We start from the raw sequence: 109802 nt of genomic DNA on the forward strand, positions 1-109802 counted from the left end.
AATTTGTTAGGAGCTCCATCACGTGGAAATAGTAGACTAGTATGAACAGAGTGGGGCCATCATGCTCCTTCTGGCGCTTCCTTTTTTCTAGCAACCTCCTTTCTTTCTCTCTTGTCCATTTCTTTCTGTATCGTTATTGCATAAAATCTACTTGAGTTCTGTGTAGAGGGCTGTGTCATGGCCAGTCTCACATAATTTTTTTTAATCCACTATGTTGATGTAATCTCTGTAAAACCATAAGTCCAAAACAAATATACCCCATTGCAGGTGACATATACTGTATTACAGTTTAGTCTGTAGCAAGTACCCAAGATGGTGGTGCTTCTTCTCCAGGACATGCTGCCTTTGATTCTGGCTCTTTCTAGGTAATCAGTGATCTCACAATTGCTGAAGGAAAGGTCTCTGCTTTGTTATGGTGTATGATTAAAACTACCTCCCACGCCTTTATTGCTGTTACTACTTCTGCTGCAACTACTTGTAAAATGTAAGGGTTGTGCCTAAAGCAAACTCACCAGGATCACACCTTAAGCTGGCAGATTCCATAAGCATTTCTGCTTACAGGCCATGTTTCTGTTTTCACTTCCAGTCTTTCTGAGAACGTTTACAGCAATAACTCGACATGGATGCTACTTGTGAGATCACTGCTGCATGTTGTAACTGTTACCTGCCTTCGGTCTGGGCAACCAGTGCTCTGTGGGAGGAAAACAGGCTAGTTAAAGTGATTTCTAGGTAGACCAGAGAAGAAACTCATCTGATTGAGCCAGACAAGCATATTATAAGCCTAACCCATTCCAACAGCTCTTAGGTTGCAAATGAAAGTTGTCATACAAGCTGCTAGGTTTGCCTTCCATCTTTCATAACCGTAACACCTTTCCCTCCTCCCTCTTGTCTTCAGCAGATAATCAGCACAATGGAGACCCAGGTGTCCAATGGCCCCACAAGCAACAGTTCCCTCCCCAATGGGCCACTGATCAGTGCCAATGGGGCCACTGATGATTCCAAAACTAACCTCATAGTCAACTATTTGCCCCAGAACATGACACAAGAGGAATTCAAGAGTCTCTTTGGAAGCATTGGAGAGATTGAATCATGCAAACTGGTTCGAGACAAAATCACAGGTAAGACTGGACATGTGTTTGTGTATGGATAAAAAAAGAAGGAAAAATTGAGATAGAAAGATAATCTGGCTCAATTCATGAAAGCTCATGGTAAAGTGAAAATGTGGACAGGTGTTGGGGAATCTGTCAGCCTTACCAGGTAGACCAGATAGGAAACATGACCCGATAAGCTAATTCTACTTTATTGTAAAGCTACATTAACAGAATCTTGCAAATCTGAAAGTACAATTCTCCTGCTGTCTCCTTTACAGTCCCTTCTGAGCCTCTTGCCCTGTCCACTCTCCAGCTCCTGGCTGGGCTGTCTTTTATCTGACTGTTCCCTAGGCCGTATCTTTTCATCCTGTCTCCCAAGGTCTTTCCCACATACCATTACAGGATCTCAAAGACCTGTGAGGTTCTGGGGAAAAGTTCTGTGTTGCAATATACCAACTGTGCAGCAGTTATGGAAAACAAATCCCACGAGATTGATTATTTGGAAAGGGCATGAAAACCTGCCAGTATTATATTATTTTGGAACAAATCTTGGGTACAGCTTAATTGTAAACTATATACATGCTGCTGCTATCACCCCACCCCCCAAATGACCCCATAGAGCTGGAAAGATATAAGAAAAGGGTAACTTAAGGAACACTTTCCCCAAAGGAAAACAGTAGTAAATTAAAGAGTAAATACATAATAGATTTATGGAATTCACTGCTATTTAAAATGTGATAATTAATGGGTGTGGCAACCTTTAGAACTAATAAGAGTATGCAAGGAAGATTATTAATGGCTGTTGGTAAAGGTGTGTATAAGAAACCTCCAGATTAAAGGTAATACACTTCAACTACCAATTCCATAGTAGAAAATGCTACTTGCTTGCTTGCTTGGGGAATCCGGAAATATCTGATTGACTTTGTGGGAAGCGTGATGAAAGGATCTTTCACTGAGCAGACCACCACATAAACTTTATGTTAATTATGAAGGAAGTTTAAGTTAAGGTGATATTAGAATTGAGCCACTTTCTAGGTTATTGGAATTGTCTTAGAGCTGCAGAGCTGCAGGCAGAAAATATTCTTAGGATTTGGTTTTGCTTTGCATAATTTAGTATTTACTTTTACTTGCTGGTAAGTTACATTTACGGTGGTGAAGAAGGCACTCTGGCTTTCTAATGAAAAGGGGAGCATGGCTGTATTAGAAAATATATAAAATGTAGCATTTTGGAAACGGTAAGATCGAATACATCCACGAAACCATGGATGTATTATACAACAAGATACCAAGATATTCCTATTAAGACTGCATATTATATTATTGTTAGAGTTTCTCAACAAGGAAATACAAATTTCATGAACCATTATATTTACCTAGCAAAACTGCACTTTAGTGATCTTAATATTTGTGGAACAAATAAAATGTGCAGATCTCTATTTGCAGATAGTTTGCCACAGCAGGTGGCAGCACCTGGCTGAGCTGTTTGGGCTTGAAAGCTAAGCCTGCTTGGTACTTGAGTCAGAGACTCTCAGGGAATCTTGAAGCTGTAGGCTAGAATAGGAAGTCCTGAACAGCCTGAAAAAAGCCAGTTCTGGTAGCTGCCAAAAACCTGAATAGATGTATCTTTGAAGTCACCAGGAGACCAACTCAACTTCGAGGAAACGTTATCTGTGGAAACCTTTTTATTGCATTGATTTGTGACATTGAGAATAATCATTCATGATGATAGGATGTATTTTTGCACATTCTCTTGAGTGTTACATGGGAATGTGGAAAAATAACTAATCCCATTTCAGAGCATCCATTGCCCAGTATTGGTTACATTTATTTAAGTATTTGGAAAGGCAGTAGTAGTATTTTCAGATACTACTCGAGAACAAATTAACACCTAGCTACCTTTTTCATTCTTCCTTGCTCTCATAAATTCAGTTTCACAGCAAAGGGTGCTACGGAGATTGGTTAGTCTACCCACGAATGTTGCAGCTGAGTGGGAATTTGAATGTGTCTTCAGTACATCAGGTCCAATAATACGTCTGCTACAGTTAACCATGTTGCCAAACATTACATTTGTCTTACAGTGATTGCCACAAACTGTGCTGATGTCAGAAAGTTAATTCTGTCACTACTTCAGATCTGTCCCAGATGGAAGGGGTTACTAAAGGAATACCAGAATTACCTGTGTCATCACTAGTTTTCCATTAAAACTGAAAGGAAGCCCAGTCAGAATTAATGTCATAATTGGTATTATTATAGTAATTTTGTTGCATTTCGTTGTGCTTTAAAACAGCTTACATTAATTAAAGGAGAGCCAACCATATCCTCAAGCTTAGTCTTTAAAAAAGGGGGTTACAAGGGATAGGAAATGAAGGAAGAAGGGAAAGGAAAAAGCAGTTCTTCAAGGCCAGAAAGAAGTGTTAGGACCAGAGGATTGAAAGGGGCTGAGTCCAGGCCCCTTGCTCAGAACAGGAATCCGAATGAGAGCATCTGAAGCAGAGGACTGTCTAGCCTCTGCTTGAACATGTCCAGTGAAGAGGATCCACCATGTCTCTGGGTAATTGGTTCCACGGTCAGACTGTCCTTACTGGCAAGACAGTTTTCCTAATATTCAGCTGGAATGTTGCTTCCAATAACTTAAATCCATTATTCTGTCTCCTGCCTTCTGGGAAGATAAAAGGTGGCTGAAGCATGTTCTTTGTGTGATATCCTGTCTGGCACTTGAAGCATACGGCCGTAGTCGTCGTCCTCTTCTCAAGACTGAACTCCCTCTGTAGCTTGACTGTTCAGCCCAGGATTTATATCCTATGCCTCTGATCACCCTTTTGCCTGTCTATGAACCTTTTCCAAGTTGCTTTGGTCATGGAATGCATGGGCCAGATGGAATGGATACGGATGATGGGTGTGGCCAAAATGTGCTCCACTCAGCTTCCTAGACCCAGGGCAACTCCAGACTGAGTTAATTCTTCTGGATTTGTTCATTGCTTGTCAACATATATCAGAGACCCAAATCACCTTATCATTTCAGAATCGTCTTGATCACTATGAAAAACCTTAGCAGGCCATAAGCAGCATCATTTTAAGACTGGTAAATTTCAGGAAATACTTTGCAAAGCATACAAAATGTATTTACAGTTTACAGAGGAGGGAGATTAGGTTTAATCCAATCAGTCATTCAATCAAAAGACTTCAAGAAATGCATTCACCCATTTTTGATGTGATACCTACTTTGCTCTTTATGCATTCGATATAAAATGTAATTTTGACGGCAAATACAAAAAAATTCCTTTGGCTAAAAGGATTTGTCCATGTGATTCTGGAGAGATAGAAACTATCAGACAAGTCCTTCTATGCTGTTTGTTTTACAGCAGCATGCGTACAAAATTCACTTCCCCGATGATTACTAGGTATCCTGGCCGTTCTGATACCGAATATCTCCAGATTCCGCTCCAAGATGAGTGGACTACCGTGACAGCGCAGGTGGCAAGATCCTGTGCAGCGGCTCTTAAGAGTTGTCGCAACCTAATGAAAAACTTATTCTAAACATTTCACTTTCTTTTATAACTATGTACCGAAAATTTTTAGATAACACTTAATTTTAACAGTTAATAATTGATAATTATAGGATGTTACAACTTACGGAGTACTAATATACTGCAATACAGGCTGCACCTCTGATTGTGTACATAAATGATAATTACCCTGTTTAACTAATTTTCGACATGGATTGCATTTCTTCTGTTTAGTTGAGAATTTCTGTTGGACACACGTGGTGTATTTTTACTTGTACTGGTCAATGACTGTAATTAAAGACAGGATTTTTTAATGTAATTTCTCTTTTAATTAGAATTTCTTCATATACCGAAAACTGGACATCTGAACCCCATAATATGAAAGGAGAGAACTGTAATGTTTCTGTTAGCAACATCTACCGTATTGAGATTGTTTTTATATTATTTTTCATGATAAATTAAAATGATTTGTGACACAAATATGTTTACAATATAATCCTATGTACTTAAAATCTCCCTCAGATAGTGAGTGCATGAATATATCCATGTTATTTTCTTAGCAGTAATAGGGAAGTGGTTGCCATTGCCTTCCAGAATATTTTTTTGGTTTCCCAATTCAGCTGATAGCCGTGGGATATCCTGATGATTTTCTGTTTAAGTACACATCAGATCCAATACTGCGCCACCTTTTCAAAATCAGACGAAGTCAGCTACAAGACTGTGATTTTTGTGATTGATAGGAAGTCAAGATTAGAGCTGTATGAACTTTTTTGCAAAAGGATGAGCATGAAAAGAAAAGATGTGGCTGCTTTTAAGTGCCTCTTAAGGCAGCCATCTCATTTCCCAGATCATATAGAAGCCAGAAAAAAGATGTGTGAATCTTAATGAATAGCTGAGCAGTGCTGTGCTTGTGCCAGATCTCAGACACTTCTTCTGAATCATTTTTGTGGGATACTCAGCTATGCTTCAGACCCTCCCATTCTGATTTCTGTGTTTGTGTCATGTTCACCGTTTCAATGTGCTTGGTACATCGTAACGTTTCGCATGTCATTTGCCTGATACGTGTTTGATCTCGGGAGGGAGGAAGATTCCTCTTCGGGGAGTTGTTATCTGTTGGCTGCTGGGTTGGAATGTGTTTGGGTTATCTCATGTGTTCAAGGTTGCTTTCCCAGGATGTGTGGAAAATGGTTACCAGCACCTGGAAGGGGGGTGGTCGCTATGGCCGGCAGGGGGGAGGGATTACGTTTGGAGCCGAGGGTTTTTAGTTTGTATTTGGCGCGCTTTTAGTCATTCTCAGCTTTCTCTGTATCTGCCATAATTCCCCTAATAAATCAGATTTCATTTAAGTAACCTCTTGTGAGTCTGAGTGTTTGGGGTAGGCAACCATTAACAGTTTGCTACAGATTACTATATTTACCTACACGTAGCTGCAATAAAGAAGGATGCTAGAAAAGCTCCTAAATTTAAAGCTTGTCTCCTGCATTGGTCCAGTGTGTGGCTGTGAATTAGGAAAGCTATATGTATACACAGGGGGAAACTGTGTTGAAATTTTTGCTACAACTGCCTGTCACTCTTAAAAGGCAAGCACATTTTCACTTTAACTACTGTAGTTTAATCTCAAATGTGAGTTTCCTCTTCAGCAGAGAGTGCAAAGTTCAGATGACTTTTTTCTAGATCATCAGCATAATTTAATGCACCGCTATAATTTAATAACTCGATGTAATATAATATATCATTTAGTAAAGATTATTCCATAGGTGTTAATTTGGCAATGTCAGAAGGGCCATCATCAGAGAAAGTAGCACCTGTGTATTGGCTCAGTGAGTGGACAAGAAAAAGAAATAGTCTGCCCCCGCTTCATTTAAGTTTGCGTAAATGAAGAGCTAATGTCAGAAGGCGTGGAAGGATGCTGCTTAAACCTCCTGGCCATTAGCATGGTGGTAACCCCACTAAGAGTTTGTGTAAGATTGTGGTGGGATATAAATATGATTGGTAAATAAAGAAGCACAAGGTTTTGTATTACCTCCCACATATCATTGGGGTTTAGGGTTCATTGTCTCTAGTGTGTGAATAATACCTACTCTCTCTCTCTGTTTTGTTTTGGGGAGGTTATCAAAGGCTGTTCATTGCTTGCTGATGGTAATGAAGTGGACATTGGGCTAGCAAGTTGAAGCTGAATCCTGGCAATACAGAGGTGCGCTTGGTCATTACAGCTGGTCCAGGAATTGGGGTTCAACTTGTGTTGAATGGAGTAGTGTCTCCCGGAAAACACAGGTTTGTGTTACCTGGATCTAGATTTGAACTTGGAGACTTGGAGACTTGGAGACTGGTGGTGGCCAGGAAGGCTTTTGCCTACCTTACATTGTCCATTTCTGGAGACTGAAGATCTGGCCACATATCAGGATAACACATGATTGAATCAGATCAGGTCTAGATTCTTTTAAGTGCTTTGCATAAGGTGGTTTCTACAGGGTATTCAGAAGCCATTGGTCCAGCAGCCCATTTGGTAACAGGAACAGCCTATAGGAATTGTGTTTTTCTGAAACTGGAGCAAGAGTTCTGGCTTCCAGTTTGCTTTTGGGTACCATTCAGAGTGACCTTTAGAGCCTAAATAGTTTAGGAGCAGGGTGCTTGAAGGACTGCCTCGAAGGACTGACTTCTCCACATGAACCTGCTTACCTGTTGAGACTCTCTTTGGGCGCCCTGCCTTGTTCCAACAACTCCAGAGATCTGGCTGAAAGCACCTTTGGCAGCTGCCTCTTAACTGTCTCTGGGGGTCCCTTTTGAATGCGGCCATCCTTCTTTCCTCATTGCCAGCCATGCAGAGGGTAGTGAAGACATCCCAATTGAAGATGATATGGAAAAGGATGCTACGCTGGACATACAAATGAAACCAGCTGATATCTTAATAATTAAAAGGGATATACAAATAAGAAACCAAAAGAGTGACCTGGATAACTTTCCTATATTGGATTTACAAAAGAGACTTGTTAAAGCTTTGAAGAATTTTGTGAGAAGGGCAAAGGAAAAATGAAAAGAAATCAAGTTCTGGGACATTATTTGAAGGAACTAAAGTTCAAGATTGTTAAAAGTAAAAGGAAGGAATATAAAGTTGGTTTATTTGATCAAGGTTAAAATAGTTACATTGTTATTTCTGGTAACTCTTAATGGACTTTTGCTAATCAGGCTTAATGATGAGGCTTTAAGGGTTTGTTTATAGATAAGAGATGGGGTATGGGACGAAGAGATCATTTGTTGCATTTTAAGAGAAGGTGGTAAGTTACTAAAATTGCTTATACTTGTGTTGAAGAGAAGGTCATTTCTTTATATATTTCTTTTTTTTTTCTTTACTATATTCTAATTTTTATTTCTTTTTTCTTTTTCTATTTTTCCTTTTCTGCACTTTCTTGTTTTTCTTTTTATTCTTTTCTTTTTTTAGTTTGTATTTGTATCTTTTTAATTGTAATTTTGAATTAGATTACTATAAAAAATGGTCTTTGGTACATAATTCTATTTTTGTTTCTAGCAAGCTGTTGTTTCAGTATCTTCAATGTTTTTTTTATTGCTGCTAGAGTGTTTCCTTTGTTTTGTTATTTTTACTTCAGAGTTCTTAGTGTTGTGAGTCTTAGAACTATATAAAGAATAAGTGTCATATATATGCTTTAAATTACTGAATAATAACTTGCTGTATTGTAGGTGAACTGAGGGTGCAGGAAACTTTTACTTTCAGTTTTAGTGACTCTGGTATAAAAAGCAACAAAGATTTGTCTCTGCATACAAAAATAAAGATGCCTTTGAGTTGCACTTGACTCCTGGTGACTGCATTCATTCAGAACAGGAACAATTAAAATACAACAGTTTAATTGTGGAAATGAGATGGGCCCTTTAAGCCTGTGAGTCTGTTGAGTTCTTGAATTGGAATATTAAAACCTGGTGAAATATCAGAGGCAAGTAAACTCCAGCAGAAGCTTTGAGAATATTTCATTATTGATTGATTGATTGATTGATAAAATTTGTCACCGCCAATCTCCTCCCACCAGATAATTTGCCTACTGTGGATTAAATGTAAGACTAAGAAAATGGGTGTATTTTTTTAAACATATATTTAATTGAAATACAAATTTTGCCAGCAAACAGAAGTAATTCAAGATCAATATATTGCTGTTTTAGGGGATATTATTATGTATAATTATGGAAATAATTTATATCAGATGGTGGAGAAGATGCTGTGCTGCTTTTTTCAAGGACAATACCTTGTTCTAGATCTTAACAGATCAGCACTGAATTCCTCAATGGTTTTTGAATCAGAAACACAGGGAGCTAGTGTTAAATTATGTGGTGCATAAACAAAACCAGCCATTTCTGCTGTCCTCATGTGATAAGAGGGGATAAGTGTTTGAAGTGAATAATATTCATAGTTCAGTAAAGATTTATGTGTCAGGGATTACCATCTTGTTCAGCTTCCTCAAGACCACAGGAAGGCAGAAATGTCAAGTCTTCATTTATGCCACAATAGTTGTAGAAAACCTACAGAAAACATCAATAACATCAATGTTGATAGCCGTATTTTATTAATATTCCTTTAATTCAGCCTCTTTCAAAGCATATGGCAACCAGCATGTTTGGCCCCACAGTATGTCTAATATTAAATTTGTGAATTAAATACTTTGCTCAGCCTAATGCTTTGCCTGTATTGTGAGTGACTAAAAGTTTTAAATAATGCACGTATTGTACCATTGCTGAGTAATATTGAGGTGATATTCCCATTAAGTTTTTCCATGTAACAACCACAAACATCCTCACCCAGAAACGGCGCTTTCTGTGGTACAACATAGAACTCAACTGTTGTAAAACTGACCTCAAATGCTGTTACCTTTGGGTGGAACAATGTGGATTGAGCTCCTAAGGTGCTGCATGTAAATGGAGTTAGGCAGTAAGAAAATAGCAGAGGGGCAGAGCTGTGACTGATACCAGGTCAGTGTCCTGCAGGAAAAAATACTGCAATATTGCAGACCATTCTGTCCCCTATAGAAACTTCATTGAGCAGACTTCATGCTGACTGTGTTTCCCTTGGTGGGCAATTGCATATTCAGCTGTTTGCTGTGTGCTTATCCACAATAAGAGCATTGTGTCTCACATTTGGAGATGCTTATTTGTGCTGTTGTTACACTAGTCAAAAGACTTATTGCTGTCTGCTGTTACAAAGCCTGCATGACCTGTACCTTGCCTTGAACTGCTAGTTCCACAGTATTTGCTGTATGGTTGGCAATTGCCATGGTTTTCCATCAGTTAACGTAATTGCCTGGTTGTGGCATGAGGAATTTTCCCTAAAACAAAGTAGAACAGTATCTTCAACAACAAAGGTACCATTGCTTTGAGAGCAACTGAATTCTGTGTTGTACCACAGAAAGCACCCAATCTGAATGAGGATTTTTGTTGGAAATACCCTTTCCTTGTACTGGTCACCCAGCTTAATCAACTGATCCAAAAAGCCTTTTTTTCCCCTCTTCATCAACTTAAGAAAAAAGTATTTCCCCCAATTATTTTATTTTATTTTATTTTGTGGTGCCTTCAAGTCATTGTCAACTCCTGGTGACTGCCTGGACCAATTCCTGCAGGTTTCCTGCCAAGGTTTTTCAGAAGTGGTTTGCCCTTGCCTGCTTCCCAGGGCTGAGAGGGAGGGACTGGCCCAAGGTCACCCAGCTGGCTTTGTGCCTCAGGCGGGACTAGAACTCCCGGTCTCCCGGTTCCTAGCCCTTTCCCTTAAAACAATCTGTAGTAGCTATGAATTCCTAAGTCTAACATAGATTTGGACAGACCCTAACAGAACATGACAGATATTTTGTATTGGATAACAAACAGGAAGCTAATCTGAATCTTTCATAACAGGTGTTCAGATAAGACATTTTTAGGTATGTTCTTATCACAGGATTGAAATCTGATCCAGATAACATTAGGGTAGTTACAGAAGCGCTCATGCATCAACAGTATGCATCATTTTAACTCTTATAACTTGGTATGCCGAGTTCATCTATACTGTTCACTGATCTACACATGGGGCATGGGCTGCAGAAACTTGGCTCTGAGATACAGAAATGTTTAATTTTGTGATTTTATGCCCTCAGCATTGCAGTACTTACAACTGTAGTTATGTTCCTTCAACACAATATGACCACCCAGCTTCCAAAATGTGAATCAGGTTCATCTGTATTTCTTTAAGATATCTGATTGTACTGTCCCTTCTGAAATTACAGGGATTGTTTATGTAATTGGCCCATGAACACTGTGATTTGTATTGGTGGTTTAGAATAGATATGCTAGCACAATGCATGCAATTTGCCAACCATGAGCACCTGGTTGTGGGCCAGCAATTTCTGACTTAGCCTGGGAAAAGCTGGCCATTGATATTAGGGGGCCATCTGATAAAGATAACTGTCTTCATATTATTATCCTTAAAGGCTATGTTAGTAAATGACTTGAAGGTACTTTATATTGCATGTATGCCACTTGGAAAGGAATTGATCTCAGATAAGGACATTCAGTTTACTTCATTAAAGTTTAATCCTTCTTTGTTAGGAAGGAGTATCAAACATAGATGCTGATTGCCTGCAGGCAAATGTAGAGGTAGAGCGTATGAACAGGAATTTGACAGAAAGTATACGAATTTATAGTGTCAAACAATTATCTACAACACAAAATTGCCAAGAAATAGTACTTGAAGGAAGATGCTGCTGGACTGCAGATTTGTAACTTAGACTATTTTCCAAAGCAAAAGGTGAAAGCGATAGGATAGGTGGCATAAGGGTGGTTGTTCTCAGACCTATTAATGAGAAATTCAGTATGATGTTGTACAGATGAAGAAACTCAGCAGTATCCTTCAGGAAATGGAGCCATTAATCTACATTCTTCCTCCTGGTTCTTTACCTGAAAGGAGGCTATGCTTGTAAAGGCCTGGATAGACAGCGGCTAATAATCACCTTCTGTTTATGACTGTGCAGTTTGCAGTGAATCTGCTGTATGATCTTTTGTGTAAAATAGCTAACCCAACCTCCAGCATAAATCTAGGTGACATCATTATTAGATGGAATTAACACTATTTTGCAGCCAGTTTGCTGTTTGCAGACATATACTTAGCACTCTGTAAATCGATCTGGTGATGAATAGATAGATAAATTGCATTCTGGGATCTGTAAAAGGTGTGAAGAAAAAGTAAGCAATAGAATCAGAAGTGGCTGTGCTGCTTTCAGTTTGTGAGTGCCTGGAATGAAGAAGCTTAAACATGTGTTAGTGATGTTTTGGAATCCATGTAATACAACAGAGCTCTGAATAGGAACACTGCTTTTAGACAGGACTGAGATACATCCTAATATTTGTGATGCGTCCCAACTTCATGCGTTTTTTGGTTGGTAATATGGACTTGGGTAATGAAAATGTAAAGGGACACGGTGGCGCTGTGGGTTAAACCGCTGAGCTGCTGAGCTTGCCGATCGGAAGGTTGGCGGTTCGAATCCGTGTGACGGGGTGAGCTCCCGTTGCTAGTCCCAGCTCCTGCCAACCTAGCAGTTCGAAAACATGCAAATGTGAGTAGATTAATAGGCACCGCTTTGGCAGGCAGGTAACGGCGTTCCTTGTAGTCATGCTGGCCACATGACCACAGAAGTGTCTACGGACAAATGCCGGCTCTTCGGCTTTGAAACGGAGATGAGCACCGCCCCCTAGGGTCGAACACGACTGGACTTAATGTCAAGGGTAACCTTTACCTTTACCTAATGAAAATGTACCAAGAGCTACTTTTCAAAATGCCGGGATCGGCTGTGGAGAGCCCGACAATGCTACGAAGCCAGTCCACTGTGAGGATCAGCTCAACTCTTTACACAATTAGTGAGTTGCTTGGTGTCCTACCTTTTATTAGGCTGCTTATCCAAAATCAGGATAATAGGACAGGTTTCCCTATTTCTCTCATCCTACTAATTATGGAGGCTTTGCTATATTAACATAGGTTACAAATGAAGCGAACTTGCTTCCATGTTTCTACTCAGAATTGTTCTCTGTGAATATGTGGATGAACATCAGATATTAAAAGTTTCAGGAAATGTTTGCTATTTGACATTATCATGACATTCAGTGATGTAAGGCTATTTAACTTTCTCTTGCTGTGGGACCTGAATCTGAAGAGGAAATTAGGAGGTTGAGAATTGAGGCCACCAAAATAGCCAGTGAAGGATGCCTCCAGGCCATTAACCATTGAGGCATACTTGTATGCTTCTTTATGTGAAAGTGCTTTGTTGGAGAGAGACTGGTTGGTATATACAAATGGGGGATCACTTAATTCTGTAATTTTTCTGGCAAGTAATTTTAATTTATTTTAATTACTTACTTTTTTAATTTTTAATTATTTATTTATTTAATTCTAATTTAAATTAATTAGTTTAATTATTATTTTAATTTTATGTTTATTTATTGCATTTTACAATAATTGTAATGGGTCTGGTTTTATTAGATTTTAACATTTATGATTGGAGATTGATTTTATTGTAAACCGCCCAGAGTCCCTCTTTTGGGGGAGAAGGGCCGTAATTAAATTTGAATAAATAATAATAATAATAATAATTGATTGATTGATTGATTATGTGTCATCAAGTCGGGGTTGACTCTTAGGTTCTATAGATAGATTTTCTTTGTGACCATCTGACCCTAACCTGGTCCTTCAGGCCTCCCAATGGTGCATCCATCGCCACAATGATGTGAGTCCATCCACCTTCCTGCTGCTTGTCTTCTTCTTCTCTTTCCTTCTACCTTTCCTAGCATTAGATTCTTCTCTAGAGAGCTGGGTCTTTGCATAATGTGTCCGAAGTAGGATAATATGAGCCTGGTGATTTGTGCCTCAAGTGAGAACTCTGGGTTGATTTGTTCAATGATCCATTTGTTTATTTTCTTCATTGTCCACGTTATTCTCAGGAGTCTTCTCCAATACCAATTTAGTAGTTATTAATTCAGTTAAATTAATTTTTTTCTTGATCCTACCCTTTTTGGGAGTGTGGCTTCTGACAACTATATATGCACAAAAATAAAGTGCTTTTGTTTGTTTATGGGATTTGTCTATTGCCTGAAACCAAAAGGAGTCAAGGCAGCTTAGATATGACTTCCGGTGGGAACATGGTGGACTCAACAGCTGTGCCCACAAGCTCTGTGGGCAGAACTGGCATCGTGGCAGTTTTTTCAGGTTCAGGCTGGTTCCTCCTGAAGCCCAGGAGCGTTTTTCCGGACCAAGGAAAACTCTCGGAATTGACCCATTTGTCCTCCGGATGGCGAGTTGCAGCCAGGAGATCGTAAACAGCATTTGCAATTGATGGGTAAGACTTTGCCAGGAGGCTGGGACATCACCATTTCCAAGCTGCACTGCAGCCCTTAAAGGGACATTTAAGTCCAGTCACCCCATTTCTAAAGCACCCAATTTATTTTTTAAAAAAATATTTTTACCCTAAGAGAGGCTTTCTACATTAAGGAGAAACAATATCTCTTGGTGCTTATTGGGTTTTTTTGTGATTAATTTTTTTTAAAATTAAAGCTTTGGATTTTGCTTTCCATCTAATGCTGAGAGTATATTATCATCTCCCTGTTACTATTTTTGTGCTAATTTTGAAGATTTTAGCTTTTTCCCTACACATTGAATCTGTGTCTTGTTCAGACTATGAGACCGCCAGGCAGGATTATAAAAGGGAAATCTTTATTTACAACCAACTATTTACAACAGGAAAGAGTTCTTATTAATAGGCAATATGATTCAATCAAGTCCACCCAGGCAGTGGAGGAACACAGGGCAAGGCAGCCAGATCAAGAGTAGCAGGAGATTGTGGCAACACAGCAAGACAGAACTCGGCTAACTGTTTCAATGAATCAGCAAGACCAGGCATGGCTAGAGCACATGGCAAGGAGGTAGCTTGAGGTTCGATTGCAGAGGCGAGGTGAGGCTTGACCACGGAGACTAGGCAAGACTCTGCTGGAGTGACAAGACAAGGCTTAGAACTGGAAGCAAGGCTGGACTTGGCTGGATCTACAAGACAAGGCTTGGAACTAGAGACAAGGCTGGGTGTGGCTGGATCGGCAAGATGAGACTCGGGACTGGAGGCAAGGCTGGAGATAGCTGCAGCGGCAAGGTGAGGCTTGGAACTGGAAGCAAGGCTGGGCTTGGCTGGAACAATGAAACAAGGCTTAGAACTAGAGGCAAGGCTGGACTCGGCTGGATCCAGGTGCGAAGGAGGTAGGTCCGCATCAGTAGAGGGAGCTGGCATTGATTCCATGTCGGCTACAGGCAAGGCTCTGTTTCCTGGCAAGGATTCCCCTGTCGAAGCTATAAGCACAGTAGAACAGTTGTCTCTGGCAGTTTGCTCCTGGAGCTGCTGCCTTTTTATGTGATCCTTTTCGTGCCATTTCTGTAGCTAATCAGGCTGCCTTTTGCTTCGCACGCTTCTCCGCTCTCCTCTCTTGCACACTAATTGGAGGATTCAAACCTCCCTCCGGATTCTGCCCAATCAGCGTCTCTGAATTCTCCCACTCTGCTGAGTCATTACTAGTTTCTATTTCCCCAGCAATTGCCTGGTAAGTTTTGTTTTCCCCTTCTGGCTCAGGATAAGTTTCATTTTCAGAGTGAAGGTCAGACTCAAACCTCACAATCTGCCATTCTGAACTTTTACTTTCCTGCTGCTACTTTATCTGGGGCACTGTCATCTTATCTTAACATCTGGAAATTTTCCATTACCTTTTACTTCTGCTAGTTAAGCTCGTAGGGGGTGCCATAACTTACTGCCTCAGACATGGAGGATCTTAACCAGGCTTTCTCTGACTTTCATTGAGAAAGCAGATATTAAGCACATTTTTTTCTGATTCCTGCCAAGTTATTATGCAAGAAATTCAGAGCATTGTGGAAAATATGTGGTCTAAAATGTGCCATCTGGTTGGGGATGTTGTGGATGAAACTGAAGAATCTAACAGCTGATGGAAATGTCTCTCCTAACAGTGAGGTTGGGGCTTCTGTTGAAATCCTGGATGAAATTGACAATGCTGAATTGAAGAACTAGAAATTGAGCTGCAAGACATGAGTGAATTTGACTTTCTGATGGAAAGTTATGGAAAAGAAGGGGTTATTATATATGGGAGGTGTTTTGAAGAGAAGTCTGTGTTTGTGAGGGGAGCAGTTGGGCTGTTTGATTTCTTTAAGAAAATAGCTCTGTGTTTACTGTGGGAATACGTAAATGTTTTGGTCTGTTTTGAAGTGGATTAAGGGACCAAAAATACTTATCTGGATGGTCTTTTGGCTTTGGATGATTTTATTTATCCTTAATGATTGGGATTATTATTATTAAAGTTTTTTTAAAATTAATACTAATTCATGTTTCTTGTATTATTAATTATAATGGCAGACAATTTACATACTTTTTATTTTGATCTTTATTACAGTAGACAGGAATGTATATAGTAGTAGGAAGGGAATAATTATGTAAGTGTTATTTTAGTGGGGAGAGTTGATTAGGTGATTTATACTTCTTCTTTTCTAAACTTATACTATACTTATACTTTTCTAAATGGAGGGAGCAATGGTATTTAGTGATTTTTATAATGTGCTAAGGGGTTGACTTGTAGAAATAATGTGATCTTGGTTTAATATAGAGTAAGGGATTGATTATGGGAAATTGCTGTATATCCTTGATGTATAAAGTCAGAAATCACTTCTTTTTGTAATCTATTTAAAATTTTTCTCTTCTGTTTTCACATTTTTAGGGTTTTTTGGTAGTTTTTTGTTTTTCTGTATTTTTTATCTTTTTCTGAAATTTAATAACATTATTTTTAAAAGGGCAGCTTAGATATGAAATGCAGTACAGGTCAATATAATAATAAATTAAAATAGTAATCCAATGAAGTCTTGGTTTAATGTTAAAATAATAAGCTAAAAATTACCAGATGTGATGTAATTAATCCCTGAAGGCTTCCCAGAACAGCCATATTTTCACCAGCTTCTGGAAGAACATGGGACTAGGGGACATCCATACACTTATATAGTGTGTATACCCATACACATACACAGGTAGTCCACGCTTAATATCCACTCATTCAGCAACTGTTAGAAGTTACAGTGGCGCTGAATGAGGGGTACTTACGATGGGTTCTCGTAGTTGTGGCTGTCGCAGCATCCTCACAGTCATATGATTTCCATTTGCGACCTTCCCTGCTGGCTTCTGACAAGCTAAGTCAATGGGGAAGCCGGCAGGAGGTTGCAAATAGTGATCACGTGACTGCGGCGTGCTGCAAACATGCAGGATTTGCCTAATGGTGGCAACTGAGACTGCTGGAACTGCCGTTGTAAATCGGTCTGGTCACATGACATTGTGCCCTGTGACTGTGTTGCTTAGTGATGGAGTTCCTAGTCCCAATTACCACTGATACGCAAGGACTACCTGTATGGTGTGTATATAAGTGTGTCATAGGCATGCATTTCCTGGATTGGTGGGGTGGAATTGACAGGAGTGATTCCATCTAGAGTTGGCAACCCTAGATTAACAAATATGGTTAATCTTGTTGAAGCAATCTAATTTGTGTTCGCTGCCATCACTCAGAATCCACAACAAACCTCTTGTCTCATCTGCTATAACCGTATTGGTTGGAAACTAAAATTCAGGCCATAGACACTGGGGCCCAGCCTCTCATTATTAGATGCTCAGTGTATTGAATAAAGTGGGAAAATATGGGATAGGAGCCTAGCCACTTCCTCTGTTCCCCCACAAGCTATAGTACTCTTCTGGTTCCCTTTCAGTTACTTCCTTAGAGAATAAAGTAGATTTCTCTTGAGACAAATGCACTAGTAGACTTTTATTTCAGTGTACTTCAATATTTGAGAATTGTCTTGCGTAATTGTTTGCCTTTGTCATCCAGAGACTGGATTTTGTGTTCAGTGCACAAACTTTGCATATTCCTGGATTGAGAAATAGTTTCAGTTCATACTGTCACCACATCTTTTTGAAATATTGTTCTCTGATTATTTTTGTGGGGGCAGGTGTGTTAGAGAAAAGTTCTTTCCCTTCCATTTCCTGCACAGTGTCATCTTCACCATAATGTTTTTCTTCTTCTGCACTCCCAGGGCAGAGTTTAGGCTACGGCTTTGTCAACTATGTTGATTCCAATGATGCTGACAAAGCGATCAACACCTTGAATGGGCTCAAACTACAGACAAAAACAATCAAGGTGAGGAGTGCGCATGAGGGAAAACTCTTCTTGAGAGGTGTGGGAAAGGAAGGCAGAGCGGAGCTCAGAAGGGGCAGGAACCCTCCACTTTTATGCCCAACTATGTTTCATCCATAGGGACGCGGTGGCACTGGGGGTTAAACCGCTGAGCTGCCGATCGGAAGGTCGGCGGTTCGAAACCGCGCGGCGGGGTGAGCTCCCGTTGTTAATCCCAGCTCCTGCTCACCTAGCAGTTCGAAAACATGCAAATGTGAGTAGATCAATAGGTACCGCTTCAGCGGGAAGGTAACGGCGTTCCGTGAGTCATGCTGGCCACATGACCCGGAAGTGTCTATGGCAACGCCAGCTCCAAGGCTTAGAAACGGAGATGAGCACCGCCCCCTAGAGTCGGACACGACTGGACTTTACGTCAAGGGAAACCTTTACCTTTACCTTTATGTTTCATCCATTATGAGCCTGCAGCATCAGTACAAATGATAGCAGATCAAGTAAGTGTGGTAGTCTGCAAGCAAGACTATTGCTACTGCACGGTGAAGAGTAGGGGCTTTAATCTTCTGGGTCTGTGGCTCATTTGGAGTCTTGAGATTGCAGTGTGTGCACTCGCACAAAATGGCTGCTGGGGACACCGGCCAGTTCCCAAATGGGCTGCCCCAGGGGTATAGCTTATTACAAAACACTGATTTATTGTAACCCTTTACTACCCCTGCTTACTGTTGTCCCTTTTCTTGGCATATGGGCACGCTTTCCCACCAAACTCTGGGCTGCAGCCTTTCTTCCTTTTTATTCCTGGGGCCCACTTTTACTCCTTGGAAAGAAGAGTGGTGCTAGAGGCTGGCCCTTTGCTGCGTGCCAGCTTCCAGTTTTGTAATTAAAAGATGTGAAGGTAAGAAGTTGGGGGCGGGGGAGGGGAGGGGTATTCACAGGCATATTGGTATTTCCTAGGGCCCCATGTTGAGGACTTTATCTCTACCAAATAATCCTGGAAAGGGGGTTCCTGCCCCACAGAGTTTGCAATTGAGATTTTGCAGAGAAAAGCTGTAGAGGAAGGAAACAGAGGTAAAGAAAGGGTACCAATAAGATGGGAACAAGGGGATCCTGGCTCCCCTTGAAAGAAAGTGCTGCTTGTTTGCTTGCTTTACAGTAGAAGGTTGGTTCTTCTGATATGGGAGTGGAATTCAGAACACTGTTCTTTGCTTTTTTCTTGAGGGCCCTTGTAACCATGCCTCCCATCCCACCAGGTGTCCTACGCACGGCCGAGCTCCGCTTCTATCCGTGATGCCAATCTCTATGTCAGTGGCCTGCCCAAGACCATGAGCCAAAAAGAGATGGAGCAGCTCTTCTCACAGTATGGACGCATCATCACCTCCCGTATCCTTGTGGATCAGGTCACAGGTAACACAAGAGCAGGGATGTTACCCCACACTGGTGCCATTGTTGAGAGATGAGTGCCAAGGGGACTAAGCAGAGAGCGGAGGGAGAAAGAAGGCAGGTTATGTTATACGTTGGGGGTTGTGCATGTATTGTAAGTATTGCTACTTACGTAAAATAAATGATTTCCCTCTGTGATGCTGTTTGTATGAAGCCATGTACTCGCAAGTATATATTTGGCTGCTGAGGCATATTTCTCTGTTATACATGGGTCACTCTTAGCCTGCACTAATGAACAAAGAACTCTGCCAGATGGTTCTCATTTTGGAAATGAATAGGAACTCCCATTCCTAATATCATATAGAAAATTCTAAATTCTGTATATGCCCAGAAACATTTAAACAAGTTCCTGGACTAAGATTTGACTCAGCCGAGTCAACTTGAGTTGGAACCACTGGGCTATATGGCGTGTAGGCAGTGGTTCCAACTCAAGCTATAATATCCAGCTAGTAAAAAAAAAAAAGGAAAGGAAAGGAAAGGAAAGGAAAGGAAAGGAAGTTAGCTCAAGGAGATGCCTAAGAGCAGCAATTGATCTGTAAAGATTGCCAAATGCATTTCAAACAATTGCCTTCCTCTGGAAAATTAAAACCAGTAACAGTACTCAGCAACAGACATTACAACCAATTTCAGATACTAAAAGGTGAAATTTCTGCTTTAGCTAGGAGACATTGTTGCATAAACAATCAGAATATGCAGTAATCAGCATTACTGCCCCCGTTTCTCCACTTGTAGGTGTGTCTAGAGGCGTGGGATTCATCCGCTTTGACAAGAGGATAGAAGCTGAGGAAGCCATCAAGGGGCTGAACGGGCAGAAACCACTGGGTGCTAGTGAGCCCATCACAGTCAAGTTTGCCAATAACCCCAGCCAGAAGACAGGGCAAGCATTACTCACACACCTGTATCAGACCACAGCCCGGCGGTACACAGGGCCTTTGCACCACCAGACTCAGCGATTCAGGTGAGCCATCTTCCCCGCTCCTTTGCTGGAAGGCTGAGTGGTCAGGTCCTCTCCTCACCCAGTGCCTTGCAGCTGTTGTCCCTCTGCTTAAGGGAGATGTAGGTTTCAGATCCCATACTTGGAGATGCTCATCTTTAGTCTGTATGTCAGATCTGGGTGCCATTAGTCCACAAACAAACATGATAGGAAAAGCTTTCGTTTCCTTCTACAGCCCCAGGACACAATCATACTGGCTGCTTCTTAAGAAACTGTTTCTTGCAAAAATAATCCATGGGGCTTCGTTCGTATGAACGGTTCTCATGCTGTAGACTGTGCCCTAAGACTTCTTGGGTTCCCTCCTATACTTATATTTAGGCCAGATGGCCACAGACCGTGCAAAGAGCGAGAGATTGTTCCTCCCTGTAAAAGTGTTCATCATGCCAAGTTAGTGGGGCAAGAGAGGACAAAACTCAGAACATCTTTATATGCTTTGCCGGGTCTGCAAAGATTGGTTCCTGCAAGGAAGCCTTTGGCCTGCTAGATTGCTGCAAGGAGTCTGCTGGAGCAGCCACTCCAAAGGTAGAACAGACACATCTGAAAATTGCTTTGATAAAAGAGATAGTGGTAGGACAGGTAGTTCTGAGTCAAGTAGCTTTTTAACACCTACCTAACTTTCTCCTAGTAATTTTAGTAGCAGAGACCCTATTGTCCTACCCAAGAATTTCCTGCATCTTAATGCCGCTAATGTAACTGGAGATTGAGTTTTAATACTGAACCTAGAGCACTGCCAGATTTCTGTTCCATAATTAGAGAGCCATTTTTTTAAAAGAACAGTCTGGACAATGCTGTCCATCAAGGAGCAAGAACCAAGACTCTTGAAAGCATTTACCTGTGAATTCTTAGGGTCTTTTTCACCCTACAGGTAGATAGAAATAGATTTCCCTCTGAAGAATCCTTTAGCCTATGTTCTGATTTGAATAACTGGAACAAAAATGGTATAAAACTCTCAATTTGTTTTGGAATGTCTGCTTGCAGCTTGAAATCCATGTATATAGCACATATTCAGTATTCAATCTGTTTTCTTCTGTGTTTCTCACATATTTTTTGTGCTAGGGCTCTTTCAGACATATGTTTCCTCACACTTTAGTACAGAGGTGTAGAAAAGCTCCCCATTATATATAAAGATAATGCAGATGTCTACTTTTCAATTTCTAATCATGGCTTATAAGTTCAAATACAACTGGAAAAGTAGATACGTGAAATTTTCTCATCTGATAGTGTAAGGTACATGGATTTACATAACTCTTTCCCATACCCATGTGGGAAAATAATCATGTGAGATTAACCTTTTCATAGTAACATTGTGTGGCACTCATTATACAGTATTTCTATTCATCACCCATGGTATCTCCAAGGCTCAGCAGTTGTTCATCCTTACAATTCTTTAGGGTAGCTAAATGGTCTCATTTTATGATACAGCTGAACAACTGAGACTGTGGAACACCCCAAACACTGATAATTGAGGGAGTTTATATTGGCGGTATAGCTTTAGCTCTTAGGTATGAGTCCATCATATTTCCTACCCACCAGTCTAGGCCTGTAATACTAAATGCCAAAAGTAGAGCCCTCCTCAGGAATGGCTGCAAAGCAGGAGGCTATTATGTTACAGATTTCCCTTTATGAAATTGTGTTTTCTGTGGCCAGCTGATGTGACTGATGAAAGGAGATCAAGACGGAATGGATGATGGGTTGTATTAGGAAGATCCATACTAGGCAGCACTGCCAAGCATAAGGGATTTTAGTGCATGAATTGTGCATCCTTGATTTTGGTGGAAAAGATCATTGTACAAAAATAGCACACCGGCTTGTGGAAGAGGACAGGACTGAAGCAGTGATTTCTATCCCCTGAAAATTAAAAAAAAATGCTTTGGGTTTTACTGACTTAGAGCAAGAAATATTTTAGCTTTGTCTTCCGAGGGAGCCATTATAGATGTTTTCTTCTGCAACTGGAGATCATTACTGCATTGTGAGGTGAATTCCTATGCTGTTTACATCTAAGAGGCTGACCTGGGCCTAATCTTCTGTGCTCTCAATCTATTGGGGGCTGTAAAATGATTTTACATGGTGTTTTGTTCATGTTTTGGACTTAGAGAACACAAGGGAGAGACAGAATCTTAACCCATCCTGCATTTTTGTTGCAGCTCATTTTTTCCAATTTTGTACAAAGCATAGGTAATCTGATTTTCTGGTATGCTGGTCGAGAGTTGGTTATCAGTTGTGGTTTAGTTGAAGAGCAAAACCAGAGGATGTCTCATGTGTTGATCGTAATGATCGTGTTTACATCAGAGGCAAAGTTGGAATTTCTGAAATCCTACTGATTGTTATGAACATACATCCTAGGGCTTGCTGCCTGCCTGATCACTCTCCTGCTTGACTCGTCCTGCAAACTCATTAGCTAAATAAGTTAGAAATGCTACAATGGAAATGTTCCCGATCCAAATCCATCTCAGACCCCTGACTTCCCCCACTGTGGATGTGATCAGGCACTGTAGAGCAGCAGGCTTACCCCTGATGCTCTGCCAGGATTCTGGTTTAATGTTTTGTGGGAATGCAGCCAACGTCTAGTTTATCCAGGAGCTGGGGGAGAGAATTCCTGAGATTAATCCCAAACATGTAAAACTCAGGGAATTCCTTATACCCCAAAGCAAGGCAAAGCAGCTGTAACTGTCCTGCCCCCTCCGACTGAAATTGCAAAGAATTAAAAGTGGTAGTTTTCAGCTAGTCATGCAGAATGGAGCTAGTAAGTCTCCTTTGAATTGTATCCTTTGTATTCTCTTCTGGATACCAACTAACTGTGTGTGATAAGATGGCTAATTTAAATGTCTTCATTGAAGGACTAAAAAAAGGAGCTGCTCACAATTTTAAAATGTGCTAGTCCTACTTTCTCATATTTCAGTGGGATACTTTCCTTCTAAACCTGTGTGTAGTGGATTTGGGGGTTGGAATACCTCTTGGGTAGAACGATCTATATTTGATATTATCAGTGAGATCATCATCCTGTATGTCTGGGAGTCAGAAATCTTGCAATTCACGTCCAAGTTCTTTTGAAAATGCATGTAATGCTTCATGCATTATATTTGCCTTGATTTGTAGAGATGAAGAAAAATAGCAAGCCAGTACAAGTATTTCCTGTTCCTTTGTCTAGATGATATTCTAACCACCAAATAATCTCCAATAGTCTCTGGTTATAGTTACAGATTTACAGAATCTAGGAGTCCCATCTGTCTATAAACCTCCCCCAAAAGCAGAATCATTGATCCAGTAATTACTTTCTGCCGAACCCACTGAAACAATCTACATCCAGTTAGATGTAGACCCATGAAAAAAAGAAATTTGCTAGGAATTTAGTTATACTTCCAATCTGTTTGATGAAGAGCTGTGTATGCCTTGTGTATGTGCATTAAGATTGGACTGAATGGTAATTCAGGATCTCTTGGTTTGAACTTGCTGCTCATGCATTTCTGCCCATACATAAATGTCACATATAAAAGCATGGCATCTGCATGGCATACAGTGTAAAATCCATACAAACCCATGGAACATGTGAACATAAGGTTCTTTTTTCTTTTCCTGTGCCTTGTCTAATTTTGCAGTTTTTGGATGGAGCCATAATATACAGACAAAAGTTCTTGGGCCTGGAAAATGTATTTCTGCCATTACACAATTAACTGCTGCACATGGAAAGCAGCAAAATGCGCCAGTTAAAAGGATTGTAATTCTGTGATAATATTTGTAAACCTGTAGTGGAAAAAAATGCTACATTATACAAAGTGAGCACGTATTTCTATTTTTGTAAAATGCGCAATTTGTGAAAGGAAGCTTTTAAAATATTTTCCTTTTTGCACAAGGTTCCTTGAAGAGCTGGGATGCTGGAAAAGCATACAAGTACAGGTGATGAACACTTGAGATTAACATAAGAACAGGACAATTACAAAATCAGGAAAGTTAACTGAGAAAGGACTAAGATCTTTGATTTTGACAGCTGAAAGCTCTAACAACCAAGGCACTTTCAGATTTTTTTCTAGCAACCACAACTGGCTATAAATTGCCTTTTCTGAAGAAGAAAAAAAGCCTTTTGATCTTATAAGATAATGGGAATCATGTGTACTGTATTAGAAAGCTAGTGTGTAGCTTTCTAACCCAAGTCAAGAGAGTTGCTGTATAAAATCTGGGCCATTTGGAAAGTCCATCGTAAAAATGGGGATGGGATGCCAAGATGGAACTATAAACATGTTTGCCATGTGCGCTTCTATTCTTTATGTTTCTTGTTTTTAAAAGGAATGAGAGTCATAAACATCCTCATCCTCATTGTGATGTTTGAAATCCAACTTTCATTGCCCTTTAGTACTTAACGCCTCCCATTCCCCACACTTTCCAGCATACGAAAAAATAGATGTGGAAAAATAGGTAGAGCACCTGACCCATTGTTGTTATTTTTGAACTCCCTCCCCGCCAAAGACCTCTGAGACACAAGGGCCTCAAGATGCGGTTGCGCACATTAAATGGCAATTTCTGCTAGTGACAGAACCCATGTGCTGCCTTTCGGCTGCACTGACACCCAGGGCAGATGACCTCGCAGGACCCTTTTGTTACGAGATTGTCTACTAACAATGGCCTCTCCTCATCTTCCTCTTCCTCCCACAGGCTCGACAATTTGCTAAACATGGCATACGGCGTCAAGAGGTAAATAGCCTTCCAAAGCCTACGCTCCTCACCCCCTCCTCCTCCCCACCTTGGCCTACAGCACAAGGCTGGATTTTTAAAAGGTGATCGGTCAGGACACCCGCCCCCCCAACCAAGAGCTTCCTCCTCTGCCTTGCCAAGGCCTCCCTGCAGTGCAGCCACACTTCCCTTTTGTACATACACGAAGGAAGCTGAGGGTTGTGATTGATCAGACCAGCACGGAGATGCGGAGGGGGCCGAGTCTTGTATAGTGGAGGACCGTCGTCTTTCCCAGTCTGAGCCATGTTTAAACCTTCACACAGGCAACATTGGGTTGCTTGATTCAGCGCTTTCCCCCCTGTATTGATGTTTTCTTTTTGATCACAAAACCCCCCAACAACCCTTCCACACCTCCTTCAGTGAAGATGGGAATTGAAAAGGAAAAGCTAAAATTACAGCGTCCCTCCAATTTCTGGCTGAGGCTGTAGAATTCAGATGTGTGTGTCTTGGGGACACACAGTAGTCTTTCATGTGTTCTTTTGGTTCTGTTTTGGGTTTGGCTTGAGAGAAGGGCTTGCTGTTTGCTCAGATGACTGGCTGTTCTTTATGATTTTTGGTCTTGTGTTTCTTAGATTTCATTGTGTTGGGCGCTTCTTGGTTTCATTTAATTCCATTGCTTGTGGGACAGAAGTTAGCTGTGGCTCTAAAAGTATATCAGAAAAGTAATAACCCCATTTTGTTTTTCAATTTGTGGGCAACCTGTGAGAGCTAAAAGGTTGTCTATGTGTTTGAACAATGACATTTGCCCCACCCTTCCATAAAAAATTGGGCACGGCTTCCGAGACTGTCAAGGGTCTCCCATCCAGGCACTTACCCAGTTCATATGTTCTGATGTTCAGCAATGCTGTGGCATTGTGTTTTTAAACTAAAATTATTCAGCTGATCAGGCCATGCACTTCATTTTAAGTTGATATTTAAAAGATGTGTAGTGTTTGCTTGCTTAGCTTCCTTTGTGGGAGCTCCAGTCTGCCCTGGAGATTCCTGGCAACACCCACCTGCCTCCTCGGCTTCGGCAAAGCGGAGCTGCCCATTCTGTAGTGCCCCCTGCTTCAGTCCATATTTACTCCCACCATGATGAGCAGGGAGAATTTTTATCAAGGGTGTGAAAACGTGCATCCATTTTCAAATTCTGCACTCAAAGGTATAAGAGCAGTATCTTATGCCTGCTTACTCAGAAATAAGTCGTACCAAGGTCTGTGGGGCTTCCTCTGGTAAGTGTCCATTGGCACTTAGCCGCAATCAGGTGAATCAGAACACTGAACTCAAATGCTGATTCACACAGCTACTCAGCTGGTTTGGCTTGAGGATGAGGGAGTCACTTGACTGAGCCATTAGCCCAGTCAGTCACTTCCTGTTTGAAAAGTTTGGCTTCACAGCATGCAAACGTGATACATTCTGGACCTAGAACAAGGTTGATCCAGCTGCATATAGAAACACTATGTGCACCACTGTAATTTATTGAACCAACCCCACAAGCCACAGACAAAGAAACTGTGTTGAGACTTAACACAGTGTGTAAATCCCTGTAGAGATGGTTTGTGTGAATCAGTCCATAGATCCAGGTTATTCAAGAACTTTTTAGTGAAAACTGTGCTGCAGCAGACAAGGCGGGGAAGAAATTGGGGTGGATGGAAGACAGAAAGACAGGAATGTGTGGTGGACTATCCCTGCCACTATCACAAGGTTTGCTCAATCTCCATCTGGTTTTAAACTTCTATTGAAATTATCCCTTGTTGCCTTGAAGTTACCTCACGTAAGTTATGGAAACTAAGATTTTCATTATGCAAACAATGCAGCAGATTCTAGTTTCCATACTTGCCTGATAAGTGATGGTTACAGTCCTTTTTATTATGAACCCTTTCATAATATGCTAGCATGCTTATTTGGCTATCAGGAAGCCCAGTAGATAAGTCCAAGGTTCCTTCCATCTTGCCAGCAGAACAAACCACTTGAGAAGAACCCAGGGTAAAGAGGAATGTGTTTGAAGAACGTTATTCAAAGGTTAGCTTCTAGATTTGCCTTGGCAAGTAAGGGATTTGTGGAAATAGGAGCATACAACTTATGCCAGATTCCTGGCATAGAAAAAATCTTAAGAGAAACTGCCTCTCTGATGAGTGCCCTTTTGAGCTAAGACTGGTAGGATGAACGGTGGGCGCTGCTCCCTTTCGCTGGGCGGTTGACACCACTGTCCCTAACCTCTCTGTAATGCAGTGAACTTATGCTGGCAGAATGCCAGCCTTACACCCAAAGTAGTCCTCTCTCCTTGATCTCCAGGTTCTCTCCTATCACGATCGACAGCATGACCAGCCTGGCGGGAGTCAATCTGACCGGGGCCTCCAGTGCTGGCTGGTGCATCTTTGTGTACAACCTCTCTCCAGAGGCAGATGAGAGCGTCCTCTGGCAGCTCTTTGGGCCCTTTGGAGCTGTCACCAACGTCAAAGTAATCCGCGACTTCACCACCAACAAGTGCAAAGGCTTTGGCTTTGTCACCATGACCAACTATGATGAAGCAGCCATGGCCATCGCCAGCCTCAATGGCTACCGACTGGGTGACCGAATCCTCCAGGTTTCCTTCAAGACCAGTAAGCAACACAAGGCATGAGTGAGCAAATGTGCCTGAGAGATGGGGGGAGGGGGGAGCCACAGTGTGCTGGAAACAGCCCTCTTCCCCAACTCGCCACAAGAACAGAAATGTTCATTGACTCAAATGTTGCAGAATATTCAACCGCCAGACACCGTGATCTTTGGGAAGCAGGAGGCTCCTCCCCCTCCTTCTCCCCATGCCCGACAGCCCAGCGGGAAGCACGGATGCAGCAACTTGTCAGCCACTTCTTGAAAATCAAACCTGCTCTGACAGCATGCAGGGGTGACATCTGCTCAGAATAGGACACCTTTCTTGTTTCTATGCTTGGTGACCCCTCCCCCTTTCAAGGCTTTCTTAACATACATGCCCAGGTCTGAAGCTTTCTCCAGTTGTCCATATGTCTTTCCCTCTATGAATTCTACACCTGGATGGTTCCTTTGGTGGACAGTTTTTCTGACCCTGGAGGATGAAAAAAAGCACTCCCTGTAAGGTGTGATAGAATTGCCCCCACCACGTTAAAACATTGTGGACCAACAAATCCAAGAAGGTCATGACTGTTACTCTGAGCTAGCCTAGGGGGAGGAATTAAAAAAGATTCAGCTCACCACCTTTGTTCTCTTATGATGCAAAAAGAAAGAAAGAAAGAAAGAGAAAGAAAGAAAGAAAAAGAACAAATGTGGTTGGAGGAGAATGCTCTCATCTCATCTGTTGGTCTAACATGTTAGTGATACAGGTTCTTAATCCCACTATTTTGCTTGGCCCCTAACTAGAATGATGCCATATTTGGGAATTAAATCTAACCCTGTATGTCTGAAATGAGGATACTTCCTGTTTGATTCCAGAGAAAACTCATTCCCTGGGAAAAGAAGATCCATTTTACACTTGTATTTTCTAAAATTTGCTGATCAGGTTTGAGTATTTGCTTATTTCTTTAACTACTTTAGATTGAAATGAACGTTTGGGCCAGAGTGATGTAAAAAAAAGGGCAGCCAAGAATTTGGCACAAAGTCCAAGATTTCTAGAGTCTTTATGGCTTTTAATCAGGTTGTAAGGACTAGATAAGTTTCTACGGGTCAGAAATACGGACTTGCTATTTGAGAGTTTAAGTGGCAGTAAATTAAATGTTTTATTTTTCTTCTTCCCCAACATGAAATGTTTTCCTTTTCTTGTAAACTGATCTCTAATGAAGAATTTGTAGAACCAAGCACAGGGGAAGGAAATCAACCTCAGAGTTGTGTTCATTGACAACAGAATAGATTGAAAGGTGTTTGGGACAAAAGGGAAGATGGTTTAGTATGGCTGAACTGATGGGGGGGTCTTCCTTTCTCTTTTTAAATCAAACAAATGACCAAACAAGGGGAAAATAATAAATTTTAAAAGGTGAAACTGAAACAAAAAAGAAAACCCAACAAAAATTTTAAAAGATTTTACAAATCTATTTTTATAAAAAAGGAAAAGAGACCTTGCTGGAAATTTTTACTGGGATTCTTGAACTTCATACACAGTCACTAATAACAAATTCCAAAGGGGGGAAACAAACAAGCCACTAAGTGCGATTGCTGTGCATGGTCCAATCATTCCTTCCATTGGGCCTTTTCAGACAATTAACAAAGATACCACACACCTACCAAGATTGCTAGGAAATCTTAGGCATCACCTGATGTGTCCCCATGCACTGAATTAGGATAGGGGTGTTAGTATTGCTGTAAACTGTGTTGTGGGCAGAGGGTGGGGACAGGATAGCCAAGGACTGTTGGCTTTTCCAGTTGAAGCTGGAAAGGGTCCATCCTAAAACCGGCATCTTCCTCTTGGTCCATTTCACCCAGCTTAGTGAAAAGGTAGGGCAGCTCAGAGGTGGGGCTGAGCTGGCTTTTCTATGTAGGACATCTGAGATCAACATGGAGTGGGTCAGTGTCCCATGGTTCGCAGGGGAGCACGCAGCACCTGAGACACTTTAAAAAGTTAAAAATAAAAAGGAAATAATTAGCAGCAGAGAGATGGAGATCAGAGAAAAATCAGGTTCTTCGACAGAGATGTCACGGGCACAACCTCAGGAAAGGCAGCTGTCTACCTGCACACATACTTTCTCAACAGTAATGGGCAGGTGCTGAGACAAGGCATTTTCCCCAAACAGGAGCATTGCAAGAAGGGGTCTACACTATTTAAGACAACTGAGCATCAAGTGCATGTTTTAAATTGTGTATTTTTCCGGGGGGGTGGGTGGGTTGCCTGGAAAGGCCTTCAGGTTCTTGTGCAGGAGCAACACTTTGCGTTTTGGGTCCCAAAGATTTTGAGTGATTCTGTCCCAACCTATCAAGGTCAGGGAATGAAGATAATTGCTTTTATTCTTGTTTTCTTTCTCTTCTTTTCCTTCTTCCCTTTGCATTTGTATCTTCTGTGGGAGGCGAGGAGGGGGCAGAGGGCTATAATAACTTGACTGTATCGGTAGATTTTCAGCACCACCATTCTCTCACTGTCACAAACACCAGAAGGACAGAAAACCTGACAGCAGCTTTGAATATGAAAGCTGCATCCTCAATAGTATAACCACTGGTTTTACTCACATCAACTTCCATAGCCTTCTTTCTTTTTTCTTTTTAAATATTTTCTTCTGAGTCATTACAAAATTGTTGAACAAAGTTAAGAAGAGCTCTCCCAACCCAGGAAATGCTGTTTATGCCCAGACACCGATTTCTGCCTATCTGTCAGCCTCCATGCCCAATCTCTTCAGAAGGCATTGCCCTCTTTCCAGCCAGGGCCCAGCAGTAGGCTGCTCCTTCTGCTGTAGGTGAACTCATGAATCCAGAACTGACCTAGAAGTCCTTGTCAGCAGTGATGGGAAGAAATGGGTGGTTCCAACACTATTAATAGTACCTGATAAAGGGGAGAAAGAGCTGATTAGGGTGAGGATGCCATGCAGTGATTGTGCTTAATATACAACTGCAAGACAGCCAGAGAGCATTTAGCATGTTTCTGTGCAATCAATTTAGCTTAGTAAAGTTGGATTCACTACAGTTTTAAGCATAAAGAGGGTCCTGCTTCTAAGTGTGGGGCGTGGCTGCCCTAAAGAAGCTGCCAAGGACAGTTCTGGACAATGAGATGTTGGTGAGGTAGGAAAACTGGTCCAGAGAAAGGCTTAACAGTAGAGGTTGGTTACTGTATCTGGCAGTATCCTCCTAAAGGGCCGGCATGCTCCTTCAGAAGAACATAGCTACAATAGGCCCTATTTGTTCTGGGGCATTGTGGGATTCTTTCCCAAATTTCCTTGGCTTGGAAGGGGTGTGTGCTGGAAGGCACTCTACTCTCCTTCCCACATACCTGACTCCTTCCGTACAGTTTGAATAGATCTCAGGTGGAACATTTGCCACTTGCCCTTTCCAGACAAGCTAATGCAATCCCATACTAACTCTTGGCCATCTTCCACCATTAACCACGGATTTGGGTGTTTGTTTTAGCACCTATATTTATTTTGCTTGTGTACTCTTTGGAAGACTAGAATGTAAGCCACCCCCCACAATAGAAACTTTATTGCTTGTCTGGGGTGTGTGGGTGTGTGGGTGGGGCAGTGGGCTAGAATAATTCCCAGGACTACTGCTGTTTGTGCAAGGAAGGAAGAAAATGCTGGTGTGACAAGACATAATGGTGCAGCATTTTCAGGAAAAGGCACAGTTATTGTTCCTCGCACTTCCCAACTGACTTATTAGCAGGTTGCAGTGGGGACAGCGGTAAGATCTGAGCCATTATTCCATCTTCGCTAGGAATTTATAACCAGGATGCATCCTTTGTATGGTTCCACTTCCATCCCCCTTAAGGTAATATTTCCTTTCCCTTCTCCAAATTAACCAGACACAATCCCCAGCTCTGAAATGGTGCACGTTTACACCTTCAGCTAGATTTAGAACTGCTGTGTAGTGGCTGATCATCCCCAAGAGAGAACATATCCCTCAATGCCAATCACCCCTGTAAGCAACACTGCACTTTAGCATCATGGACTACCACAACTGAGACCCTGCTTTGATGCCCACCAGATGCTAGCTGGTGTGCAGGACTTTTAGATGAAGGGATCAAATCTCTCTTCTATGCTGTTAAGCAATGTGGAGCAATCAGACCATAAGAAGGCCTTGTGATTCCCATGCTTTTAAGATTTCTCTCAGGGGACTTCTCTTTTCCTCATGGCAGCAATAAATCTTCTAGTCCTTTGAGGTGAACACTCCTGCTTGGGCTCTTGCCTTTTCTGCAGGCTGAGGCAGCATGGTCTGCTGGTGACAGTAGAGGTCAGCCTGATTACCTTGTGCTCATCTCGCAGTAAGGTGGGCTACTTAAGACCGCCTTTCTGGTCCTTGCCAAAGACACACTTCTTGTCTGCTTGTCAGACATTTAGCTTTCAGCCTGATATTCCTTCTCTAATTCTAACCTGATGGCATGTGCCCGCCTTTGATACTGGACCACATTAAAATGAGCCTGGGTGTGTGTGTGTATGTACGTATGGGCAGGCGTGGGGAAGAGATGCAGTAATCCCTTGTCCATGCTGCAAACACATATTGACCTAGCAAAGATTTGGGGCAGCCAATGATGTAGCAGTGAGCCCCAGCTGTGTGGATCCTTTTACCAAGACGACAAAAGTAACACCTTCAGAATCTGCCTGTCAGAACACATGCACCTTTCATAGCAAAGCTGGATCCTTGGCATTCACCTCTACCTGCAAAAACACAGAGCAAGGGATTCAGGTGTTTCGACATGGCTGGGGTGGTCAGGGTGGTGGTGTGCCCGCGCAGCTATCAAATGGGATTTTTAAACAGGTTCGTATTATGGAAGCCTAAATCTTCCAGGTAGCCTCCTGTTCTAGCCTTGCTTTCAGTTATTTGAACATGAACCACTGTCACAAATGATGGACTTTTTCCCAATCTCATACCCTGGCAAGAGATGATGCCCAGAAATTAGTGAAGGGATTGTCTCTAATGACACTCCCTCCTCCTCCTCCTCTTTAACAGACTGAGCTAACCCTGTAGAGTCTTGAACTCCTGTCCAGCAGGCCATCCTTGAACTGGTCTCTGTCTCATTAACGTAAAGCTTGTCAGGGTGAAGCTAAAATACACTCGCCCAACACTACCTTTTAATGTCCTGTGTGGGGTGATGCTTTTTAATGGAAAGCCAAAATGATGCAAAGGTTTTTTGTTTTTTTAAAAAACTGGCTGCCTCAATATTTACCACCTGGCCTTTGTCCCATCAGCCTTGGCTTGGAGGACGCTTTCCTGGTAGGTCTTGATGATGAATGTATTCTCAGTGACCTCATAATAAAGTGGGAAAAATGCCAGAGGGTGTCATCCTACAGTACGCAAGTTTTCTTGCAGTTAGGTGCTGGGGAGGGCTAGCTGTCAAGGGGCAGAGGTGAGACTTTTCCCTTGCTGTCAACAGACCATTTTTCAACCTTGGCTGTAGATAGGTGGGGAAGAAAGGCAGGGGGCAAAGATACAGGCCAACTCTCTCTCTCAGAACAGGGCTCTGTAACATTGGCCAGCTTCTGTTTACTTGTTTGTTTAAAAACAAGAAGCTGAAAAAAGAAAGTCTGGTGTTTTTAGCCTGTCTGGCTGCCATAAATGCTGAATAAACACTTTTGTTGGAGTTTTAGCCATTTCTTCAGAAGGATCACCCGGTTTCTCAAATCTAAGCCAAAAGAGCCTGGAAGGATTTTTAAAATGTCAGATGGTTTCTCTGTAGGGCTGCTGCTTAAAAATGTGTTTCTTTATGTTTATGGCCATCTCCCTTCAGATTGGAGCCTTGAAGTGGGATGAATCTATTTGTAAAGGTTGTACTCCAGCGACATCCATGCCTACCTTCCTTCCCTCTTCCTTCCCACATGTTGAAGGGAATGAGAATTTCTCTCAAAATCTAATTGTAAAAGGGGACAAAATTGCAGTTGCCTTTCCCAAGGCATCTCTTTGGATCTCTGTTAACAAATCACATCCTGAAAATGCACGTGACCTATTTTCCATTTTTTATTTATTTATTTATTTATTTTGGTTGGCTAAAAACGACGAGTCATCGATAGCACTTGAGCAAGGGACTTTATTTTCTTTTGCTCTGAGGAAAAATGGAAAAAAAAAAAGAACATTTAAAAGACGAACTTAATGATAATTAAACATTTTAGCATTAGTTCGAGTTTTAATTGTTTAATGATTTAGAAATTAGTTTAGGATTTCTTGATTTTTTGACAATAAATGTGTTCACTTGTGTTTTGTAAGAGTCTGTGGCAGCTTCTGTTTGCGATAAAATGAGAAAAAGAACAAAAAAACTGGCACCATTAACTCTTGTATCTTTTTGCGAATTTTAGCTTCTTGTAGTTTTAACTTATTGTTAACTTAAATATTTATTACTGCCTTGTAAGAATACATTTGTGTATATTTATGTTCTCATCAGAGTTGCAAGTTAAAAGGGAAATATTTTTAATTTGCTGAAAAATGATTATTCCTTATTTATTTATTAAATAACAAACAAAATTGAAACAATACTAAAAGCTTAAATGACAGGCTCTCCATCAGGGCAAAGTGCACAGAGGTAAACATTTTAAAAACAACCTACAAATGTGGCATATAGAGCAAAATCTATAGACAAGTTTGTTTGTGGAATTTGATCACCTATTTTTGTCTTGTTGGAAAAAACACATTTTGAGTTCATTCTAATAGAAGGTTAAGGGGTGGGTGGGAGGGGACTGTGTAGCTTGTCATTTTCTCTATTCTTGTATTTTGTACCCTCTGGCCTTCACATGCTGCCACTCAGCATCCCTCCCACATGTTAACAAAAATTATTTCAGTGACAATTTGCTTTTTTATTTTAAATATTTTAAGCAAGCATCACAAGCAACTGATTTTTTTCAATGTAAAGGACATTCCTAATCTTTTCTGGCTCTGATTCACTGAGATCCTTAAGCACAAAGGGAAATTTGTTTTGGTTAGACAACATGGATAACATCTTGTGTTAAATTCTGTAGATATTTACCTGGGGGAAAGTTCCCTGGGATTCACAACACTTTTGCATCTGAAGAGTAGAATTGGAACAATTTTAAATATGCATTTCCTCCTTGTGGAATACTGCAAAAAGGAGAGGTGCTTTGCTATGCTTTGTGACAATGCAATAAGTGATTTTTCAAAATAGTTAGCCACTCACTAAGGATACTTGAAGTATCCAAGCAGGTTTTGGCTGTCATGTATGTCCCTAGTTCATTGGAATCAACACAACTGTTTTGCTAAAGTCCCAGGTAACAATTTGAAGAATTACATTAAATTTTGAACATAGAGAAATACTGTGAAAATCATTCTTTCCAGCTTATTTTGATTTCTTCCCTGCCACATGGATGATTAAGAATCATGCAGCAATTTGGGGGGGGGGGGAAACCCAGGCATGGAATACACCCCTTTGGGCATCTGCTTTAGATCCAGGAAATGGGGTCTGTTGCCAGAGTAGTCGGTATCTGAAATATTTTGGAAGGCAATGATGCTCTGTGTCAGTGCAGGTTTTCCTGCACAAAGAATATGACGAAGAGTGCAAAAGACCTTGGAAGCCATGCTAAATTTTTCTAAAAGGAAGATGACCATGATTTAAAGACAATCCCCTAAAAGAAAATTAAACCAAAAAAAAAAAGCTTGCCTACCTTTGTACCATATTCTTATCAACAGAGATTTACTGAGAAACTATTCCGTTTGAAAGGGTTAGTTTTTTGAGAAAATAAAGCAGTTCTTTCTTTCCTGTTAAACAGTGTTCAAACAGTTAAAAGTAGATTTCCTAACTGCTGAAATTTAAAAAGTTGGATGTTTATCCCCATTAAAAACAGATTTGAAAGCTTGCATAATAAAGCCCTCAAGAGAAGAATATCATGTCATACTCCTTGTTTTTAACTAGAAAGTGTGCTGTAAGAATATACTTTTCTCCTCCATTTGGTCAGTTTCATGACTGATTAAAAACAACTTTAGCAACAGTTAATTTTTACATCTAAACCGCCCCAAATGTTCTGGAGAACTCAGCTCAGAAGTCAGTTAAAGAGCACATATGTGACTTTTCAGCCAAAAGCCTGGGCTTAGTATGTTTGAACCAGAGGGGTTGCCATTAAAAATATTATTTGACAAACCTTAGTTACAAATGCTGGCTCGTGCAGGTCCCAAACTCTGGCTGCTTTGCAATCAGGTAAGACAGAAAGGCTGATGGTTTGGTTAAAGAGATAATTGCACCCTGTGAACTTACGGTGTGTCCAGACATAGCCGCTGCGTCTTGGAGCAGCTGCCCTACAAAAGGGAGATGCCCAGAACAGCCCTTCCTGCAGATGTTGGACAGTTCCCACTACCCTTGATAGCAGGTCAGGCTAATGGGCTTATCTGGAAGCTCAACTCCTGCCCATGCTGTGCAGCCATCCAGTGTGGCAAATAGGCCCAGACATGCTCTTTACATTGGCTCCTGCTGGCGCTGCACTCTGCCCCCCCACCCCCGACCCTTAATGTCTTAGTGAGAAACAGCCATAGCTTACTCATGGCACATGTTCAGATTAGTGCATGTGCAGAAATGCTGAAGTCACTGATTAGCACAAAACCTGCTGTGCCAAATAGATTGTAAACACAGGTTTGCTTTGTGTGTCATAATGCCAATGTTTTTAATATATAACAAAATGGAAGCCATTTTGCTTTTCATCTGGACAACAGGCTATTGCAGTCAATTAATGGCACATAAAACAAGCGTTTTTAATAATGCATAGCAGGGAGTACTTCACAAAAGGATTTTTATTACAAAAATGTGCATTACAAGCATAACTGTACTCTCATTCAAGAAGTGGAGGTGTTTCTCAGTGCCCTTCAAGCAATAGCTTGAGCTGTTTGTGCAGTTAACCAGGCTTAGAAGGGAATGGCTAAGACTGCCCATCTATCTCTGGTGCCTTAGAGATGGTCAAAATAGGAAGGGTCACCTCTTTTTAAATTTGGAACAAAGACGACAGGTAATTTTCAGGTTGTTCTTAAAAATAATGTCACAGCAGTACAGTGCTTGCCTGGTCCCCATTTTTCAATATACCCCAATACCCAAGGTTAGACCTTCAAAACAAGGAAGATGTGAAATGGATATTTGGACATACAGTAACCAAAACACAGCCTTAGGCTTCTTTGCCATCTTTTGAAATTACTTCTGTGCTTAAAGAGCTGTTAATGAACTGGAGCCATCAAGTTAAGCTGCATACTGGCATTCACAGCTACTAGTAGCAGGGCCTTTGCCACCAGTTTCAGTTGCGTGATCCACCTGCTTTGCCGCTGGTCAGATCCTACTAAATGTCTAACCCTGCAACCTTATTCTGCATTGCAACAAGGGCATTTAGTGGCAAACAAAACTTTCTTTTAGGATCTGTTGATTACCAAACAGCTACAGCAATCTAGCCTTCTCAAGTGTATTTTTTTCAAGTAGCAATAAGTGCCAGTTTGAGTTTACTAAAAAGTGAAGTGGCTTGATTATGGATTGAATCAAGGCAGGGAGGAAAATAGAGCATTTTGCCTGGTGGCATCAGAGCAGGGAGAAGGGCTCATGAGACGTCCTTACTGTTTGCTAGGAAAATTTACTTCCAGTGGTGGGTCAGGGTGCAACATTGAAGGTAGCAGAGGGTTAAAGAATTGTCTGTTGTCATGGCGAGTTCCTAATAACTTTTACATGCCCCCTAGCCTCCCACCAATGTATTTAGTCATGGGGTATGGCGGGGCTCAGGGGAGAAAAGGATAGGTCTGGAGTGCCTGGCCCCCAGAGCTCCTTTAAGCTTCACACTTACGTATTGGGACAGTTTTTAAAAATATATTTAAAAAAAACCATGAGAGTCAGTTGATGTGGGAAAGGTTAAAAAACTGTAAAAAAATGACACTTTGCATTTAGTTTAGACTATTTATTACTGGGATTTCAGGCACGGTGGCTGTATGAAACTTTTACATGGAATTGTTTAATTATTTGTACTTTTCATGCCAGAAAATAAAAAGTTCAGAATCTTATGGGGGTCTGTGTCTCATATTGAATTCTAGCAAGTTCCATGGAGCTGTATTTCCACAAGGCACTGATCTGTATGAATTGCCCTTCTTCACTTTTGTCTTATTTGGAACAGAAAAATAAATTGTGTGTGCTCTCTGATTCTTACACTCAGCTCTACTCTTGAAGACTGACAACAAATGATGGCTTGCTCAATATACAGAACTTACATCAGAGCCCACTGTTGTTCCAGTACTTCAAATGTAAGCAGGCGTGGAAAAGTGTCTACTACATCACAAAGAACAGCCTCAGCTGAATTTTAAGACCTGGTTCTCCAGGTACAATATGTAACAGTCACAGCAATCTTGTTAACATTGCTTGGAAGTCTCTGACATCTATGCCTCCAACAAGCTTTGCTACTTTTCACCTATTTTTGCTATTAAACGGAGAAATAATTTATACCAAGGTTGTTGTTTTTTTCCCAGGTCAGAGTAGATTAGCAGGTCTAATGCTTCCTCAGAATCGGGAAGAGAATAGCTGTGGGAAGGTCTGCGGGATCCAAGGAGGAGAAAAGTCAGTGTTAGGTTACTCCCTGTGGAGCACTCTGCCCACTGAGGGGAACTTCAGGCATCCTAAGATACCAGGGACATCCATAAGATTGCTGATCCCTGGCTGAGTTCACACAATACATTGATTACAAGCTAGCCAACCATATTGCCCTTGTACGTTGTGCAAGACAGCCAGTTTGGTGTAGTGGTTAAGGTATCAGGCTAGAAACTGGGAGACTGTGAATTCTAGTTTCCCTTTAGGCACAAAGCCAGCTGGGTGATCCTGGGCTAGTCACTCTCCCAGCCCTAGGAAGGAAAACTGCAGGGACTTGTCCAGGCAGTCACCAGGAATCAAGACCTACTCAAAGGAACCAAAACAAAAAACAAAAAACAACCCCAAGCTAATCAGTGTGGTGGGTGGGTTGGTAGTTTGGTGTATTGTGTAAAACTCAGAACACTGGGTTAAATCCATAAATCCTGGTTAAAACAATGGGAAACCCTGATGGAGTAGCACAATACAAATATCCCTTTTGTAATGTAAGCCTGGCTTTCTAGCATTATTGGGAGGGCAATAATGCCAGAACAGTAGTGAAATTTATGTTAGTAGTGACAGGCCAAAGGGTCTTTCTCCTGGATCTGATACTTCCCTGTCCTTAAACATTCTGATACAGAAAAAATAAATTATGGCATACACTGATTAGTTGGGGCCACAGAAAAGATCAGGCATAGAGGTTCTTCCTGCTACAGAAATATGTCTTCCTATTATAAAAATCTCATTAGCATACTGAGTGGCACATCTGGAAACCAAGGACTACCTTCTATTTTCTCAAACACTGAAGCAATAAAGAAAAGCTCAGAGATGGTAACTTAGCTCTGCCCCTTGCCTATCTGGAGAGATGTAGAACTCATGGTTCAATCTCAGAGCCCTCAAATTAGTTGTATTTGTGAGAGGAAAGGAAGAGAACTGCCTTACTCACCATCCTTTGCTGATCAGAAACTGTTTCAAATGAACACACATGGCTAAAGCCATAAGCTATGGCTAAACCTGCTGGTATCATTCAGATACGTGAGACCAACTTCTGTAATCCCTTATTACTTACCTTGCCAGCTAAGACAGAAAAAGCCCAAAATACCTGGAGGACACCTAGTTGTCTGTCTCTGACATCAGTTACTTCAATTTAAAGTCTGCTCTCACCACCAGTGGAAAATGCCTCCATAACCCAACAGGAAATGGCAGAGCAGGAAACAATTTTTCTCACGCAAATAGCCTCTAATGTGCTCAATGTGAAAACTCAGAATCTCCTTCCTTCCCAACCCACTAGTCCAGCAGGGATATGAAGGCATATAGTAAAAATGTAGGGCCTTTTGTGAGAGGCTCTGCCTGCCCCCACCCACCCAGCCCCAGAAAGCAGCAGATGCTTTTTTGAAGAAGGGCTCAGATAGAAAACAATGGGGGCTGGGAGAGAAAGAGCCTCTGTTTTGTTATGGAAATGGTTGGGCTTTGACAGCAATCAAGGAGAGCAGGTGAAAGGCACCAGCTTTTCCCTCCCTCCCCCTCCCATCTTTATCAACAGAGGAAGCCCAGAAGAGCTTGGGAGGCCTTGTTCCCCAAGGACCCTGGGGGTGGGCAGAGAAGAGGCTGGCCTGTTGGCTGTAACCCACATCTCCCTATCGCCATTAATGCTTTTCGGCAGCTTCAGGGGAGGGAGATGCTGTGTGTGTGTATCGCTGATACCAGCTGGCCTAAACAGGCCATGTTTAGGCCATAGCTCCTTAATGCAATCCAGCTCACCCCCACCTTCCATTCCATAGAAACAGAGAAGACAGAAGGGACTGTTTCTTTATTGGATGGGAATGTTTTTTTTTCCAGATAAAAAAGAGGCGGTGATTTGTGTTCCCTCTTCCTTCTTTCCCTGTCCAAAATTTCAGACTCAGTGGAAATTTGGCTCAGACCAAGGCCAGCAGGGAAAAGCTTCAGGTAGACAGTTTTGAGGTCTCTCCACTATGGGTGAGAAGTAAATGCATCTCCTCCTCCATAAAAGCCTCCAATCTTGGAGTGGAGGAAGCCTTCTGCCAGCAGAACAAAGGGCCAGGTAGTTGTGTAGTCCTAGGTGGACGTGTTCAGGGTGGATGACACCTGGTCACAACTGGATGGATGGGGAAAAAGACTTGGGTCCCAGTAGCTGACAGGAAAAATGTAAGTTTTTCAAACCTCAAAGTCCACTGGGCCAGAGTAACGTTAACTGTTGGAATCCATGAACAGCAGATCTTGGGGCAAAACGTGTGGCGAATTCTACAAAGTTGCTTGGAATCATATGAATAAAAATCTGGTTTCTCTGGCAGGGGTGGCTGTGCACAGCTGCAAGAAGGAAATGGCAGACAGGAGAATGAGTCAAGAAGACAAAGATGGAAACAACAATGGTCCTTTTTCAATACAGTCTTTGAACTGAAGGGCTTAGCGTTGAAGGGTAACATTCACCCAAATGCCCAGTCAGAAGGAAGGTGAATCTGACTTGAAGCATGTCTGTCCTTTCATGATCCCTCACAGCTATTAAGCAAAGAATGTGGGTCTAAGCTGATGCAACTCACCTCTCTCAGAGCTCATCGTGGTTGAGATCTTTTGGCTCATGGCAAGCTGCTGGGGTAACAAACTCCATTGAGTACTCGCAGCGGCTCGGCTCTGTTGTGGATGTGATTATTGTCTCCTTGCCACAGGAAAGCTTCACCTTAGTAGGAGAAAAATCAGAACAAATGCCATTGCCTCTTAAACCTTACTGTAATTCAGGCCAGCAATTAAAGAAGAGACTGACTCCCCATTTATCCCACAAGATACTACAAACAGTATAAGTAACTAGCCCCAGGATATCAGCACACATTTGAACCTACTGCCCCATTCTGACCAATGATATAATATACTGGCTTCTTATCAGTATATTTCTTACTGTTGTTCCTCATAGAGAAAAATTACTCATTCCCAAATCTTTATCGAGCAATACTGAAAGGATGTAAGAAAGGTTCAGTTTTCTCAGCCAGCAACATTTCAGGCAGCAGGTGGTGTGTGTGTGTGTGTGTGTTGCATGTTGGCTGACTATCCTCAAAAGAGCTCTCCCCTTGCACATAAAGCAAAAACTAGCATATGACAGAGATAGCTGTGCTGAATTCTGTCATGACACACTCCTTTTCTAAGAACAGTAAACTGTTCTTAGCAAGATAACATTCAAAACATTCTAGCTGTTACAATCAGGAAGCCCCATGTCCACTTCCTTACAACTCAAGATGAAAATTGCCCACTAAAAGAGGATTTGTTTCCCACATTCCACTGGCTGAGGGATAAGCCTCTGCTGCCCAGCACATAATCTACTAGCAAACAAGCAAAATAGCTGATTTACGCTTTTGTCAGGGGGAAAAATATAATCTGTGCTGCAAGTCTCACCAAACTGCCACGGAGGAAGGCGGCAGGGATAATCTCAAGCAGGAGAGACCAGTCCAATCCAGAACTTGAAGTAAAACTCCTGATCTGTTTAATTTTTCAAATTACTAATGCAAGGAAGGCATGATCCCCTCCTCCCATCTTCACCATCCAACCTCTCTAGCTGGTTCTCTGTACAACTGCCAGCCCAGCCACAGCCCATTCGTTTTCTACCATGTTCCAACAGCGTGTTTTATGCTTGCTTCACTGCAAGTGTGCACATGCCTTCACTATATGGGATCAGGAGATGACATTTAATGGGCCTGCTTGGAGGTACAACATTTGATGGAATTCAGAATTCTGAAGTCTATGAAAGTCAATATTCTTCCAAGTCCACAACTATTGGCTTCCCATAAAGTTCAGCTGTACCCATTTTGCCCCACTGAAAGAACTCACCATTGTAGATCGATTGGGGCCCTGCCAACAGCCTGTGCCATGCTCATACTTCATGATGCTGAATTTGTTATCATCTGAACCAGCCCAGGATCCCCATGTACTGGAAAGAAAACAAGGCAGTCAATGCACCAAACCAGATCTTGCCAACTGTAATCCAGGAAGTTTGTGTACAGTGAGAAAAACAGACACAACTCAATCAAGAGAAAGACATTTCAAGGTTACCCAATTTCAAGGGCCAGGAGAAAATTTGGGATGCATATACATGCTGCTCTTCCCCCTATCAAGTGAGGTTAGGTCATGAGAGGTAACTGTTTACAGACAGAAAAGGCTGAGGATAAGTATTTTAAAAACCTCACAACATATTTAGTGAATGGTTCTTTCCCAGTTTAATGGAGAAAATATTTTTATCCTGACACTACAGGTAGTCCTCGTTTAGCGACAACTGGGACCGGCAACTTGGTCGCTAAGTGAAACAACTGTGACTGTGCTTATGGTCTTCCTTCAGTTTTCCTTTGCTTTACAGACCTGCAAAGGTCAGAAATGTGAGGATTGGTCGTAAAGTTACTTTTTCATCACTGCTGTAACTGCAAACGGATGCTGTACGAGGCAGCCGCTAAACAAGGACTACCTGTAAAGGGAAATTTTCTTAATGTATATACTTATAAAATGAATACATAGCACATATATAAAGTGTCCATTGTGCTTTAAATATGTGACTCCTGATGCAACTATTACAACTGCCTTCCAAAATAGGTTAGTTGTACCCTTCCTTTCCAAAGATTGGGTTGGGGGCCGGGGGAGGAAAACTAGGTCAGAGTTTGATATGCTTAGGACTTCAGGCAGAAGCAAAGCTCAAACTAGGGGCTTTCTAATTTATTGCTCAGCCTCTTAGCCACTACACCAGATCACCTCTCCATTTAGTTCAGGAAGCAGATGACATCTGGTTGCTATAAGCAGCGTGGATGCTATGCCCTCAATTCTCAAAGGGGGTAACAGCATCAAGGCGTCTTACCCAAGGCTAGTCTCTGAGCTGCCATGCTTAGGTTTTTGAGACACTCTGTTAAAGGGGCAGAGACGATAAATATATCTGGAAAAAGAAAAGAGCGCAAAAGTCATGCATATGGTTCCTTGTAAGATGGTTTCCATACCCCTCACAACAAGCAAACCAATTTGCTTCTAAGACTGATCATGAACATGCCTTAGCCATTAGTCCATCAAGTAAAAGCACCATTCCTGGGACTCTCTTTTTTCCCCATCTCAGAATTAGGCAATTACAGGAGTTAGCCACTGTTAATACTTGTATAAAACATCTACCAACTTTAAAATCAATTAAGGGCCAATAAAATTGAGATTGTGAGTTGCCTTTGCAATGGTTTGCTAGAACCCCATGTAGGCTGCATCCTTGAGTTGAGTATCCTGCAAACACTTCCAGAATTGGTGAAAGCTAAGAAACAAACCTTGCACCTACATGCCTGGTTATAGATAGGTCAGCTCACTTTCATTAAGATGCAACTCTCATATTTACCTCTGATGCGGTAGGAGCACTAGGTCAGCTCAATAATCCCATATGAATAACTATTTACTACCGCTCAGAAGGACTGCACCTGGTAAAATATCACTACATTCTGCAGTGCTTGAGGGAGATAGATAATCAAAAGAGATGTAAACGTCGCTGAACCGAGGAGAGAGAGCACTCCCAACCGAAACACAGTTCGATAGAAGGGTATAGGCACCTACTCATTAGTGGTGAGTTCATAGCACTGGCCATACAAATAAGAAAATTCTCCATTTGGACCAAAATCAAAGGAGATTTCTTTCTCTAGGCTCCTGGAAAAACAAACAAGCAAACAAAAAATAGAGGAACAGGAAGACATTGTTAAAGAAAAACAAATGTATACATAAAAAAAACAAGATATATTGCTGATGATACAATTGTGATGATTACAGTTTTAGGAACATTGCTAGGTCCATTTAACAGAATACAGTATGATTTCCCAAATATCCAAAAGGAAATTCCATGTTTCAAACCCTTTCCAGTTCAATTCTCCTTGATAGCCAACTCCTTCAAAACAGTGCTGAAGTTGTATTCAGACAGCGGCAGACCTTTATAGACACCCAACTAACTACGTGAAGTACTCATTGATGTATGAGATAAAACAAAGTGGCTGGAGAGGAAAGAAAACTGACAGTTTTAGGGAGGGAGGTTCAGAGCCATGTGGATGGGTGGGGGGGGGACCAAGGGGATGCAAAGAGCAGGAAGTGAAAAAAGAACTACAGGCATCAAGGAAGGCTTTTGAGAAAGATGTGTATTTTGAAGAAAGATGAAAGGCAAGCAGTGGACTTCTCTCAGTTGCAGGGGGAAGGGGGAGAGAGGGAGAGTTGCAACAGGCCACTCTTAACCTGCTGCATTTCACCAAAACGTGAGAAAGGGGAACTTCCTCACACTGAGCCGAATCAACAAATCACTTTGGGGTACTGGCCACTCTGACTGGCACAACTTTTCAAGAGCTTGCACACTGTGCTCAGCCACCAACTTTAAGATGCACAGAGGGGGAACAAAGTTGAGCATCAGCCTCTTTCATCCACTACAGGCCTCAAGCATGAACATGGCACCTGTCCACCCCAACACCCAGAGAGTGGTGAAAGGAAGGCTTCACCTGCATCAATAATCAAAGCCCTTTTTGCTCAAACTCTCCCTTTAGAGCTACCGTATCTGGGTTGTAAAAATCCAGGCAATCACTAGAGGGCAACAAGGAGGTAGAGCTTTCTGTATCTCTTTGCTTTCATCTAGTGGTCATCTGGATTTTTTTGGCAGCTCAGATCTTATAGCCTGATCTTTGTCAAGAATCTGCCTTTGTTTCTTGCCCTTATCATCTGTGTGCAGACCCGTGGGACCCCACAGAGCAGCAAGAAGACATGTTGGGGAGGCTGAATCCCATGGTTACCGCCCTGTCACCAAGGCTACCCCTAATTATGGGTCTCTCTCCCAGGCACACAGATGGATGCAAAGCTCTTTGTTTGATGAAAGACCTGCCCTTAGCTAATGCTTTGCCCCAGTCAGATGGAAATAGCTTTCAGGAAGAAGGAAGCATATTCCTCTTCCCTGGGCAAAACTAATTCTGTTTTTCATTCTTCAGAAGCCTGATATCCTTCCCTTCCTCTATCTTGTACACCCAAGCCAAGCTGGCAATCTGTCATGGCAGAGCTTGCTCGTGGTATGCACATGGATTCTTTAACCCAGTCTTGAGGGAAGAGCCTTCAGCTATGCTGCCTCTCTGCCAGGTACAGCCCCGCCTGTCACAAGGAACAGCAGCAACCCTGTGCTGGGAGGTGAACAGTTTAACTCTGAGGAAAAGATGTTTGGTAACCCTAAAAAGTGAGCTTCAGGCATCCAACTTCCAGGAGGAGGATAGGGAAGGGTGTCTTTCATTCCCCAAAGAGAAAAACTGCTTTGAAAAATGACACCAACAAAACAGGTCTCAGCTGCTTCTCACAGCTTCCATTAACTGCTTGCTTAGCTAACAGATCCTCTTTGCCCCCCCCCCCCACTTAAAAGCTTTCCTAATGGGCCACACCAGAGAACTCCCTGGAGTGGGGAGGGGCAGGTTGTGCTGCAGCTACAGCTGAGTTATGGCTGGATGGAAATCACCCCATCAACAGCCAATTTTAAAAGACTTCAATTAAGGCTCTTGCTTTGCACCTGCCATTGCAAGCCACTTTCTCCCCAAGGTCATGATCCAGCATCTTGCTTGCACTCCCTCAGATGACAAAATGCTCTCCCCATAACTCCTTCAACCATTTTCTCTTTGGATATTTAAGCAGAGCACCAGGGACAAGGGTTCTAGCCTAGTATTCTCCTTGACACACTAGTTTTCTCTATGCAGGGGAGGAGACCTTGGTATGAACACTTACCTGCCAATGGACATAACAGTGGCTTTCATGTGACTTTATAAAAAACTTTGAAATGGAAATTATAGAGAGAAACAGAAACTCTGCTACTGCAGGACCTGAAGGCCCATATCCCCAAGGGTTCCACAGATGGGACTCAGCAAAGCAGAGCCCTAGCTACCCACCTTGGTCATTAGCTCTGCTACACAAAAAGCTGGGCTACCTTTGATGGAGACAAAGCAGTCTGCATCTCTTCGCTTAAGAAGCCCATACTCCGGGGTGGAGACATATGTGTATTGCTGTTTATTCGTTTAGTCGCTTCCGACTCTTCGTGACTTCATGGACCAGCCCACGCCACAGCTTCCTGTCGGTCGTCAACACCCCCAGCTCCCCTAAGGTCGAGTCTGTCACCTCTAGAATATCATCCATCCATCTTGCCTTTGGTTGGCCCCTCTGCTTTTTGCCTTCCACTCTCCCTAGCATCAGCATCTTCTCCAGGGTGTCCTGTCTTCTCATTATGTGGCCAAAGTATTTCAGTTTTGCCTTTAATATCATTCCCTCAAGTGAGCAGTCTGGCTTTATTTCCTGGAGGATGGACTGGTTTGATCTTCTTGCAGTCCAAGGCACTCTCAGAATTTTCCTCCAACACCACAGTTCAAAAGCATCTATCTTCCTTCACCCAGCAACCCAGTTTTTGCACTTTCTTTTTTCACCTTCATCATAAGGCTCCTCAGTTCCTCCTCGCTTTCAGCCATCAAAGTGGTATCATCTGCATATCTGAGATTGTTAATGTTTCCTCCAGCGATTTTAACCCCAGCCTTGGATTCCTCAAGCCCAGCACATCGCATGATGTGTTCTGCGTACAAGTTGAATAGGTAGGGTGAGAGTATACAGCCCTGCCGTACTCCTTTCCCAATCTTAAACCGTTCCGTGGTCTGTTCTTACTGTTGCTGCTTGGTCGTTATACAGATTCTTCAGGAGGCAGACAAGATGACTTGGTATCCCCATACCACTAAGAACTTGCCACAATTTGTTATGGTTCACACAGTCAAAGGCTTTAGAATAGTCAATAAAACAGAAATAGATGTTTTTCTGACACCCCCAACAGCCTGTGCTGGCGGCAACTATATTTAAGATGCATTCAAACTATAGAAAAGCTGATGTACAGGATTCATCCTTCTCTAGTGACATTTCTCTCTCAGTGGAATTTTTGCTAGAAATTATACAACGTACAGTTCCACGGGTAAAGGAAACTGTTTAAAAAAATTAACTAGAAAGGACTGGCTGATTGAGTTGATCAGTGTTTGAACTGGAACAAATCCGTATTCACTTACTTGCATACATATACAATTGTTTTCAGGATGAAGTGGGAAAGAGGCTTGAAATTAAAAGCACAGCCAGAAAGGCTGCATTTAGAGGATCCAATATATCTTGTATTATGCTTCTCGGGTTCATTCCACTGGGAGGAGGAAGAATCTCCCAAAATAAAACTTCCCCCAATAGCTAAAAATGAAGTGTCTATCACCAAGGTCAACCAAGCTAAGCATGCCGAGGTCTCCCATCTGCTCCCTGAAGCAACCCTCCCAGCCTAAGAGCTCAGGAGTGGTGTGATTACTGCAATAATTATGTATGCAATCAATAGGAGACAGCTTGAAATTTATTTCTGGCTTCCATCCTTTCCCCTCCCCCACTTGAGACCTTGGGAGAAAAAGATGTGACTCGAATGACAAAACAGTGCCCAACCCCCCCAGAGCAAACCTTTTCATCTTTATGGAAAATTCAAATTGAATATCCAAGTTAAGAAGCATCAAGGTAGCAAGAAACAATAGAGAACATCAGGACTAAGAGAGGACTATAAAAATCAGTTTGTTCTTTTAATGTTCTTAGTCCCACCCACCCACTCACCCCCCAGGGTAGAATTCATGTTGATATTTTCAGCTCATGAGTCCTCCAATATTCACATTGCTGGGTTCCTAGAAAGAAAAAAAAATGGCACCTCCCCATCCAGATTAACAGTGAGTGAACAGGAGAATACAAAGGGAAGATGGGAGGACCAGCTCTCCAGAAAAGGTTATGAAAACAAGGTGGCTCTCTCAGTTGGCTACAAGCAAGCGGACAAATCTAGCCAAACTTTTGGATTCCTGGGGATCAGCCAGGAGTCACAAATGCCAGAAACTAGTGGGAGGCAGTGTGACAGAAGCTAATAGATGGGCTTCCAGATTACCTATAGGGAAAACTGTCACTTTCTGAACTGCTCAAGAACATAATGAGTCAGAAGATTGGTACTAAATTTGAAAGCCTTGGTGGGTGTCACTGAAGCAGGCTTGGGTATCTATTATTGAGGGATTGAGCGGCAGGAGGGTAAGATGCACCAGGAACACATACAAAGTTGGGCAAAGAAGCAACATGGATGTTCTTCATGCTCTTATTCACAGAAGCCACCACCCAGTTGAATAGTTATAGTTTTTCTCTCCAAAGTCCTACCTGATTGATTCCTCCATTTCTTTCAAGGACTTCTCCACCTCTTCAAATTGTTCTCGGGCCTTCTGGGCAGCTGGAAGACAGACAGAAACTAAGACTGGCTGCAAAATTGAATAAAATAATTATTTACATTTGTTTCTCCACATAATTCCCTTCTAGGCAGTAGCACTGGTGCCTGGATAAATCACCGTACTATATTACTATTTCACAGAGAGCAACAGTAGGTGGGAGGGAATGTATAAAACTGAAAGCATTTTCATGACAGCAAGCCCTCGAACTGCCACATTTTCATTTTCAGTTATTTGTTCTTCTTGCTATTTAAACTAATTAAGTATCATAGCCAGCAGAAAGGGGAGGCCAGTATAGGCCAGTATTCATCCCATTTCATAGTGGACAGATTTCACAGTGAACAGCTGAACCTGGGAACACAGCTCTGTCATTTGGGGAATGTGCAAGTCTGACTCAAGATCATTTATTGGAGTGATTAATGTCTACTTTGCAAGTTTATTCCCTCTTCACCTTCAGCCTTTCCAAACCTAGTGCTTTTACATCTTCTTCTAGCCTCAAACTACATGACTAAAGTGGAGTCCCAAGCATTTTGAGGGCAGCAGAATGGGAAAGGAGAAATAGAGTGCATCTTCTTTAATTCTTAAGAACCAGGAACTGCTTTGCATGTTTCAAATGCAAGCAAAAAAGAAAGAACAAATGACTTAAATTTCCTCTCTTCACACCACTGGGTCTTGTCCAAAGGAAGTAAGGAAGACAATGTAAGAAACAATAGATTTGCTACTCTGATTCAGGCTATTAATAACTATGCGAAAGGACCATTCCCTTCTTATTGGAAACCAAGAGCTCACAGCTGGCCAGTTTCCATACTCCTGGGACACAGTTTAAGAGGAGCACAGGGGTTCTCCTCATCTCTGCCCGTGGCAGAAGGGAACGAAGCTATGGAGAAAGGCAAAGGGATGTGCTTCAGCATTCAAAGACATGTATTGACCTTGCAACTACAGGTCCATGTTTTCTTCATTTCACTTCTGTATTAGTGGTATCTGTTGAGTTATTCTCCAAGCCATGCATTTTTGGATAGACCAACAAAATTAAAACCTAAAGCAATTTTCCAAAGTTTAACACACAGTGCTCTAGCTACTTTAAGAAATTATGTCTGATTGGTTTCTTTTCTTCTCCCTACCCAATTCCTTACTAATTCTGTACTCGTATCTTACGGATGGGTTTGAGCAGACAGCTTGATTAGGTCATCTCTATACAGCACTTGACAAATTATAGATACTTTAGCAGTGATAAACAAGAATGAACTACATGGCATCATCATCAAGGAACAGAATAAGCAAACAAAAAAGCCATCAGACTGAAGGCCTAGGAAAAATTCTTCCCCTGTTTATGTAGTTTGAAATTGGGGCATCACCACTGAAAAGCCTCCATCTTGAATCACGTTCTGTCACTTTTGATGGCAGGAAGACCTGGATAAATTAGCTGAACTGGATTTAATATATGAGGAGGCTCATCTGGAAGACAATGGTCCTTCAGATGCTCCAGTTGTTAAAGCTATTTTGAATGGTGCTTGGAAATAAATTGAAAACCAACACACAAGAAGTGTTGCCATTATGCTTGGTCCTACTCAGTAACCCAACTGCTGTGTTTGTACCAGCTCCACTTCTGAATAGCATCCAATAGCAGCATTAAATACAATGCATTCCAAGAAACCAAACAAGATGTTACTAGAACTTGGATAATTGTAGCACCTACATTTTTTGCAACTACCCCATGAAAAACAATCTTGTGGTATTAGACTGCAGGTCCATTTAGCAGAAACCTGTCTAGCACAACTGATAAGGTTACCTAGGGAGGGATCTTTCCCAGCCCTGCCAGATTTTTAACTGAAGGGCCTAAGGATTGAATCTGGGGCATCATGTATGCAAGCTCCTCTATTACTGAGCCCGAACAACCTTTAATAAACCAATGGGTGTTTGTGTCTTGCATAATGGGCATGTTATGCAAAACATGGTTCATACAGAGTGGAAAAGTATAAGAATATTTCCCTCATTTTATGTTAGCATGTGCCTGAACTTTTGAGGCCAATTATAGGCTGAAATTCAAAATATATGAAAAAATAAGAGAAGCCAAAACAACTTTCTGTTTTGCAAAATATTTGAGAGAGAGAGAATAGAGAGAGAGAGATGGAAATGTTACAAGTTGGTGAATAATTTGGTATTATTCCAAGTAAGCAGTGGTTTAAAAGCTAGGCCCTGAGATAGAAGAGAGTTGTCCAAGGAGCTTCTTGGAAACCACTGGGTGGCTAGACAGAGAGTTTAAATTAGAAGACTGCAGCTTATGGCCCCCAAAACCTTGGGTGCAAGCCAGAGACACGCTGAAAGTTGTCAAGGAATTATATTCTTTAATAGGAAACAGGAGGTAAATGATTATGGGGAGAAATCATATTACTGTACCTACTAAATTTTAATTAAATCCATATTTAGATTTTGTCTTGGCTCCACCACTTTTGCTAAAATGCTGTTCAAAAGCTATGTCTACCCCTTTGCCCCAAATGATTTTGCACTGTTGGAATGCCTGGCTACTCCCAAAAAATCAAGGGAACTATATTGTTAGGGAGGGAGTAGAATATGGTGAAACCATCAGCCATAGAGGATACTTTTTTTCCCCACAGCTCTGATTAAGAATGTGGGTTATGAATCCAGAACTGAACTTCCAAATTATCACTCTTCTCTGTACCCCTCTTAATGCAAACGTTCTATACAAGTAAAACCAATAAATCTATTTTTATCATGAAATTCAATTTGTCTATTAAACAACTGATAGAAAGCGAGATGGACAAATTGACTTCTTTGATTAGAAAAAGGTCATTATTGACATTCATCAATGACTGGGAACCCCTTATGGACTTTTTGCACAAGAAAGAGAATGATTTTGTGATTTATGGTTTTGATGATTAGAAAGAATAGGTTATAGAAAGAAGGGAATTACAATGAAATTGGAGAGAGTGGTTTGATTCAGAATTGTGTGTATAACTGCTGAGAGGGATATCAGAAGCCATTTCTTTATATATGCTTTCTGGGGGTTTTTCTTTTCTTTTTTCTATCTTCTTTTCTCTGGTTTTTTTCTTTTCTTTTTCACACTTACTTTGCTATGCATTTTTCTGTGAATGTATTTCTTATTATCTATCTAAAATCCCTTAATAAAAATTATTTAAAAAGAAATAAACTGAGCAGGAAGTATAAACCCCAAATCTTGGTCTTTTGGATTGGACTTGGCACCTTCTTCATCAATGACTGCCTCTTATATTTAGACTCTTCCTGGGGAAAAGATGGTTGGATCCCTAATACCAATTTTACAGCTCTGATATTGCCTAACCTTTCAGTTTAAAATAAAATAGCACCCCTATCTATCTCCCCTGCTCCCTCCATGTATCCATATCCAGCATCAAGACCAAGTATTTGTGCAACCAATAATTCTGTTATTTCTCAGGAAGAATTCATTATCTTGGATACACCAATGCCACCTAGTGGATATCAGGAGAAGCAACAAGCTTAATAATCACCTTCAGTCATGAGCCAGTGACCAAAAAGATAACGAACTCCCTTCCATATTTCAGGAATATTGAGTGTGAGATTAAGATTTCATAGAGCAGGACCTGTAATGGAAATTTTCAATCCCCTAAAACAAAAGGCTATGTGCAAAAAAACTAGCAGATGATAATGTTGTTGGGGTAAGAATTCTTATAATCATAGTTTCTTGATTCAGTCATGATCAGAAGTCATCATCATGACAAGTTTATTAAAACAAGGTATGTTATTTCTCAACCATGCTACTGTTATTTTTCTCTTCCTCCAATCAATCAAGCAATATTAAAGCACCTCAGCTTTTCCTGCCCAGGCAAACCCAAAACATATATAAAATTAACCCAGCCATTGTTAAGGGCTAGATCTGATCTATCTATCTCAAATTTTCCTTGAGGCCAAATGTATCACCAAATCAAAATTTTAACTGAGCTATTGCTCTGGGTGCATGTATTATTCTGCTCTACTTACAGAATCCAACTATCTTCATTTAGAACAAAAAATAAAAGCTGAGCTTTTCGTTTCAAAGCTGTTTGGTGGTGTATATGCAAGTTAGGCTCCCCAATACCTTCCCAAACAGCCAGACTGATGAAAATTAGAGAAAACCCAGTGCTGATATATGAACTGCAACACATGAAACTGAGGATAAAATATCATATTTCTTAGATCCAATGCTAAATCATCACATACTCAGGGTAAAGCTAGTAGCAGAACACTCCTTTTAAGCTGCTGGAGCCACTTTAAGCAGCCAACTCTGACTACTGATTGCCCTTTGCTTCCTGGATATGTGAGATCTGAGAAATGGTGCACCTGCTTAGAAATGCGAATGGCAATATCAGAATAATGGCACATATCAGAATGCAAGTGCAGACATGCCTTGGGCTTCTCAATTCATTTTATTATAGGTATAGAACTGCTTTTTTTGCTTCATTTGTGTCATGAGTAAGGATGGCGAGCAGGGGGCTCCCATCCAGACTGTCAAGCGCATGCGTAGCACTGAGGAACTGTTCAGCCATTCAAAGAGACACAGATCGGGACCGCCTTAACCTTTGGGGGTTATATGGCTGGGTTTTTCCCACGCTTCTTCAGTTTGTTAGGATTCTTGTTAAGTACTAGTAATAAATATTAGAGACCAAGTCATTGTCTCAGTGTGTTTCCTGGTAGTCAGGACAATTTGATACATTTTGACAAGTTCTGTCCTATAACACCGAGAGAGCCTGCTTGGAAACTGGACAGGCTTTGGAAGAACTGAGCAAGGGCCAATGTTTGGGGAGCAGTAAAAATAAAAACAAATGTTTTTAGCTGTTTGGAAAAAGCCAGGGAGGGAAGGCCCCAGGTAAATCCCCCAAAGGTGCCTGATCCATTCCAGAGCAGTAATGTTTATATGGGACTTAAGTCCTGTGCTAAAATGGAATCTGTTCAGTGAATTTGACAGCGGGGGGGGGGGGGCAGGGGGGGCAGGATGAATCCAACATTTCATGGCTCTCAAGAAATTAAAATGTTATAGCTATGAGTATGAATTTCAGCTCTACTCAGAAAGTGGTTTGGGGAAACTCAGAAGAAGAATGGGAGGGTGGCTATGGTATTGCAACACATATCTAGTTGAACATACGCATAGCCAGCAAGCTCTATTTTTAGACCACAGGTAAAGCTAACAGCTCCTTTGCCCTTTCCAGGGAGGTGACTCAGCTTTTCCTCCTTGGTCTCCCTAAAAGAGCAGATATGGCCACGCAGTACATCAATTTAAGGCATTTTTATCCCACTTTCAAAGACAGGCAGCAACTCACAGAAACCAATAAAGAACCCAAAAAACAATTAAGACTAACATACTACCAGCAGTTGAGAACTCAAGCACGTGACAAACCAGTAACACCTCCACCTCCTGAAACAGCAAGGCCTTCCAGCTTCTACACATGGCCAGGGACCAAAAAACAAAACAAAACATGGGCCATGGCAATAAACCCAACTGGGGCATCATGATTCATGAAAGCTTACTTTGGGTCTGACATGATGTCCCAGCTGGCCAACTAGGATTGTGATTGAGCTAACCAGAATCCAAAATCTTGTTCAGGAATTAGAGTTTTTGCAGCAATGGCTCAGTGTAATGTCAGTACTGACAAATTATTATTATAGTCATTATTTCACTTCCAAAAGCCAGCAACACAGGCATAGTGGACATAAAATAAAAGCAAACGTTTAAAATATGATTTGCTTTATTATCTTCTAGTTAAAACATGATCCCAAAAAAATTCCATCCAAAGAAAGTGAAGGACTGCAAAGCTGACTGGAGTCTAATGGGAACTGAGGTCCAAAATATTTGCAACGTACCAGCTACTATCTATGTTGCAAGCCGAAGGAGACACCAAACATTTTGCCAAACTGAGAAGGAGCCTCTCTGCACTTTTTTAATCTGGCCTTCCAGGTGGCTGAATACAGTGATTCAAATTATAATAATACAAAGTGCTTTATATAACGTTGTGAAGAAAATTGCAAGAATGTTTCCAGGAGTCAAGTATGACAGCATCTCTGTTTAGTTTAATTTAATGTAATATCCGGCTAGAGGACAACACTTAGCACTGGCTGTTCTCAAACTGCTAAGCAGGGTCAGATCTGTCTGATAATGGATAAGAGGCCACTAAGAGAAACCTCATCTATAGACAGGAGTGGGAAATTTTTAAAAATCCCAGAAGGCAATGGAAAAACCACTTCAGTACAGAAGAAAACTACACGAACATCTGTGAAGTCAACACAACTGAGCTTGACTTGAATATTTTTACAATACTATACTGTCATGAGCACTGATGGTGAGCAGGAGGGGGCCCCTATCCAGGGGGGAAAACGCATGCGTAGTAGTGAGGAGTTGAGCAGCCATTCAGAGAGACACAGAACAGACCCGCCTTGACTTTTGGGGTTTACCTGTCTGGGCTTTCCCACGCTTCTTCAGTTTGTTAGGATTTTCTGTCTAATGTAGCAGTAATAAACACTAGAGACCTATTCCTTGTCTCGGCATGGTTCCTGCTTGTTGGGACATATACTGTGGTTTGTGACCTGTGTTGTACACTCTCTTCTCCTAGAATGCCTCACTTGGTTATGGGACTTCTGCTTGTCTTCAAAGAACCTTTACATTCGGATTCACAGTCCCACTCTTTCATGCCACCCACCCAGTGCTGTTCTGAGCCCCAACCCTTTCCCACAGTAGGAATCATGTGGAAGAAAAAAAGGATGTGCAAAGAAAGCATGATCAGCAAGTTTAGGCTGCCAAACTGACTGCCTACTTCAGGGGCAGGTAACTCATGGGCTACATCATAACAGCCCCATTACTGCAGATCCCAGAGTAATCCCCAGACTCACCCCCAAGTTCATATCCCTAAAACTTAAGAGGTAAAATGCTGAACAATAATGCAAATGTCCATGTCAAGTTTAAAAAGCATGTTCAGACTTACTACACCTATTTCACTCAGCACCCTCTCCCAAAAGAAGTGAAAAAAAGCACAGAAGATGCTTTTCAGTCAGGCAATGAAACATCTAAAAACAAAAAAACAAAAACCAAATTCAGAGCCCAAATTCAGAGACTCCACAGTTCACCCCTGAGCTACAGATACTCTCTTTGAGAGTCGTCATTTGGAGACAGGACTGCTGTGCCAAGGGAACTAGAAATGGCTCCATTAGTCCCCTGTCCTTTTTTTGTTGTTGTTTATTCATTCAGTCACTTCTGACTCTTCGTGACTTCATGGACCAGCCCACGCCACAGCTTCCTGTCGGTCGTCAACACCCCCAGCTTCCCCAGGGACGAGTCCGTCACCTCTAGAATATCATCCATCCACCTTGCCCTTGGTCGGCCCCTCTTCCTTTTGCCCTCCACTCTCCCTAGCATCAGCATCTTCTCCAGGGTGTCCTGTCTTCTCATTGTGTGGCCAAAGTATTTCAGTTTTGCCTTTAATATCATTCCCTCCAGTGAGCAGTCTGGCTTTATTTCCTAGAGTATGGACTGGTTTGATCTTCCTGCAGTCCAAGGCACTCTCAGAATTTCCCTCCAACACCACAGTTCAAAAGCATCGATCTTCCTTCTCTCAGCCTTCGTTATGGTCCAGCTCTCACCACCATATGTTACTACTGGGAATACCATTGCTTTAACTATGCGGACCTTTGTTGTCAGTGTGATGTCTCTGCTCTGAACTATTTTATCAAGATTTGTCATTGCTCTCCTCCCAAAGATTAAACGTCTTCTGATTTCCTGGCTGCAGTCAGCGTCTGCAGTAATCTTTGCACCTAGACATACAAAGTCTGTCACTGCCTCTACATTTTCTCCCTCCATTTGCCAGTTATCAATCAAGCTGGTTGCCATAATCTTGGTTTTTTTGAGGTTTAACTGCAACCCAGCTTTTGCACTTTCTTCTTTCACCTTCAGCATTAGGCTCCTCAGTTCCTCTTAACACAAACATTTTGAGAGGACTGGGGTGCCCTCTAAAGGCACTGAGATGCTTGAAGCTTTGTGCAAACGTAATGCATTAACTTCCCAACTGCTCCCTGAAAATAATCCCTTTCTTGGATTCTTGTTTTATAGTTCTGATGTTCTCTCCCTCACGTACATCTCTTTCTCCAATATTTCTGAAACTCTAAGGTCAACCAAACCAGCTCTACTTCAATGTACTCTGTGCTGGCCTCACCAAAAACTGATCATTGCCCTGATTGTGATACTCAGTTAATTCATGTACAGCTTGATACTGGATGGGAATCCAAAAAACAGAAATAAAATTCAAAACAATCTTAACATATTAGAGTAATGGGCTGAAAGCAACAGAAGGAAATGTTAAAGAAAGAAATACAAGTCCTTCACTGAGGAAATACAAATCAAATGCACAAATCAAATACAAAAGGTCTTTGTATAGGCATTGACTGAAAACTGAACATGAGTCAGCAGTGTGATATGGCTGTAAAAAAATGACAAATTTAGGTTTCTTCAATCAAAGTAGAGTTTCCAGATAACAGATCATTCTTTCCTTTTTATTCTGCTTCTATCATATTCCATCTGCAGTACTGTGTCCAGTTCTAGACCTCAACATTGAAGAAGTCAAGGAAACTGAAGTAAGTTCAGAGAATGCCAACAAAAATCTCAGAATACTAAATACTACGAAGTTTAGTTTAGTTTATTATGGTCATAGACCAAAGCAAATATTGATACATCAAAACTGAATATAACTGAAGTAAAATACTAGAATTCATATTAAATTATACTAACATAAAACAACACGTGAACTTAAACAGCCTACTCTCATTTAAACAACTGTTTACATTCTATTATAGCCAATACAGAGAACCTAGTTACATTACCTGAGATCTCCACCTCCTGATCAGCTAATAGGAAGATGAGATAGCCATCCTCAGTCCTGCCTAAATATTGTGCTGCAATTGGGGAAATATATACAGTTGTAATTGAAATTATTCAACCCCCAATGCAAATCAGGTTGATTGTCAAAATGTACAGACTTTCAGCTGTTTGCAACGAACAAATCAAACAAAAGCAATTGAAAGAGCTCAACACAACGAATGCTTCAAGTGGTGTCCCCAAATTCAACTGAAAATGCAACTTATAAGGACTTCTCCAGTCTCAAAATTATTCAACGCCTTCATGGCAAGCATCTTCAGTACTTAGTAGAGCACCCTTTTGCTGTTATGATCTGCTGCAAACGAGATGCAGAGCCAGACACCAGCTTCTGGCAGTGTTCCTGAGGAATCTTAGCCCATTCCTCATGAGCAATGGCCTCCAGTTCAGTAATATTCTTGGATTTGCGTGCTGCAACCGCCTTCTTCAAATCCCACCAGAGATTTTCCATGGGGTTCAAGTCAGGTGACTGTGATGGCCACTGTAGAACCTTCCAGGACTTCTGCATCCAAGCCTTAGTGGAATTTGAGGTATGCTTGGGATCACTGTCCTGTTGGAAGGTCCAATGACTCCCAAGCTTCAGCTTCCTTACAGTCCTTACAGACAGCATGACGTTTTCTCCTAGGATTTCCTGATACTTCAATGAATCCATCTTGCCGTCCACACGCTGCAGGTTTCCAGTGCCAGAGGATGCAAAGCAGCCCCAGAGCATCACTGAGCCATCACCATGCTTAACTGTAGGCAGAGTGTTCTTTTCAGCGTTTGCTTCGTTCTTCTTCCTCCAGACATACCGCTGATCCATTGGGCCTAAAAGTTCCAGTTTTGTTTCATCACTCCACAGAACAGAATCCCAAAACTTCTGTGGCTTATTTATATGATTTTGAGCATATTGATGCTGACTTTTCTTGTGCTTTTGGGTCAATAGTGGTGTACATCTTGGAGTTCTGGCATGGAAACCTTCTGTATTTAGTATGCACCTCACTGCGCTCACTGAAACCCCGGTGCCTGTTGCCACCAAGTCTTGCTGCAGGTCTTTTGCAGTCACTCGAGGGTTTCTCTCCACCTGCCTTCTCAGAAATCTGGTTGCAGCCACTGACAGCTTCCTTTTTCTGCCCTGTCTAGGTAGTGTAACCACTGTTCCTTGAACTCTGAACTTGCAAACTATGCTTCCAACGGTGTCTCTAGGAACATTCAGTGCCTTTGCTATCTTTTTGTATCCTGTTCCTTGTTTGTGAAGGGCAATGATCTCTTCTCTTACCTTTTTGGACCATTCTTTTGACTTAGCCATATTGTATTTCTAACATGCAGTCAAACATGACACTCAGGAAACCCCTAGCCACTTCAGGTATTTCATGTGTTCCAGCTCAAGCACAGCTGGTGCAACTAATGAAGCCCCTGATTAGTTGCATCAGGTGTGCTTGAGACAACACCTGTTTTGCATACTGTATGTGTGCTGTTGTGACGGATTCTATTCAGGGGGTTGAATAATTTTGAGACTGGAGAAGTCCTTATAAGTTGCATTTTCAGTTGAATTTGGGGACACCACTTGAAGCATTCAATGTGCTGAGTTATTTCAATTGTTTTTGTTTGAAAGTCTGTATATTTTGACAATCAACCTTTGCAATGGGGGTTGAATAATTTCGATTACAACTGTGTAGCCGGAATATCTCTATAAAAGAAAGCACAGCAGTGCATCACCAACAGTTTTGATTTCCTCTTCACCACATGGGCAGAGACCCTGTTCTTTAGAAATGTTGCAAAACCTGGACTTCTGGGGAGGTATGGCGAACTGAAGACATCTTCACAAAAGCCAATGATTGCAGCAAAGACTAAGGAACCGGTGAGTAGACCGGTTCCTTGGAACCTCTCTGGATAAGGAAAGGACAGGAAATTGCTCACATGTTGTCAAGGGAATTTGGTGAAGAAACCACGCCGAGCCGTAAAATACAACTCTAGTCTACTTTATTGTTTCTACCATGCACAGAAAATCTTGCCAGGCTCTGACAGAGTTCAAAGGAAAAATATCCTTGGGAAATTACGGCGGTGCCAGTCTGATCTTCTTCAGCCTTCCCACACTTTCCACGCTAAGCAGGCTGAGACTTCTCTTACCAGTCTGGAATGCACTCTCCTCTCCCCCCTCTCTGATCTCCATCACACATGTGCTCCGAATGGCTATTCCTCACGAGGAAACCGCAGGACAGCTGTTTTCCACAGGTTTGAGTGCCAGGAGACAACAGGATTAGCCATCTTGCTTGCAACCATGGCGGAGCCTTTTAAACAACACTAAGTTTGCAAACCTCGCTTTCTAACCACTTTTGGAAATTGTCTATTAACCATCTTAAAGCTATCAGAGACCTCTGGAATGACAAGTTTGAAAAGTCATTGGGTGAGTTTTATCTTCAACTCTGAGCAAAAGAAAAATTAATTATAAGCTTAGGAACTTAAAGAATTTGAAACAAACAGCAAATAAGATTTTGATCTAAGAAAGTTATCACTGGATTAAGGGTCCAGATAAATTTGGAATACTGACTTAACAAGCTATAAGATTTAACTACAATATCAACACTGTCAGTAATGATGTCTCCTTCTAAGGATAGATTGTATCCAAAGATGTTAATGGAGGAATGACAGATGTGGAACAAATTTTATCTGACAAGACAGAAAGCACCAAAATGCAACTACAAATGACAAGCCAAGAGAATGATTTGGAAAAGGATGCTTTACTGGATATACAAAAGAAGACTGGAATGTTTCTTGAAGAGTCAGAACAGCCAAACTTGGCTCACAAATTAATGTAAGCTAATAGCATTCTATCTACGTTCGAGTTTTAGTTGACACCATTCCAGCCTCAGCCTGAAGGACTAGGTTTGGGATGCATTGTGGAACTAGAAATATGTCCCTTAGAAATCCTGATTAAAAAGCTTTTAACAGCTCTATGTCCTTATGGGCACATATTTAAAATCTGTAAGGTAACTGTGCTCTTACTTTGGCGTCAAACACTTTCAGTTCACCTGCTATATAATTATCTCCTTTTGTTCAGAAAAGCCTTAAGATGGTGACCACACTCCCTTTTTTTTCCTTCTCTTTGGTAAATTGGGCCCTCCAAGTGCCTGTAACCTGAAAACAAATCCAGGATATTTACCTCTTCAATAACATTCCTGTTGATTTGCCATCTATGTTTAGATCTCTGATTTTTGTTTTATGATAGTTAATAACCAATCATTATCCATGCACTAAGAAGCAGCTGATCTTAATGCTCTCCTCAGTCCAACAGGTGAAGGTGAGATAATGGCTGCATCACCTTCATAAAAAAGTAATGCAATAGATCTACCAGCCCGACTTGGCTGACAAATGTTCTGGTTTTGTGAGGTTTTCTGCCATATTATGGATATAAAAATTAAATAGCAAAGGGGCCAGGATACATCTTTGTCTTAACAACCTTGGAAGTAGGCACCTCAGCAAAAAACTGACCTTGATTGTCAAGCCTAATTTGGATATAGGTATTATCATGCAGTATTTTAGTAAGTGCCAGGAGGTGCCTGTCAATGTAAGATCTCCAATTCCTTCAGTTCTAGAAAGAGACTCAAAAGCTTTTTTGAATCAATGAATGCCATGCACAGGGCTTTTCTGGGGACTGACTGATACTTGTCAATAAGAAACTATAAAACCAAGTACTGGTCTATGCTAGACTTCCCCATCCTAAATCCAGCCTGCTGTTTGGCAAGTATGTTTTCCTGCTCCATCCAGTGCACTAGCTTCCAAAATAAGTGCCCAACACAGAGGGTACTAATGATATTTAAGAAACTGATCGGACAATAGAGGGGTAAGACGTTTCCTTTTACAAATACAAAGACAACAACCAAGGCATTGCATTCAGCATGCAGCAAATGGACATGAACAAAAACAATAAAAATAATTATTTCAGGTTACGGAGGGATGCTTTAACATGGATTCCTGCACTGAGGAGGTAGGACTCAGTGGCTTAAATTTCTCCTGCCAACTCCATAATGCTACTTTTTGAGAGCCCCCCCCCCCCACTTTAGCCATGCGTTAAAAGCAGCTGCTTATCTCCTCTTAAAGCAGAAGCCTTTGTTTTGTAGATCATAAGCCTCTTTATGACATTTACTGAAACAAAGAAATGCGCACTGGTGTTATCATTGGCAGCTAATTCCATTAGAAGAACAAACAGTCCCAAACCCTCCAATCCTGTTAAAGAGCTTCTACTAAAATGTTCATGCAGCTAAATGCATTGACAGCTTACAAGCCAAAACAGAAGTTTAAAGTGTAGATTTGCCCTGGGGATAGGATAGTGATCACAAATCTGGAGCGCAAAATTTAGTTTTAAGTTCAGAATTGTGTTTCTCAATCATACCAGTCTTCATTCTAAAAGCATTTTTTTTATTTCTTATAGATTGCAAAATATATCTTAAAGCAATCTTTCCAGCACAAATAACAGGGGAAAAGTATTTGAGTTGAGTTTGCCTTCTTTACAGAATTTTGTTTCCCTGGGTGTAGAATGTGTTGAGGAAATCCTCAACAACCAGGTTTGGCCTGCCTTAGAAAAGCAAATTGACAGGCTTCTGGTGGGAATGGCAGAGTGAACAGCTGTGCCTGCGGTATCTTTTTTTGGGCTCAGGCAGGTTTTCCTGAAGCCCAGATATGTTCTCCGGATCAAGGGGAATACCTGGAATCATCCCATCTGTCCTCTGGATGGCTGCTTGCAGCCAGAAGATCGCAAACAGCATTTCGCACTCGACCGGTAAGAGCCAGCTGGGAGGCAGGGAATTCATCTCTTTCCAAGTAGTACTATAGCCTTAAAGGGACACCAAGACTGGCCACTCCATTTCTAAATAACCAATTTGTATTTTTTTTTAAGTATTTGTACCCCAAGAGAGGCTTTCTACAGTGAGGAGAAACTGGTTCTCTTAGTGCTTAATGTTATTTTTGAGGTTACTTTTTTTTTTAATTCTTTTAAGTTTTGGATTTCTTTTTCCTTCTGAAGGAAATTCCAAAGACTGAGAGTAAACAATTGTCTTTCTGTTATTATTTTTGTATTAAATTTGAAGATATTAGCATTTTCCTACACGTTGAATCAGCTGATTTGAACCTTCAGGTTTCTGTCTTCACTTTCCCTTGAGAACATCTATTTCACTCTCACTTTATGTAAACACACTTTGGAATTCTTCCATATCTTTGACTTTTGCTGGTTAAGCTCCTGGGGGCAGCCATAATCTACTGCATGAGACATGGAGGATTTCAGACAGGTTCTTTCTGATTTTCACCAGGATTTTAAACAGATTTCTTCTGACTTCTATCAAGCTTTTATGCAAGATATCCAGGATATTGTGGAAAACATGAGATCTAAAATGTGCCATCAGGTTGGGGGTGTGATGGATGAAATTGAGGAATTTAAGAGCAATAGAAAGGTTTTTTTTAAGACTGAGATTGGGATTTTTATTGATATGCTGGATGAAGATTGGATAATGGAGTTGGAGAAATCTAAGGGAGAGAGTGATCTGCAAGCCATAAGTAAAATTGATTTCCTGGTGGAATGCCATGAAAAGAACCTGGAATCTTTGAGGGGGGCAGTTGGGCTGTTTGATTCTTTCAAGAGGAAAGCTCTGTGCCCATTATGAGAATATTTAACTGCTTTGGTTTATTTTGAAGTGGGATAAGGGTTGAAGAATGTTCATCTGTACTATTAAGTATAATAGCAGACAACTTATATGCTTTTTAATTTGATTCTTATTATAGTAGACAGAAATGTATAGAACAGTGGTAGGAAGGGAATAATTAAATATGTTTTATCTTTTGGAGGGGAGAAAGATGTTTAGGAAGTTTATATGAGCATTTTTTTCCTTTATTTTAATATAAGGGGGAGGAGTAACTGTACTTAGTGATTTTTATTATGTGTTAAAGTAGAATGACATATAGAAATAATGTGGTGTTTTGGTTTAATATAGAGTAAGAGATTGATTATGGAAATTTTTGTATATCCTTGCTGTTAAAAGTCAGAAGCCACATCTCGTAAATTTGAAAAAAATTTCTCTTGTGTTTCCGCACTTTTTTAGTTTTTTTTCTTTGTAGTTTTTTGCTTTTTTGTAGTTTTTATTCTTCTCTTGAAACCTAATAAAATTTACTATAAAAAAAAGAAAAGCAAAATGACAGCTGCCTTTTTTGCTCTACAGTATCGAATTGCTAGATGATCTCATTGGGGAGTTTGGGGATTATGAAATGCCCAAGAGGACCACTGCATACACAAACAGACACAGCATGCCACTCTTCAATTAGCAGGCATCACTGAAAAGGTGAGAGCTTCCTTACTTCAATGCTAGCAGAGAGCCACATGCTAAATTTCAATCCACAATGAGCTGGCAAGGCTCACCAAATGCTTGTCTTAAACAAAGGTTGTTCTTTTTATAGGAAACCATTAAAGCTATGCTGTCCTTCAACTCCAGATCTAGTCCAGTGTTTCTGTTGGTTTGACTTATATACTGCCTTTCCCCCAGGAGCCTGAGATGGTGTACACTGTGTACCTTCCTCCTAGTTTTGCCCCCCACAATCACCCTGTGAAGTAGGTTGGGCTGAGAGAGGTCACCCAGAGAGATTTCATGGCTGAAAGTGGACTTCAACTTGGGTCTCCCTAGTCCTAGTCCAGTACCTTATCCACTTCATGACACCGGGTTTCTGTGCCTAGAATTTCAATGATCCTACTTGCTTAAGTAGCAAACAGCATCCTTCAAGGTAGCCTGAGAAAAAAGTTCCCAGAGTAGCCAAACAGGTTGCAACCTGCTAGCAAACACTATGCAATACAGGGCAGCTTTATAAGAGTGCAGAAACTATTCACCTCAGCTCCTAGAACATGACCCAACTGTTTCTTAGACAGGGATGAGTCCCCTCAAAATACTAGTTACCAGTGCCAGACCATCTGTTTAATACCGGGTCAATGAAGAGAGACTCCAAAGGACCCAACGTCAGCAACTCTGTCAATACTGTAAATGATTCCTTAGGCTCGCTCCCTGAGCTAGCCAACCACAACCTGAGGCTCCTCCCTGAGCTAGCCAACCACAATCATCAACATCAAGGACCTACTGATCAGCATTTTTTTATTGTAAACCACCCAGAGTTGCTCTCTGAGTGAGATGGGCGGTGACTAAATTTGAAGTATAAATAAATTGAAAACCAAGATATTAACGTGCTTGAGGCATCTTCCCTTGAACAAACACATAAACAAGACTTGCAAATATACAAATCCACAAGGAGGTCTGGTAAGCAAAGAGAGCCATTACTTTGGGTTATAATGACAAATAAATCTGTAAAAAGTGATATGCGGTATCAGCTGCCCTATATTACTCTCTCCAAGAAAGTGACCACAACTGCAAAGTTGCCAAAGCACCAGACCATCTCAAAGCTCTGAGCCACCCTTCCCCAATTCATCCTTGCAGGAACAATACAAGCAAAACTCTGACTTGTAGCCTAGTCCCATCTCATAAATTATCCTAAGAACATAATTTATGACAAATATTTTAATTGTTCTTCAGCAAAAGATCGATACCTTGTCATGGTGCTGGGCAATGATGCCATGAGCTAAACCGTGAAGAGCCACCCAAGACGGAAAGGTCATGACAGAGAGGGCAGACTAAATGTGATCCCTGGGGAAAGTAATGGCAACCCACCCCAGTATTCTTGCCGTGAAAACTAAATGGATCAGTACAACCAGAGATATGTCGGTATACCATCGGAAGATGAGACTCCCAGGTCGGAAGATGGTCAAAATGCTACTGGGGAGGAACAGAGGATGAGTTCAGCTAGCCCCAGACGTGATGACGCAGCTAGCTCAAAGCCGAAAGGACGGCTAGCGGCCGACGGTGCTGATGATGAACGGCGAATCCGATGTTCTAAGGATCAACACACCATTGGAACCTGGAACGTAAGATCTATGAGCAAGGGCAAATTGGATGTGGTTATTGGTGAGATGTCCAGATTAAAGATAGACATTTTGGGCGTCAGTGAACTGAAATGGACTGGAATGGGCCACTTCACATCAGATGACCACCAGATCTACTACTGTGGACAAGAGGACCACAGAAGAAATGGAGTAGCCTTCATAATTAATAGTAAAGTGGCTAAAGCAGTGCTTGGATACAATCCAAAAAATGATAGAATGATCTCAATTCGAATTCAGGGCAAGCCATCTAACATCACAGTGATCCAAATATACGCCCCAACCACACATGCTGAAGAAGCTGAAGTAGATCAGTTCTATGAGGATCTGCAGCACCTACTGGACAATACACCTAAAAGAGACATTATTTTCATCACAGGAGACTGGAATGCTAAGGTGGGCAGTCAGATGACACCTGGAATTACAGGTAAGCACAGCCTGGGAGAACAAAACAAAGCAGGACATAGGTTGATAGAATTTTGCCAAGACAACTCACTCTGCATAACAAACACTCTCTTCCAACAACCTAAGAGAGGGCTTTATACATGGACTTCACCAGATGAACAACACCGAAACAACACTGACTACATCCTTTGCAGCCAAAGGTGGCGGACATCTGTACAGTCGGTAAAAACAAGACCTGGAGCTGACTGTAGTTCAGATCACGAACTTCTTACTGCACAATTTAGGATCAGACTAAAGAGATTAGGGAAGACCCACAGATCAGCTAGATATGAGCTCACTAATATCCCTAAGGAATATGCAGTGGAAGTAAAGAATAGATTTAAGGGACTGGACTTAGTAGATAAGGTCCCGGAAGAACTATGGACAGAAGTTCGCAACATTGTCCATGAGGCAGCAACAAAATACATCTCAAAGAAAGAGAAAACCAAGAAGGCAAAATGGCTGTCTGCTGAGACACTAGAAGTAGCCCAAGAAAGAAGGAAAGCAGCGATAGGGGGAGATATGCCCAATTAAATGCAAAATTCCAGAGCTTAGCCAGAAGAGACAAGGAATTATTTTTAAACAAACAATGCGCGGAAGTGGAAGAAGACAATAGAATAGGAAGGACAAGAGACCTCTTCCAGAAAATTAGAAACATCGGAGGTAAATTCCAGGCAAAAACGGGTATGATCAAAAACAAAGATGGCAAGGACCTAACAGAAGAAGAAGAGATTAAGAAAAGGTGACAAGAATATATGGAAGACCTGTATAGGAAGGATAACAGTGTCAGGGATAGCTTTGATGGTGTGGTCAGTGAGCTAGAGCCAGACATCCTGAAGAGTGAGGTTGAGTGGGCCTTAAGAAGCATTGCTAACAACAAGGCAGCAGGAGTAAATGGTATCCCAGCTGAATTGTTCAAAATCTTGCGAGATGATGCTGTAAAGGTAATACATGCTATATTCCAGCAAATCTGGAAAACACAAGAACGGCCATCAGATTGGAAAAAATCAACTTAAATCCCCATACCAAAAAAGGGAAACACTAAAGAATGTTCAAACTATCAAAGAGTGGCACTCATTTCACATGCCAGTAAGGTAATGCTCAAGATCCTGCAAGGTAGACTTCAGCAATTCATGGAGCGAGAATTGCCAGATGTACAAGCTGGGTTTAGAAAAGGCAGAGGAACTAGGGACCAAATTGCCAATATCCGCTGGATAATGGAAAAAGCCAAGGAGTTTCAGAAAAACATCTGTGTTTTATTGACTATTCTAAAGCCTTTGACTGTGTGGACCATAACAAATTGTGGCAAATTCTTAGCGGTATGGGGATACCAAGTCATCTTGTCTGCCTCCTGAGGAATCTGTATAACGACCAAGTAGCAACGGTAAGAACAGACCACGGAACAACGGACTGGTTTAAGATTGGGAAAGGAGTACGGCAGGGCTGTATCCTCTCACCCTACCTATTCAACTTGTATGCAGAACACATCATGCGACATGCTGGGCTTGAGGAATCCAAGGCTGGATTTAAAATCGCTGGAAGAAACATTAACAATCTCAGATATGCAGATGATACCACTTTGATGGCTGAAAGCGAAGAGGAACTGAGTGTAATGATTGCCTATTCTAAACACCATCAGACTCATAAGCAGGATCACAAAGATATCTGATTTATTAAAGAATAGTATGCAGGTTCACAAAGAAAGCTGAGAATGGAAAAAGCACGCCAAATGCAAACTAAAAAACCGTCGGTACAAACGAGATCCCTGCCCCCGTAGAATCTTCCCAGGCTCACAATCCCAGGTGCTCCTAACGGCTTCTGATGGTCCGCGGGAAAAGTCCTTGAGCAGAGCACATAACCCAAACACATTCCATTGAAATGAACATAGATGCAGAGCTTGGCACAAGGTTTCACAGCAGCTCCCTCCCAACAGAAACGCACGTCAGCACCATGGCATGTGAAACGTTACGATGTACAGTGCACATTGAAACAGTGAACATGACACTGAGGAGCCTTAAGATGAAGGTGAAAGAAGAAAGTGCAAAAGCTGGCTTGCACCTAAACCTCAAAAAAAACCAAGATTATGGCAACCAGCCTGACTGATAACTGGCAAACAGAGGGAGAAAATGTAGAAGCAATGAAAGACTTTGTATTTCTAGGTGCGAAGATTACTGCAGATGCTGACTGCAGTCAGGAAATCAGAAGACGCTTAATCCTTGGGAGAAGAGCAATGACAAATCTCGATAAAATAGTTCAGAGCAGAGACATCACACTGACAACAAAGGTCCGCATAGTTAAAGCAATGGTGTTCCCCGTAGTAACATATGGCTGCGAGAGCTGGACCATAAGGAAGGCTGAGAGAAGGAAGATAGATGCTTTTGTGTTGGAGGAAAATTCTGAGAGTGCCTTGGACTGCCAGAAGATCAAACCAGTCCATCCTCCAGGAAATCAAGCCAGACTGCTCACTTGAGGGAATGATATTAAAGGCAAAACTGAAATACTTTGGCCATATAATGAGAAGACAGGACACCCTGGAGAAGATGCTGATGCTAGGGAGAGTGGAAGGCAAAAGGAAGAGGGGCCAACCAAGGGCAAGATGGATAGATGATATTCTAGAGGTGACGGACTCATCCCTGGGGGAGCTGGGGGTGTTGACGACCGACAGGAAGCTCTGGCGTGGGCTGGTCCATGAAGTCACGAAGAGTCAGAAGCGACTGAACGAATAAACAACAATTTTAATTGTTATTTGCTTTGACACTCCCTTCTGTAACTCTTACTCCCTATAATCTCTTACTGAAGTTTGAAAATATTTACCATCATTTTGATTACTTGTTTTCCATTCAGGACTTTCAGTTTTATTCAAGCTATCAAAATTAGTAAACATATGCTGCGTTCATAATTGCCATTTTCACCATAAAGTTTTAAGAGAGCAACTAAGAACCAGGGGGATTGTCTCTTTTCTAACAAACAAGTCTATGTGCAGAAACCTGCTTTTCCCAGATCCCTCCACAATCATAAAGTTTGACATGGTACATTCAACAGCCTACCATCAATTAGAGCTTGAGTGGCTTCATCATAAGGGGGCATCTTCTCTATTTCTTCCTCTGCTGCCTTGTCATCTGATGATGGCTTGGGTGGTGGGACCTACAGAGACATTAAGCCAAAAGAATGCTGTTAGTTCGCTGAAATCAATCAATACCCTTGTGGAATAATGGAAAAAGAAGAAGAAAAGCAGAATCAACTGACAAAAAGAGGTTGGTTTTATAGAAACCATGTGACCAGAGCTTCCAAAGAAAATGCATTACCAAATCAGGAGGGGAAAATGCTATGCTAAAGCTAAGATTAATGGATAACTATTTTTTTCTTTTTAGCATTTGTCCTACTTCATTGCTGGATCCACTTTTTTGCACTCCACTTGCCTAGTTCACACAGCAAAGCCATCAGTGTGTGTTGCAATTAGGGATCTGATGTTCAGCTAGCTTGTTGCAGAACCTGATTCTGTTTCGGGGCTGAGAGGGTGTGACTGGTCCAAGGTCACCCAGCTGGTTGCAATGCCTAAAGGAGATCTAGGACCTGGGTCTCCATCCTCCCAGTCCAGCACCTTCCCCACTTCACCATGCTGTCTCTCATTTATGAATAACTCAGTATTAATCACTAAACAAAAGAGTCATTTCAAATATTGCCAGCTTCAAATGAGTGAATGTATTTCAATAGACACCGTAAAAAGTGTTTGAATATTGCTTTTTCTACATGAAGAATGCCATGGGAAAAGCATGCTGTTCTTACACTGGGGATGGGCAACATCCCTGGTTTCCTTTCAACAGCCCTCAGAGCTCATGACTGCTAAAAAATAATGGCAGCACAATTTCCCACCATTCTGAGAGGGGAAAAACGTGAAAGCTGTCATGTATGCCCTAAACAGACATGTTATCGTTAAAAACAAATGAACTCCCCGAAAGTTCTCCCCCAAATCAACCCATTCTCACATTTAATGTGGCTCTGCCCACTTTGCCGTGTTCAGCAGACCCCAACTGCAGGTGGTACTTGGCCACCAAGGTTACCTGCCCTTGACTTACACAAATGGCACCATTTAAATCTTTCCTGAATTGTTTAGCAAGCAGCAGAAAACAGTCTTTGTGCTGTCCAAAGAGGGAGTTATTAGTCTAAACAGTTTGCAAGGCAGATAATGACTACCATATGCATGATTCTCTATGAAATATTTGGCTTTACACAGAAAAAACATTATGCACATATTAATTACCATTCTAAGTATTTTTTTTCCTCTAGCTTATTTTTAAAGATTGGGAAAGCAATGCAGGGATTTGGGTAGTATTGGAGATGCCACTGAACTGTAACTCCCAGCAGCTCCGGACAGCCTGGTCAAAGATGTGGAAACTGTAATTCAGTAACATCCGGAGGGACAAAGGCTCCTTTTCTAGTATTTGGAGAAGTTCCTAACATTAAAGAAAATGTTTAATGTCGCTTAAACTACAGATTAAACAAAACCAGCATGTTTTTATTGAAACTGGAGTATTAGTTACAGGTAGATCTCAATTAGTGCAGTTAATGAATCCCACAAAATGGTCGCGTTATTCAAATCTGCACTATTTGAAGTGATATTTCTATGGAAAATAGGGTAATTGGTTCCAGCTCAACAGAAATAAGCATTTAAATTTTTTAAACATAAATTTTTATATGTTTATTAATGAAATACTATGTAACAGTAAAAGAGAATAAACCCAAATCCAAAGGGTATCTGCTATCTCCTATATTCTGCTGTAGTTCTTCAAAATGAGCCTCTTCTTTTTCGAGCTTTCCTTGAACAGAAACTTTCTTTTCTCCATTTTGCACACACAGTAATTGGCATCTAAAACCCCAACAGCAACTGTGCATGTGTTAGCCTCACCTATGCATGTGTTAGCCTCAGCTGCGCATGTGTTAGCTTGCACTAACTGAATTTTGGCTTGCTTTAAACATGACCTGGTATCAATTTATAATTCGCAGTAAATCGAATATTGCACTATTCAAACTTGCACTAATTGCAATCTACCTGTACTTTATTCCATACAGCCTGAAATGCCCCATTCCCCACTGCCCTCAAGAAGAGGGCAAACCTGGGCCCTACCTGCTTTTATCCACCTAAATATGAAATAGGACTGTTTATCATCCAGAATTCTATGCCTGCAGAATTATCCACGTAATTTGGGATATTAAGCTATTTCGGAGGCTTGAATACATACAAGTGCATCTGCAAAAGGCTCCAGAAGTTACAGTATGAAGGAAAGCATAGCTACCTCACTATCGATCTTTCATAAGATTTGGCCAAAGTTTACTAAAACATCTCTCCCCTATCCTCAATACATAATTTAATGATCAAGTCTTCTCAAGCCATTCAAACCATGAAGAACTGAATAAATAAAATAAGCAAATCTGCATACATTTTCCTATGGAACACAATTTTGCAGACAGAATCTAGGTTAGGAGTACAGTGAGAAACCGCCTTGTAAATTTCACTGATAGACCTCATACGGTAGTTCAGTGCTGTACCTTCATCTCTTCATCCAGACTATCGTCGTCAGCTTCTTCCTCCTCTTCCTCCTCTTCATCATAGTCCTCCTCAGGAGGTGACTGGTCCACCTGGGCATCAGACTGATTATCTGACTCCTCTTCCACCGGAGTATTTTGTGGAGGCTGTACTTCATCCAAGTTCTGTTAAAGGGAAACTGAGTTCAGTCTAAACTATTCCTGTTCACGCGCTTGATTATCAAACTCAACTTGGCTCTTCAACAACTAAGAAGCAAGGAAGAATGAGTACCACAGATGTTATTTAGGAATCCTAAATAAGAGGAGTCTATCCTTCCTCCATGGCTTCACAGAATAGAAAGGGCACTGGCTAGGATCTTCAGTACTGCCTCCCTATACTGTCTTGGCCACATCAAAGCCTCTTCTCCATATCCTGACTAGGATGCATGTGCAATTGATAGAGAAAGAAACTTCTCAATAGAGCTTTGGATATGTGTCACAAGAGGCTAAACTGGAATTCTCTTTGAGGGTCTTTCAAGAATTGGTGGATGCTTCATTTAGGAATGTATTTGCTCAACATGGAAAGTAAATTTCATCTGAGGTTTTATTTTTTGTTTTGCTATTTGTCTGCTTCTAACTGTATTGCTCTTCCCTGTAATTAACATTTTCAGTCTTTTTCATCGATTTTAATTGCCATTAACTACCCTGAGTGCTGCATGAGCACAAGGAAGACAGGATATAAATATATTTATGTATTAAGTTTCATACTGCGTGGAGCAGGCCCACTTCCTAGGGAGAAAGCTTAATATTAATGCCTGCCAAGATTTAAAAGTACAGTCAATCAATAAAAGATGCCACAACTGAGCTATCCCCTGAGAATAGGTCTGCCCACCCAGCATGAATCCTCTTATGAAGGAGCAGCTGCCCTAAATATATATTCCAAGCCATTCTTCCAGAAGTACTTATTCTCAAGGGTTTGGGACACTGACCTCTGATTTGAACTTCTCCTTGATTGCTGGCCACACAGTGTCCTGGAAATGGCCTCTGTCCACCTGCAAGGAGTTCCCCAGCAAGGTCTGGAAGAATAAGAGCAGAGCTGAGTCACTGTATAGTTCTAATGGAAATACTAATACAACTCAGCAAGTACACCTCCTGCTTCCCAGAATGTGGATGAAATTTGCAAGGACAAGGTAGCATTTCTCTTAAATAGGACTAATCACAGTAAGGAACATGACTACAGCAATACTAACAGACTGTCCCCATCTTCATTCCTTCAATTTATATAGCCACCCATCTCACATTTGTGACCCTGGGTGGCTTACTAATAGCTTGAGGGTTGAACTTTTGAACATGAATGTTTAAAGTTTTGTGTCATTCCTGAAGATTACAAATGTGTTTATATGTCCTTTTCTTTCCCCAGCCCCCCAAAAGATGAGAGAAATTGAAGTAAAAAAAAATTGCCTTTCGATAAAAACTTGTGATTCGATGCATACAGCTTTAAGTTTATAATTTGCTCACATAAATGATTTATGTCTAGTGCAAAACAGCATTTCCCAGTTCTTTTAGCTGTGAGCAGCTTTAAATCCACTTCAATTCCAATTAACTGCTGGAAGAACAAGATGAATTAACTTTTAAAAAGTGTAGGGAGGAAGAGGTCAAGCACTACTCCTGACATCTCTTTTATGGGTAACAATAGGGAAATGTTTCTTCTGTTCTAGACCATGTACTGATCTTATGGGTCAATAGTATTTTTGGTGGAAGAATAGAAAGTAAATTAACTCTCAACCTCCGTATGAATTTCCACTGTCACGTGACCAAAAGATACTTCAGGAGGAGTCTGTGGAAAAGCTGAAAGACGGCATCTTTTTACAGCCCCAGGAAATAATACCACAAAGCACAAGCAGTATGTTCACCAACTGTAATTTAGCACGGAAAATATGCTGCAAATTACATCACCACATGGATGTTAGCCTTGGCTCTCAGATAAATGGTGTGTTTCTGCCCTTGACCTTGGAATATGAACGGACTGGTCACCAATGCAATTAAAACTGAAGATCCAGTACACCTCGCCAGGAACCATGCACTTCCATAAAGACCACTAAGGACAAGGCACAATGGCAATTGCTGAAAGAGGAACTGGCTACAAAAAGTATCTTCACAGAAATGTCTGCTAAGCCAAGAGCATCTGACCTGATCTGCACCCACAACTTTGTCACCTCCCAAGTTCCAGCTTCCCTCCAAGTTTAAAGTGGTATCCACTCTGAACTTACGTGAAAGAGGGACAGAAGAACCACAAAGCATACAAAGTCCTTGAAAGAATGTTCCCTGGCAAAGATGAAAGCTCCTGCTTGAATCAGAAGAGACTTCCTTTGTAGATACATATTTCCTTTCTTACCTGGGCTTCCGTTTCTGATAGGATCCCATCCCCATCAACATCCAGCTCAGTGTGTGTCTGAAGCTCCACAATAGATATCCTGAAGACACAGGAGGCAAACAAGCCAGTTAGGGTGACAGCCAGTTGGCCAAAAATTTGGAACAGGAACCACCATAAGAAAACTAGGTCCCTGGTTTTCATTTTAATCAAAACTAGGTATTTTCAGCAATAATTGGTCTTGAAGATTTATACGGCATTTCTGGCCAAAAGAATATCTTGCCTCAAAAAGAGAGAAAGAGAGCAATTGAGATTGGATTGCATGATCTACAGATCCTTCTTTCTTGGAGGTGTTAGGATTAGGAACTGCTTGGTATTATTACAAATTAGGAATTATTGCATGGACAAGTCCATATTACTTTTTTTTTAAAGAGAAAGTGTTCCTTGTGAAGGTGGCAATGGATGTTCCCCAAAGGAATTGTAGAATTGGACACTAGGGGAAGGGAGGAGTAGAGCAACATCTGCTCTGTTTACACCTTGACCCAGATACCCAAAAATCCCACTGAAAAAAGAAATTGTATTAGACTCACATTCCATCTGCATTATCATCCAGTTTATGAAAAGCCTCTTCTGCTTTGGCTTGATCCTGTGCTGCATTTTCAGCTGCTTTCTCTTCTGTTGCAAAGCAGATGGATAATAATTTATGTTAAAGAACATCCAGAAGAGTGACGCCTGTGACCTGCCAAGAGGTATATCACAAAGCAGCTCACTTTGCCTCTGAAAATGCCAGCCACAGCTGCTGGCGAAACATCAGGACAACAGAAAACCAGACCATGGCCATTAAGCCTGAAAGCCTTTCATTGCCTGAACGCACAGAACTTACCAATTTCAGAGACAGTGCCAGTCAGCTACCAAAATATCAATATGTGCCTGAACTCAAAATCCTTCCCTAAAGCTGGACTCCCATAAACAGCTGGAGACCTACACTTCATTTTTCCTGTAGTTTTGGTCTTTAAGAGGTATCCAAGATCACCTGTACCATCTGTGCACTAAGCAAAATCACAGGAGTCAGGCATGCCCAGCATTTGTTTCTCATTTATGCCCATGGTTAGCTCATGACATATTAAATAGAAAGAAGTAACTTTATTGAGGTCATTAACCAGCACAAGGGACTTGGTGTTCAAATGTCCAAAACTAAATTGATAATATCAGGGTAAGTAGGAAAGATACATACAAAGAATTCTGGCAAGACAGTATTAAATAAAAAAAATGCTAAGATACTTGCTCAGGCTATACATGTGTGACACATAATACACAAATACAGAAAATATTGGTAGACAAAACAATAAAATTATCCAATAGCTGGTATGGCATGTACACACCAAAGCATAAAAAAAAGAAGTTAAAAAGTAGTCAATGGTTAATGCTGAGCCTGAGCCGTTTCTGGCTATGCATACTCAGGCAGGTTCAGTTGCTCTTAATTATTCTTTGCCTGATTTTGCATGCTGCCATGCAAAACCCAGCAACTTTGTGTGTTACTTGACATATTAGATATTTCTAAAATATTTAAAAAACTGAACTGTTAAGGAAAACATTCTGCAGAGCTCTAAACTCTGCTGCAATTCTTAAGCATTTGTTAAGCTACCCATATTATTTTTTACGTAGCTTAATGGATCCCTAAGGAATTCTATGATATTCTGTTTCCCTTCAAGTCCAGCTAACATTTTCCTTGTTAAGAACTCCATGCTATCCCCTTAAGATGGTATTGTGCTGATATGCATTAAAAATGTAAAAGCAGCCCTTGTGGTGCAGGCCAAGACGAGTCCATTTAGTCCAGCACTCCATTTCCATCATGGCCAGAGAAATACTTATAGGAAACTGTATTAGATCATGAAGATGACAATTTTCCTGTATTGTCAATATCGTTATACAAGTGATATGTAGAGACATTCTGTACTAATCTCCTGTTAATGTGGGTTAAGCCAGTGTCCACAACCAAATCGTACAGCACGTAAGTTAAATCTTCCAGAACATCGGCCCACCCAAGAAGTCTCACATGACTCCACCCACAGTAAGAAAAAGAAATCCCTCTCTCTGGCACCCTTAGTCCAACCTAAGCATTTGGAGGGAAAGCCCAGCAATGAACAGAGTAGTCAAGATCAGCCTTAGAGTTATATGAAGCATCCTAAGTCTGGTTCCAAGCAAACCAAATTTGGGGAGACTCAGCCTGGAAGGAAATCGACTACAACAGTGGTCCAAGACATGGAAAGGTTTATTTCAGAATGCTTGGTTCTTTTGTTGGGGAGGATAAGGCTGTAAGATTCAGCAACAGGGATGTGCAAAACAAAATGTTCTAGAAATGGAACATTCTAGATGACTCTTAAACATTTAACTTCTCCTCTGGACCATGCCGTGAATGCACCAGAACATTCAGCCTTGCACATCCCTATCAAGTAATGCAGCTTTCTGAACCAAGTTCATGCCTCTGCCATCATTTCCCCAAATCTCACCAGTTTTCTCAGGCACCCTATCATTTCAGATGAGAAAAAAAGTGTCATTATTTTCATTCCTAAGCTACTCATAACTTGCCATCCACTGTGGTTCTCACATAGACCAAATGCTCTTTCCTCTGGTCTCATTCTTTTAAGAGGAAAGATGCTGAATGATATTCAGCGTCATTAAAGCCCTCAATAGAGTAACCCAGACTGACCTTCCCAGGCTTTCTGGTGGACATCTTTGGCCTCTTTTTCAGGTTTCTCAGCAGCTTCCTTTGCTAACCGCAGTGCTTCCACTTGTCCCTCCACAGACTTCTTACCCTCCTGTAGCTCCATCAGTTTTTTCTAGGACGAGACGAAAGAAAGAAATTCTCTGAATACAGTCCGAGTTCAGATTGCTTCACAGGAAAACATTACAAATCTGTAACCAACCCTTGCTTGAATCCCAGTTAAACTCCTTGCAAGATGAGAAGAAGAGAAATGGGCAGAGGTAGATAACTGCTGAGCAACTATTCTGTATTACCATATATGATGTTATTACGTGTTAATAACAAACATTCATATTGTTATATGATATTCAGTTTAAAATGTATGTGGACCATAGGCACTTAGCACAATACAGAGAATAGAAAGACTGCAGGGGAATCTTCTCAGGATACTCAAGAATAGGGTGTACTCCCAAATTTTGCTTATTGTTAATGTTTTCTACTACAGATTAAAGTTACTGTGGTAACTAATCATTTTGGCTGGGTGCAGAGGTTGAATTCAACTGTCCCCTTTTCAGATGTTGATTTTTGTACCTGGGGGGAGAAACTTGCCTGGACTTGTTTTAGTTTCTGTTTCCCTTCTGTGTAGGCATGTAGCTGCTCTGAGCTGCCTGCAAGAATGCAGAAGACTTTTAAATACGTTTTGCTTTCTGTAAATAAATTATTTTTATAGAAATGCCTGGTGTGTGACTTTTCTGATCTCTCCTGGGCCAAAGGCTTTCCCAGCAATCTGCCAACAGGTTATGGGCCCAGTAAACAGCCCAGTAAGCCCAGTAAAACCCAGAGAGAATAGAGAGAACAGCTCCACACCTCATGCACAATTTAAAGGCAGGTAGCAAAGACCTGTGAAGATTTTCTTTGGAGCCACCTGGAGATTTTCCAGCAACTGCCGGTCTACAGGACAAAGAAGCCAGCTGAGGTGACTTGCAAAAGAAGGAAGAAGCCATGGCTACCTCCCAGCCCTCAGCGATGCCTCTGGAGCGCCTATCAGAGACCAACTATTTGAATTGGGCCCTGAAGATGGAGATGTATCTTCGCAGAGAGAATCTTTGGCTGCCAATTGGTGAGCAAACCCCCCCAAATCCCAGTGCTGAATGGCTGAGACAGGATGAGTGGGCTAGAGCCACCATTATCCTGGGAGTTGAGGACAATCAGCTAGTCCACGTGCAAGGCATGCAATCTGAAAAGCAACTTTGGGATGCTTTGAGAGACTTGTATGTAAAGGCAACAGCAGGGAGTAAAGTTACCCTGACAAAAAAGCTGTACAAAGCCTACCTTGCAGAAGGAGATAGCCTTCCTGAGCACCTGCATTATATTCAGCAGCTGTTTGTTGAGTTGCAGGAGAGAGGAATGGAATTTACACCTCTCACAAAATCATATATCCTCCTGTCCTCCCTAAATGAAACGTGGGACATACTGATTTGTACCCCGGAGGCTATGCCTGAAGCAGACCTCACCCCATCGTATGTTACACAGTGCTTACTCATTGAATGGGAGAAGAGAGAGGAAAGATCCCCCCCCCATCTCTTCTGGAAAGCTGCAATACCAGAAAACAAGGGAAAAGAAGGGAAAGGAAGCTGAGGCCACAGCGCTAGCCAACCAGCAATGCTTCACCTGTGGTTCAGCTGGACATTTGCAGAAAGACTGTGCCTTGAGACCCAAGAGTAGAAAGACAGAGAAGAAGAATGCAAGGGCAACACAGAAGAAGGCTCTTCAGACAACCCAAATTGCACAGGTTGCTGAGAAGGGTAATTCTGATGTATGGGTGTTAGATTCTGGGGCCAATTGTCATTTATGTAATTGTAAAAGCTCTTTTGTGTCACTGTCTAAAACTGAAAGACAAAGTGTATCTTTGGCTGATGGGTCTGTGACCAAAATTATGGAACAAGGTGACTTGTATTTATCCTGCTTGGGAGAAACTGTAAAAGGTGTGTTGTATGTGCCAAATTTACAGTCAAACCTTTTATCTGTGGCACAGTTGGCTGCAACAGGGTATGTCATAACATTTAAGAAAAATGGTTGTGAGATACGTAAAAATGGGAAATTGTGTGCTACTGGTATATTAAAAGACTCCTTGTACGTTGTGCAAAATGCAAGGAAGCCAAGCTGCAAGGCTGCAGTTGGCAACACGCCATATCATGACCAATGTGTACACCTGATGCACAAGAGATTTGGTCATGCTAATTTCAAGTATATAGCACAAATGCCACAGCTGTGTGCTGACCTAAAGATAAAACCCTGTGACAAATACTTAGATTGTGTAGTTTGCAAAGAATGCAAAACACTAAAAGCTCCTGTGAGTAAGCACAGTGACAGAGTTACAACTAGACCTTTAGAAATTGTACACTCTGACATTATTGGTCCTTTTGCTCCAAGTCTTGGACAAGCAAGGTATGCAATGACCATCATTGATGATTTCTCAAGATACACATTCATCTACATCTTAAAACATAAAGATGAGGCATTTGAGAAATTTAAAGGTTTTGTGACATGGGCAAATGGAAAATTCCCTAGGCCTGTATCTGCACTCCAACGTGATAGAGGAGGAGAGTACCTTTCTCACAAATTCAAAAGGTTCCTAGTAGAAAAGGGGATAGAGCAAATTCTTTCTAACCCTTATACCCCTCAGCAAAATGGTGTTGCTGAAAGAAAGGGCAGAACCTTACAAAATGTGATGGAATGCATGCTAAAAGATTCACATTCATCTTTTAAGTATTGGGGAGAGGCAATATCTACTGCCTGTTATGTACAAAACAGATTGTACAACTCTGTGATTCAGGACACTCCATTCCATTTGTTTTATGGTGTGAAACCAAAGGTAAACCATCTTAGAGTGTTTGGTAGCACTGCATGGGTTCATATTCCAAAACAACAGAGAAGGAAAGGAGGCCCCACAACAAAGAAAGCCATCTTTGTTGGCTATGAACAAAGCCAAAGGAGCTACAGGTTCATAATGGGAGAGAAATTAATAATTAGCAAAAGTGCTTCTTTTGCTGAACAAAACTGGGGGAGATTAAACTCTAGCTCTCCAGTTGATCTGACCACCACAAGAGAACAGCAAGGACTTGCTGATGGTGATCTTTTGCCTGATGAGGACATTAAACCAGAAAAGCAAACTGAAGATCTGTCTGATGAGACAGATGCTTCTCAGGAAAGTGATAGGAGTCAAATTTTAAGCCCTGTATTACCTTGCAGATCTCAGAGAAGTAATAAAGGTGTTCCTCCATCACGTTTTCAGGCTGAAACAGTAAAGGCTTTTCACATATTCACAGAACCTGAGTCTTTAGAACAAGTGAATGCTTTACCACCTGAGATTGCACAAAATTGGCATTCTGCCATGCAACAGGAGTTAGCATCCTTGAAAGAAAATAAAACATGGAAACTGGTAAATCTACCTTCCAATGAATGCTGTCTGGGTTGTAGGTGGGTTTTCAAACTAAAAAGGGATGCTGATGGAAAAATCCAAAAATATAAAGCAAGGTTGGTTACAAAAGGGTTCACTCAGAGGAAAGATTTAGACTTTGACAAGACTTTTGCACCAGTTACTAAAGGTGAATCAATTAGATTACTGTTAAAAATTGCTGCACTCAAAGGAATGTCAGTTCACCACTATGACATTCAAACTGCATTTCTCTGTGGTGATTTAGACCACAAATTATACATGCAGCAACCCCCCGGCTATAAAAAAGGGGAGAATCTAGTCTGTGAACTGCAGAAGTCAATCTATGGGTTAAAACAAGCTGCTAGATCCTGGAACCAAAAATTAGATGAAAAACTGCAGAATTTTGGTTTTTGAAAAAGGAAAAGCAGATCCATGTGTATATATGAAGAAAGACAAACAAGGCTGTATGTATCTGCATTTATGTTGATGATTTGCTGTTCACATCAACAGAAAAAACAAAGGCTTGATTTTGAAGCCTGCATGAAAAACCATTTCACACTAAAAAGCCTTGGAATTATAACAACCTAGGTTTAGAAATACACAGGAAGAAGGATGGTAGCTTTCTGTTAAACCAAAGGGGAGATAATGTTAAAATAACGTGAATGGAAGGACATACAGAGTTGTCAAAGAAAATTGGTTGGCATCTTATTCTGTAGTATAAAAAGGGGAGTGTTAATGTTTTCTACTACAGATTAAAGTTACTATGGTAACTAATCATTTTGGCTGGGTGAAGAGGTTGAATTCAACTGTCCCCTTTTCAGATGTTGATTTTTGCACCTGGGGGGAGAAACTTGCCTGGACTTGTTTTAGTTTCTGTTTCCTTTCTGTGTAGGCATATAGCTGCTCTGAGCTGCCTGCAAGAATGCAGAAGACTTTTAAATATGTTTTGCTTTCTGTAAATAAATTATTTGTATAGAAATGCCTGGTGTGTGACTTTTCTGATCTCTCCTGGGCCAAAGGCTTTCCCAGCAATCTGCCAACACTTATACAACCACGAAGTTCAGACTTCTCTTAGGAGAATATCAAATCCCAGCCTAAGAAGAGCCATAACCTGGCTCCTCTCAGTGTCCCAAAAGTGCTTTATCAAGAATTAAAACATCCCATCTTACAGCCCAGCTAGCAATAAGTATTTTCTCCACAGGCTGCCTCTCACCTGTTTTTCTTCCTTTCTCTTACTTGCGTCTTCCATCAGGGCCTTCTTGATTTCAAAGCCTTCTCTGGCCACCTCGGCCATCTGCTTCAATGCCTCCCTCTCCTTTCGGCCCATCTCTCTGCAGAGGGACAAGGGTACAGAATGCCAAAGTTTAGGACAAGGTATTGTTCAGTCATGGTACCTACCAATGCCTGGAAAGAAATCCTATCCTAGAAAAATCCCATATTTACACAAGTGCACAGAATGATATGGATGCAGGACAGTGTCTAATAACTTGAAGGCTATTATTACTCTTCTGATTCATAAGTATGGCACATAATCCTGAATATCATAAAGTGGTAAATAAGCTAAGAAAATAGTAGTTATAAAGTTGGCATGCTGCAAAGCACCAGGTTCTGGAATTGATTTCCAAAAAAGGGTCTACAGAAATCCTTAAACAGTAAGCATGGTGGATGGTTTCAGCCCAGTTCTACTTGGAAGCGTGCCCATCTGCTCCACCAATATATAAAAGAAAATTGGGGGTGGTAGATAGCATCCTGAGGGAGAAAAACAACCTTACCTGTTCACCTGCTGGTAGACGGCATTTCCTGTCATAACCACCATGAGCAGCCATATTGTGAACAGACAAACCCCCACAGCAATTATTTTGTAAGTATCCATGGTAAGGTCTCAAAGTTCTAGATCACTGGTTCTTAAACTGTTTGACCCAGGTACTCCCTTTCCTGGTCTTGAATGATGTCATTAACCTCACAAAAACCCCGTAGACTCTGTTATTTTACACAAGTGTCTTGGTGGCAGCAGTCCCAAACCAGATCCTCAACTCACAAGCAATCAATTACAAATTGCTCCATTACCCCCAGGATATGCCCAAATTAACCACTTGGGGGTAATTACCCCCCATTTAAGAACCCCTGTTCTAGATACATCCCTCTCCCTTAAGTTGTACAACATTTGAGAGCTAGCCCATGAGGCTGCTTCTGAATCAGTCCTCTGAACAAAGAAGGGGCTTCTTGTAAAACAAGTAAAGTCTTACTTGCAGGTGTTTTCACACACCGTGCCACTGTTGTACTCATCTGTTGCATCACAGCAATCTAAGGGGGCAAGAAGGAGAACTGTTAGCATCTGTCACTTGAGTTCCACTGTTCAGAGCCAAAGGATCCCTTTACAACAAGGTAGCAATGTTTACCGCAGATCCCATCATTGATGCGGGAAGAGGGGATGTACGTAGGACGGTATCCCGCATTGGAGCAATGGAAGCGGCCATTGGGACATGCAGCAGTTCCTGGGCAGAAAGAGAAGACAGTTGTGAGCACGTTGAACAAAAGGGGAGGAAGGGGCCTCTGGAGAAGAGAAGAAAGATAAGGGCCTCCTTCCTTCCATGTACGGGATGCCAACAGCCATCTGCAACAAGCCAGCTGATACCATTTACATGGATGCTCTGTGTAGTACAGAGTTTGCATATGTGGCTTAATTTATGTTTTCTCCAAACCATCACAATGTACTTGTTATTCATAAGGCATTTTTAAAAGTTACAGCAGCAAAAAAGGTAAGGAAACAAACTCTTGCAGAAATTGAAGCAGATTTTTAAGAAGTTCTGGAGATTTAAAATAATAAGGCTAGTCACAGCGATGTATTCAGTTTCCATTAACTGATATGTGCAATATTATACTTCATTTTAAATTTTAAATGTAATTATTTTTATCTTGGCTAAAGGCTGTCCATCTATGTCATGCAATATTTTGCAGTGAGAATCCACTTACTATCTATATCATAAATATGGTTTCATATCTGGACACCAAATTTTAAGAAAATCTCCAAAGGTTAGTGTTTAATTGCTAAGCAATCAAAAAGAATTAATGGGGATGGGAGCACTGGAAGATGAGTTATTATCCTTTGCTAAAAGTGAGATAAATGCTGGTTGATGCGCATTCCTGTGAAACACAAAACTAACAAACATTCTTACAGCAGTAATTACAAGCAGCAAGATCTGGAGCTGAGCGAGAGGGAGGCAATATGTGCAACCAGGGCAAATTTAAGTATGCCTCACTTACCTGGCTCATCTGAGCCATCTTTGCAGTCACAGTAATCATCATTGACTCTATCAAAGGATATTGTTGCAGAGCCATCAAGGCAAGTGAATGGTTTTGATTCATCATAGAAGTGATGGTCTAAAAATAATAGAAAGACACACTTGGATTCAAGCAAGAAAAAATATTGAACAAAGATGCGCCAATTCAGAAAAGTATTCAAGTTCAGCGTTTAATACTCCATGCCTAGTTAAGTCATTCCATGTCTTATGTCTATATAACTCATATTCTGAATGACAAAAAAAGATGGTGAACAGGATGCAATTAACAATCACTCCAGTTCTGTAACTTATCATTAGCATTCAAAACAAAACAGTGTGGAGAGCAAGAGGCAGTTGCATTTCTGAACAAACTAACTTCAAACACTAAATTGTTTTTTTTCTTTTAACTAACTCATTTGCTTTAAATCTCTCTCCAGATTCTAACCTGATCAGCTTTTTCCCTCATGCCTCCATTTTAAATCCAGGAAAAAAAAAATCAGAAAATTATGGGGGTTTGTTAACACAACATGGATGCAATCCTCTGATTTATAGTGCAAAAAAATACACACAACTTGTTCCCAACCCGATTTCTAGAAATAACAAAATTGTCTGACTGAGCAATATGTTGTAATAGGAATTCTAAGCTGCCACTTAACCTGCTATTATCTGCGTTAAAACTCACTTGTTAGGGAGACACCTCGCGGACGCTTCACCTCCACAGGATAAGCCAGGCCAGAAAGTGAGAGCAGCCCAAGATACAGAAGCAGCATAATGGAGGCTCAAAACCAGCAACTCTTCGAACAAAATGCAAACAAAGGACTTGTTACTCCAGAAACTCCCACTGAGTTGTACTAGTGATTCAGGTTTGATGTTTCACAGCTGTTTTGTATTTTAATTTCTGTAATGTCTGTAATAGTTTTTATTTTATTTTAATTCTGTTTGCCACCCAGAGTCATTGTTGAGATGGGCAGCCATATTAATTTAATAAATAAATAAAATAAACTTTCCTGTTACCATGAACAGATGGAGGAGGAAGATGAACAGATGGAGGAGGAGGATGTGGAATATTCCTCCCCTCTTATCCAATTTCATTTTAAATATTAAGAACTTAATTTGAATTCAACTCCTTACAGTACACTTAAGATCAGCCTTCCCTTTTAAGTTAGTCAAGTTTCAGGTAGGATCCTCACACGATTCATAATTTTTCTCTGAGGTCGAAAAATTCTATGAAGTTGATCTCTTGAGTGCCTAAAATGCAAGTCCAAAAATTTCTTTACCATTTCTAACAAAGCTGGTACATTGCATTCTTGACCAAGACTGTCCTTGTTTTGCTATCACTGTTTCTAAACACATTAAAATTATCCCAGTGTGTCTCCCTCCCACTTACGGTAATAAAATATCTCATCACAAATGTGAGGGCCATTAAGGAGCATCAGGACCCAAAACTGAACAGGAATACACATGAACCAATTAAGGTAGCTCCTCTGCTCCCCCAAATGCCAAACTACTCATTACAGCTGCCATAAGGATGCTAACAAAGGGAACCTTTGTCTGGACACAATATACTGAGGTACTTACAACATGGCCCAGCATCATGACACTAAGCATCTTAATGGCTTTTTCCAGTGGCAAACTTAAAACAAGATGATAAAGTTGTTATAGCCAGAATAAAAGTGACTAGGTATCACCACCATGGCAAATATAAGGTCTGGTGCCTGAGGACTGGGCTTTGCTTCACATATTCCTCAAGTTCCAAGAGTTGACAAAGGATCCAGGGGAATTTTTCCTTTCCCTTGAAAGAGGGATTTCAGCTCATCCCTTTTTAAAAAAATCCACTATAGTCAAATAGCACTATAGTCAGGCTCTACAAACTGGCTGCAAATGTTAATTGCTCCCCTTCCCAACTTTACTGTGCAATATTTTGCTTGAAAATGCTATTATAGGGGACAGCCTTTCTCCTAACACAACATACTGTAGCATTGTATTGGTTTCTGGAATTCCACTACTGCCTACTATTTCCAGCCCAGCATGGTGGTAGGGACCAAGACCACCTTGGCTTAGCTTGCAAAGCTCAGCAAGGTCAGATCTGTGTAGCTGATATTTCAGTGAGAGACCACCAGACACCCCAGGGCTATAGGCTAAATTAGAATTTTTTTAAAAAAATGGAAGAAGGAATGGCAAACCACTTCCTTAATGTTGTCAAGAAAACTGCATGGATAACTCCATGAAACTGGCAAGAGTCAAATTCCCTCAAGACTTTGCTGTTTCCAGACTATCACACAAATGCAGCAACTGGTGCAAATCAGAAACATGCACCTCCCATGTTCTGAGTTTAAAGTCCAGCTACAATGACCAGGCTTAACACAGCAAAGATTTTACTTGCTTGACATCACCAGCTGCTATTTTGAAGCAGAAAACCTCAATTTGGGGATTAAGCTAGTAAATGGGAATGCATACTTTTCTGTCAAATCTTAATTCTCTTCCCACCTTCCTAATTAATACAGTTCAACTACTGTACAGTGACTTGAAAAATTCTAAGGCAGGGTTTTTCAATCATGGAACCCTAGAGTTCTGCAAGAGGTCACTAGGGGTTCTCTGGGAGATCACGATTTATTTAAAAAATTATTTCAAATTCAGGCAATTTCACATTAAAGAAGTACATTTCCTTCTTTATTTTTGGTTTAAGAACACTGTTAATGCATATATACAGGCCTACACGTGAAGCAAATATAATAATTTTATAACTTCTGGCCTATATTTGAGCATGAATATGCAGGGGTTCCCCAAGGCCTGAAAAATATTTCAAGGGTTCCTCCTGGGTCAAAAGGTTGGGAAAGGCTGCTCTAAGGAAGCTTCCTAATTCCTGGAGACACTGCACTGAAGCCCAGATAGAGGTAATTTTGAAATAGTAACTTTTCTAGACAAACTGTAGCTCAGCATTTTGAATTTCAATTTAAACCAGCCTTCATAAATATGGAAAACCAAAATCTCAATTGTACTGTTTTTTAATCAGCTTTCTGAGATAAGCTTCACAGTATTTATAATGCAGAATACACTGATAGGCACATAAAGCAAAAAACGTACAACCACTGCCTCTCATTCATGTTAGTTGTTCTGACAAAAGGGGTGAATTCTACAGAAGCTTTTCTGTTAAGAGCTAAGATTAAGTGTTCATTGGTCTGTAGTAGTAATTTGGCTCTTTGCACATAAAGGACAAGGAGTCAACAATTAAGTGCTGTTCTGCATTAGTCAAATGCACTTTAGATAATTTTCTAAAGTTTAAGAGCAAACGATTAATAATACAAAGCCAGAATATTTTTTGCAGAAAAAAAGACTTTCACCCTAATTCGCACTCAGACGAGGAGAGTACATTAATGGCAACAATGGCTAATTATCCCAGTCATTCCCAGTCTAGAGCCCTCTTAGACGTGCTGGACTAGAACTCCGTTCATATCGTCTGTGGAGGATGAAGGCTACAGTGCAGGGTATCTGAAAAGCAGCAGGTTAAGGAGGGCTGGGTCAGCTTACACCGTGTGAACGAGATGCGGTGCGTGCCATGCCATGCCTTCTAGCCCAGCGGGCTCTCCTACGTGGCGACCGACTAGTACACCGAGAGCCAAATGCAGGTGCAACCGCAGCCCAGCCCTGCCGTTTCCCTACCCGCTGCGAAATCGGGCCCAAAGAGCAACCTCCGACAGGCGCGCCCCTACCCGCGAATGCGCCACCCCCAGCCGCCCGCCTTACCCACCTCCCGCCGAAATTCTCGTGCAGAAAGGTTCCAAGACCCACTCTTCGAAACCGGAAGTAAGTTATGAAATATCCGCTCCGAAGCGCGCGGAGGGGGTGGGGACTTTAAACGGCCTTTCCGCCTTTCCTCCCAGTCGCCGTCTTTGACTTCACCTTCCCTCCGTAACCATCATAAGAGTGGCGGAAATGCTTTCCTTTCCAACCCATGCCGCCACACGACACGATTGGCCAAAGATCGAACAGCAGTTTACCTTTATTATTCCAATTTCTAGCACCGCCCATCTCCTCCTGAAAAGGGGATCTCTATTTAATAGTTCATGCTATTTAAGCATTTGTTGCTTGTTCCACTTGGAAATCAAATGAATGGAATGGAATGGAACAAAACGAAACATTTCCGTTTCATCCGCCTCACTTGTGGCCCGTGCAAGGAAAGTTTGACCTTTTTCCCATCATGCCCTGCAGAACTAGCTCCTTCCACCAATGAGCGCTTTGCATCGGAAGTGGTTGTCATGGAGACCAATCCAGGCGTAGGGATGCTGATGGGCAAGTGAGCGGCGGCCGCCGACAAAGGGCGTGGGGAAAGCCTGGAAGGGCGGCGGTGGTCGGGGAGCAGTAGCCTTTGTGGAAGGCAAACGGGAGAGGAGCTCTAAGAATCCTCAGGCCGAAGCACCAGTTGCTCTCAAGTGTGTCTGTATGCGTGTGACAATTTCACTTTTCTCTTCAGTGCGTCCCGTTAGCCCTCTGCACCAGAAGAATTGCCACCTGCCTCTGCCTACTGTTACCCCAGGAACCCTGTTGAACCACGCTGGTGTTTTGTCTCCCGTCCACTTAATCTTTCCAGCCCTCTGACTCTCCACACTCTCACCACCATCACCGCTGTCATGCCAGTAACACATCTGGAAGGAATAAAGCCCCCTGTTCATGAGCAGATCTCGGAGCTGCAAAGCAAGATTCAGCTTCTAGGTAAGGGGTGCTGAAAACGTGGAGGGTGAGAGGAAAAGGACAGGATGAATAGCCCCTAAGTATAAATTGCAAAACTATGTGCATTTAGAAACAAGCCTTGTTATACCCAGGGGAAGACTCCTTGCTCTTGTGAATTTCCATGGTGGAGTAAGAGTAACTAGGCCAGATAGAGAATTTATTAAAAAAAATTCCCTTCTCACCCATATGGGTGGTATATGTCTTCCTCAACCTTGGGTCCTCTACCAGAAGCCTGGGTGTTTGAGAGCTCTGCGCAGTATCTTAACTGTTCCTAGCACGGCACTTTTCTGGACAGAGACCTCTGCTGTTGTTCCTGGGATCTGTTTATATGTATATGTATATTTATATTAAATAATATTATTTAGAATTTTTGAATGTACTAAAATATACAGAACAAAGATAGAAAATAAGAAATAAAGAAAAAAGATGTAAGACGTAAGACGTAAGAAAAAGAAAAAAAATACAATTATGCCTTCCACCCTTCTCTCTATTGAGTAATTGTCATCTTAAACTTTTCCCCAACCTCTTTGTCTTTTTTAATCCCCTAGCTAGAGAATTTTTAATTGTTATACCTTATTTGCCATAACTACACATATTATGTGTTGATCATAGTTTCAGATCACTCAGCAAAAGATTTACTTCATTTACTTCATTTTGGCATTATAAATTAGATCTCAGTTACCATTCTCTTGACTGTGTGGTAGAGAAAGAAAAGATCCTTCCCCAAACCTGTGATTTAAGTCTAAAAACCTGAACTTCTTGTGAGGAGTGTAATGTCTGTGTAAAACATGTATCACTGTATTAATGCCAGAATGTGGTCCCTAGTATATAATATCCATTATTATGCATTGTTGAATGTAGTAATAATGTGTAGCTTTATGCCATGTGTTTGTGTGAATGAACATGTATGAAAGATGGAATATACGAGATCCGTTCAAAGAAGGCCAAAAAGGCGCAAAGATTTGTTCAGGAAGATTTCAGCTTATACAACATGTGGAGAATGACAACAAGCTATGGGAGATGCAGTTCTCACAAGAAAACCGTAACACAGATAGTTCCCATGTGAACTGGATCAGACAATGAAACTCTGGTGGAAAAGTACCAGGAAATATGAGAAGAGTGTCAAGCTGGGACTTTCTAGGCTTGATAGAATGGTCAAGTTTCATAGGAAAATATAAAAATGTATGGCAACTGTAGACATTTTACTATGCCTGGTAGACTTGTGAAAAAGCAAAAAAAAAAATGGAAACACATACATATGATGATACAAAGAATGTTGAAAATTAATATAGAGATGAAACCAATATTTTCTTGGGACTTCTTATTGGGACTTATGGATAGTCAATTAGAAAAGACTTGTGGAAGACTGATTTTATATATGTGGTAACTGCAGCAAGATTGTTATATGCACGAAGATGGAGAAATACTGAAATACCGACAGTGGAGGAATGGATTGTGAAGATGGCAGGACTAGCAGAGATAGCAAAACTGGTCAGGAACAAAACAATAAGTACTTTTATAAAAGACTGGAAACCTTGCTGAAAATGGAAAAAAGGTAAAATGGTGATTTCTGGATTTGACGATTGAAAAAAGATTGAATAAAGGGATGAAGGGATTTTTGTAATGTTAAGGAGGAAGGAGGGATAACAAGTTTGTATTTTCTGCATCTTTTCTCTTTTTCTCTTTTCTTGTTTCTTTATATACTTCTGTATTTGTCTTTTAGCTATGTAAAACTTAATAATTAATAAAAAACCATAAATATTTGTAAATTCCTTTTTTATTACTTAGGATGAATTGGCTGCTCACAAGTCTTAGGGTTCTTTGATCTGCTCTTCAAATTAAACACACCCAACTGTATTTAACAAGAATCTGACAATGATATGGTTTTGTATAAACATTCCCCATAAGGCTGAGAAAGACGTTGTAAGATCACATCACAGCTATACTCTTACTGTTGTTAAGTTCAATTAGACCCAGGGAAATGCTAGCTTTATCGGTGCCATTGTTTGTATTCATATAAATATTCCCATAGTATCAATAATCTAATTAAAATTAGTAATATATATTCAATTTATTTTTGCTGGAGTGTAGGATTAGTGAAGGTGACTGGGAGAGATTTCTGCCATAGCCAATGAATGATTGACTTACAGTATTATACCATACAGGGTTTCTGTTTTCTTGTATGGGAAAGTTATTTAAAAGCTCACTTGTTTTTAGACTTGAAATGTAGAGATGAATAGAAATAGTTTCAAAATCTCATTTTCTGCAGATAAAGAAAATAGAAATTCATATAGAAAGAACCTTTGTCATCCAGAGTTATTTATAAAAATAATAAAGGCGGGATAAAAATGAATGAAAGAAAGAAAGAAAGAAAGAAAAGAAAGTTACCTCTTTAATGTGAAGTTGCCCGAATTTGAAATAATTTTTTAAATAAATTGTGATTTCCTAGTGACCTCTCATGGAGCCCTAGGGTTCCATGGAACCCTGGTTGAGAAACCCTGGTCCAGATGACTCCTAGATGGAGAGTTTTCTCTGTCTCCTTGATGCTATCTAGTGGTCACCTGGATTTTACAGCCCAGATCAAAAAGTATACTTTGAACAAGGAAACTCTTTCATGCTTCTTTTCAACTATGTTGACAAATAAAATGCCCAGTATCAGCATGCCCAATGCTATAAGAGCACTAGCACTTCGACCTTGTTAAAAGTTTGCAAGAGGATCAGATGCCTTTCAGACAAACTTCTCACTTTGAATGATGTGATCTTCTGGCTTAGGAGATCCCAGAGTTGTACTTCTGATTTACAGCATTAGTTCCTTCATTTTACTGGCACATTATGCAAGTTGATTCAAAATCACCAACCTGTCCACTTGGGACTGTTTGGCCTTGTTGGATTTTTCAATGAACAGTAAGCAACTGATCAGCAGAGTGGTTTCATTTCTGCTCATTACAGAAGGTGACCGGAAAGCTTTCTATGAGAATTCCCAATGGAACATCAAGAAGAACAAGGAGTCCATTTTGCGGCTGAGGCAGGAGAATAAGAAATTGCATCAGAAGTTGGCAGACCTCCTAGCGGTGAGCTTCATGGCCTTCTCCTGCCCTCTCAGTGAGCCCTTGTTAAATCATGACCACCACCTCTTCTCCATATCTTTGCTATTGCTCCTCTTTTCTTGTGAGTACATGAGATGTAACATTGGAAAAGCAAAGTATCCCGATTCTAACCACATCTTCTCCTCTTGGTAGAATATATTTAACCTCTCTGCTTATTCCATTCAGGCTGTTCTCTTCAACTGAGTTTTCTAACAGTTTGCTATGCTTACTATCTCCTCTCTTCAGGGCAAGATGATTTTCAGTTTTGCCAGATTGAAACTCTGGCAAGTTCGTTTATCAAGCTCTGAAACTTCTGGTTTCAGTGACTATAAATGTGTGGCTGCCAGATCAGGGTGGTAAAAATCCTGGCAACCACTAGATGGCAAAGAGAGTCAGAACACAAAAACTGTTTCTTGGCATTTGAAACTTGTGTGTATTTTTCTGCCCAGATCTGGTAGCTTAATAAAGGCGAATGACTGTTCCCGTCACTTTGGGAATACTGTAGCAGCTCTTTGCCAGTATATATGTAAATAATCTCAAATGCCAAATGGTTTGTGATAAAGAAAAACAGTACGAGAGTTGCAGTGTACAAAGTTGCTGAAAATCACTTCCCTTTCCATTGTGTCTGATGGGCTTGCTTGTCACTTGGTAACACAAATGCTTCTTTCCTAAAGCTGATCTAGCAAGATGTTATTATAACTGTGTAGTGTTTTTTGGAAAATTGTATTTTAAGTCTTTTCTGTGTATCTTCTGCATTTTTAAAAGTAGGAAAGAAGGAAGGCGGGCAGGAGAGCTTTGGAAGAGTCTGTTGCTTGTGTCCCCTCATCCCTCATTTACTCCACTCATGAGCTGGCTTCAGGCATTATGTAAAGACATAATCTGATTCGTTTGTTTTTGGTTGTGCGATATATGTACCCACCCACTATGGTTTAGGATTATGTATGAACCAGACTACTAATTCTTATTCAATAAAAATTAATACCAAAAGCCAGCCAATTATGGTAGTTCTTCTTTCAAGAAATGTGGGTTTAGGTTATTTTCACATAATGCTATAATCGTTTTGGGTTGTTGTTATTTTTTTCCAGGGAGAAGAGAAAGTAATAAAGGCTGCATTCCATGAACATCCAACTGAACAAGGAGCTGTGAAAAATAAAACTGGGGAGGTAAGTGATCATTCAAACATTTCTGTACTGCATTGCATAAATGAAAACTGGAAATTGGCGGGGGGGTGGGAATACAGGAAAACAATCTGAAAGTAGAATTCTAGGCTAACCCAGGTAACATGTCTCTACTGAGTTCCACGGGACTTATATCTCGTAAGTGTGCATAGGATTCCAGCCTTAGGTTGTTCACAAAAAAAGAGCAAATCTCAGGGCTGTACAATAAAACATTATGCTTTTGGATTAGACTATAATGTGCCTGGTATTGTTTGTGACTATGTTAACTCCAAAACTCCAAGTTCCACAAACAATAGCCAGACTAAATGATATGATCATACCCCACCAATTTTAAAAGATTTGTGCTTTCAATTTGTTTCTACTTACAATTATGTGCTGATTTTAACTTTAAAAGCTCTACTTGACTAACAGCCTATTTGAAGGTCTACTTTATCCATACTTTATGAATTTGCTGACTGGCAATTTTTTTCCTCTAAATATCTTGCTTTTAGAGATGAGATGCTTTGTTTTTAAGCAAAAAAAAAGCCATTTCGGCAATGGCACTCTATTTCTAAACTACTCTTCCTAGTACAGTAGGGAGATGCCAACGCTGGCATCTTTGGGCCCTTTTGAAGTATAACAAAATATGTTATGCCGCTAGCATAAAATGAAGTCCTACACACCTCAGGCTCACATGCTTCCTCGGCTTCCAGCATGACTTGGAAGAAAAATTTAAAGGTTTTAACTCTGTTTCAGGTTACCTGCAAATAAATATTTTATTTGAACCAGGAACATTGCAGTGACTAACTATGGTTAGCTGAAAGAAACCAGCCCTGTCTTCAAACTGATTGGAATCTAATCAGAAACAGATAAATTACTTTTACAGATTAAGGAATTCATCTAGCTGTTTGTAGCATGTGGATTTATCTTACTTTTGCTATTGCTAAATATCTTGTTCTTTACATATTTTAATTTTGTTAAATGTTAAGTGAGGAAAACAAAAACTGAGGGAATGGAAAGGAAAAACTGCCTTTACTGAAACACAGAATTTTTCACATGTTTGCTCAGATGAAATAATATGTGAATACAAAATGACCTGAATACCCACAGGGAGGTTGGTATGGGACCAGTGGAAGGGCCAATAACAAAACAAGCATTGCAATGCAAGCTGTGCCCCTTTTGTACATGCTTGTGTTGTGGCACTCATTTTGACAAAACCATGGAATTCTGCAGATGCCTCTGCAACATGGGAAGGAAGATCCCTCAATTTAGGTACTTTCAAATCTATTAAAAACCATGATGTAGTCCAAATCCTCCTTTCCTTCATAAATGAACAGCCTATGCAATTGTTCAGATTCTTTTAGACCTTTTCCTTTCCTCACTGCTCTAAAGGGTGCTATTCAGATAATCAATCATCGACTATGTGAGAAAATCAATCAATTAAACAACCTGAAGCATCAAGTGGAGATGAGGAAGCTCAGGCTGGAGGAGCTGCAGACTCAATACAGTACCAAGGCACAAGAAATCAATGATATGCAAGAAATGGAAGAAGGGAACATTGAGGCAGCCAAGGTGAGACAAGCCTGAATCTCAGGGAAGGAGGAAGCCCATCTATTCCCTGAGCTTTCCTCACATGGGCTGGGGCCCCTTCCCAGTATCCAGGTAGGAGCAGTCTTTCCTCCTTGTTTAGCTGAAATAAAGGAATGTGAGGGAATGTGAGGGCAACCTTGGGGACCAGAGGAAAGAGATGCCACCTAGGGAATGATCAGATAAAAGGAAAGAGAGTCCAAGAGAGGGTGACGGTCTAAAGAAGAAACTTAGGAAACTCCCGCCCTGACCACTCAAGCAATAAATAGGGAGGACGGGGGATTTGTACTTTCAGACTTGCAAGATTCTGTTAATGTAGCCTTACAATAAAATAGAATTAGCTCATCTTGTTGTGTTTCCTGTCGGGTTTACCTGGAAGGGCTCACAAGGATTGCCATAAAACTTCAGAAGATTGTGTTGAAGGCTGCTTGGAACCCCCTCTCTTTTAGAAAAACCAGGCATAATAAGGTGTTGTGGCTGCAGTAGGATGGGAAGGCTTGAGTGCCAGGACTCTTGCCTTCCTTGTTTTCTTACAAAAGAGGGACCAAAGGATTCAGTACATGAAGGGATGCAAATGGCTTCAATCTGCTTTGGATAATCAGTCTGAGCAAAGACAGTATCTAGAGTCAATCAGTGAGCGTGAGGGTCACGCTTTAAAACAGAGGTGAGTGAGTGTGTTTTGCTCTTCCTGTACTTCCCTGACGTACAATGGTGACTAAGGGATCTCTTGTACTTTGCTGTTTTGCTATTCAGACCTTCCAGATATTATCAGATGTCAGCTGTCATTTTTGACAAGTGGCAGCTGTCCTCATGGGACAATTGGTAGTTATGGGAGGGGAGGGCTGATTTGGATTGGGACTGTGAGTAAAGAATTTTTCTTCTCTCTCTCCCTTGCTATATTTCCTAATCACCTCCTTTATTGTAGCTGTTTAACAATGAAAAAACAAGCATGCAGTTACTAATTATAAGCTTAATGTAATATGTGATTTGTTGGTTATTATTGGAAAGTTATGTAAACATACCATAAGAGGGAGGCAAAGAACAAGTCTCCTGTTGTCTCTCTCAGTTCTGCCCTTATTCTAACTATTCAATTTATATGCAAGTATTAAAAAATAGACATGATTTATGTACCCTAATTACAGATAAGCTCATCAAGGCAAAGAGAGATGAGGGGAGAAGTAGCTCAATTAGATTTCCAAGCAATCGAAAAAAACTCAGTCTCTTGGATCCTAACTATTAATTTATCCATCCATCAGGTTTCTTTGTCTTTCCATATAGTATTGATAGAGATACTATGCCTTTTCTGCTACTCAGATATAGCTCTTTACATTTTAGCCATGATGAATAAGGGCTCCAGAAAAGAACCCATAATTCAGGGATGCAATACTTGGTTTGAGTAGAAAAGATCCCTGGTTCAGTTTCTAGCATTATACCCACATAGGAGGCCATATGTTACAGGATTAAATTGGAACACAGGGTACCGTCCTAGAAGTTCATACAGGTATTTGTTTGGCATGATTAATTTATGAAGCTGTGTGGGTTTTTGTATGTGCAAAAGAAAAGCAAAATGATAATCCTAAAGAAAAAAATAGCATTTTTGAAAACAGAGGCAGAAATCCTTCAGTGGAAGTATTTGACACCCTTTTCTAAGCAGATTCATGGTGCCATTGATGAGACCATTTTCACCATCTTGGACTCTATTTTATATTTTAATATTTATATGTATTTATATTTATATTCTACTGTTTTAACAATATTTAAACTTTTATCTTTTATTGTTTGTAAACCGCCCAGAGTCATTGCGTATGAGATGGGCGGTGAAGAAATATGATAAATAAATAAATAAATAAAAATAGTTTAATAGTTTCATGTGCTTATAGTCTGGGCTTTTGCAGAGTTGGATCCAAATATTGCTGTCTTCCATTCATAATCAATTTGTTATCATGCTGGGGTTTTTAAATTAATTCTGCCTTTTTAAATTTGATAAAACCTCTTTCTGGGAGTGCCCTTTATAGTCATATCCATTGCTACTTAATATGTAATCAGACCGAAATATTGACATGATTAAATTGTTCATTAGATAATAAAAGCATCTCTTAATTATGAACCCTGACCACAAACAGATTGGTCACTCTTCTTCTGGGATGCCCAAAATAAATAAAATGCCCAACAGCATTTTACATATCACCTCAAACAATACCTGACATACAATTGAAGCTATATATATTGAAAAAAGGGAGGAGGAATAACCAGATCCCAAGTGTCCAATAAAAGGTCCTGGACTTTTACAAGATTACAGTTCACGCTATTTGCAGAACGGAATAATACAGTCTAACAAGAAAGCAACCACCATGTTCTTCTGCTTGTAAATTCCCCCAAACTCTGAAAAATATTGGGAAACTTCTCTTCAGTAGTAGTGTGATTAATGTGGACATTCCATTCCTAGACCAGGAGGCCTTGCTCACTGTCAGTCATGTCTTGGTTATCTCCCTTCTCTTGAAGACCACTTGGAAGCTACAGCTGGTCCAGAATGCAGCAGCTGGTTTTGAGTGCACTTTGGTACACCCATGTAATACTTCTACTTTGTGAGCTGCACTGGTTCCCAGTGGGCTTCCAAGTGCAACTCCAGGTGCTGGTTACTACATATAAAGCCCTTCATGCCATAGGAACAGATATTTGCAGGACCACCTGTCTCCAATAATTTATTTTCATCTCATGAGGTGTGACGGGGTAGGCACGCTCTGGGACCCTTCTATTAAACAATGATGCCTAAGAGAAGGAAGGAAGCTCGCCTTCTTCGTTGCAGCACTGCAGCATGGCACCGAATATCCCCTGAGATTCAATTGGCCCTGATCCTGCCAACCTTTTCTAAGATACTAGAGACCTGGGTCTTCCCCCAGACATTGGGCCAGGCTAATGGGTGAGCCCATATTAATATTGTGGCTGTATGTGGTTTGAGTTACTCCAGACGAGATACGTTGATTTTAAATTGTTAAATTCCACAATCTGAAAAACACTGAGAAGAAAAATTGGACTCTCTGGGGCATTGAGGCACTGTAAAGCAATTAAATTGCTCACCTTCCAGCAACTGTATAGCACCTTGCAACAGGGGCCAGTTTGAATTGGATGGAGTTTTGGAGGCTTTCCAACATCCTTGGCTCAGCTGCTATCTTATTTTGCTGCTCTTTGCATCCAGACTCTGCGAACACTGGAGAACCGCTTGGAAAAGGCCCGATTCAAGACTGAGGAGGCTGTACGCATCACCAACATGTATAAGAAGCTAAAAGCACATATGCAGGTATGATGCATTTATTCAAATAGATTATTTCAAAAGGAGGTACCCAACTCTAGCCAAATCCCCACCACCTTGGAAGGAAGAAGATACGTTTCAACCACTACTAGCATAGTGCTACTGAATTTGCAGTAACCAAAAAGCAATATAAAGGCTTTTGCTTGTGGGTTTCCTGGGGAGAGAGTGTCTAATCTTTGAATTCCTGTTAATATCTGGATTATGGACTGCTTAAGAATTGTGCGTTCTAAAGAATTTTATTATATCTCTGCAATACTAGTAACTGAGCATGGCCCATGGTGGAAAATGTGGAGCATTAAAGTTGATTGTTCCATAATTCACTCTGGAATTTTCATCCCCTTTCCAGGAGGAAAGCCTGCACTTTCAGAACAAGCTGGATACCCTGGAAGCGGAAATCTTACGCCTGCGCCATGAGCTCCAAGAACTGGAGAGTGTGAACACTGACGCACAACATGCTCGTAATGTTGCTAGGGTAGGGGATCGGATCAGCACAGTATTACATAAAAGATGAAGTATCAGCAGTGGAAGAGAATGTATTAGTGCTATGTTCAGCATCACAACCATACCTTAGGATCTAGCTCAGATAGGGGCTGTTGGTTTCTGGTTTATCCAGACTGGCCATTTTTTAATGGGCATTAGTGGCTGTAAGGGAAGATCGGAGCTGCAAACAAAGAGATGGTGGCACTTTGCCAAAGGTGTATGAGAGAAAAGGCATGGCATTTAGAAATCCAGGAGTGTGCAGGTGAATCTCAGGTGATATACCAGAATAAGTCACTGTAAGGAGATCTATCTTACAGGTTATTTATCTGCAGTCATAATTTTGCCAAATTAATTACTAATTAATTAGTTGTATATAGACACAGCGTTTCCATTTTCTATTGATTTCTTGTTTCAGGCTTTTAAATAACTTGTGATTTTTCTGGAGGCCTTTTTCGAGGAATCGTATTAGGAAATACTCTTGCTAAAAACAAATAGGAAATAACAACTGATGTGCTCCATATTCATAACAATGTGCCCAATAATAAGCTCTCTGCTTATTTGACAAATCCCTAGAAGTTTTCATTAAAGGTTCATATAGCAAATGGGGTGGATTTCCATAAGGAGATCCATACAGGTTGGGGAAAGATTAATAAGAATATAAGCAGTACCCTGCTGGATCAACCCCTGGCCCATGTGGTCCAGCAATTTGTTCTCACAGTGGCCAACCAACTGCACAAGGAAGCCCCAGTCTCCCAGAAGATGGCCTTCAGAGGCAGTCACACTGCCATCAAGGCTAATAGCCATTGATCCCCATAACTTCCATGGATTGGTCCAACCCCTTTTTAAAGGATTTTCAACTCTGGATAAACCAGTGCTATCACCACATCAGTTTATCTAATGGACCATCTCAAACAGCTTAAGAGTAGCAGAAGTATGCAGATCAGGGCAGTATGTCATGTTTGCTTCCCCTTACAATGCAGGAGCAGCTTTTGACTCAAGAAGAAACCATCTACCGAGAAAGAAAGATTCGGGATAAGAAACTGAAAGACATAAAGAAAATGACAGAAGAAAAGAGAGCGCAGAATGAACGTGCAGAAAGACGGGTAGCGTAGGATCTTTTGCTATCCATGAAGTGACTGCCTATTTTTCTTTTCACTTTGACTACTGGCCAAGGGGATGTTTTGCCTGGCATATGCATGAAGATAAAGATGTACCATATTTACCGAAAAGGAAGATGACCTTGAAGTTAAGATGCTCTTCCCCCAAATAAAATAGAAAAAATATAAATGCAGACCTGTGCAATGCCTAGATTTCTTACTTTGCCAACCTAGAATTGCCAATTCCCATTGAAATCAATCCTGTAAATATCTCACTCTTCCATAAATGTGTGGCTGAGTGACACACTTACTTATGTATATGTGCTTAAGAACCTAGTAGAAGTAACCATTTAAAAGGAAGGGCCAACCACATCAGAAACATAAAATAATTGAATAGAAACTACATACTAAAATTAATTGCCTGTAAAATAATCCACCAAGTGTTAAAAATGAGTCCTTCCTATTTATATAACCATTCTCCTTCTCACATAGAAACCACTTTCACATCAGAAAGAGACAAATGTTCACATGGACAAATTTGTCCTATTTCCAGTACTGACAGCACAAACAGGATAGGGATGAGGGAATGGGGAGCTGTCCTGGAAGGGAAGAAAAGAGAAAAAAGCTGTTAGACATTATTTTAAAAAAGGAGTTAAATTCATCAGACAAATAGAAGATATCAGCCCTACTCCTCCTAAACCAAGCTGGCTTAGCTAATCTTTCAATATATCCAAGTTTTTGGCAGCAATATCTGCAGCCATTTTCAAATCCCACTGGCTCATTTCCAACAGCACCTTTTATTCTCAGGAAATATAAAGTTTATTTATATATTTTATAAGATTTATGTATTGACCACCTCAAAACCAAGGAACTCTAGGTTGTGTACAAAGATGCAACATCCCCCCATAATGTGGGGTGGGTGGGGAGCCCTATTGGGTAAATAGATTAGATATACCAGGCATCATGACTAATATTGAGAATTTAAATCCTGAAGTCAAACTAGATAAAAAATGGTAATGATATCCCCCCACACCCTCTTTTTATTGGGACTGCAGCACACTAATTGGAGAAGTTTAACACTTCTATCACCAGTGTAAAAATCACACTAACGTGTGTTCCAATAAGTCTTCAAAACACAACCTTCCATTCGCTGAATTATATAACACTTACTAATTGCATGCAAAGTGTATTTTGCATATGTCTACTTAATTTTTATACATTTTTTGGAGCCAAGAGAAGATGTATGTATGAGGCATCAAAGTCATCCTCTGTTTTTGGAAACTCTTGTCCCTTCCCCAATATGCAGATTGGATTCATGATCTGCCCTAAACCATGGTTTGTTTTAAACATGGTTTGTTAAATATGATATAATTACTGAGTTCACACATCATCCTGTGATAAACTGTAGTTTTCAGACCACAATGGCTGGATTTACATAACATGTTAAACCAAGCAAGCCATATTATATTTTACAATACCATGTGTACCAAACCATAGTCAATCTACATTATTCACAGAATTGTACATAGCTTTTCCCAAGTAATGACGTGTTCCATTTGAAATAGTAGCATAGTGTCTTTTGAATGGACATATAGAAACTATATATTCATGTATAAACATATGTATGCATGACAGATTTCAGGCTATAGTAGACTAGAAATAGTCTTGTATTTTTAGCAGAAAACTGAGATGTTTATTATGATGCGGACTTTGGGCCCCCACTACCAAATTCTGTGCTTTAGTATGTATATACAGGAGTGGAATCAAAAAACAGTCATGAAGCAGTTACTTGTTGGTCTACAATTGTCATGTCCCATGTGTACTTTATTTGTTCCAGCAGTCCCAGAAGGATCGAATCCCCTTTGGGACAGAGGATCTGCTCAGAGAGCCTCAGTTTAAGAAATCAAACATCTTGAAAACCAGACAGGCTGTGCTCACTGCATCAGAAAACTTTGACAAAGTCCGAGCAGCCACTGGAGTCACTGAAGCAAATGTAAGAACTTTGTGTATGGTGTGTTGCAAATCCTTTGTAATCTCTTTCCAAAGTGAGGGTTTTTGGCTTCCCATTCAGTCCTCACCAACAACAGTTAGGTCTGTGTGATGACAGAAGTGAAGTCATTGTGCAGGTACGGAGAATTTGGAGTACTTGATTTTCAAAAAGAACTTGGATAGAACAGCATAACAGGCGTGGTGGAAGGGTATGGACATCTTCTTAGAAACCCTACAAGAAGAAAAGGGAAGAGCACGCTGAGAGGGTGCTGCTCTGTACATCACAAAGGGCATGTCAGACAAACAACACGAAACTCCAGAAGGAAAAGTTTTCCATGGAGCTGCTGTGGATAACAATATCATTTGGGTAATTTCTCTGATCAAAATTCTCAAGGTACTCTCATGTTAGAAAATGAAATTGGAGAGGTATCCAAAGAAAAAAGTTTTGCGGTAACAGGTGACTTAAATCAGCCTTCTTATAGCTGGATAAAAGACTGATAAGCCTTTTTAGTATCCTAGAACAGATGGAAATTTAATGGAGGGGAAATCCCCTGGACTTAATCCTAAATATCATCCACATCCTCACACAAAATGTGAGTGCTGTGGAACCATTTAAAATAGCATCGACAATGCCATCAAGTTTAATTTATGTTGAACGAAGTGACTGTTCAAAACTTAGGGGACTGGTAACACAGATATTGAAATTGAAAAGCAAGAGGTCCAATTTTTTTCTAGAATGCTCAAGGGGTTCCCGAAACACTTGAACATATGCAACAGGTGAGGAAAATTATTATTGAATCCAAGAGGATATTGCATGATTAATGAACACTGACAAATTAGAGGAGGAAAAACTCTTCAGAAATTAGAAATCTTATCCAAATGAGAACAAAACTGAATAAAACCTTGCACTAAAATGCAAACAGGTAATAAGGGAGGCCAAAAAGAGAGAACGGTCTTACACTCATACTCTGCTTGTGAAATTCCCATTGGCATCTCTTGGTCTGGTAAGAACAGAATACTGATCTAGGAAGGTCTTTAGTGTGATCCAGCATACCTATTGGGTCACATTTGCTTACAGTGTAAACAGTATCTCATGAATGGTCCTTAGACGTTCACCTTTTGAACCCCTGAACTCAAAAAAAGGAATCTCTGTTCCATATGCACAGTACCTCAAATTCAGTTGTTGGACCAATCAATAAATCAAGCCAATCCACCAGTCACCTGGAATATGCCATTCCAGAGTTTAAGCTAGCTCAGTAGGAATCAATCAAAATCAGTAGGAGAAAAATACCAGAAAATAAATCAAATTAACACACAAGATGATCCAAACTGAAATAATTTTAGCTGTCCGTCTTTTTTGTTTCTCAGAGGAGCTAATTATAAAGGTCAGTTCTGATTTGTACCCTTTCAGCCCTGTTTCGTAGCAACTCCGGCTCATTCCATGATCACTCCCTACTAAGGCACACTTGACACCAGAAATCAAGAGTTGCTTGGGGCACTCATCATTCATGTATAACTAGAAAACAGCCCTACTACTCCATGCACCAGCTGCCACTATTCTTTCATTTGGAGGTAACACATTGGGTCTTAACTTTTTCCAAGCAAATCATTTTTTTCATTGTATTGGAGGAGGAGGATTTGGATTTTTCTTATAACATTGCCCTTGCAGCATTGGAGGCTTACTTCTGCCTGGCAATGGTACTTGTCCTTGTCCATTCCCATAGACATCCACCCACTCAGTGTACTAATAAAACTAATACAGTATGATCATCTGCACCCACAGCCTGGTCATCATGTCCCCAAGTAGAATGCTGCTTAGCCAGCAGAAGGCTAAGGTTTCCAAGGAAGCTATCTCTGCACAATCCATTGTTACAAAAAGCCATGAATATAAAATCTGGATCTCTTCCATCAGAATCTGTGGCTTGTGATGGGACTGGAGTCACTGAATCCATGACAGCTGGGGATGGGAAAAAATCACAATTATGCTCCCTGGTTTATGATCTGCTCTAGCTTAAAATGTTTCATTGCCTTTCAAGGCTGAAACTTCATTGTCAAAGCCTTCATTGTCAAATATCTATGCTTTTGAACAAGACCATACACTGAAAGCTCCAGACTCTTGCAGTTTTTTCCAAGCTGCTCTGTCAAATCTCAGAGCTCAATCTCAAATGGATTTGATCTATCAAGGAAAACCACTAGATACTCAAATCAGCCAGACTAAGAAAGCCTCTTCCTGCTCCTAGATATCTTTGCATTTCTGGGTCATTAGGACCTTCCCATCTGAAATGATAAACTGAAGTGATGCCCTTTGTTGAGGTTGCTCTGGGTACTGCCCATTATCCTTCCCTTAAGCAACCTCTCTCAGAACTGTATCATATCAATGCTGCACATTGCTCCCCTTTCAATTTGGCTGCTTAAGCTGTAAGATGAAGGCCAGCCTGTTATTAAAAGCCAAATAGACCGAGGGGACTATGTTAGTCATGGAGTTTCCTTAATGTTTTTTATGAGATGAATGTGTTAGATTTCATTAATAAGATCTGCAGGCTTTCCTCAGAGGTATATAAGCATATTGTCTCTGATTTCCATGCAAAGACTAGCCTGTGGAGTAGGAAGAAGCTGGGTTGGATTCGTTGATGATGCTTTGTCAACTGTATGGTCTTGTGATAGGATGTTGTGGCCTGCTTTCTGGCGCAAGAAGAAACATTCAAACAGCTGGAGGAAATGAAGAATGAGAATGAAGTGTCCCTGGAACAGCTTAAAGAAGAAAAGGATGCATTGCTACGTGAATTAGAGCATACTAAATACTCAGGAGAGGCCCGGAAAGTGGGGTGAGTACTTCAACTTGCTTTTCTTTGGCTGTGAAATATGCGCCTGAGCAATCAGCAGCACATGCTTACCACCAGCCTGCAGAATGGTAACCTTTGTTTTCTGCTATCCAATATGAAGGAGTGTGTAGCAAGCAGCAAACTCGGCAGTGAAAGTTAGGAACTGAAATTCGTAAATTCCTTTCTGGAATCCAGCGCTATTCCTGTTTTGCTCCAGAGCTCAGAACCTGATGAAGGAGTTACATGTTCACCTACAAAAGGAAGAAAAGAGGCATGATTCAACCCAGGCTGAACTGGACAAAGTGAACCGGGTTCTGCTGAACGCCAAGGCTGGAGTGGAACAATTGGCTTCCAAAGTTCAGCACATCAAGCTGGTGAGAGTTAAACAATTACTTGCTGCAGTCACCAATTGCCTGTACCTAGGGTGGGGTCAATCCGTTTTCTAATGAAGAACTACTCTAAACTGCATGATACCAGCTGACACAAAGGTTTCCCATTTTCACTCTTTATTTAACACCCTGGCTGTTTCTCATGCCCACATTTTCAAAAGGGACAGCTGATTGCATCTTTCCATAGAAGACAGGAGGAATGAACGAGATGGAGATAGGAGAGGCTAGTGTTTGTAGCAAACACTATGAAGACTCCTAAGGTTTGTTGTCCTAATGGAAGCAGTAAGTTTTAACATAGAGCAACTAAAAAGCAATACATTTATGTCCCTGGGCAGAGTAGTTTTCTAGCACATTTCTTTATTTCCTGTTGTTCTGTGTTGGAACCCGGGCCAGTCAGCAGCTCTTCTTTTCCCTAGGAAGATGGCCGCTTTGCCTCCAAGGAGTTGGATGAGAAAGCAAGTGAGTATGTTCTTGATCTCATGGCCCAAACCGAAGAGAAATTGCTGCATTTGGCAGAATCTCTGAAGGATCAAGACAAGGCAGAGCTTCTCCAGAGAATTGAAGAAGTGGAGGTGAGTCCAGATCAGTCTGAAGAGCAAGATAGATTTATCTTCTCTTAATAATGTATTTGGCTAGACATCACTGTTTTATAGGAACCCTTTACAGTTATTTGCTCCCCAATTTACCAAGTAGTGAAATTCTAAAAGCAACACTCCCAAGGTTTAGTTTCTTTTGAATGAGACGGTATTGGATTTGTGGTATCCTTTGCGATGTTTTTTCTATTTACAAATGCCCAAACAAAGCACTTTTCCTGCAGGCTTCTTCAGAAGTTCATGCTGGTCAGTGACTGTAGTAAAGATACTACAGCAGTTGGCAGGACTTTTAATGGCACTCTCTGGCTATACGCATGATTCATGTAATTCTAGATAGAAGCAGGTCCTTGGCCTGTTCTTGGCCTGCCCAAGTTCAGATTGAAATCTCTTCACCAACAAGAAAGCCTTCCAGTTTTGAAGGACAATTTTTATTAAACCTCGTGCCCCATTAGGTGGCATTTCGAGTATCTTTCATGCAAACTCCAAATGTAAAAAATTGGCTGTGTTTGCATAACATATTTCATATGCATTCACCCCAGCTTCCATGAAACAGTGAACCATAAATTGATCAAATGGACTAGTTTGCACAACATATTAAGCTACAAAAGCAAACTAAGATTAGAAGTAATCAAGTTTAGTATGTTATGCAAATGCAGCTGCTAGATCTTTTACTGACCTAGTTAAGCATCTTTTGTGATCAGCCAGTAGATGATATTTTTGTGATAGGCTAGATGTTTTAATTCCACATTATAAAAGGAAAGCTAACACCAAATGAAAGTGGTCATCCTAGGAAGTACATGGCTGATGAAGAATTTTAATTTTGCTTTTTAGCTCAAAACTCAATTATCTTACCCAGTAATATATTAATAGCTCCTTCTTTCCTACTCTCACTTGTTTGAATGGGGTGTGCTATACAGTTTCATGAGCTGCTGTTCCTCTGAACTAGCTCTATTAATTTGGGGAGAAAAATGTAGATCCGAACTGTTGAGCTATCAGCTTTGCTAGCCTCTACCTCAGTGCACCAGTGGTTGCTGCCCTCCCCCATGTCTACAATCTAAAGTCCAGTTGTGTTGTTGCAGTTTCATGCTAAGCTTGAGAGGAGGTTGCCTGCCTTCAACACCAGAGTGAAACTGCCCATGGCGCAGAAGCCGGATATGTATTATGGTGAGTAAGCAAGTCTTGGCAGGGATTAGAAGGTCTGTGTAGCCACAGAACAGAAACCATACAGTATGTCCAGGGAGATCTTTCCATGGAGAATTATCTCTGTTGCCCTTTCAGTGTCTCTGTATCTAAGGATTCAACAGGTGCTGGGAGTTCAGAATCAAGTCTTATCCAGCAGTTGCAGTTACTGTTTTCCAATGACTCTGGACCGTTTGTGGACTTAGTTATGCCATGATTCCGTGGAACTACTTTCTGAGACTTTCAGTACTTTTTTAAAGCATAAGCTGCTTGCCTTTATGGCTGTTAAGATAGGCTTGCAAACAAAAGAGAGAAGTTTCATTTATTTTATTTATATATTTAATATAATTGTTGACTACCCTAATCTTACCACTTTGGATGGTGTAATTTTCAGTGCTGAGAGTGGTACTTTAGCATTTCTTTCTGGCTTTTCCATAATGTGAAAAAATTGTCATAAATTTTGCAAAACAACAGATCATATGTATTTTATATAAGGTACACAGGGTGCAACTTTCAGCTTGTTTTTAATCTGGAAATTGATTGTCCAGATTTCTCAGTCTTGCACCAGTTGGAGGTGATCTCTGATAATTTGCCTTTATGACTCCTGTGTAAGTACCAGTCTTCTCTTTGTAGAACCCTAGTGGCCTTGAACTCATGGCTTTGGTTGTGCAGACACATTATCTCCCTTGGTTATAATACAGCTATGAAGTTCTGGTCTTTTGACTGTGGCCTTTGTTTTATGGCAGACTTTTACCACCCATGTAGAGTTAGTGTACCATATTCTCCTGTCATGGTGGATAATGATCCTTGGCTTATGGGACTGTGAGCATGCCCCACCAATACATTTTTGGTCTCTTCACAGATGAGGAGGACAGTGGGGAGGAGGATGCTGATGTGGTGACAAGGGCAGCCCTGAAGCGTCAATCTCAGCAGATCATTGAGGCCAAGACCAAACGTCGCACTCGCTACAGAAAGAAGGATGGGAAGCTGTGATTACATCCTATGTAGCCCTACCTTCCTTAGATCCTGCTGTGCTTCAGTGTCCTTGGCTATTAAAAGTGCCTCCTAGTTACTGGTCTCCCACGTGAGCCAGTCCAACACTTTATTTCCATCAGTTCTGCAGAACTCAGGAAGAAAAATGCCCCATTTGTGGATCTGTTCTGCCTCCCTGCACAGAATACACAGGACCTCAATGAGCTGAAGCCAGTGCCTAGCCCATTTCCCTGCCTTTTACCTCTCAGCTGTATGAGAAGTGTGGGTTCATCTGTGGAGATGTGACCTTGAGGCTTCTGAAGGAGAGAAAGAAAATGTATCTAGTTCCCCTCTGAAATAATACAGATTATTTCTCAGAATTTGTAAAATTGTACACAAGTGTACCCGCTAAGCCTAAATCTGATTCTGACACCCACCCTCCAACTTTCTATCACAAGGGTGGGTGTCAGAGCAAGTGACTCTCTGTGTAGATTAGATCACTCTTTGTTTGCTGTGTATGATGCAATAAACCCTGTTCAGGCTGAAATTGCCCGTATGTTGTCTGCCTCTCCCAAGATAAAAAAGATTGCATTAGAGCTGTTGTCAGTGCCCCAAAGGCCATTGCTACAGATGGCTCTGAAACCATTAATAAATCTGCATAGGAATATTGTCCTATGAAATTGGGAGGAAAGTGTTTAGATCAGCTACCTTCTGGAACATATGTTTGATGTTTCTTTAACTCTGTCTATGCAATTTCCTCCTGCTCTGTCTCAGGAAAACACTTCAATCTAGGTTTGCCAGCCACAATTGTTAATCAATCCCTTTCATATAAAAAGCAGAGGATGGAGTTTCATTTTTAACTTTACAAAATGCATGCATGAGATGATGTGAATTCTTTCGTTTTCCCTGCTATAATTCCTCGTTGCCCAGGCATCTTTCTTCCACCCCAGTTCCAATTCCAAAATAACCAAAAACCAAGGTTGTTTCAAATGATACTGTTAAGCAAAGTACAACAGGGTAGTAGAAAGGAATCCATTTTGATGTAAAATTTGGATGGTCAGTTCTATGTGAACAGACGTCTAAGCACCAAACAATGCTGCCAGAGTTTATTTATTTGCTTGTTTATCAAATTTGTCACCGCCCATCTCCTCCAACTGGAGGGACTCTGGGCGGTTTACAACACAGAATAAATATACAATAAAAACTCAAATAAATACACAGTAAAATTCCAATAAAATCCCATTAAAACCAAAACAATTTCCTAACTACCCCAGTTCGTAAAATCCAGATGGCTATGATCTCTTCAACCATCATGTAGGAGGGGCACTTCAAGGCACCAGCCAACCCCAAGTATGTCGATTCTCCTCCCTGCCCCAAGCCCCGTGGCAGAGCCAGGCCTTCAACTTCCTCCGGAAGGCTAGGAGCGATGGGGCTAATCTCACCTCCGGGGGCAGGATGATCCAAAGGGCGGGCGCTACTACTGAGAAGGCCCACCTCCTGGACCCCGCCAGATGGAATTCTCTTACTGACGGGGTCTGCAGCATGCCCTCTTTGCATGAGCGGGTGGGACGGGCTGATGATACGGGGAAGAGGCGGTCCCTCAGGTAACCCGGTCCCATGCCATGTAGGGCTTTAAAGGTGATAACCAACACCTTGAATTGGACCTGGAAGCAAACTAGTATCCAATGCAGCTCACGTAGCAAAGGTGTTATGTGCGCCCTTCTAGGGGCGCCAAAAATAGCCTGTGCAGCTGCATTCTGGACCAGCAGAAGCTTCTGGAGGAAGCTGAAGTTTGGTTTTTAATATTTTAAAAACTAGGGCCATTGTGATGAGTAACACTAGCAGCCTGAATAGGTCAACCTGCAGCCCACATGCAATCTGTAGAGCAACAGGGAGCCTTGCCTATTCTTCTCACTGGCCTGTGGATCAGAATAATTCTTTAACAAACAGGAAATGGACTGCGGGTTTCCCATTCCTATTAATGGCAGGAAACAGGTGTTATATTCTGCATCAACTAGCTAGAAGGAACAAGGTAGTTGGTTTCCCACTAATGATGATGGCAGCAAGGAACCAGGGATCTGCAATACCATTTCAAGGAAAAAGGAAGCCTTGGCTTTCCCCTTCCTTCTCCGGATGACTCTGCTTCAGTTTAGAGGGTGTGGGAAGGAAGAGGTACCTGGTGAGTGATGTGAGTGAAAGGCTGCAATCCTTTCCATTCCTGGAATGGGCTTACAGTTTATTTAGCCTTCCCTTTCAGTGCTGCAAAGACTGCCTGCCTTTGACATAAGACAGATTATACCCAGCTTTCCCTGCTGACAAGTTCTCAAGGCAACTACTCAAATCTTAACAAATCCGAATAAAGTAAGTTACAAATATAAATTAAAATGTACACTAACACTGATACTAAGATCGAATAATACCTGTTGAAATGGTTTGCCGATTTGCTGAACGCTGACAGTATGGGGCCAAACAGAATCCACAAGGGAATGCATTCCATAGCCTGAGAACAGCACAGAAGAAGGTCCTTTCCTGCATGCCAGGTAGATGAGCTCCTGATAGCAGGTCATCTTCAAAAGGCCTTTCCTCCTGATTTCAGTTGTCAGGCAGGTTGGAAATGGGAAAAGTGGTCCCTCTGGTTGTCATTTGGAGCACTAAATTGTGCCTAAAGAGCAATTGGCAACCAGCGGAGGTGGTTTCTGTAAAGACATAATTCCGTTACTTTGCATGACTTAGCAGTAGCCTACTTACTATATTTTGCATCAGTTGTAATCTCCAGACCCTTTTCAAGAGTCCAGAAGCTTCGTGCAGAATACATTGTAATAGTCAGGGCATGGATCAATTGTTTACAAATCCAACCAAATCAAGAGGAATCACAGTTGGAGTACCAGGCATAATTGTGGAAAAGCACTCCTTCCCATAGCCATCACCTGTGAATCCAGTAATAGTTGGGGATTAAGGGGATTAACATTTTTTTTTCTGAAAAAGTTCAAAAGCAGATTGAATTTCGGTTCCCAAATCTAATTTTCTGTTACTAACAGCACCTCCATCTTGTCTAGCCTATTACTGGATGAAGTTGGATGGTAAGTGCAATAGAGTAGGGTGTCACTGGCGTCCAGCAAACTGATGACATCCTGTTCCAATTCTCTGGATAATTTGCCTAAGCAATTTCATGTAGCAGTTGAACAGCTTGGAGGACAAGGGGAAGCACAGGCCACTTCCCTAAATGTTGAACAGAATAGTCCCCTTGCGCCTGTTTTTGATATGGCCCAACAAGAAGGACTAGAACCACTGCAAATCACTGCTACCAAGGCCCAGTCCCACTAGGTGGTTGTATCTTGCCTGATGTATTGAAAACCACTAAGAGATCCAAACAAAATAGAGCCACATCCACTTTCCAGCACAGATC

General features: G+C 41.1%; 3 protein-coding genes across 6 annotated transcripts; 2 read left to right on the forward strand and 1 right to left on the reverse strand.

The window, feature by feature from the left end:
• The first annotated feature begins 895 nt into the window (after positions 1-895).
• On the forward strand, positions 896-29753 carry ELAVL3 (ELAV like RNA binding protein 3). Of its 2 annotated transcripts, XM_063294425.1 has the most exons (6): positions 896-1118; positions 17730-17833; positions 19072-19225; positions 19994-20219; positions 24903-24941; positions 27234-29753. In XM_063294425.1, exons 1-6 carry the CDS (start codon positions 911-913, stop codon positions 27580-27582), a joined length of 1080 nt encoding a protein of 359 aa, XP_063150495.1. In that variant the 5' UTR covers positions 896-910; the 3' UTR covers positions 27583-29753. The 2 variants fall into 2 exon arrangements, with proteins under 2 accessions (XP_063150495.1, XP_063150494.1); XM_063294424.1 differs by lacking the exon at positions 24903-24941 and having other exon boundaries at positions 909-1118.
• A 10207-nt stretch (positions 29754-39960) lies between these two features.
• Positions 39961-83823, reverse strand: PRKCSH (PRKCSH beta subunit of glucosidase II). The gene is made up of 17 exons (XM_063294426.1): positions 83690-83823; positions 82991-83107; positions 82126-82221; positions 81973-82030; positions 80940-81057; positions 76294-76423; positions 74174-74258; positions 73608-73686; positions 72202-72288; positions 71237-71398; positions 68737-68833; positions 48328-48397; positions 43693-43782; positions 42968-43042; positions 41956-42055; positions 40680-40816; positions 39961-40449 (listed from the first exon to the last, which is right to left on the reverse strand). The coding sequence occupies exons 1-16, from the start codon at positions 83775-83777 to the stop codon at positions 40685-40687; spliced, it is 1584 nt and encodes a 527-aa protein (XP_063150496.1). The 5' UTR covers positions 83778-83823; the 3' UTR covers positions 39961-40449; positions 40680-40684.
• A 3438-nt stretch (positions 83824-87261) lies between these two features.
• Positions 87262-106943, forward strand: ODAD3 (outer dynein arm docking complex subunit 3). 3 transcript variants are annotated; one of them, XM_063294427.1, is made up of 13 exons: positions 87288-87717; positions 90685-90806; positions 91907-91984; positions 93371-93550; positions 96762-96863; positions 97222-97347; positions 98336-98458; positions 100290-100445; positions 103106-103266; positions 103481-103637; positions 104069-104224; positions 105325-105409; positions 106287-106943. In XM_063294427.1, exons 1-13 carry the CDS (start codon positions 87636-87638, stop codon positions 106415-106417), a joined length of 1659 nt encoding a protein of 552 aa, XP_063150497.1. In that variant the 5' UTR covers positions 87288-87635; the 3' UTR covers positions 106418-106943. The 3 variants fall into 3 exon arrangements, with proteins under 3 accessions (XP_063150499.1, XP_063150497.1, XP_063150498.1); XM_063294428.1 differs by having other exon boundaries at positions 100293-100445; XM_063294429.1 differs by lacking the exon at positions 106287-106943 and having other exon boundaries at positions 87262-87717; positions 104073-104224.
• Positions 106944-109802: the final 2859 nt, after the last annotated feature.

The sequence above is a fragment of the Candoia aspera genome, chromosome 2 (assembly GCF_035149785.1).
Source record: "Candoia aspera isolate rCanAsp1 chromosome 2, rCanAsp1.hap2, whole genome shotgun sequence".
Classification (NCBI taxonomy): Eukaryota; Metazoa; Chordata; class Lepidosauria; order Squamata; family Boidae; genus Candoia; species Candoia aspera.

Excerpts from the sequence above, each read along its gene's own strand:
- ELAVL3 (XM_063294425.1), top strand. The coding sequence starts at position 911 with ATGGAGACCCAGGTGTCCAATGGCCCCACAAGCAACAGTTCCCTCCCC. Across the intron at positions 1,119-17,729 it reads GGTTCGAGACAAAATCACAG|GGCAGAGTTTAGGCTACGGC; the intron begins GTAAGACTGGAC and ends CTGCACTCCCAG. Across the intron at positions 24,942-27,233 it reads ATGGCATACGGCGTCAAGAG|TCCTCTCTCCTTGATCTCCA; the intron begins GTAAATAGCCTT and ends CACCCAAAGTAG.
- PRKCSH (XM_063294426.1), bottom strand. The coding sequence starts at position 83,777 with ATGCTGCTTCTGTATCTTGGGCTGCTCTCACTTTCTGGCCTGGCTTAT. Across the intron at positions 83,108-83,689 it reads GCGAGGTGTCTCCCTAACAA|ACCATCACTTCTATGATGAA; the intron begins GTGAGTTTTAAC and ends TATTATTTTTAG. Across the intron at positions 72,289-73,607 it reads TATCAGAAACGGAAGCCCAG|ACCTTGCTGGGGAACTCCTT; the intron begins GTAAGAAAGGAA and ends TTATTCTTCCAG.
- ODAD3 (XM_063294427.1), top strand. The coding sequence starts at position 87,636 with ATGCCAGTAACACATCTGGAAGGAATAAAGCCCCCTGTTCATGAGCAG. Across the intron at positions 87,718-90,684 it reads AAGCAAGATTCAGCTTCTAG|AAGGTGACCGGAAAGCTTTC; the intron begins GTAAGGGGTGCT and ends TGCTCATTACAG. Across the intron at positions 93,551-96,761 it reads GGAACATTGAGGCAGCCAAG|ACTCTGCGAACACTGGAGAA; the intron begins GTGAGACAAGCC and ends CTTTGCATCCAG.